Genomic DNA, 144,179 nt, shown 5'->3' on the forward strand with positions numbered 1-144,179 from the left:
CAATACATCACATTATGGAGAGACCGTCCTAGAGGAGGTGAATACCAACCCCTAGCGGCATCCTAGAGGAGGTGAATACTGACCCCTAGTGGCGCACTAATGGTGTCCTAGATCCTCGGTTCTCAAAGTGGGGTCCCCGGCGCGTTGCCAGGGGGTCCGTGAAGAGCTTGTTGTTACAACATAAACATACTGGTATTTATGGAAAAAATGTTGGGCCGGTCGTCATTACTCCCGTCGGCGTAACGTTAAACCAATGAACACTCGCCTTTTACATTACGTCCAACTCCCTCAGGCTTTACCTTCACATCTCGCACCTAAATAACTAAATAAAAGCCAATTAAACAGGCGCATTGTGTTCAGCCCTCCCCCTGCTTTAATTTTCGGCCAATAGTAACTCTGTTAACATTGCGTCAACCTGTCAACGCATGCTTGAATCTGCCCTGCGTTCACACCAAAAGATGCAAAAAGATGCCGCGCAGCACGATCCCATTCAAAGTGAATGTAGAGACGCGTTACGGGTTTGCTGCCGGACCACTTGCTGCCGAGAAAACCGGCAGCAAAATTTGATTTGCGTCGCGGCAAGATTTGATTTGCAGCGCAGCACGCCCGTGCCCGCGCCGCAGGCGCGTTCACGTATTTTGCGGCGCGTCAAATGCTGCTCGAGTTGAAATATTTCAACTTTTCGGCAGCAAACGCGTGATGACAGCCAATCAGCGTTCAACAGCGTTGCCAAAGCTGTGCTTTGCGTCCCCTTCAAAGCTTCATCCATATATGCATAGCATGCCAAGCAGGCAATTTGTTACGATGGACCATTGGTAACAGTAGGTAACGTGTTTACGTGGGTGAATAATTTAACTGTTTTGCACCACTTTACTATCTCTCTTGTTAACCAATCCTTGCAGACATTTGGAAATAAACATGTCCTCTGCCGTTGTCCCATGTCCATTGTGACAACATTGGGCAATGTTGCCGTGTCATGTTTTTGCTGGTTTTGTTTGGGTTGGGTAGTGTGTGTGTGTGTGTGTGTGTGGGGGCGAAATTTTTATACACACATTTATAAAAAAGTAAAATCTATTTACATATTGTAAAGTTTTGCCAAAATACAATAAAATGCTTATTTAACACTATTGTGGTATTAGTACTGAATGATTGAAGCATAAAAGAGTTCAAAAGCATCTAACAGAAAAAATAGACATGAGCCTATATGATTACATTTGTGTTGCGGTTATGAGGGGGTCCTTGAAATAATTTCTGCCCTATGGGGGGGTCCCCGGCCCCATATAGTTTGAGATCCCCTGTCCTAGATGAGGTGAATACAGGAGGTGAATACTGACCCCTAGTGGCGTCCTAGAGGAGTTGAATACTGACCCCTAGTGGCGTCCTAGTGGAGGTGAATACTGAACACTTATAGCGTCCTAGAGGAGGTGAATACTGACCCCTAGTGGCGTCCTGGAGGAGCTGAACGTTCATATGATTTCTGGGTGTTGCGTATGTTCACCGCTTTCCTGTTCCTCCTCACATCAGTAATAATCAGATCATAATGCTCTCATAATGTATCTTAGTGCTGGATCCTGTATTTTGCGTTACTTACTTACATTACTTGCATCACTTTAACTGGAATGATACATAAATACAAACACACATGAAAAAACTAACCAATCAATAGCCTACATGTAGACTGAATGAATCAACCGATTAATCACTCAAATGAGTATCTAACAGAAAAATAACTGTCCACAACACGCAGACATTGAAACATACATTAAAAACAATGGTCATATTTCGATTCATATTATATGAAATTAAAGAGTAAATTAAAGAGTTTAAATTGACCTTATGGGCTAATTAGTGTGAAGTTGAACAACACCCATCATCCCCTCCTCATTGAACCTTGATTCATAAAGTCTGTCTTTGATATGTGTGTCTGTGATGTGTGTGTCTGTGATGTCTGTCTATGATGTGTGTGTCCGTGATGTGTATGTCCATGATGTGTGTGTCTGTGATGTGTCACTGCCTCCTCCTCCATCTCGCTGATGTAATGTTGCTCAGCCACATTCATCATGAACCATCAAGTTGATGTAATCAATGTTTGGGAACTGAAATCAACAATCCCTCAGATGATAATGCTCAGTTAAAATAGACAAAACCAATAGTCTGTGTTGTTCTAGTTCATGAAATTAAATGATTATGTTCCTTAATTCAATCTTCATGTAGGCCTATTAACAATAAATTGTGTTTATGTATTATTCCAGTGTGTTACATATAGGAACCGGGCCTAAGATGCATAATGAAAACAATGTTATTATATAATCTATTATTATTATCTGATTATTACTGATGTGAAATGAACCCACAGGACACGCAACACTCAATAATCATACAAACGAGCCCCTGCGCTTATTGGTCCACAGAGACCACACCTACAGATTCTCTGGCACGCCATTGGCCAGTAGCACCGCTGCATCAGCAGGCGGGACCCGCCCACCTCACAATAAACAGCATCTGATGATCCGGTGGAATGGAATGAGCAGAAGAGGACAGGCGACGAGCGTCTCGTTCCTCCTGTTCTTCATAAGACAGACATAAGATATAGGTGACCTGACACTGGTCGGCATCACACCAGGGGGTAAGCAGAGAGATATAGGTAGAGATAGGGAGAGAGATAGTGAAACTATCTGCTGCTGAAATGGCCTCGAGGCCAGTAGTGCCGGAGCCGGCTCCGAGCCCGGGTCCGAGACCGCTCTCTGATGACCTGCTGCCCGACAGCATATTCGCCCCTGAGCGGAGCGATGGCGGAATCGACACCGACCAGGAACGCCTGGAGGACGGCGACCCGCTGAACGGTGAGCCCGGGGACCGCGGGCTGGACCTCAGCAGCAAGGTAGGCCTGGACCCGGAGCTCCGAACTGGCGTTCTCTGACCCTCCGAGGGCTAGAGACTCCTATAAGCTTTTTGCTGCTCGACACAATATGTTATGAACTTCATAACGTGAGTGATGCAATTTCACGTCAGACCCATTGAGTCCCCCTCTGTGTTGTCCTGCCGTCAGGTGTCAGGTTGCGTTCAGTGACCTCCCCACAAAGTCACTGATGAAACGCTGCGGAACAATGAGTCAAATTTTGTTGTTTTAACTTAAGGTATAGCCTGCGTGAGGCATCAAATCTATTGCAATAACTCTAAAATAATAATCAAACATAGTGCTGTTTGATGGTAACTTTAACTTATTTTGATTGGTCCAATGTATGGCGTGGCGGTGTGGGAACACAGGGTGCTGTGTGTCTGGGTACGTGTGGTATCTCCAGATATCAGTCCCTGCGTCCCAATCTCATGTCATACATATCGCACCGGCTCCGACACTGGTCTGTATGTACCGGGGCTTTAGTGTGTAGCGCCCTCTGCTGTCTGTACCTGATTCAACACGTTGCAAAACACTGTTGAGCATCCACACCCCCGAGGGATGGGCAGGGCACAAATAAAGTATGAAGTACTATGTCATGTGACACTCAATGATGCAATAACGATGCAAACACTATGCAAAGCAACCAATACTTTTTCTTAGTACACTGTTTTATACGCCCTCTCTCCCTCCCTCTGCCTCCTTCCCTCTCTACCTCCTTCTGTTATCCTCCTTCCCTCTCTCCCTCCCTCTACCTTCTTCCCTCTTTCCCTCCCACCTCCCCCTCCCCCTCCTCTCTCCTCCTTCTCCTCCTCCTCCTTCTCCTCCTCCTCCTCAGCAGGCCCTGGTCAGGCCCAGCAGGGAGCAGTACGACCGGTTGCTCCGTCAGCTCAGATCCCGGATGGAGGAGGGCTGTGGAGACACCATCTATGAGGTGGGGCTGGGTTCAGGTGAGACAGGAGAGGACCTCTACCCTGGAGACCGCTCTGACCCAGAGAGGACCTCACCCTAGAGATCGGTCTGACCAGGGGCGGAGTGGGGCACTAATAGCCACCGGGAGAATCCCCCCCCCCCCCCCCCCCCCCCCCCCCCCCCCCCCCCCCCCGCAACAAAAAAAATCGGTAAAAATTAATGATATAATTATAATTAAGAAAATAAAAATGTGTAAAATAGGCTACAGTTCTGCTCTGTGCGGAAGAGAATTGGCGCGCCGAAAATTCGCACACTTCCTTACAAGACCGGTAACCATAGCAACGTCGGTAAACAAAAGCACTTCGATTCTGGCCGTAGTGCTCCCCGCACTACAGCCATCCGGAGGCGCACAGAGCTTTGGCCGTGATATTATCTATAAAATTATATTATACTATAGAACGTTATAAGACGCTGTCACCGAGTGTGAGAGGAGAGTTGACGGAGAAGATGGCGGTTGACCTAGTTTCAAAGTTTATACCGTTTATGCTCGGTAATACCGGTGTAACGTGTTGACACGACTACTACTACATGTTCCAAATCTGTTAACATATTCTCCATCCATTAAAAGAGAAAGATCAGTTAAGTCATTAATTCGTCTGAAATATACCAGCCAGCACATACACATTTGACTAGCAGCTTGTGCTAGCTCCAGCCTAGCAATAACGTCAATGGTGGAGCTCTGGCTAACTGTTTTTCTGTCAATTCACCTGCACAACTCATTAATGCCTGACTTCGGAATAAATCCGTTATTTTTGAGCACTTGGATGCATCCCCCTCCAGCATCCGCCTCTTCTTTATTCTGGCCTTTTCAGCCCCTCCTTTCTCTTTTCTCTTCTTGCCTTCCATGAGTGCCACAACAAGCAAAAGCAAGCAACCACGAACTTGGTCGCCTTCTCTGTCTGACGCGTCTTTAGGGTCATGCCATTAGACGTGGGGCCGCTCATATATTCCCCTACATTTCCGAAAATGGACTCCATTCTCCATTCTACGTCAATTCAAGAACAAATTAAAGTAAACTGTAGTTCGTATTATTTATTTATGGCCATGAAAGTTCTGTAACGCCTGAATAATGAAGAATTAAATGAAGTAAAAAAAAATAATATAAAAAAAAAACATGAATGAGTCACAGAGAGTAAGCAAGTGGTATAAATATTGGTTGGATGTTCTCGAGACATATATTGTTTATTTCGGGGAATTTCACGGCGTCTTGACAGGAATAAATTATGCTCAGGGCCGGCTTGCATACGCCTTGCGGCCGCTCAGAACTGTGGGCCGGTCCAACTGACTTCGCAGGCCGCTACACAATTGTGGGCCGGTCCACCTGACCTCGCTGGTCGGCCGGCCGACCGGGAAATCTCCCGATCGTCCCGACGGCCACTCCGCCTCTGGGTCTGACCGAGAGGACCTCCACCCTAGAGACCGGTCTGACCCAGAGAGGAACTCCACCCTAGAGACCGGTCTGACCTAGAGAGGACCTCCACCCTAGAGAGCCACATTCACATTCAGGGCGTTTAGCAGACGCTTTTATCCAAGGCGTCTTACAATAAGTCTATTTATCAGAAGAGAAATAACAATATATCTCTGTCGGTACAGTAAGGATGTTCATAGAATCAAGTGCCAAGCACTAACCATCACTAGGTAAACCCATTCCCCGTATACAACTCTGATAGCTAGGATAAGATGCTTCACGATGCCAGGCACCAATTTACAAATCTACAGCAGAGGATCCAACTTTGAGGAGCACAGCTCTGGTTTCAGCGGTTCAATGACCTCTGACCTCTGACAGTAATTGGATCCATGGATCCAAAGGACAACCAGTACATCAAACAGGGAGGACTGGGACCAGTAGGACTTGGGGGCTGTAACCAGAGAGCTAACCCCCTCCCCCTCTGCCCGCAGACGGGGCGGCCCGGGGGCTGGGCCCGGCCGACATGGCGGCGGCGGTCGATACAGTGACATCACTGTGTGAGCAGGCGGGGGCAGACCTCGTGTTGCTCCGCACGCGCAGCGAGGCTGCTGGCCAGGTCCGGGACTTCCTGATCCGGCGCCGCGTGGGAGCGCTTGATTTCCTGGAGGTCCGGTGAGTCTCCGGGCACCGTGGGGACGACCTCTGACCTCAAGGTCAAGGTCAGGGTTCCAAAGCTTTGATTGGACCCGTTCAGGATCGATGAACAGACATCAGTGATGATGTCTGTTGAGTCCAAGTTCTCGTTAGACACGCCGACCGCGCTTCGTTCCAGTCTGACCATTCTGTTATCCAAACGATCTCTGGGGGGCTAAACTCAGACATAATCCACATGGTAGTAAATATAGCCCCCTTCTGATTCCATGTGATGAATCAGTGAATGTCCAAACAGACAGAGTTGGGCGAGTGTCACTTTACTCCAGTTTCCCCTCATCCCAGTGGTGGACGAAGTACTCAGACCATGTACTTGAGTTAAAGTTGAGATAAGTAAGTAAAAGTATCAAAGTAATTGGCTTTAAATGTACTAAAGTATCAAAAGTAAAAGTATTTTGGTGTAATGTAATTCCAATGTCTTGCTATGTCCTTTGTACACTAATTTAAGGTTAAAAGAAACCTCACCAACACTCACCAACTCTAAATACAATGTTTTTTTTTTTTTATGCACATATTTCTATACACACACTCACAAACACACACACGCACGCAGGGGCAACGCACAGACAAACACACGCACAAACGCAGAGAGACACACACGCACACACCCTCACACGCAGGGGCCAAGCGCAGACAGACACACACGTGTGCACCATCACATTCGCACGCAGGGGGCACGCACAGGCAGGCACACACACACACACTGACACACAAACAAACACACACAGCATGCATGCCTTGGAAACGAACGTTGAAAGGAACAACAGGTTTTTCGAATGGAGTTGAGTAAAAAGTAAGATTTTCCCCTACTCATTAGTTCATTAAAAGTACAAAGTCTCACAAAATAATGATACTCTAGTAAAGTACGCAAAAAAGTTACTTAAGTACGGTAAAAAAATACTTGTACTTCTTTTCTGTCCACCACTGCCTGATCGACCCGTGTCTTTGGGTGAAGCAGTATGTCTACTGAAACAGGTATAGCTACTGTACCTTCTGCATGTGACCTCTCTGTCGTGGCCGTTACAGTAACAACGCAGAGTTACGTATGTAACTCCGGTTCTATGAATCCTGGATGACCGGTGCATTAAGCACTGGATTTATCCGTCTCGCGCATGCGCAGTTCGAGTACCTATACCAACAAGGTCACATGTGACCCTCGTGACACCGGATTGGCTATATAGCCCGGTGTCGACAGAGGATCTGTTCCCAGAATCTTCTCGCGAACCACGAGACTTCTGAGTGACCTGTAACTCTGGCGGTCATCCAGGATTCATAGAACCAGAGTTACATATGTAACTCTGTGTTCTATTTCATCCTTACTGACCGCCAGAGGCGGTGCATTAAGCACTGGATGGCCAATACCAACAACGTCACGAAGAATCAAAGCGCTCACCTACTGACCAGAGACAGCAGAGCTTGGCATCAGGGCCACGCCCATTGGATGGGGAGTGGCAACGTTGACCCGGTAGAACCTGGAGAATGTGCTAGGTGACGCCCATGACGCCGCGGCACAGATGGTCCCCAGGGGCACCCCTCTCAGGGCAGCCCATGATGTTGAGACGCTCCTGGTTGAGTGACACCTCACCCTGGATGGCGGGGGGCGGCCACTGGCCCTGTAGGCGTGCGTTATGGTCTCCACAATCCAGTGGGACAGCCTCTGCTTTGTTAAAGCACAACCCCTGTTAGGGCCACCATGGCAAACAAAAAGCTGCTCCGACTGGCGAATACCGGTGGTAGCAGAAATATAAGCCCTAAGGGCACGCACCGGGCACAGCAGCTCAGACCCAGCCTCCCCAGAAGGGGGGTCAAAGCGTGCTAACTGGATGGGCTGGTTAAGGTGATTGCGTGGCAGCAGTATCACTCACTGTTAGGGCATGCAACTCCCCGACCCGCTTGGCAGATGTTATGGCGAGTAAAAAGGCAGCCTTCATGGACAGCCACTTCAACCCCCCTTGACCCAAAGGCTCGAAGGGAGGCGATGACAAGGCTTCCAGCACCAGCGGCAGGTCCCATACTGGAGACCGCATGGCTGTAGGGGGACGCAGCCTCAAAGCCCCTCTAAGAAAGAGGGACACTAATCTGTGGCACCCTACCGTGGCGCTGTCAACCCTATCATGTAGGGAGGAGATGGCAGCGACATAGACCCTCAAGGTAGAGTGCGACCGGCCACTATCCAGGAGGGACTGCAGAAATTCCAGCACCGTGGTCACAGCGCAGTGCACTGGATCCACGGCCCTAGCCGCACACCAGTTGGAGAACAGCTTCCACTTGTTTCCGTACTGCAACCTGGTCGACGGTGCCCTGGCACTCATGACCGTACCCCTGACAGCCGCAGTGCACTCCCTCAGCACTGGGTCGGGCCCTGCAGTGGCCAAGCCCAGAGCTGTAGGCGAGAGGGGTCGGGATGCCAGATCTGACCCCCCAGCTGGGACAGGAGATCCCTCCTGTCGGGGAGGCGCCATGGCGAGCTGCAGCAGAGCCTGAGCAGCAGTGGATACCAGAGCCTCCCCGGCCAAAAGGGGGCCAACAGAAGGAGCCGGTGGCCCTGCAAAAGGACCCTCTGGAGTGTCGGCAGAACCAGAGGCAATGGTGGGTACGCATAAAGAGGCCTGTCCGGCCAATCGTGCGCCAGCGCGTCCTGCCCTAAAGGGCTGGACACTTCTGCCCAGGAGAACCAGAGGGGGCAATGCGCCGACTCCTCCGAGGCAAAGAGGTCCACCTCTGCCCTGCCGAAGAGGCCCCACATTGACTCCACCACCTCGGGGTGAAGCCGCCATTCCCCCGGTGGAGGCTTCCGTCGGGAGAGGAAGTCTGCCGCCCGATTCTGGGCCTCCGGCAAATAGACTGCCCGTAGGCTGGCCAGACGGGGAGACGCCCAAGTCCACAGGCTCTGGGATACCCGGAGAAGCCGTGCTGACCTGGTGCCCCCCTGGTGGTTCACCTGGGAAACCGTGGCCATGTTGTCCGACCGGACCAGGACATGCCAGCCTGTCAAATGGGGCAGAAAGCTGGCTAGTGTCAGCTGCACAGCCCGGAGTTCCAGCACATTGATGTGTTGTGCCACGTCCCGGCCAGACCACCGTCCCTGCGCAGTCCTGCCCTGCCACACTGCGCCCCATCCCGAGAGGCAGGCGTCGGTTGTCACCAACTCCCGGCGTGCCGGGATTGCGCCCATGGGCACGCCTGCCTCCAGATACGCTCTCTTTCTCCATGGAGCCAGAGAGACAAGACACTGCAGGGTCACCTTGACCCTCCTCTGCCTGTGCCACTTGGAATCTAGGTGCAGGCTGTTCAGCCACATTTGGAGTGGGCGCAGGGACAGTAAGCCCAGAGGCACCACAGCTGAAGCAGCTGCCAGCTTGCCCAGAAGCTGAAGAAACTGAATAAAAAGCAGCCTCCTGCCGGCTCTGAAGAGGGGAAGGAGGCGGAGGATGTCGTTCACCCGTCGAGGTGAAAGGTAGGCCTTCATGGCGACCAAGTCCAGGACCAACCCCAGATAGGTAACCCGTTGGGAAGGGTCCAGGCAACTCTTTGAATGGTTCACCATCAAGCCCAGCCGGGCGACGTGCGACAGCAGGCGGGCCGTGTCCTGGGCCACCTGGGACCTGGAGGGCGCACAGACCAACCAGTCGTCCAGATACGGCAGGACCTTCATGCCCTGCGTCTGCAGGGGTGCGAGGGCTGCCGCCACCTTCCTGGTGAAAACCCTCAGGGAGAGGGAAAGCCCGAAGGGAAGTACCCTGAACTGGTAATGCCTGCCCCGATAGGCAAACCTCAGGAACCGCCTGTGGTGTGCCGCAACCGGCACATGAAAATAGGCGTCCTTCAGGTCTATGGTCGTGAACCACTCCCCCCTGGCAACTACCCTCAGGGTGTCCGCCGAGGTGAGCATGTGGAATGGTAAAATTTTTAAAAACGTGTTCAGGCCCCTTAGGTCTAGAATGGGCCTGAATCCGCCGTCTTTCTTGGTTACCAGAAAGTACGCCGAGTAGAACCCCCCGGGTTGTAACTGAGGGTCCACTGGCTCGATCGCACCCTGGGCCAGGAGGGCGGATAGCTCCTGGGCCAGAGCTGCGGCCTTCGTCGGGTCGCGGACGACTGTCATCCTGCCCGGCCGAAAGCCTGGGGCCGGTGTCGGAACTGTGGAGCGAAAGCTATCAGCGGGCTGCTGGGCGGGCCGCCGAGACTTGCGTAGGCCCCCATCTCTCGCTGGGTAAGAGCGTGGTGGCTGGTAGCGGCCCCGGGGGGCAGCCGGGAGGGCTCTAGGCCTGCCAGGAACGGACACACTCCTGTGAAGACCCGACAGCTGCAGGTTGGTTTGCCTAGCTTGGGCAGCTCGCTCCAGCGTCTCCAGGGCAGCTGACCCAAACAGCTCCCCCGGTACCACTGGCACGGCTCTGAGGGCCTTCCTGCACGCCTCCGTCAGGGGCGACTGAGCCAACCAAACCTGGCGGCGAGTCTGGACCAGGGTGGACGTAACACGCCCCAATTCCCTGGACATGAGGGCAAAGGCCTGTAGGGACGCGTCGCTCAGGTCCTGTGTAGACGGCTCAACTGCAGCTTGTTGCAGCGAGGTCGAGAGCGCCAGCATTAGGTGGGAGAGGGAGTTGCCAATCCGCCCCATACGCGCTGCTGCGTCATAGGCCTTCGAGAGCAGGTCGTCTGTGACCCTGCACTGGGGCCGAGGACACCTGGCATCCGGCCGCAAGGCCTGATCGGGGGTTAAAATGAGGGAGGCAATGGCGGGCTCAACGGGTGGCATGCGACCCAAACCATACTGCGCTGGATTCCACATGGAAGCCAAGGCCCGAGCACTGGAAGAAGGACGGGGGAGAGCCTTGGCATCCTTCCAGCAGACGTGTAGCTCCTTTAAATACTCCTCCGAAGGAGGGACAGAGAAAGGGGCTGTGGCAGGGCTGCGCCTGAAAAAGGCGCTAGGCTGAGCCAAGTATGCCTGAGGAGCATCGAGCCCCAGGCGAGCCAGGGCCGTACGGATGACGGCCCCGATGGGGTTACCCTCTGTGCTGTGCCCAGAGCTCTGAGCAGAGGAGCGGGAGGCCTCCCCAAAAGCATTTGAGGCTTCCTCCCCCGTGACACCCTCACTGAAGAGGTTGGCTGATGCCGCCAGCGACAGGACATCGTCCGTCCCCGGCACATCCCCCAAGGAAGGGTCAGGCCGGATGTCAGCCACCGCGCCACCTGCCCCAGGTTGCAGGGTCAGGAGGAGTTCCTGTATCCTCACCATGTCGGACGACAAGTGATCCCCCTTGGATGCTAGCTCGTCCCTAGCCCTTTTCCTGGGGGGGGGGCCTGCTCTACCCCGACGCCAAGAACGGACGGGCTGAGCCGGAGGAAGTGGCGCCATTGATGGATGGTCGACGGCTGTAGGTTGTTCCACCGCTGCGAGCCTAGCCAGCCTGAGTGCCAAGGGCATGGAGCCGCAGTTCATACAGGCCCTCTCTGTAAGGCCCTCCCTCAAATGCTCCAAGCCGAGGCAAGAGGGGCAGCGATCATGGCCATCGTCAGGCTCAAGGAGGGCCACACAGGCGCCACACACATGAGCCATCAGCAGAACACTGGGAGAACACTGGGAAAAGCCAAGAAAGTGTTACCGGGAGAGGACGCGAGAGCGCAGTCTTCACCAGCAAGTGACTGAAAAGAAACACACAAGTGTTACAGGGAGAGGGCGCGAGAGCGCTGCCTTCACCGGTAAGTGACTGAAAAGAAAACCCCAATAGTGTTACAGGGAGAGGGCGCGAGAGCGCTGCCTTCACCGGTAAGTGACCGAAAGAAATACGCAACAGTGTTACAGGGAGAGGACGCGAGAACGCTGCCTTCACCTGGTAAGTGACTGACCAGAAAAACTTTTACCAAACAAATTTGGTAACCCAGAACACAGCCGAGCTGTTTCTATCAGGGAGCTATCAAGTAGCAGCTACAAGCGCTGGGGGGAGCGAACTGTACAATGTAGCCATTAGTGAAAATAATCCCAGCAGTGTTGCCGGGAGAGGACGCGAGAGCGCTGCCTTCACCGGTAAGTGACTGAACGATTATATATATATATATTCTTCTAACAAAAGTGTTACTAAACAAAAACTTGGAAGCTTCTACTCAAAGGAGGCCTTTCAGCGCTGTACAGACAAAGTTCACCCGTTGCTCCGACCCTTGGTCGCGAGGCTGTCTGGAGCGCGATCCTTTTCAAAAAGCGAATACGCTATCCGCAAGCGGTACTACTACATGCGTCTTTGCGAGAAGATGAAAGGAACAGATCCTCTGTCGACACCGGGCTATATAGCCAATCCGGTGTCACGAGGGTCACATGTGACCTTGTTGGTATAGGTACTCGAACTGCGCGTGCGCGAGACGGATAAATCCAGTGCTTAATGCACCGCCTCTGGCGGTCAGTAAGGATGAAATAGAACGACAATATGACAGAGGGGAGCCGAGGGAACCGGGTTAGATGAGGTAATCGCTGCTCCTCACCGGGCCACTGACATCTGACCTCTAGGAAACACTCAAACATCCAGTAAACTCCGAACCAGCTTAAGCATCCCCCTTTCAGGGTTCATGGCGGCGAGCACAGACGCAGCGGCTCTTGGCTCTCTGATTAAGTGTATTATGCTCGTGTTGTTTGTGTTTTTAGTGTGTCTTAGGACGTGGGGTCAAGCTAAACATATTTACAGCCACACAGAGCTCCTGAACATCGGGTTATGTTGTCAGGTTGCAGTTACGAGCGACTTCCAGCGGAATCACAACATCCCGCTCGACATAGCAAGGTCACCGGAGTCCCCTTGGATTGTTTGTGGCCCCAGCAAGCGGCGTAGGCGGCGCAGGGAGAGCAAGCCGAAGCGGGGTTGCCGGGTGGGTCTTCTAGCACGGCTACGGAAACAGCCACTCAAACCCCCGTTAACCAGCATCTTCCTGACTAATGCAAGATCCATCGTTCACAAAATCGACGAATTGGAACTACATCTAGCAGCCAACTGCTTTGTTTGCAATTGCTGTGTTATGATCATCACGGAGACCTGGCTACATCAGCTGATCCCGGATGAGTCAGTTCTACTAGCGGGACGCAATATCCACCGCTCCGACAAGAACAAGGACTCCGGTAAGGTCAGAGGAGGGGAACTGTGTGTTTATGTTCACAATGATTGGTGCGCAAGCAGTAAGACCACAGTCACTTACTGCTCCCCGGGCATAGAAGCAATGACAGTAGTTTGCAGACCCTTCTATCTTCCCAGAGAGCTGACAGTGGTAATTATCATTGCTGTTTATATTCCACCAGATGTAAATGTCAGCATAGCTCTTACCTACCTACATAATAGTGTCAATAAACAACAGCAAGCACATCCTGATGGGATACATCATTTCAATCAAGCATGCCTAAAGACAGTCCTTCCCAGATTTGTACAGTATGTACGGTGCTCCACCAGAGGAAACAACACACTGGACCGTGTCTATTCTAACATAAAGCATGCTTATAGAGCAGTCCCCCTCTCACATCTGGGCCTGTCTTACCATCTTTCGCTGCTCCTCATCCCAGCATACAATCCCCTTAGGAGGAAAACCAAGCCGGTCAAAAAGACTGTAAAAACCTGGCACCTCGCACTCTCCAAACTGCAGGACTGCTTCGCTCACACATATTGGAGTATCCTTGAACAACAGGATCTACAGGGCTTCACTGACACCGTATTATCATACATCAAATACTGCACTGACAATGTGACGGTTGATAAGAACATCAGAGTCATCCAAACCGAAAGCCCTGGATGACAAGTGAAGTCCAGTCACTCCTGAGAGCCCGAAATGCCACCTTCAAAACAAAGGACAGTACCATGTACAGCGTGGCGAGAGCGGACCTGAGGAGAGGCATTAGAGGAGGCCTACAAAAGGAAGGTTGAGGGACATCTGACAAACAACAACCCACGTCAAGTGTGGCAGGGATTAAACATCACAAACTACAAAAGCAGCCCCTCAGTGACCATCAGTGCCGACGCCTTGCTCGCAGAGGAATTAAACCATTTCTTTACCCGCTTTGAGGCAACAAGGCCCAACACAGACATGCTGACCCCTCTGACCACAAGCCAACACACACTCACTATCCAGGAACATCAATTGAGTCGTGCAGGTCAGTGAACACAAGAAAAGCCACTGGACCTGATGGAGTGCCTGGCGAAGTAATCAAAGCTTGTGCTGATCAGCTGGCAGTGGTCTTCACTAAGATCTTCAACCTGTCCCTGACACATGCCACCGTCCCACCATGTCTCAAGTCGGCTACCATAATCCCTGTCCCCAAAAATTCAACTATCAATAACCTCAGTGACTACAGACCCATTGCACTAACACCAGTGGTTGCAAAATGTTTTGAGAGGCTTATGAATCATCACATCAAAGAATGCCTCCCTTCAACCTTTGACCCCTCCAATTTGCATACAAAGCAAACTGATCAACTGATGATGCCATCTCCACAGCCCTCCATACCGCACTGGAACACCCGGGGACTTCCGTAAGGATGCTCTTCGTCAACTACAGCTCGGCCTTTAATACCATCATCCCTGACATCCTTGTGAGCAAGCTGGCTGCCCTGGACTTCCCCCCCGCCACCTGTGCCTGGATAAAAGATTTTCTTACAAATCGGCCGCAGTCTGTTAAAATTGGCACCCACAGCTCCTCCACCCTCATGCTCAATACGGGTTCTCCCAAGGCTGCATGCTGAGGCCACTCCTGTATGCCATCTACACACATGACTGTACTCCCACCCACCCCCAACACAATAGTCAAATTTGCGGATGATACGACTGCGGTGGGGCTCATAACCGGAGGAGACGAGTCGGCCTATAAGGATGAGGTGTAGCGGCTGGTGGAGTGGTGTGCTGAAAACAACCTGGCCTTTAATACAAAAAAAACAAAGGAGGTTATAATGGATTTCAGGAGGCACAGAGCTGACCCCGCCCCTCTCCACATAAATGATGACTGTGTGGAGAGAGTCTCCACCTTCAAGTTCCTCGGAACTCACATCTCTGAGGACATATCCTGGTCAGCTAACACATCAGCAGTGGTGTAGAAGGCCCAAGAATGACTCCACTTCCTGAGGGTACTCAAGAGAAACAAACTGGAGGAGAAGCTGCTGGTGACCTTTTACCGCTCCACCATCGAGGGTGTGCTGGCCTTCTCCATCACTGTGTGGTATGCTGGCTGCACAGTGGCTGACAGAAAAAGGCTGCAGAGGGTAATAAGGTCAGCTGAAAAAAACGATTGGCTCTCCTTTGCCCTCCTTGGATGACATCGCCAGCTCTCGATGCATCTCAAGAACAAGAAAGATCATCCGTGACCACCTCCGTCCCAGCCACGACCTGCTCAGCCTACTGCCCTCTGGTAGGAGGTACAGGAGCCAGAAGAGCAGAACCAACAGACTGAACAACAGCTTCTTTCCTTGGACAATCAGGACACTTAACACTCATAAAACATAAAACTTCAAACAGACACACATATACCTCACTTTCTAAAAAGTGCAATGTGCTTACGGCCTTTTATATTTATTTATTCACATTGCCTATCCTTTTTCCAAATGTTTTTCTCGTTTTCACTCCCAATTTCGTTGTATAGGTGACTGTACAATGAAAATAAAGGCTATTTCATCTTATCTTATCTTCCCTTCATATACTTAATGCTTTTAAAATCCACAAATGATATTGAAAAGCAAGGTGACAAGCAAACATGTCAAACCTGACGTCTGTAAACATGATCCGGGCAGTCCCCTTTTCCTCCAGCAGGGGTCGCCAAGGTGCAGGTTGAGGGTCAGACGGATAAGAAACATACAGCAGACTGAACTAGGACTCATTTGAAGCAATGAGTAGTAAATACCAGAGGTTGGGATTAAGTGTTTTGTAGAATTGTTTCCATAACAACGCCCTAACCCTTGTGTCATCTCCCCGGGGGCGGCAGGGTGGCGGTGGTGGGCAACGTGGACGCGGGAAAGAGCACCCTGCTGGGGGTGCTCACCCACGGGGAGCTGGACAACGGCCGTGGCGCCGCCCGGCAGAAGCTCTTCAGACACAAACACGAAATGGAGAGCGGGCGCACGAGCAGCGTGGGCAACGACATCCTTGGCTTCGACCCGCAGGGACAGGCGAGTGGTCCGCCATGTTCACTGTCCTACTGCTGGGGTACGAGGGCTTTAGGAGACCAGGTTCACCATCCTACTGCTGGGATACTACTCTGTATCATCCTGCTGCTCTGAGAAAACCTGGGGGGCCGAGGGAGTGTCATGTTGACGCAGAACGTAGCAGTAAAGGGGGGAGGGGAGGTGGGGAGGGGAGTAGTCCACCATGTGGACCCTGTCCCTACTGCCGGTATGGAGCCAGTTTCCTGCTATAATTCAAACCTGAAAAAAAAAGTTACAAAGGCTTGTAAGTCTGGATTTGAAAACTCAACACCTTGTAAAAAAGGTTTTGCAACACTGAAAAAATAGATTATAACAGGAAAAAATTCAAACAAAAATTCAAACATCTGTAAACATGATTTTGTGTTCTGTTTTATCTTCTTCATCATTTTCACCAACACATTTTCAAAGTTCAAACAATTTCACCAGCGCATTTGCATAGTTTCAAATCTGGCACTGTTCTAACAGTGTATTTCATTGTTTCCCGGTTTTGAAACCTTGTAAATGGGATTCTGAAAACAGGTGTTCATACATTGAGAAATAAGTTTTGAAAGGTTGAATATTTAGTTTTAAAAACTTGTAAAGGTGTACGTTTACTTCATTGCAACGTATTTTTTCAGAACTGACTTTTCAGCACTGACTTTTCAGAGATTTGACCACACAGGCGCAAGCTTTGAGTCACGTGAATATTGGCAGTGTTCTGTCGCGCATATGTTTTGAAACTCCTGACAGTGAAATCTGAAGAAAGAACAAACGTTCCTGGGGGCGGGACCATTTAGCTCATACATTCCAAGGGGTCAGACAATTATCATGCCGTCGCAGTCCACCGCCCAGACCCTCCATCCGCCAACACCCGCATAAGGAAGGAAGGGACAAAGGATGTACACGTGCCGTTCACCAGGCTGTGCGTGATTGACAGTGCTCGGCCGATGACAAGAATGTGATTGGAATGTACGTCAGCCGAGAGCAACCAATAGGTTTAACACTAGAAACGCCGGTGCCATTTTTACTTACTACTAGCACCACAAGAGGGGTCAAATGACCCCTAAGTCATTTGAATGGGAGGCTGTGCATTTGCACATAATGATCACTAGGTGGCGCCAATGAGCGATTACCGCGCGAGCGCCACGTGTGTGTGTCACAAGCCTAGTCCTCACGATTTTGTCATAAATGTGCATATATGAAGTACAAACAGCCTTTATTTTCACTAAGATTAAATGATGCAAATAAAGTAATTAAATTAATTGAGATATGCCTATATTGTTATCGTGGATATTTTGTCAACACCACTCCATTCCATCAACATTGTGAACCAGCAGTTGGCTGAGTGGTTTAGCATCTGCCCTGCAATACGGGCGACCTGGGTACGTCATTTAATTCTTGCTGTTGGCTTCTTTTTGTAATTTCCTTTATATCAGAGAAATTAGGCTTAACAATTTACTTTTTATGTAATAAATATGTCTTACAGTATCCTTATAACCCAAATATATACTACCTTGCAAAAACTCATGGTAAAGTTAATGCAGAGAGAGCAGAGAGAGAGGTCATGTTCCCGAAGCTCCGCTAGGCATTAGAAAAAACTACTTAATTCATCGTTCAGATCTATTTTATCTTATTTTATTTACCTAACAGTATATAGTTTGTTTCCGTTGTCCTCAATCGCTCGATTCAACAATACATTTTGGCACTTTTTACTCCCGGATCAGACCGCAGAAAAAGCCTTGGACTTTCCTATCGCCAACATGCCTCCGTATTCGGATATCTCAGGCACGGAGACTGGGAAATGCACAGACTGCGCCAAACTGCAACAGACATTGGCTTTAAAGGTCCCATGACATGCTATTTTATGTATTCTTTAATATAGGTATTAGTGGGCAACTAACACAGTATTCAAAGACGTTCCTGAAATTCAGCCGTGGTGCAGAGTTACAGCCACTCCGAGCCAGTCGCACATTGAGCTTCCCCCAAATGCGCTGTTTCGGTGGGCCTGTCAAGGAGGAGGGTGGGGGTGTGGCCCTGAGCAGCTTGCAGCCAGGGACGGTACCATGCGCTCTGTTTACAGTGGATGTATCGCAATGGCGAGGCGCACACAGCCTTTAGCCGTGTTCTGTAAATATTCTAGAACACACGGGAGTCCTGGAGCTCTATATCTAAATATTATCATATAGCCTACACAGATATCTATATCATATAATACATATTATCACGGTCAAAAGCTGTGTGAGCCGATATTCCGACGTTCCTGGTTCTTCAACGTCCACATCAATGTGAATACACACACTGTAACGCAAGTGTTTCTTGTCGGTTCTTTGACGTGTCTTGTATTTCCACAACGAGACTGTCGTGGGGGTTATCTGAGCCATGGTTGAGAAGGAATTGGGGGAAAGGAACTTTGGTTTGACTCGCTGAAGTAGGCTACATGAACTGCGACATGCCGCGAGGCACCATCGCCCGGCAGCGGGCAGCCGGCAGCAGGCAGCGCGCAGTTCAGTCGACTTCAGGTTGATGTGAAAGTGGAAGAACCAGAGACGTCGCAGAACCCGTCAAAGTCGTTTGTGATTCATAATATCGTCTGGAGGCGCACACAATATGTTATATGATATAGATATCTATGTATTATATTATATTATTTAGATAGAGAGCTCCAGGACTGTAACGCAAGTGTTGTACACTTCCTTGTTATTTGGATAACCGTTCTGCTGTTGGTGTGATGGCGCATAACGCGTCGGACTCTCGTCTCTGGTATTTCTACAACGAGACTCGTATTGGGGGTTATCTCAGCCAAAGTTGAGAATGAATTGGGGGGAAGGAACTTTGGCTTTGACTCCCTCAAGAACATGAACCACGACATGGAGGAGAAAGGGATTGTTGGCGGCGAATGTCTCCCGCTTGAGCCCCGCTGAGGGACCACCGCCGGAGGCGGAGGTGCCTAAGCGCTGCCCGGCAAAGATCCCTTTCTCCTCCTTGTCGTGGTTCATGTTCTTGACTTGAGGGAGTCGAAGCCAAAGTTCTTTCCCCCCAATTCATTCTCAACCTTGGCTGAGATAACCCCCAATACGAGTCTCGTTGTAGAAATACCAGAGACGAGAGTCCGACGCGTTATGCGCCAAATGACAAGGAAGTGTACAACACTTGCGTTACAGTCCTGGAGCTCTATATCTACATAATATCATATAATACATAGATATCTATATCATATAATATATTGTGTGCGCCTCCAGACGATATTATGAATCACAAACGACTTTGTCGGGTTCTGCGACGTCTCTGGTTCTTCCACTTTCACATCAACCTGAAGTCGACTGAACCGCGCGCTGCCTGCTGCCAGCTGCCCGCTGCCGGGCGATGGTGCCTCGCGGCAACCGGCGGCATGTCGCAGTTCATGTACTTCAGCGAGTCAAACCAAAGTTCCTTTCCCCCAATTCCTTCTCAAACATGGCTCAGATAACCCCCACGACAGTCTCGTTGTGGAAATACAAGACCCGTCAAAGAACCGACAAGAAACACTTGCGTTACAGTGTGTGTATTCACACACACACACACACACACACACACACACACACACACACACACACACACACACACATGTGGCGCTCGCACGGTCGAGTCTCATTGGCGGGCCAACGTCTCTGGGCGGGCCAGGCAGAGTAAGGGGAGGAGCCGAGATTCCTCATGACGTCATGAGCACAGACATTCCAAATCAGCGCGCTTGAGCCTCCGTTTTTTCTAAGGCGAGCAGAACAGCTAGTGCTCGTTTTACACCAAACGCAAGTTTTAGCCACTGGGGGACCATAGGCAGGCTAGGGGAACTCATATTTATGTTAGAAAACCTCACAAAGTGAGATTTTCATGTCGTGGGACCTTTAATTGAAACGAGACTAGCAGCAGTAGAAAAATGCAAAGGACTCCTACAGGATACAGTGCCGATGGGTGAGTTTGCTGAGCTCACTCAGATACAGCAAGATGATCAAAGCTACACTGTATCCTTCCCAAAGCTGGACAAGAGAGAGACGGTTCCAGCTGCGTCTCACTGGCACAGAGTCGGCGCTAAGCCAAAGCAACATACCAAAGTGAATCAACAAGTTCACTCAACACCAAATGCTAAGCTACCCAAAGCTAAAGTTACATGTATCAGCCGGATTAGCCCGTCACTCAAATCAACCCTGCCACTGAAGAACCGGTTCCTGCCACTTCAAGAGTCCACGAACGCGCCTGCCACCGATGCACCCCTGAGCCCCGAGATGCGTCCGGACGGACAGTACGGACAGAGACGGAACAACCAGTCGCCGCGGAGGCGGGCTGCGCATGTGTCTGCCCCCGTCCAACAAGGGCCCATCTCAGAGAATGCAGATGAACCAGACACTCTGATTATAGGAGACTCAACTATCAAGGATATAACCGGTAAGAAGATCAAAACATGCATCTTCCCATATGGAATGGTTAGTGATATCAACCATAAACTAGCCAAAATCATATTGGAAAACCCCAAAATCTCACAGATTATTGTGCATGCAGGATTTAATGATATTCAAAGAGAACAGTCAGAACTTCTGAAGAGGGATTACACTGATCTATTGGATACACTCGACAAAATACACATCAAGTCTTCCATCAGTGGACCCATACCAACAGTTGATAGGGGAATAAACAGATTCAGTCGTCTACTTGCACTGAATACATGGCTTTCCAGAGTCTGCAATGAAAGAGGAAGGGACTTTATTGACAATTTCAACTTATTCTGGGGGCGCAAATATCTTTTCAGAGCAGATGGCCTACACCCAAACAGGTTAGGCTCAAAACTGTTGAGGGACAATCTTCTCTTCTCGCTTTACGCACAGGCCACAATCTTGCCATGGTCTGACGCACAGGCCACAATCAGAGCACAGGTTGAGAAGAAGCGAGACTACAGCCTCCCCCATACAACTACTCTGCCACTATCTGACACACAGATAGCAGACAGCCCACAGCCATGGTCTGACGCACAGGCCACAATCAGAGCACAGGTTGAGAAGAAGACATGTATCAGCCCGTCACTGAAATTAACCCCGCCACTTCAAGAGTCCACGAACGCGCCTGCCACCCATGCACCCCTGAGCCCCGAGATGCGTCCGGACGGACAGTGCGGACAGAGACGGAACAATAACCAGTCGCCATTGAGGCGAGCTGAGAAGAAGCGAGACTACAGCCTCCCCCCCCCCCACAAATGTTCTCAATGTCCACTATCTGACACACAGATAGCAGACAGCCCACAGACCTTGAAGAGAGACAACAGCCCACCCTACTCCATCAACACTGTGCGGAGGGGGGTGGCCGGCTTGGCCGGCTTGGCGGGGAACGACCACCCCCTTCCTCTTCCTCTGCATTACCTCATCGACGATGACCTCCAGCCTCATCTCTCCCACAGCTATCTCTCCAGCCCCAATGTCTCCTCCCTTTGCGAGTTTCCAGCCGAATATAAGAGACTGGAATATGTTGGAATATCTGCGTCATTGATAGCATCGCCATGTCCTGGCGACAGGCTGATAACTCCCAAGAGGATGGCGCCCCACCCCCCCCCCTATACTGATAGTAGTCCTGAGTATTACTGAGACAAAAAAGGGTTCAGCCGTAGATACAGTATAAAGGAAGTTTCACATAATCTGCTGAACCCAAGGTTGCCTACGTCAAAGCAGGGCAACTTTCGCATTCATGCTGTAACCACTAAGAGAGTAAACAAAGGGAAACTTAGACACACTGCTAACCTCACAAATCTCATATCTATTGCCTCCAAACCAAAAACAACCTTAGAGCCTATCAACAACACCATCAGGATGGCTCTACTTAATGTGAGGTCTCTTAATAACAAATCATTTTTAGTTAATGATTTTATTACCACTTCTAAACTGGATTTTATGTTTTTAACTGAAACATGGCTGGAACAAATTAATAGTGCAACCGTTCTGATAGAGACAGCTCCTCCCAACTATAACTTTTTTGATGCATGTAGATCTGGAAAAAGAGGTGGAGGGGTTGCTGCTATATTTAAAAAAGTATTTCAGGGGAAACAGATGTTATTTGGTGATTTTCCATCGTTCGCATACCTTAGTGCTGTATTGAAATGCTCCCCCAGAGTTCTCCTATTAATTATTTACAGGCCACCCACATATTCTGCAAATTTTTTCGATGACTTCACAGAATTATTGTCTAGCATCTCCACAGAATTTGACTGTCTAGTTATAACTGGTGACTTCAATTTTCATACTGATGATTTGAATGACAAGTGTGCAAAAAAACTTTTTGCCATTTTGGACACATTTGAACTGTCTCAACATGTGAAAGAGGCTACTCATTGTAAGGGGCACACTCTAGACCTGGTTATCACAAAGGGCCTCAATGTTTCTGATCTCTCTGTGACTGATCCTTCCTTGTCTGACCACTTTTGTGTTTTCTTTAACATATCTTTTATTCCCGACATACAGTCAAAATCAAACACTGTGAAAAAACGGTATATCAATGAAGATTCTAATGTACTTTTTAAAAAGGCCTTGCTACCACCTCTAAACCCATGTTCTGCTGATGATCTTGTAGAAAACTTTAATTTGAACATTTTGAAAGTCATAGATGTCATTGCACCTTATAAGGTTAAAACGATTTCTGGAAAGCAAAAGGCACCCTGGAGAAAAGCTGCTTCTGTAACAGCACAGAAAAAGGAATGCAGGAAGGTTGAACGCATCTGGCGTAAAACAAAACTTCATATTCACCATGATATCTATAAAGAGAGCCTCCGTGCCTACAATTTAGACTTAAAGAATGCTAGAGAAACATTTTTCTCCAATATCATTAAAACCAACACTAATAATGCAAAAACCCTATTTGCAACTGTTGACAGACTGACCAACCCCCCAACAGAAATTCCACCTGATCTCCATTCCACGCAGAAATGCAATGAGTTTGCAGCTTTTTATATTGATAAAATTGAAGGTATCAGACGCGCCATCAATATCTCCACGTCAAACAAAAATGTTGGACTACCACCCTGTTCAGGCAAAAATTACGTGGCAAGGATGGCATGCTTTAATGTTATAGACTCTCAAAATCTTGTGGAAACTGTGACACAACTAAAGCCATCCACCTGTTGCCTTGATACTATACCTACCAACCTCTTTAAGAATGTTTTCGACTGCCTAGCAGTAGACATATTGCAGATAGTTAACAACTCTCTTCAGTCAGGCAAGTTCCCAAAAGCTTTGAAAACTGCAGTTATTAAACCCCTTTTAAAAAAGCGGAGCCTAGATGCCTCTATTATTAACAACTACAGACCAATATCAAATCTACCCTTCATAAGTAAAATCATTGAGAAAGTTGTCCTCCAGCAACTAAATCACTTCCTGGCATCAACTGGTTGCTATGACACCTTCCAATCAGGATTTCGACCCCTGCACAGCACTGAGACCGCCCTTATTAAAGTTGTAAACGACATCCGTCTTAGCACAGACTCTGGCAAAACCTCAATACTAATGCTACTTTACCTCAGTGCTGCATTCGACACTGTAGACCAGGGGTCTCAAACTCAAATTACCTGGGGGCCACTGGAGGAAGAGCTTGGCTGAGGTTGGGCCACAAGTACTCAAGTATTTCTTAAAAAGGGTGTTTAGTATATAAAAAAAAAAACTGTTCCAATTTTCTCAATATTTATTATTAACAGTTCATCAACAGTTCAACATTCTCAAAGTGCATAAACAGAACATAAATAAATTCCTCTGAAAAAAAATAATATATTTTTTTAATTCAACCTTTTAGAAAACTGCAGTTATTAAACCCCTTTTAAAAAAGCGGAGCCTAGATGCCTCTATTATTAACAACTACAGACCAATATCAAATCTACCCTTCATAAGTAAAATCATTGAGAAAGTTGTCCTCCAGCAACTAAATCACTTCCTGGCATCAACTGGTTGCTATGACACCTTCCAATCAGGATTTCGACCCCTGCACAGCACTGAGACCGCCCTTATTAAAGTTGTAAACGACATCCGTCTTAGCACAGACTCTGGCAAAACCTCAATACTAATGCTACTTTACCTCAGTGCTGCATTCGACACTGTAGACCAGGGGTCTCAAACTCAAATTACCTGGGGGCCACTGGAGGAAGAGCTTGGCTGAGGTTGGGCCACAAGTACTCAAGTATTTCTTAAAAAGGGTGTTTAGTATAAAAAAAAAAAAACTTTTCCAATTTTCTCAATATTTATTATTAACAGTTCATCAACAGTTCAACATTCTCAAAGTGCATAAACAGAACATAAATAAATTCCTCTGAAAAAAAATAATATATTTTTTTAATTCAACCTTTTAGAAAACTGCAGTTATTAAACCCCTTTTAAAAAAGCGGAGCCTAGATGCCTCTATTATTAACAACTACAGACCAATATCAAATCTACCCTTCATGAGTAAAATCATTGAGAAAGTTGTCCTCCAGCAACTAAATCACTTCCTGGCATCAACTGGTTGCTATGACACCTTCCAATCAGGATTTCGACCCCTGCACAGCACTGAGACCGCCCTTATTAAAGTTGTAAACGACATCCGTCTTAACACAGACTCTGGCAAAACCTCAATACTAATGCTACTTTACCTCAGTGCTGCATTCGACACTGTAGACCAGGGGTCTCAAACTCAAATTACCTGGGGGCCACTGGAGGAAGAGCTTGGCTGAGGTTGGGCCACAAGTACTCAAGTATTTCTTAAAAAGGGTGTTTAGTATAAAAAAAAAAAACTGTTCCAATTTTCTTAATATTTATTATTAACAGTTCATCAACAGTTCAACATTCTCAAAGTGCATAAACAGAACATAAATAAATTCCTCTGAATTTTTTTTTTTTTTTTTTTTAATTCAACCTTTTAGAAAACAACTGTTCCAACCTTCACAGTATTTATTATTACATAACAGTTCCTCAACCGACATTTATTATTATTATTAATAAATTTGCATCCGAGAGGGCATCACACAGCTGGCGGAATATCTCCTGCGCAGTGGTTTGGCCACACATAGGGATAACCCTGAGTAATTCCTCCGTTACATGAAACTTATCATCAACACCACGGACGTATATTGCCAGTTGGACAGTGTCAGTGGTGTCTCTGCTCTCATCCAGGGCCACTGAGTACGCACGGAAGTCTTTGACTTTGTCACGTAGTTGACCATAAATGTTACCTGACAGCTCGGTAACACGCTCTGCCACTGTCTTAGGTGACAAGCTGATGCTGGCAAACTGAGCTCTCTTTTCGGGGCAGACAATACTCGCAGCCTGCAACATACACTCCTTAATAAACTCGCCTTCTGTAAAAGGCTTTCCTGCCTTAGCGATCATTTCGCTCAGTGTAAAGCTGGCCTTTACTGCTTTATCAGCCTCGTTGGTTGGTTTCCTAAAGAGAGTTTGTTGCCAGGTGAAACATTTCTTTAGGTCTGTGACTCGCTTCTCCCTCTCATCTCCCCGGTATTTCGCATACTCCTCGGCATGCCTCGTTGAGTAATGGCGTCTGATGTTGTATTCTTTGACAACGGCAACTTTTTCAGCACATACAAGGCAGGTAGGGGTTCCCCTGTGCTCAACAAAAAAATATTCTAACTCCCACCTTTCATGAAATTGTCTGTGGACATCGTCAACCTTTCTTTTCCCACTGGGTTTTGAGAGGGACATGATGTGACGCTACGCTTTCACTTGGTGTCACTCCGTTGCTTGCTGCGTTTCCTAGCAACCTGGCTGGCTGCCTGCTATGGTAGCCCATGCGGGCCAAAGCGCGTTTGGTAAAGACACGCGGGCCACATTAACATTACATACTGACGACCACTCGAGGGCCACAAAATGTCGGCCGGCGGGCCACAAGTGGCCCGCGGGCCTTGACTCTGAGACCTCTGCTGTAGACCATACATTACTTCTGGAAAGGTTAGAAAACTGGGTGGGGCTTTCAGGCACTGTCTTAAATTGGTTCAGGTCCTACCTACAAAATAAAAAATAGGAACTACTTTGTTTCCATTGGCGACTTTGTATCAGAATCAACCAACGTGACATGTGGAGTCCCACAAGGTTCGATCTTAGGACCCTCTTCATTCAACATGCTCCCAATAGGGCAAATCATGCAAAATAACAATATTGACCATCATTGCATTACAGGTCTCCCAAAACAAACTCTGAGGAAGCTTCAGCTTGTTCAGAATGCTGCTGCTAGAGTTCTAACAAAGACCAAAGAATTTGATCATATTACACCAATTCTGAAATCGTTACATTGGCTTCCTGTAGGTCAGAGAATTGGTTTTTTAAATCATGTTGCTAACCTATAAATCCCTACATGGTTTAGGCCCAAAATATTTAACTGATATGCTTCCACTACATCAGCCTTCTAGACCACTAAGATCCTCTGAGACCAATCTGTTAATTATCCCCAGAGTAAACACAAAACATGGGAAAGCAGGATTTAGTTACTATGCAACAAATAGCTGGAATAAACTCCCAGAGGATTTAAGACTTGCCCCAACTCTGAGCACCTTTAAAACAAGACTGAAGACTTTTATGTTTGCTATAGCTTTCTGCTAAAATCTTAAATACATTGCACTTTCTAAAAAGCTTTTTTTTTAACTTTGCCTTTATTTTCTATTTTAATACTAAAATGCCTTTTTCTATTTTACCCATTTCTTTGCATATGTTTTTCTTTTACTTATCTATTATTTTATTTTATTGTATGACAATGTTTATATGTGAAGCACTTTGAGTCTGCCTTGTGTATGAAAAGTGCTATATAAATAAAGTTGCCTTGCCTTGCCTTAATATTAATGTTACTGATGAGCCTTTGTCACAATGACAAAGACACTGCATCGGAAATTGCAGCCACATAAATGCCATTCAGGTGAGTTTCGCGGCAGGCAGCCAAGAAACTCACCACTGACCACTTCTGTTGAGAAAAAATACTATGGTCAGTCAATTTAGAATATTCAAAGAAATGGATAATAAATGACATGAAAAGTTTTTTTTTATTTCTCCAGTATTCCTTCCTAAAACACTGATTCGGTGGGGATAGAACCCCGGACGAACGGGTGTTAGAATAATTTGCGTCTCTCTCGTAGATCGCACCATCTTTCAACGTCTTTGTTTAATACAACTGCAAAAGGAAAATGTTTCAAGTCGCCAGATGTAGTGGGAACAAAACTAGTGACGTCTGTGAGTCCTGTAGGCGACTTGTCTGTGGGAAATGCACTCACCCTGCTAAGATAATCTGCTGTGAATGTTGAGACTGCTGTCCCGAAAGACATTTATTTTTCATCCAGTTCCTAGTTCATTCAAAGTCAGCCCTATTTTTTTGTTTTCTTTTTTTACTGACTTACTGAATGTAAATGTACTCTATACTCTAATAAACTCTAATACACTCATTTAAAACCCAAGTCATTTGGTTATTTGCAGTGTTGGGCAGTAATGCATCACAAAAGTAATGCATTACTGTAATGCATAGAGCTGGGACGACTAGTAGACGTAGTCGACTTCAAAATTCGTCGCCATGAATAATTTGCGTCGACACGTCGCCTCCCCCCCCCCCCCTCCCCCCGCACTTATTTTTGTTGAAGCCCCGTTTTAAACAGCCTACTAGATGAACCCTCACTCCAGTCCAGTGGTAGCGGTAAATATGCACCAGAACGCTAGTCGCCAATCATTTGAAATGGTTCACTCATTGTTTAATAAAAAAAATACTATTTCATTCATCCAAGCGTAATGATTTGTAATTCTTTAATATATTTGATAATTTGTGCATGGCTTAGTCTTAAAAGTATCATGTTTGTGTGGTCAGCTCCTGCCTCATGAGAAGAAGTTGCCTGGAAACGAAATGCTAAATTATCTGTTTTCACTGCTTTCTCAATCGCTCTCTCTCTGTCACACCTCCCCTCCCCCAGCCAGTACATTTGCATTTGAATAGATAAGTGAGGCCACAAAGACGATTTCAGGCCATCTGGCCGTGGCCGTTGGCCGTTTTCACACCTAACCGTGCTCAACTGGCCCCTATTGTTCTCTGGCCTGTATTCACACTAGGCAATCGCAACTGTGGCCTGGCCACGGTAGGCTCTTGCACATACGTCATCACGTCGTAATATGTCACCATCAAGCGTCCGCTTAGTAGAACAACACAGACAACACAGTTGACACGTTACTGACGTTGTTGCTTATTTGGAGCAGCACATTTTTATATTTCCGCGTGTGAGCTAGAACCCCAATTTACCCTCCCGGTCCATGCACACACTGGTGGTTTATTGGGTTTCATTCTGTTGTAAATGCGACGGGGGGATCTCCACAGAGATAACGCAGCGATATGATCATGAGCAGTTGACTTCTAACTTGATAAAGTGAAATGTGAGAGAGAAGGTGATGCAGTCATATTAAACAAAGATGTAAGAAGAAGTTGCCTGGAAACGAAATGCTAAATGATCTGTTTTCACTGCTTTCTCAATCGCTCCCTCTCTGTCACACCTCCCCTCCCCCAGCCAGTACATTTGCATTTGAATAGATAAGTGAGGCCACAAAGACGATTTCAGGCCATCTGGCCGTGGCCGTTGGCCGTTTTTACACCTAACCGTGCTCAACTGGCCCCTATTGTTCTCTGGCCTGTATTCACACTAGGCAATCGCAACTGTGGCCTGGCCACGGTAGGCTCTTGTACATACGTCATCACGTCGTATTACGTCACCATCAAGCGTCCGCTTAGTAGAACAACACAGACAACACAGTTGACACGTTACTGACGTTGTTGCTTATTTGGAGCAGCACATTTTTATATTTCCGCGTGTGAGCTAGAACCCCAATTTACCCTCCCGGACCATGCACACACTGGTGGTTTATTGGGTTTCATTCTGTTGTAAATGCGACGGGGGGATCTCCACAGAGATAACGCAGCGATATGATCATGAGCAGTTGACTTCTAACTTGATAAAGTGAAATGTGAGAGAGAAGGTGATGCAGTCGTATTAAACAAAGACGTTGAAAGATGGTGCGATCTACGAGAGGGACGCAAATTATTCTAACACCCGTTCGTCCGGGGTTCAATCCCCACCGAATCAGTGTTTTAGGAAGGAATACTGGAAAAAATAAAAAAAAACTTTTCATGTCATTTATTTTCCATTTCTTTGAATATTCTAAATTGATTGACCATAGTATTTTTTTTCAACAGAAGTGGTCAGTGGTCAGTGGTGAGTTTCTTGGCTGCCTGCCGCGAAACTCACCTGAATGGAATTTATGTGGCTGCAATTTCTTTGTCATTGTGACAAAGGCTTATCAGTAACATTAATATTAACATTAACTTTACCATGAGTTATTGCAAGGCATATTTGGGGTATAGGGATACTGTAAGACATATTTATTATATAAAAAGTAAATTCTTAGGCCTAATTTCTCTGATATAAAGGAAATTACAAAAATAATGCAAAGGCAAGAATTAAATGAAGTACCCAGGACGCGAACTCGGGTCTCCCGTATCGCAGGGCAGATGCTAAACCACTCAGCAAACTGCTGGTTCACAAATTTCATGGAATACATGGTTTTTGATGTCTCAGCCACACCAACAGTGTCTATTGTCTATGCTAGGGTACTTACTTATCTATTCATTCAAAAAGAATGTAACAATTTGCATTTGACAGTAGCAAATGATATATTGCAAAAGTTGGAACAGTGTGTCCACTTTTATCCTTCTATATTTTTATATCCTTTTATTGATTTATTTTTTAATCATATTAATAAAATAAATAAACTTTGTTTTATAATTTTTTTTAATGTCACGCAATCGACCCGCACTACTCTCGCGGTCGACCAGTCGATCGCGGTCGAGGTATTGGCCACCTCTGTCTGTCTGTCTGTCTGTCTGTCTGTCTGTCTGTCTGTCTGTCTGTCTGTCTGTCTGTCTGTCTGTCTGTCTGTCTGTCGATATCAATCTTATTCACTTCAGAATGTCCCCTTGCGACCTCTGCTGACAAAGAAAGAGCATTGCATCCTTGGAAAAAAAACAATTACATAGGAACACATAAAAAAATGGTGTATAATAGCTTTCCCGGTCTGAAAAAAAAAAAATATTAACACAGGGTGGTACAACAGACATATTTAGGAAAATTCAAGAAAGTAGGGATTTGGAATGTGATTGTGCAAAGATATATTTTATTTTAACTCACAGGGGTAATTTGACCCCTTCGACGGCTGTTCTAGTGTTAAAGCTAAATGGTCCCGCCCCCAGGAACGTTTTTTTTTTCTTCAGACTTGACTGTCAGGAGTTTCAAAACATATGCGCGACAGAACACTGCCAATATTCACGTGACTCAAAGCTTGCGCCTGTGTGGTAAAATCTCTGAAAAGTCAATGCTGAAAAGTCAGTTCTGAAAAAATACGTTGCAATGGCGTGAACGTACACCTTTACAAGTTTTTAAAACTAAATATACAACCTTTCAAAACGTATTTCTCAATGTATGAACACCTGTTTGCAGAATCCCATTTACAAGGTTTCAAAACCGGGAAACAATGAAATACACTGTTAGAACAGTGCCAGATTTGAAACTCTGCAAATGCGCTGGTGAAATTGTTTGAACTTTGAAAATGTGTTGGTGAAAATGATGAAGACGATAAAATAGAACACAAAATCATGTTTACAGATGTTTGAATTTTTGTTTGCATTTTTTTCAGGTTATAATCTTTTTTCAGGGTTGCAAAACCTTTTTTACAAGGTGTTGAGTTTTCAAACCCAGACCTACAAGCCTTTGAAACTTTCTTTTTCAGGTTTGAATTATGGCAGGAAACTGGCTCCATATGCCGGCCCCCTACGGCTCTGGGGGGACAGGACGCAGCAGTAAGAGTGAGACTTACTGCCCGTCCTCTACTACCCCCCCCCCCGCAGGTGGTAAACAAGCCGGACAGCCACGGCGGGGGTCTGGACTGGACCCTTATCTGTGAGCAGTCATCCAAAGTGATTACCTTCATCGACCTGGCGGGCCACGAGAAGTACCTGAAGACCACCGTGTTCGGCATGACCGGACACCTGCCCGACTTCTGCATGCTCATGGTGGGGTTTGTGTGTGTGTGTGTGTGTGTGTGTGTGTGTGTGTGTGTGTGTGTGTGTGTGTGTGTGTGTGTGTGTGTGTGTGTGTGTGTGTGTGTGTGTGTTACTGCACTCAAGGGCTGTGATATGGAGTTTGGTCGAAATGTGTGCTAACTCAATCTAAAATTATTCCCTCCCTCTCCCCTCCCCCTCTTCCCCCCCCAGGTGGGCAGCAACGCTGGCATCGTGGGGACGACCCGGGAGCACCTGGGCCTGGCCCTGGCACTCAACGTGCCCGTGTTCGTGGTCGTCACCAAGATCGACATGTGCCCCGCTCACATCCTCCAAGGTGGGTTCGCCCCCTGCCCCTCCCACATCCTCCAAAGTGGCTCCGCCCCCCAGCCCCCCCCGTCCCCCCGCTACCCTCTGTGTGGTTAACCAATGCCAACCAACGTAGTGACGCACACGTGAACCTCTGACCCTCTAGAGACTAAAGGTCTCCTCACATTGCTCTGACCCGTGGTCAGTCTGGGGCTCAGTGAGGTTAGTCTGGGGCTCAGTGAGGTTAGTCTGGGGCCCAGTGAGGTTAGTCTGAGGTTAGTCTGGGGCTCAGTAAGGTTAGTCTGGAGCTCAGTGAGGTTTGTCTGGGTGACAGTGAAGTTATTCTGAGGTTAGTCTGGGGCTCAGTGGGGTTAGTCTGGAGCTCAGTGAGGTTAGTCTGGGGTTAGTCTGGGGCTCAGTGAGGTCCTCACGAGGCTCCTCCCCTCAGAGACGCTGCAGCTGCTCCAGAGGTTGCTGAAGTCTCCGGGCTGCAGGAAGATCCCCGTCCTGGTCCAGAGCCGGGACGACGTCATAATCACCGCCTCCAACTTCAGCTCAGAGAGGTACACACCGCTACCCCCGTTAGCCTTCAGCCCCCTGCTAGCCTCTAGCCCAGTTAGCCTTTAGCCCCCTGTTAGCCTTTAGCCCCCTGCTTGCCTCTAGCTCCTGTTAGCCTTTACCCCCCTGTTAACGTTTAGCCCCTTGTTAGCCTTTAGCCCCCAGTCAGCCTTTAGCCCCCTGCTAGCCTCTAGCCCCTGTTAGCCGTTACCACATGTTAGCCTTTGCCCCCTGTTAGCCTTCAGCCCCCTGCTATATGCTCTGAACGCTAGCCAGCTGACCCGCCAGCTGTGCCTGTCTCTCTTCCTGCAGGCTGTGTCCCATCTTCCAGGTCTCCAACGTGAGCGGGCAGAACGTGGACCTGCTGAAGGTCTTCCTCAACCTGCTGTCTTCGCGGACGTCCTACCAGGACGACCAGCCTGCCGAGTTCCAGATTGACGACACCTACTCGGTCCCGGTATGACCTCTGACCTCAATGACCTCTGACCTCCGTGACCTCCGACCCTCACAACCTCTGCAGTACTCTTGATGAGCTTCCATTTGGGGCCACATTAAGGTCTGTAGCCCCTAGCTGCTTTTTGTGATGCTAACTCCCCATTAGCTGCTGTCTGTGATGCTAACCCACCATTAGCTGCTGTCTGTGATGCTAACCCACCATTAGCTGCTCTTTGTGATACTAACCCCACATTAGCTGCTCTTTGTGATGCTAACCCACTGAAGACCACTTGGCACAATGCTGCCAGTCTGCTAACCCACCACTCACAACTCCATGACCTCCCTTACCCCCCCCCCCCCCCCCCCCCCCTCCCCCAGGGCGTGGGCACGGTGGTGTCGGGGACTACTTTGCGCGGACTGATCCGCCTCAACGACACAATGCTGCTGGGCCCCGACCCGCTGGGCAGTTTCCTGTCCATTGCCGTCAAGTCCATCCACAGGAAGAGGATGGCGGTGAAGGAGGTGAGGGGGGGGCAGACCGCCTCCTTCGCCCTCAAGAAGGTGAAGAGGGAGGGGGAGGGGGAGGGGGAGGGGGGCAGTGGGAGGGGGGTGGAGCCTCTACCCATTTGGCGCCGGTCTTCCTCTAAACCCCTCCCCTCTCCCCAGATCAAGCGCTCCTCCATCAGGAAGGGCATGGTGATGGTCTCGCCGTGCCTCCACCCCCAGGCCTGTTGGGAGTTCGAGGCAGAGATCCTGGTGCTGCACCACCCAACCACAATCTCCCCCCGCTACCAGGCCATGGGTGGGTGTCCCTGGGGGGTCACATCAGACACTGGGAGGGGGTGAGGGGAGATACCTTACCCACGACCACTTTGAAATCTGACAGCAGTGGTCCTCAAATTGGGTCTGCGTACCCCTAGGGGCACTCTGGAGAACTGCATACAAAATAAAGATAACCCTGAGCAAGTTTAAATCAGTATATGGAAAATCGAGAAAGTATGTATAAAAAACAAAGGCAAGGAGATGATGTGAGAAAGAAAAGCGCATCCAAAAATATAAACATGTCATCAGTGTCAGCAGGAATATATTGGAATGGATTCACCTCTACATGCTCTGACCCAAGAGGGGGTCACCTCTACATGCTCTGACCCTCCCTTTGCATTGGGCTTCCCGACAAAGTGTATTTACCACTTTATTGGGAAAGTATCTAATAGTAGGTACACCAGTAGAAACCATTTGAGAAACAGTGTCTCCCAGTGTGTTTAAGGGCTAGTGGTGACATGTGACCCTCCCTTCGCCCACTGCAGTGCATTGTGGGAGCATCTGTCAGACGGCCACCATCCTGACGATGAGCCGCGCCTGCCTCCGCACCGGGGACAAGGCGGCGGTCCGCCTCCGCTTCATCAAGACCCCCGAATACCTGCTCCGTCACCAGAGGCTGGTGTTCAGGGAGGGCCGCACCAAGGCCGTGGGCACCATCACAAAGGTAACAGCAACATCAGCAGCATCACCAAGTAACATCATCATCACCAAGGTAAGAGCACCATCGGAACCATCCCCAAGGAGGGGGCACCGTCACCAAGGTAGGGGCACCGTCAGAGACACCGAACTCCGACAAAAATAGAACAATTCAAAAATATCTATCTTTGAGATACTTCTAAGTGCCTCCTGACTTCATTATCTTAGTATTGCTGTTAGAATAGTTATTCAATAATTTGACAAACCAAATAACTGAATGAATTCAATCTCTCTTCTTTCAGCTCCTCCAGTCGTCCAATCATCTGCCGTCCAACTCCAAACCTCCGCAAATCAAGATGCAGTCCACCAAGAAGGTCCTGCCCCGCTGGGAGGAGGGCCCCTTGATGGCCAATGAGGAGGCGCCTACAGCCATATCGCTGACCGCCACTCAAAACTCTTCACAACCGGTAAGGGGAAACATCAAGTGGTCTCAAAAAGGCAGTAAAGCCGTGCATTATGAAGATCAACAGACAGATCAGACGCTCTCTCACTCACACCACCCTGGAGTCGGGTGAATCAGCAGAATCGTTTTCACCCAGTAAACCGTCAGATTTCCCAGTGACCCTCCCAGTATAACACCAGTGGACCTCCCAGTTTAACACCCAGGGAACCTCCCAGTTTAACACCAGTGAACCTCCCAGTTTGACACCAGTGACCCTCCCAGTTTAACACCAGTGAACCTCCCAGTTTAACACCAGTGAACATCCCAGTTTAACACCAGGGAACCTCCCAGTTTACCACCCAGTGATCAGTAGTTCACTAGAGACTGTTCCTATACACTCACCAGGGGTCTCATTTATAACCGTTGCGTGCGCACAAAACAGGGTTGAAATTGGCGTACGTGACTTTCCACGCCAAGGTTCTGATCTATAAAAAAACAACTTGACGGGAGAATGTGCGCAGCCCTAAGCAAACTCTGACCCATGGGTACGCATGGTTTGGAGGAAAAGGAGAATTGGCGACACAGATGGTGTGGTGGTGAACTGATGTCAGACAGAAGAATTGTAGAGTAAGAAGAACGATTATGTTTTATCATCGCCCTTCATGAATTTAATTTCAACCCGTATCATGTGTTAAATCTATGTAATCTGAATAATTTAAGTCAACTGCGTTACTTCTCAGTTATAACTCCAGAAACATCTCCTTAGAATAGAAATAAATGAAAAAATCTCTATATTTAATCCCGTCACTCCATACTGTCCGCTGATGGCGCGACTGCATGGAATAAAGCATCCGTCCAACATGTGTCAATAACATAATATTTTTATGTGACACTGTAAACACATAATCAAATGTCAATTAAATCCCAAGTGTGGAAAACCAAGCCACACTCCTCCTCACAATCGTTGTCCTTGATGCTTTTCATGACAAATCAGGCATTAAAAAGGGGCTATGTTCAAGAACATTTTACGTGGGTGATTACAAACTGATTATCCAAGGTGTTCTCGGTCAGTCTTATTACCGTAACCCTATAAATACAGAGGTGAGCGCAGTGGTAATGCTGCACCATATGGCACTTCTGGCGGACCATGGAAATGGCAGGATCCGGAGGGAGAGGGTCTTTAGGGACCATAACGATTTATTGGTAGGCTACATAAAAATATGTACCTTTATGTCGGACCACTTCTTTTTTAAATCTGGGACTGTGCGCACCGTGCTACTGACAGAGTTCACTGCTGCAGCAACATGTTGCCACTCACTCTGCCTTTTGTTGTGGACAGAACAAAACTACTTTTCGGGCCTCCATCTCACCCACAAGTGTCTCCACCTCAACCTCCGTGAAATTTCGCTTTTTTGATTTTCTCAGTCCTTCTGCCATTGTTTCCGACAAGACATAATACTTGCATCTGAGTCTGTTTTATATGCAGATCGCATTCATGAGGTAATTTGCCTTGACCATTTATGGTTAAAAAGGGGCGTGTACAAGGGATGGGCAAAATGATTCTTTTCCGGGAACTAGTTCTTTCAGTTCAGTTCACTATAATGATTCGTTTATTTGATTCGTTCGTTACGTCAGATTACATCTTAAAAAAAAAAAAAAAAAAAAAAACTTTTTAATTGGTCATGGGTCCGGATAGGATCGTCCAGACCGCAGTCCGCCGTTTGGAGATGCCTGCTATTTAGTATATCGAACGTCCCACCAATAATTATACCACTTGCTTACTCTCTATATTTCATTCATGGTTTTACATTTATAATTTTATTTTACTTTACATTTGATTATTCATTGTTCAGGCATTACAGAACTTGCATGGTCATAAATAAAAAATACGAACTGCAGTTTAATTTCTTTGTTTGTTCTTAAATTGATGTAGAATGGAGCAAAGACTCTTGGGATTGGGAAATGCGTTTATCCAATAAACAGATGGAGGTCAAGTCTATTTTCGAAAAAATGTAGGGGGATATATGAGTGGCCCCTACGTCGAATGGTATGACCCAAGATACGTCAGACAGAGAAAGCGCGCATATTCGACGGTACCGCCTTGTCATTGGTTTACCCAGGTGCCATTCCAACACCATTGCTACCTCTCATTGGCTGAATCTTTGAGAACGTTGTAGACTCAATCAATATAAGTCGCGGGGAGACGGAGCTCTATTCGTTCGTATATTTTATTTACGTGACCATATGTTTGGATTATGTTAAAAAAAAAGATTCAAAGAACCAGCTCTTCTTGTTTTGGGGAACCAGTTCTTGTCATTCACGTTCGGGATTCGTTTCTTGTAACGAATCAGTCGCGACCGACACATCCCTAGCGTGTACAGGGCGGAACGTGAAGCTGATTTAGCTGCGCACACTTGCAGGCACTCTGTGATTTATAAAGCAAAGATTGCGTACGTTGTGCGTATGCAGGGTTTTATAAATCGCAATATTTTTTGGCGAACGCAAAACTTGGCTTTTGGGCGTACATACACTTTTAGTAACGATCCCACGCACAGTTTTATAAATGAGACCCCAGACCTTTAGAACCTTTGCTGTTTTTAATCAAAATGAGAAGCCGTTTCCACCGAACCCAATGATCACTGCCTCACAATGAGTCACATGACGGCTCCGTCACATGACAGCTCCGTCTACCTCCTGACCTTGGCCGACTCGAACCCATGAGCAAACGTCAAGGCGTCTCACCCCCATCTCTGTTCCTCTGCTGTGTGGCCCGGGACGGCCCAGGGGAAGGGGGAGAAGGAGCCGCAGCTTAACGAGGGCGGCAACGACAACAAGGTAACTCGTTAAGAACGGGTAGCTCGTTAAGAACAGGTAACTCGTTAAGAACAGGGAACTCGTTAAGAGCGGCTAGCTCGTAAAGAACGGGGAACTCGTTCAGAACGGCTAGCTCTTTGACAACGGGATCTCGTTAAGAACGGCTAGCTTGTTAAGAATGGGTAACTCGTTAGGAACGGGAACATGTGAAGATCCGGTAGCTTGGGCGCCCTGGTGGCTCAACAGGTAGAGCGCCTACCATTCAGGCCCAGTCCTGACCGCAGCGGCCGGGTTTTGATTCCTGCCCCCCGTGGTCCTTGACTGCATGTCCTCCCCTCTCTCTCTCTCCTATACCTTCCCGTCTATCTCACTCTATCATAAAGCATCAAAATCAAATAATAAATCTTTGAAAATAAAAAGAACAGGCCCAATTAAGAACGGCTCCGCCATTCACAGGGAGTTCTTATTTTTCCCGGTTTCTTTCGCCTTTTAAAGGAATGCTTGTGTTCTATTTGCATGCAAATAAAGAGGTTTTTCCCCCAAGTAAAACTGTCTTTTTGTGACCAGACAAAGGGCATGCTGGGAAATGTGGTCTTTATGTATCTGCTTTTCCAAAGCAAAGACGAGTCTTTCTCATATCATCGATCGTCTGCCTCGGTTGACCCTCGGTTAATAAAGGGTCATAATGGGTGAGGAGGAAAGCTCATCATGGTCCCTCCCTCTTTCAGCCCAAGGGAGGAGGGGGGAGGAGGAGAGGAGGGCAGAGACACCGAGGGAAAGGACAGACTACCACCACCTCAGCCACTGCGCCCCCTACAGGGCTGGAGGACTGCTGAACGAACACACACACACCCCCCCCTCCCTTCTCATGCTATCCTAACAGACTGTTTTCCTGGATTTCTCCTCTACTGCAGCCCTGAGGTGTTGGGACGTCTGGGGGTCATAGGAGAGAGAGCGGGTCCTGGGTTGGCTCTCAGCGAAGTTGTTCTGTTTATATATTGGTATAGTTTTGAATTTACTAGACTACAGCACTTTTAAATATTCTAAAATTCCAACTTGGTGCTTTTATTTTTATTTAGTTTTACTCTTCCCCAGACCAAATAAGATCAGGACGACATGATTCTCTGAGACCAAATGTGGGACCGCAGTGAGGAACCTTGCACGGCCTTTTAATACCACTACAGGAGAACACGTCTGGTCCTACACACAATGCACTAGACGCAGGGGTGGGGGGCTGAGACCACAACACGAGGTAACGGGTCCCACTTCCCAGCAGCTAGAACCATAGAAACACGCGCCCCACCTCCCTCCATCATCAGTAGCATCAAAGGATACCGTTCTAGAAGGAAGAGGTTTGAAAATCACAGTTGAATGTAATACATGGGGTACCGGTACTTGGGGTTTGAACTTATGGAAAATAAGAGATTTTATAGATTTATTTATTGCCATGAAAGCAGTCATTTCATTTATTGATTGAGTTCAATCCAGGGTCTTTGTTCTGTTTGTTCCTTGTGTCCAAAACGACGGTTCTCTTTGAATGCAATAAACTCTGCATGCGTCCTATTGCACATGACCGTTGAGCAAGGCAGAATTGGCGGGTTTCTATCCTTCCTCATGCATTAAGACCTATGTGGAGTAACATGTGGGCGTTTGACGCACTTTGTCGCAGACCTATTTTCCAATAAATCGGCTTTATTAAACTGGACAGTTGTCAGTTTTTGTTTTAAATACATTTACACATTCAGGGAATGTGAAAATGAATAGGAAATGAGTCCTTAGCCCAAGTGAAGGAGTTCAAGTACCTCGGGGTTTCGCAACCGAAGGTACGATGGAGCGTGAGATTGGCCGGAGAATCGGAGCAGCGGGGGCAGTATTGCGTTCGCTTTACCGCACCGTTGTTATGAAAAGAGAGCTGAGCCGCAAGGCAAAGCTCTCGATCTACCGGTCGATCTACGTTCCTATCCTCACCTATGGTCATGAGGGTTGGGTGATGACCGAAAAGATGAGATCGCGGGTACAACCGGCCGAGATGAGGGTGGCTGGCGTCTCCCTTAGGGATAGGGTGAGAAGATCAGCCATCCGTGAGGAACTCGAATTAGAGCCGCTGCTCCTTTACTTGGAAAGGAGTCAGCTGAGGTGGTTCGGGCATCTGGTAAGGATGCCCACTGGGCGCCTCCCTTGGGAGGTGTTTCAGGCACGTCCAGTGGGGAGGAGACCTCGGGGAAGACCCAGGACTAGGTGGAGAGATTATATCTCAACATTGGCCTGGGAACGCCTCGGGATCCCCCCGTCAGAGCTGGTCAATGTGGCCCGGGAAAGGGAAGTCTGGGGCCCCCTGCTTAAGCTGCTCCCCCCGCGACCCGACCCCGGATAAGCGGATGAAGATGATGAATGTGAAAATATCAACGCTTTAAGATGTTTGGTTAAAAATATTTTTGGGAAAAAGTTAATTCTAAATGTGACGATGTATATCTATAGTTCAAGATCTAGATATCTCGCTCTCTAATGAATACAACTAGACTGAATTATTGATGAAGTCCTAGTTAATGAACCATGTTGGAAAAAAAATCCAAACTAACACACAGTAGTCAGATTCTGCTTCACACCAAGGCAGAACCCGTATGAAACATCAAACTCAGAAGGAAAACACCAGAGTATCTTGCCTCATATATATTTTATCATAGTTTAACATGTTTTTACATTGTATGTACAACAGAGAGGAGCCGCATCCTAGTGAAGTCTCGGTTACAGAAACAAAACATGGTGGTTTCTTCAGAGCGGATAAGAGACAGAAGTCTCTTCAGAAGCCTCTTGACAGACAGAGCAGATGCACAGTTCTGTGGATCTGGAGTCTGCAGTCTGACAGACCTCGGAGTGCCTCAAAGGGACACCCTGAAACAAGTGATATTGAGGAGGTCCATCTGAAGTTGGGCAGTGAAGAAGAAAAGGGATCTCTAAAGTAAAACCAAGGAAGGGGGATGGACTCTTGGTCGGATCGTCCAGCAGCAAACTCCTATCAGAGGACCACCATGTTCAGTTTCTGTGTTCCTCCTCAGGTCTCAGCCCGCCTGACGTGGGCTCTTGGGATGGGACTTTTGACACCGCGGAGGTGTCCTTTTTTATAAGCCTCAACATGAAGTGAGCTGTGATTGGATGAGAGAGGCCGTGGAGTGTCTTGTGATTGGATGAGGGACGTGGAGTGAGTTGTGATTGGATGAGGGAGGTGGACTGAGCTGTGATTGGATGAGGGAGGTGGTTTTAAAGTAACAGTGTAGGGTCAGCAGATCAGCGTGACAGCAGTCACATAGTGTCCTCTAAGATGATTCCATCGGAAGGGGGTGGGTCTATCCATCGGAATGGGCGGGTCTGTCCTAAAGAAGGGACGGGTCTATCCGTCTGAGGGGGTGGGCCTATCCGTCGATGTCCCAGCTGAAGAGGTGGTGCTTCACCAGCATGTCCTGGACCCCCTCCTTCAGGGGCCGCTGCTCCTTCTCCTGCAGAGCCAAACAGGAGTCATGTGATCAACTGTTGGTTCACGTTATTGAGTCCATATGTAACATGTTTCCAAAGCTGATGAACCAGGCTCACCTGCTTCTTGTCTGGCAGCTCACAGTCCTGGGAGAGACTGAAGGCGAACTTGGAGAGAACCCTGAGGAGAAAAACAGCACTGTAGACCTGGACCTCACTGAGAGGAGACCACAGGGGGTTAGGGGAGCCTCCTCACCTGAGCTCACACTTGATCTGCACCCAGCCCGGGCTGCGCAGGAAGGACCAGGGCTGGTACCACTTCTCCACCGCGGCCATGCTGGAGCACAGCACCTCCAGCCACAGGTGCAGCACCTGCTCACTGGGGGGGGGAGGGGCGTTCTCTTTAGGAGAGCTTTAGTCTCAAAGAAGAAACGCAGCAACAACTAAATACAGCCTGCAGTGTCCAACATAAATCATATGAAAGACGCCTGGGAGAGAAGACCAGCTACTGCTATTCACACTGCTGTCATGACTCCTGACACGTGTGCGTGTGTGTGTCTGTGTGTGTCTGTGTGTGTCTGTGCATCCAGTGTTGGGGGTTAACAATATAACTTTTTTGGGTAATGAGGTAAAGTAACGCATTACATTTAAAAATATCGGTAACTACAATACTTTACTAGACTATAGTAACGTGCTTTCCTGCGTTACCCAAGCCGTTTTTGCCTGCGTGTAAAGTTCTGATCTGTTTGGGTGCGTGCATGTGTGCTGCCTGTGTGTCTGCAGTGCCTGCTTGCCTCGTCACGTTGCCATAGCGATTGATTAGAGTGACGTAGCTGCTTGTGCGAAGGAGTGTTCAAGTGTTGGAGCACAGAAGCAGGTGACGCAGAAAGACTGGGAAGAAGACATGCTTCCCCTGTCGACTATTGAATCGCCCAGATTTAGAAAAATACTAGACAAAATACCCAGACTCGCAAGCCAACATCCGACAGGAAAACATTTCCCCATTACCTGAACAAGTGTTATACCGACATGGAATCGAAGCTCAAAATAATTTGAGTCCTCCCTGGATCATGTGTCCACCACCACGGACATTTGGTCCGACAACAACAAAAGTAAATTAGGAATGACGGTGCACTGAATAGACAGCATAGCTTTAAAACTTGAGAAGGCTGCTCTTGCCTGCAAGAGGGTGAGAGGAAGACACACTTACGATGTCATAGCTTGCGAAATAGATCAGGTTAATTCAGCCTTTGGACCACATAAAGTAACAGCATGTGTCACGCCACTTAAGTGCATTTCTGTTTTAATTGTACGGGATAAAGGGATAACATTTTTCATTGACCACAATTTTTGTTCTCATGTTTCACAAAGCCTGCGTGTTGAAACTTGTGATTTGCCACTGATTGACCTCACCATAGCCTAATTTATTTCTTTGTGCAGACAGGGATATTGTTCTTTCATATGGTTTTATATGCTATTTTGTATATTTATACAATAAACACTAAGTGATGATAGGGCTATGATGTTTGTCCATGCATATATATATATGTGTGTTTAAATGTGGTCCATAGTGTTTAAATGTGGGCGATAGTGTTTAAATGTGGTCGATAGGGTTTACGTGTGGTCCATAGTGTTTAAATGTGGGTGATAGTGTTTAAATGTGGGCGATAGTGTTTACATGTGGTCGATAGGGTTTACATGTGGTCCATAGTGTTTAAATGTGGGCGATAGTGTTTAAATGTGGGCGATAGTGTTTAATTGTGGTCGATAGTGTTTAAATGTGGTCGATAGGGTTTAAATGTGGTCGATAGGGTTTACATGTTTAAATGTGGTCGATAGTGTTTATATATGGTCGATAGGGTTTACATGTGGTCGATAGGGTTTAAATGTGGTCCATAGTGTTTAAATGTGGTCCATAGTGTTTAAATGTGGGCGATAGTGTTTAAATGTGGTCGATAGGGTTTACGTGTGGTCCATAGTGTTTAAATGTGGGTGATAGTGTTTAAATGTGGGCGATAGTGTTTACATGTGGTCGATAGGGTTTACATGTGGTCCATAGTGTTTAAATGTGGTCGATAGTGTTTACATGTGGTCGATATTGTTTAAATGTGATCGATAGTGTTAAATGTTCTTTTCCCTCACTCTCCACCTCATCCCTAACTCTCCACCTCAAGCTGGTGTGTAGTGAGCGTTCTGGCACCGATTGGCTGCCGTGCATCACCCAAGTGGGTGCTACATATTGGTGGTGGTTAGTGAGGTCCCCCCTTCACTTTAGGCGTCTTTGAGTGTTATTAATTAATATTATTCTTCATGTTTAACCTCTGTTTTCCTTTTATTCCTAGTCTGTTTTACATAGTTTTGAATGATGACTATATGCTCTGTAAGGTGACCTTGGGTTTCTTGAAAGGCGCCTCTAAATTAAATGTATTATTATTATTATTATATATATATTGCGTCGTTGCCATGGCGCCGACGCGAGTAGGACGCTTATCCAGTAGCTCCGTGCGTGTTGCGTTGTTTTTAGTAATTTAAGTGTGTTTTTATAAACTTTTAACTTTATCAACTATTTATATGTGTAGATCTATAGATATTATATGGATACACTGACTGTTTATTCAAGGGAGAAACTGCTTTCGCTCCAAACAATGGGACGTAACGGCTTTTTCCACCCCATACCTGCGGAGCTGAGGAGGCGCCGAGGCTGCAGAGCCGGAGCGAAGGTGAAGGCTAGGCTAGCGGCTAAGCGGTGGAAGTACAAGCCCTCGGTTCCGTCGATAGTGATGGGGAATGTGAACTGTTTGACCAACAAGACGGACGAGCTGGCTGCCCTTGTAAGGACGGACAAGACGTTCAGGGAGTGCAGCTTACTTTGCCTCTCTGAAACCTGGCTAACCCAGAACATCCCGGACGCTAATGTGGATCTACCTGGATTCACCACAGTGAGAGCGGACCGAGACTGTGGACGCAGCGGCAAAAGCAAAGGAGGGGGACTCGCGCTGTTTATCAACAACAGATGGTGCAACCAGGGGCATGTTACGGTGAAGGAAATCGTGTGCGACCGAGACATCGAGCTGCTTGCGGTAGGTCTCAGACCGTACTACATACCAAGAGAGTTCTCCCGCACCATCGCTGTTGTTGTTTACATCCCTCCGCGGGCGCACGCAGAGACCGCGTGTGACGTCATACATTCAACAATCGCGAGACTGCAAACACAACACCCAGACGCATTCATCGCTGTCTCCGGGGATTTCAACCATGTGATACTGGACTCCACATTGCCAGATTTTCACCAGTTTGTAAGCTGCCCCACCAGGAAGAACAGGACATTAGACCTCCTGTATGCCAACGTGAGGGAAGCTTACACTGCCACTCCTCTGCCCCCACTGGGAAAGTCTGACCATAACCTGGTCCTGCTCTTGCCACAGTACAAAGCACAGATCCAGAGACAGTCTACGACCAAACGCTCCTTCAGGAAATGGTCTCCTGAAGCAGCAGAGGCTCTGAGGGACTGCTTTGAATGTACTGACTGGAGCGTGCTGCAGGGAGCACATGGTGAGGACATAGAGGGGGTCACACACTGCACTACTGACTACCTGAACTTCTGTAAGGACGTTGTGGTCCCTATCAAAAGAGTACGCTGCTTCCCCAACAACAAGCCCGGGATCACCAGTAATGTCAAGGACATCCTGAACAGGAAGAAGAGGGCATTCAAGGAAGGTGACAGACGAGCTGAAGCGCATACAGGTGGAACTCAAGGTCCAACTGAGAGAGGCGAAGGAGGAATACAGAAGGAAGGTAGAACAGAAGCTGCAGCATAACAACATGAGGGAGGTCTGGGATGGCATGAAAACCATGACAGGCTGCAAGAAGAAGGGCAGCATCACAGGAGAGGGGGATGCTGGAAGAGCAAACCAGCTAAACCTGTTTTTTAACAGGTTTGACACTCCAGCTCCCACAACCAGCGATGGTCCACTTCACACCCACACCATGTCCATCACCTCCCCCAATTCCACCACCTCAGACTGCAGACCACCCCCACCCTCCACACCCATTGACAGTTCAACCCCCCTCCCCACCACCATCACCAAGGATCAGGTGAGCAGAGAGCTGAGGAGGCTTCATCCAAGGAAAGCAGCAGGCCCGGACAGAGTGTGTCCAAGGATGCTTAAAGCCTGTTCTGCTGAACTGGGGGAGCCACTCCAGCATGTCTTCAATCTGAGCCTGCAGCTGGGGAGGGTCCCAATGCTCTGGAAGACTTCATGTCTCATCCCGGTTCCTAAGAAAAAACACCCCAGGGAGCCGGGTGACTTCAGACCAGTAGCACTGACATCACATATTATGAAGACATTTGAACGGCTGTTGCTCCATGTCCTTAGACCCCAGGTCCACCACGCACTAGATCCACTGCAGTTTGGATACCAGGAGAAGGTGGGCGTGGAGGATGCCATCCTCTATCTGCTCCATAGGGCCCACTCTCATCTGGACAGGGAGAGCGGCGCTGTGAGGATCGCGTTTTTTGATTTCTCCAGCGCCTTCAACACCACCCGGCCCCTCCTGCTGAGAGACAAGCTGACAGAGATGAGAGTGGACCCACTCCTGGTTACATGGATTACGGACTACCTCACAGAGAGACAACAATACGTTAGACTGAAGGGCTGCACGTCAGACACTGTGGTCAGCAGCACCGGAGCACCACAAGGCACCGTGCTCTCTCCCGTCCTCTTCACCTTGTATACATCCGACTTCCAGCATAACTCTGGGCTCTGCCATGTGCAGAAATACTCAGACGACACTGCGATAGTTGGCTGTATCAAGGATGGAAGGGAGGGGGAGTACAGGAGCCTGGTTGAGGACTTTGTGAGGTGGTGCAGGTCCAACCATCTGCAGCTGAACTCCTCCAAGACCAAGGAGATGGTGGTGGACTTCAGAAGGAAGAAACCACATCTCCTACCCGTGTCCATCGAGGGGGTCGATGTGGAGGTGGTCAGGACCTATAAATATCTGGGACTGCAGCTGGACGACAAGCTGGACTGGACAGCAAATATGGAAGCTTTATACAGGAAAGGGCAGAGCCGTCTGTACTTCCTAAGAAGGCTGGGGTCTTTCAACATCTGCAAAAAACTACTGCAGATGTTTTACCAGTCTGTGGTGGCCAGCGTGCTCTTTTATGCTGTGGTTTGCTGGGGAGGAAGCAGCAGGAGGAGAGACGCTGGTCGAATGGACAGACTGGTGAGGAGTGCTGGCTCAGTAGTGGGAACAGAGCTGGACTCTCTGGTGACAGTGGCAGAGAGAAACTGCCTTGACAAACTGCTGTCCATCCTGGACAACACCCACCACCCTCTGCATGACACCTTCACCAGGCAGAGGAGTGTTTTCAGTGGCCGACTGCTGTCCCAGTCCAGCTCCACTAATAGACTAAAAAACTCTTTCGTCCCCCTGGCCATCAGACTGTACAACAGCTCCCAGTAAAGGCAGGGAGGACAATAGATAACAACAATGGACATTTTATTTATTTATTTATTTATATCTGTATTTTTGCACATCCATCTGCACTGTTTTTATGTGTGTTTTCGGCTGCTACTGGATACTTGAATTTCCCCCGGGATTAATAAAGTATATATCTATATCTATCTATCTATACAGTAAATTAAGAAACGGGAAAGTAAAGTAATAAGTAGTGAAGTTACTAATTCAGTACTTACTTTTTTTGAGTAACTACCCCAACACTGCATGTATCCTTGCATTTACGTTTGTGTGTGTTTGGGTGCGTGTGCATTCGTGTGTGTGGGTCGGTGTGCATTCGTGTGTGTGCGCGTGTGCGTTCGTGCATGCGTGCGTGTGCGTGCTCCAGGACCAGGACTTACTTAAGGCCCACGCAGATGAGGGACCTGAACTTGACGTCCATCTGGGTATGAGCGACGTCATGGCTCATGTTGACCGACTGCACTGCCTGGAGGGGCAGACAGAGGGCGCTCACACACAGGAAGGGACACCTTTATGTGTATGTCTCTGTAGATCATTCACTCAGCCCTTAGCTGTGATATGGTTTGCTTTATGAAGCCTTTCAAGCCTTTTATTTCAGTACAAACCCCACTAATTGCAAATATCGTTTTGAATGAGGCCCACTCTCTCCCCCGCCCGACCATCATCAAGTAGAGTATCATCTAGTAGAGCATCATGTGTAGATCACTCACTCTGTAGAGCAGCTCCTCCGGTGTGAGGACCTTCCCGTCTTCATCCAGCCTGGAGGAGGACAGAGCAAGATGTTGACCATAGCACCACCACCACAGTGTATTCCTTCCAGAGCACCACCACAGGGTAACCCCTCTACCAGAGCAACATGTTGACCAGAGCACCACCACCCCAGTGTAAACGCTCTACCAGAGCAACATGTTGACCAGAGCACCATTACCACAGTGTAACCCCTCTACCAGAGCAACATGTTGACCACAGCACCACCACATTGTAACCCCTCTACCAGAGCAACATGTTGACCAGAGCACCACCAGTGTAACCCCTCTACCAGAGCAACATGTTGACCAGAGCACCACCAGTGTAACCCCTCTACCAGAGCAACATGTTGACAAGAGCACCACCAGTGTAACCCCTCTACCAGAGCAACATGTTGACCAGACCAGAGCACCACCACTGTAACCCCTCTACCAGAGCAACATGTTGACCAGAGCACCACCACCACCACAGTGTAACCCCTCTAGTATCAGGGACCAATGAGAGCTGCCGCACATGATGTCACGAAGGAGGGCTTATGACCTCAAGACCCCCAGCAGAATGGAGAGGTTTGAGCAGATCAGGGTAGAGAGGTGTGAGCGTACCTGTAGGTCTTACACAGCACCAGTCTGGAGTAGACTGAGTTAAAGTCTCTCTCCACCTCTCTGCTGGCTGCCTGGAACCACACACACACACACGGAAACATCAAAGATCATACTCTTTATTTTACACCACACACACACACACACCCACAACACACACACACCTCCTCAATGAAGAGCCAGGGGTGGCAGGGCCCCCCTAGGATGGAGGGCTTCTTCAGGCCGTGCTGGAAGATGTTCTTCAGGGCGGGGCAGAGGGTCCCGCGGGCCAGGTCCGTCACCGCCGCCGTCACCGCGTCGTCCCCCGCCAGGGAGTACTGATGGGAGGGGGGGGGTCATTACAACAACAACAACCTCGGTCACAGAGTTGTCCCCCACCAGTGAGTACTGGGGGGGGTCATTACAAAATCAACAAACACCACCACAGACATGGGGAGGGCCGAGGCCGTCATTACAACAACAACAACAGGACATGAGTGCATTTGGTATAATATATATATATAATCAAAGTGATTTAATATCTCTTCATGTTCTATTCCTCCAGAGATGTTAAGTGGCCGTACGTGGTCTTAACTCTGCATTATTCAACACGCCTCACCTCTTTGCTTCTCTCATCCAGGATCTCCACAAACTTAGCTGGGAACCAACCTGGGTTAGCGAGACAGAGAGTCAGAGACAGAGACAGAAAGAGGACAAATGAAACACTGTTTGCCCCCACTCTCCTACTCACTCTCACTGTGCCACTGCTAATAATAATAATAATGCATTTATTTATGGGCGACTTTCTTGACACTCAAGGTCACCTTACAAAATCAAACATCCATAGTAGCAAACAACAAACAAAAAAACAACAACAACATAATATAACAGTGTACAATAGAAAAAAACTGTGTTCATTCTAGTCCCAAGAATGCAACTGACTTAAATGGAGTAGGCTTAGGTGAATAGATACGTTTTCAGGTGAGATTTGAAGGTGATAATGGAACTGGAGTGTTGGATGTCATGAGGCAGAGAGTTCCAGAGGTGGGGGGCTGAGCGACTGAATGCTCTTGACCCCATGGTAACCAGGCGAGCTGGAGAGAGGGTGAGCTGGATGGAGGAAGACGATCTGAGAGAACGGGTGGGTGTCTTGATATGGAGAAGCTCAGTAAGATACTGAGGGGCAAGATTGTTGATGGCCTTGAAAGTGAGAAGCAGGATCTTGTAAATTTTGCGATATTGATGGGGAGCCAATGAAGTTGCTGCAGGACAGGTGTTATGTGACTGATGGAGGGGATTTTAGAAATGATACGGGCTGCAGAGCTTTGTACCAGTTGTAATTTATGTATGCTGATGTGTTGCTCAGACAGACAGAGAGACAGACAGACAGACCCACCCACCCACCTCTCAGGCCGTTCAGCTCGCCAACCCAGCAGTGCTCGTCCTTCTGGGACATGATCTGGGAGAGGAGAGGAACACCACCATTTCACTATTGCTGTGTGGGTGTATGAGGTTAGAGTGTGTGTGTCTGATTAGGTGTGAGTTAGCCTGTGGGATGAGAGAGAGTATCTGTGTCTGAACGTGGGCTGTTTATCAGCATATGTGTGTGTGGTCACTCACAGTGATGATGTCATTCTTCCTAAAGCCAAGCTCATCGTCGTCATGGCGCTCGAAGTCCAGCAGTGCCTTGGCCCGTCGCCGTCGGTTACGGGACACCACAAGAAAGTTCTCGTGGTCCCGCTGGTGGCTCTCCATGGAGTAGTCAGGGGTCAGGTCCTGTACATATTAAACATAAGAGAAAAAGAAAGAAAGAAAGAAGGAACGCTATCTTTTTCGTCTACCATGCGATTGCCTCTGCGATCAACAACCGCTGGTCTTGATGTAAATATCTCAAGACATTAGATATAATATTGTTAGTATGTCAAAGGGGGTTCATATATTTAAATTCTATCAGGTCATTCCTGCTGATGCCCCATCAGCCCCTCCCCCTTCCCCATCAACCCCCTCCCCCCTGCCCAATCAGCCCCTCCCCCCTGCCCCATAAACCCCCACCCATCAGCCCCTCCCCCCTCCCCATCTAACAGTGTTGGAGCAGTGGGGGTCCAGGCAACCCCTCCCCCTCCACCCCTCCTCATGGTGATGGTCTGGTGGGGGTCCAGGTCCCCCCACTCCCCCCTCCTCACGGTGTTGGTCTGGTGGGGGTCCAGGCAGTGGAAGTGGTCGGCGCTGCTGCTGATAGCCTCCCTCAGCGCGGCCACCAGCTCCGTCTGCTTGATGTTCTTGGCCTTCAGTGCGTCCGCCTCGTCCTCGCCCCACAGCAGCGAGCTCAGCGTCGATTTCCTGCGGAGGGACTGCCGCCGCACCGCCTGAGGACGTACACGACGCTCAGAGGATCAGAGGACGGCTCCGTGGTCAGCGATGACCTATAACATAACATCTTATACCTCCTGATGTGTTCTGTTTGGGGCCATGGCACCCTCCCCCATCCCAGCGACACTAGGCTGCGACACAACGCCATGAGGAAAGTGTCCCGCCTTCAGCCTGGGAGGGCTCCATGTTAAGATAGCGCCTGTTAAACTATGACATGATCGACCTTCAGCTCCATCTCTTCTGTCTAATCGCACATCACACAATTCAATCCGTTGATTTGTGTTCAACTGTACACTAGAGGGCACTGTGACAGACTACGATTCAGGTGCACCCACTTTGGTTAAGGGGTCTTAAACCAGCCAATAGCTCGCCAAGGGGATAAGCCAGCTCGGTGATTGGCTCCAGCAAAAAAGTATCGGAAGCAGAAAGAAATGTATTGCTGTTCTCCAGACCCTTATGCAAGGCAAACTCAATTTGCCTGAGGGAAGGGCGGGACTACCCAGTAGGGCGGGGCAACATGGACCAAAAGTCATATCTCGATATCTTCAAGCAGAATATCGATATAAGTTAAAGATCGATATTTGTTAACACAATAACATGGTTGCCGTTGCCGCGCTCCAACTCGTCGTTCTAGATCGGTGGCGCCGCTGTGCTCTAATTTCCAGCCTGCCTGCGTCGCTGTGCTCGTTAAGCTGCCTTGCTGATTGGGGGGAGAGGGGAGTTACCGTGGAGCTACCGTTATTACTATAGCCTACCTACCTACCGTTTGGATTTACCGTAACTATCCCAACCGTTCTGAATTGAATACAGTTTGATGGTTGAATAAACCGTGGACTAGACACTGCCTCTGCCTCGTATTTGAGAACATTACAATATAAAATATAATATCACGTCCAAAAGCTGTGTGCGCCTCCGGAATATTATGAATCTTATTATATATTAATAATAGTGCTGTCAAGCGATTAAAATATTTAATCGCATTAATGACATAGTTAACTCACGATTAATCGCAATTTTTTTTCTATGCTAAATATCCCTTGATTTCTTTGTCCCATTAATTTTTCTCATTTTAATGCTCTTATCAACATGGAGAAGTGCATCGGCTTGCCTTGTGCAAATGTTTTTTTATTGATAACAACATTGGCATATACTGATAAAAACAGGACGATACAAAAAAAAAGCCTATAGTGCAATTAAACGATGAACATACAAACATACTGCCTTGAACATAGCAGTCAGGCTACTGCTTCTTTGTTAAGAGGCAAAGAAATAAATTAAATTGTGTGATAAAAAAATTAACGCCGTTAAAATTGGTTTGCGTTAACGCCGTCAATAACGCGTTTAACTTACAGCACTAATATCATTAATATATCTCCCGACCGTCGGGTTCTCCGACGGTCAGGTTCTCCGACGTCTCTGGTTCTTCCACTTCCTCATCAATCTGAAGCACAGAATTGAATCGTCACATGGAGCGACACCCGCCGGAGCGGACACCCGCCGGACACTCCAGCGGGTGTCCGGGAGTCCTGAATCATTTTAGGACAATTGCTGTAGCCTACTGCCTTTATCTGAATAAAAAATAATTAATGTCGATGCACGCATTTTTGAGCACATTGTGCTGCTGCAAGTGATGGAAGAGGTTGGTCGTAGGCTACGCAACCCTTTAGTTGTGACAGATTTGGTGCCCTCTCTACAAAAAAACTGATTCTGTCATCCGTCAGACACCTTGTACCCAAAACATTTCCAAAATATGGAGCCATTTGTCTTCTGCTTACATACATGCTCCTCTGCGCCGCGTTTGCCGGCGGACTCCATGTTGGGATTGAAAAAAGTGACGCGAGTGGAAGGGCCGTGTGTGTGCGAGCCGGAGGCAGAGCGAGAGAAAGAAAAGCAGAGGTATGAAATAGCAGGCGGCAGTCGCGGTTCGAAACTGCCGTTAAAAGGATATAATATGCTGTATTTTCAACGAAAATTAAACTATATCGATGTTGATGATACCGTCTCGTTCACGCTATCAGTACGGACCTTGTTGAGGTTGGCGGTGTTGACGGCCCCATTGCTGAGCTGGGCCTGCTCGTTGAGGATGTAGGCCAGGTGCTTGTGGCGGTGGGCGTCCAGTGTGGCCTGGGCCAGCGACCCCGTCAGCCTCATGGCCTCGCCCAGCACCGCCGGCCCGTCACGCAGCTGGGAGGGCAGGTCCGACAGCGTGTTGAAGATGGAGGCCGAGTTCTCCGAGGCCACCAACTCCTCCTCCTGGTGGGGGGCGGGGTTAAAGGGTGGGGTTAAAAGGGGGCAGGGTTAATATGGGCGGGTTAAGGTATGCGTTTATGCTGATGTTACGCCGACTGTATCACCACTAATCGTTAGCCTCATAGCATAATTGCCCAAGTCCTATTTTGGCCAAATTGGGCTATGATATAGATATAGCCTCATGGGGTATATCTGGATATTGGCTACATGTGGTCCAACTTACTGTTTCAGTATAAATAACAAAATCCTATGCGTTTGCCCAAAATAGTTTTTTTTTTATATATATTTCATATTTAAGTAAAATCTTAAATATGACTTTGGCAATAATGCTAGTATTAATACAATTGCAGCTTTATTGTTAAAATACAGGGAGTAAATATCTTTAATTCTAAATAATGAATCTAAAGATAGGGATGTAGGAACATTTAACGCAGAAGGCAGTTTAACAGACATATTCTCTAAATTTGCTTTAGTCAATCTCATTCTAATCAAGTATCTCAAATAGTGCAGGATGGCACTTATAGTTTATTTAATAATAATAATAATCATAGCAATACATTTTATTTGTAAAGCACTTTCCATAAAATTATCTCAAGGTGCCTCCTTTTTACACTGAAGATGGCCACAGAACACTCCCAACGACAGACACTCTGGGACCCACAGTGGGTGAAGACCCCTCCCTACCTTGATCTTGAGCATGCCCAGCGTGACCTGGAAGAGGACCAGGGAGCCCTGGTAGAAGAGCAGGTCCCATATCCTCAGCAGCAGCCGGATATCCACCACGCTGGCGAACGACGTCAGGAACCAGTGCAGCGTGATCAGGGACAGCTCTGAGAGAGAGACAGGGTCAGACCACCGACAGCTCTGAGAGACAGACAGGCTCAGACCACAGACAGCTCTGAGAGAGAGAGACAGACCACAGAAAGCTCTGAGAGAGAGAGACCACAGACGGCTCAGAGAGAGAGACCACAGGCGGCTCTGAGAGAGAGACAGGGTCAGACCACAGACAGCTCTGAGAGAGAGACAGACCACAGACACAGGGGTTGACACTTAGGTTTCAAAAGCACTTGCCCATTGGGCAAGTACTGTACAGGTCATGTTCAACTTGCCAGAATGGGATGTCCACTTGCCCAAATTAAAACCAGAATCGTGAACGAGCCTCTTTTTGCCAGGCACCCGGCCTGGTTTTGGGGGGGCTCAGAAAATTCATCCTAGCTCAGACTGAAGCTTAAAGGCATATTGTACGGGATCCAGTAATATGCACTTTTTAATATGTTGTTGAAATTGTTTTTTACATCCTGACAGCAAAATATAACTTGGGTGACGCAATGGTTGCCGTTGAAGTAAGCCGTAAGCAGCAGCAGCGCTCGTGCACGGCTCTGTATCGAGGGGTTGGGGCAGGGAGTCCTGAAGGGTGGGGGAGGAACTCCGAAGAGAAGCTAATTTCAAATCATGCTAGCTCTCTCACATCGTACAGTATAGCTTTAATGTTAGCTTCCACACACAAAATAACAAACTTCTCTTTGTTTACTTATTTATCGAATTGTCACATCGTGCCATGAAGTGATTTCAGTCCACCGTTGCAACCTATTAAAGCAATCGCCCAGTTATGTTTAGACCTGCATGATTTTATGCAAATGTACATAACTAAATATCCACGGTAGTAGCAAAGATATATATTTTTTTAACATTCACGTTCTTGTAGTTCTAACTGAAAAATCACAATCACGTTTATAGTGTCGTCAGTCATGATACTGGATTTTCTAACTTCGATACTATACCTGGAAAAATATCGATATTCTATACCATTTTTGATATCAGGGGAAACGTTGTTTTCAGAAAAGAACATACCCAAAGTAAATAGAGTAGGCTATATCTCCACAACTGCAAGGGCGATAATGTCATCTTGGTGCCAAAAGAAAGATTGTTGTGCAAGTGAAATATTTAATGTGGAGAATACTTGGTTAAAGTAAATAAAGCCATGGAACACAGCATAAGATAACATTTCCACCTGAAATAATTATCAGTTGGTCGTTATCAGTTGGTAGCGCTGTCTTACTATGAGACACAAATAAATGTAGATATCGTAAAAATTTGACACTTGACACCTCTATTTAAAGTTATATTATTATATCGAATGACACCAAGCCAAACACTCGCAAATACACATGGTCACTAGATTGCACTGAAGAACACGTGCTCTGAATGAAGGCAATTTTTTTTCCTAAGAAACCTGATGTAAACACCATGTATAGTTGCAAAATTTGGCCCAGACACTGGATTATCTGTTTATGGTGGTTTATGCAATCAGAATCAACTTTGTGGACACAAATCACAAGGGTAAAACTTATTTTTTGGTTGTTAAAAGAAAAGGGGACGTTACTTCTTAAAGGTTGGGTATGGAATTCGCTTTTTTGGCCATTTTTGCAAAATTACTTGAAATCCTTATCATAACCCCCTTACAGCTACTGAGTTAGAAGTACTGACAGGAAAATTAAATAAGTCAATCATCTGTGGAACGGGCAGGGCTCGAAAAACTCCAGCCAATGATTTCCACAGCCACCGAGTTGCATTGGACAGTAAGTACGTCAATCAAACGGTCGTACTGCACTCCCCCTCCCCTGCGTGCGACCCCTTCGTGCAGTACTCGTGACCCAGAGCTCGTGACCCAGAGCAAGCTCCTGTTTGTTGTTATCCTGCGGTAGCTACTGGAACTAGTTAATCCACATTTGGACCTAGCAGTAGAAGACAATTCCATTCGCCATGTTGTTTAACGAAAACCTACGCTAGCCTGGCTCGCTCTCGCGCATCTGTGCTCGCGCTCGTGCATGATTGCGCGTTCAGGTACTTGGAATGAGTGGAGTCAGAGTTGAAGGAGAGGGGGTAGGACCATTTGAGTTGTGCATTTTCAAAATCTGCTGGCGTTTCGCAAATCCCACACCCAACCTTTTAATTGTTATTTGCGAGATTTAGTCACAGCATGATATGGTTTGGACTGCCGGACTAAGTGGAGGCTCAGCTTTCATATAATATATAGTTTTTGAAGGTCCAATTTTGTGAAAAAGATGGCTATTGCTGCACTTATGCACCCATGCACCCATTTATGAAACCCAAAACCGTGTTCTTGCATATGATTTTCCTTGGTAATTTGTCTTAATCCAAAGCACTTCCAAAACACACTCCTCCATCACTACTCCATTTTCCTTCTCTACTTAAACCGGTCGCGGAGGCGCTGCACTTGAGATGCTAGCTGTGTCGGCTAACCTTTAGCCAACACCGTTGAATCACTGCCAGAGACCGCACTGCGAGTGAGTGACACAAGGCGGGGCTATATTCACGCTGAAGCGATGCGAGTCTACTAACTCGCTGTCCGAGAGAGGAGAAGACAGCGTGCTGATCAATTGCAAATACATCTATTTTGTGTGATTTTACGGAACAAAAGGTTGTTCTGCAGTTTTTAAAAACACTTGAATAAATAGCCTTTATATTAACATCCACCCAAAATCCACTTGCCCGTTCGGGCAACCAGAAATCCACCCAACTTGCCCAAATATTACTTTTAGTTGCCCTGGGCAAACGGGCAACCTTTAGTGTCAACCCCTGAGACAGCTCTGAGAAAGAGAGACAGGGCCGGTCAGGCCACAGACCTTCTAGTGACAGGACACGAGGGGTTAGGGTTAGATACACACAGGCAGCATTACCAGGACCAGAACTAGAACTTCTAGGAGACCCCTAACAGGGACCAGGACCTCTAGGAAACCCCTAACCAGGACCAGGCCTTACCAATGTCGTGCTCCTGCAGAAGGCGGTCAAGCGCGGGGAGGTACTGGACGATCAGCTGCCTGAGGACCCTCTGGTCCGTCTGAACCCCGAGCAGGGTGGAGGAGAAGTAGGAGGGCGGGAGGAGGTCCTCAATCAGAGCGCACATCATCCACAGCACGTCCTCCTCCTCCAGGAACAGCAGCAGGCACGACACCACCTGGGGGTGGGTAGGGTTAATTAAGGCTCAGAGTACGATGGAGGTTAGGACTGTGATTGGCCCTGTGCTGCTCCACTGGAGGAGCAAGCCATTAAAACAGCCCGGGTTAGAGGTTCCCTTCCACTGGGGGCCACTCACTCTCTGACTGTAGAGTACTGAATTAACCCTCTCTATCAGCCGGAGCGGAGAGGTTTGTTTGCCTGTCAGCCCCCGCTGTGGCAGGCGTTCAACCTGTGTTTATGTCGTGTTCATGTTGTTTTCACGTTGTCTTCACGTTGTCTTCACGTTGTCTTCACGTTGTCTTCATGTTAATAATAATAAATAATAATAATAATACATTTAATTTAGAGGCGCCTTTCAAGACACCCAAGGTCACCTTACAGAGCATATAGTCATCATACATTATTTAAAAAAACAAGACATTGTGTAAATAATGTGTTGTGTTCCTAGCAGCCAGACTCACTGCCAAGCACCTTTAAGCAAGGGGATCCTCCCTTTTTTTTTGACAGAGTGGCGCAGTGCAGCATTTCCCCGTGTTTAATGAGGCCCCGATCGATAGGTGAGCTGTTGTGACAGTGTGTGCTTTGTAACAAGGACGCATACCCACATCGTCGGAAATTTCGTCATAAATGTAGCATGTTGACATTGATGCAAATATGTTGAAGAAAATTTAGACCAGATTTAAGACATCGCTTTAAAGTTCCTTATTACAAAATGAATAATTAACTATTATTTATCAAACAACGTGTTTGTGTGTGTAGATATGCGTAGATACGCCCGTGTGTGTGTAGATACGCGCTTGTGTGTGTGTGTAGATACGCGCGTGTGTGTGTGTGTAGATACGCGTGTGTGTGTGTAGATACGCGCGCGCGTGTGTGTGTAGATACGCGCGCGTGTGTGTGTAGATACGCGCGCGCGTGTGTGTGTGTAGATACGCGCGCGCGTGTGCGTGTAGATACGCGCGCGTGCGCGTGTAGATACGCGCGCGCGCGCGTGTAGATACGCGCGCGCGCGTGTGTGTGTGTAGATACGCGCGTGCGCGTGGACCACAAGTTGCACAGCGACCCTGGAAGCAGGGGGCAGTTGTTAGAGGGGGTCTACCACCATTAGCACCAGATGGCGCCAGGGAGGGCATTGGTGCCAATGCCAATCAACGTAATGCAGAGCACCTGAGGGGCGGTGGAGAGCAGGGCATGAATAGCTCCAAGGCTTTCAGGGCTCTCCTGGGTCGCGTGTGTGGAGATACAGCCTCCGTGGGTTACTTGATTCCACCCGGAGGAACAAGACTTTGGATACCTCCAAGGCTGTCTATTGTTCGGTTCGGTTTTTTGTTCTGTTTAGTAGTAAGATACTTTATGATTGATTAAAAGTGCCGTTTTGGCTTTAGTAAACTCCGGTTTGTGTGCTATTTGGAACGAGGCGGTTCACTCCCCAAGCCGGTTAGTGTACATAGGGGTGTGTTTGAGTTTGTGTATGTGTATGCGTACATAGTGGTGTGTGTTTGCGTAGTTGTGTGAGTAGGTGTGTGCATGTGCGTAGGTGTGCATGTGCAGGTTCGAAGTGGTTGTGTGTGTACGTAGGTCTGTGTAGGTGCGTGCGTGTGTGCAGGCCCTCACCATGCCAGTGCCCTGGCAGTAGCCCACGTCGGGGTAGAGCCAGGCCAGCCCCCTCAGCACCCTCCGGAGCCGGGGGACCCCCACGCTGCCCAGGGCCGTGAAGCAGGCGTTGGAGGGCATGGTCCTCAGCAGGTCCTTCTCTATCTGGGGGCACGGGGTCGGAGGTCAATCGGTGGGTCAATCTACTGCAGACACTTTCCCAGTGTCCGCAGCAGGAGCGTTCCCATATGAGAGACATCCAGCCCCTACCTGCACCCTAATGACTCTTTGGAGGAACACGTCTGTATTACAAATAAAGACAGGTTGAATGTCAACCTGTTTGCTAAAGTTAGCAGCTACATAGCGCTACATCGCGCTACATAGCGTGGTACCTGTTTGGACGTGCTGGAGTCTTCGTTGGAGCCGTTCTTGACAATCTCTTTGTAGGAGATCTCTGAGGTCCTCTTCTTCTGGAGGGCCCCAGAGAAACGCATCCACAGCTGGACAGCCAGACAGACAGGCAGAGAGCGCTTTGGGTTGTTAGTGAGTCACGGAAGGGGACTGGGTCAAACTGCTATTCCTGATCGAGTTTGTTTAATCACTACAGATGTGTGAGGGCGGGGTCCACCTGGGGCTTCATGCTGTGAGGCCTTTAATGACTACAGGTGTGTGAGGCGGGGTCTACCTGGGGCCCCATGCTGTGAGGTGTGTGTGTGAGAGTCTACCTGCGGCCTCATGCTGACAGGTGTGGGAGTGAGGGTCTACCTGGCGGCTCATGCTGTCAGGTGTGTGGGAGCGTGGTCTACCTGCGGCCTCATGCTGTGTGGGATGCCCCCCAGCACCAGGGAGCGGAGGCGGTCGGAGCGGGGCAGGTCGGGGGCGATGACGTCCCAGGTGAGGTCACCCACCGCGTGGTTGTGGGTGAACTCCAGGTGGGCCTGCCAGCGCAGCCGCTGCTGGGGGTCCTCGCTGTGGGGGGACCCGTCTCCACCCGAACGCTGCTGGGGGTCCCCAATCTGGAGGGGGCACTCACTGCCTGGCTGCTGCGAGCCCTCTGGGGGAGGGGAGGGGGGTTGGACTGGTTTTCATTTTGGGTTACGGTTATAGATCACTTCAGGTCTGTGGTATTGGAATCAACATGTCAATAGTAGAGTGAGGTGTTTGGTGAATATGTACGGTGGGGTAGTGGTCAGGCTGTGACTGAGGGGTATTTGGTGAATTTGTACAGTGGGGTAGGAGTAAGGCTGTGAGACTGAGAGGTATTTGGTGATTCCATTATAACTATGGTGTACAGTAGAGACTGAGCAGTAGGTTAATGAAAGACACTGGAGCTCAGCGGTGCCTGCGGTTCCGTGTTAAAGTCGAGGGAACAACATGAGAATTGGAAAAGTCAGTGAAACTTTCAGCTGATTCAAACAAACTGCAAATAGCCATACACCCAATTATGCTAAACTACACTCATAAAATAGACTTTACACAGTGTGTCAGAGTGGGTTTCAGGCTGCGTGTAGAAAATTGACATTCCGTGACTCTCCCTCCAGATCAGCCTTTATGTAAATGTTGTATTACTTTGCCTCTAGAAGTTCTGAATAACAATTTGCTCTTTAAGGGCGACTTATTGACGTGTGCGTGCGCGTGTTTTATGGAGTTAGAATCATGCCAAAACCCCGCACACACGCAAAACGTGTTTTGCTCACGCATAACGATTCACACGCACACAAAACGTGTTTTACTCACGCACAATGATTCACACACACGCTCAGTGTGGTTTGCAAATACAAAACATCATTCACAAACTAATGCATTTTGCTTCAGAAACAAATACAGTATGTTTTACACAAAGTACAAAAAAAAAAGCCTTAAAATACACATAACAATTCTACAAGTACGGAACACGAAAGCTGCGGGTGGATCGGAATGCATTTGCGCACGGATCGGAATGCATTTGCGCACGGATCAGCAAGGCGGAAAATTAGTGCCAAAAGTCACGTGACGGATTCCGTACGGTTTCCGTACGGTTTAGCACTTTTACCGCGCCATTCTAGGGCCAGTTAGTGGCCTTCTTGGCTTTCCATAGAGTCCACACACGGTTGGCCGGCATCAAACATGACATTTATTTGTTACGTGACTTTTGGCACTAATTTTCCTCCTTGCTGATCCGTGCGCAAATGCATTCCGATCCGTGCGCAAATGCATTCCGATCCACCCGCAGCTTTCGTGTTCCGTACTTGTAGAATTGTTTTGTGTACTTGAAGGCTTTTTTTTTTGTACTTTGTGTAAAACATACTGTATTTGTTTCTGAAGCAAAATGCATTAGTTTGTGAATGATGTTTTGTATTTGCAAACCACACTGAGCGTGTGTGTGAATCATTGTGCGTGAGTAAAACACGTTTTGTGTGCGTGTGAATCGTTATGCGTGAGCAATACACGTTTTGCGTGTGTGCGGGGTTTTGGCATGATTCTAACTCCATAGTGTTTGCATGCACGCGTCGCTGCATGCGCGTGCGTGCCTGCGAGAGAGTGAGAGAGTGTGTGTGAGTGTGTGTCTGCAGGCGTGTGTGAGTGTGTACATTACCTCGTTTCTCAATCTTGAATCCAAACTCATCATAGCGTTCTGCTCCCTCTGACGAGTCCTTCTGTGGAGACAGTGAGACAGGTTGGTGGAGATAACAGTGAGACAGGTTGGTGCAGATAAACACTAACTGGGGAGAGAGGCCTGGTGTGGACTCATGGCTTGGGAGACAGGCCTCTCATCAGACGGGATGACATCTCTAAATGTTATGCTGTGAGTGACACTGCATCGTCTCTCTGGGATTAATGAATAATAAAATTACATTTCATTGTATCTCAGGGAGAGCAGCAGATCTCCATGTCGTTGCTTTTTCAATTATACATTACTGTATGTTTTAATGGCCCATCATTGAGCCATTAATACTATTAAATTATCCATCATTATGAAATAATATTATAGTCACAACAAATGTAGGATATACCACATGTATTGTCCGTACACTACCATTTACACATCTATGGAAATAAAATTATTCTGCATAGATTGTTATACAATCTTTTCATCTTGAGCAGAGAATGACTGACACACTGTTCCTCTAGAGTTATAAAGTCTACGTATAATATACCAGGAGCAGGTAGGGGTCATTCATGATTTTTCTGTGTTAATCCTCTTTCAGGCACCACCTATCAGTGGGGAACCTCACCGCTGATTGTAGACAAAGCCGGCCTGAGATATCCCATCCTGTTGCTAAACTCCACCCAGTGACTCACCGTCCGGTTCCCCTGACCGGCCTCCGTCACACCTCAGGATTACTTTAATACAAACATCGTTTTGAGGCAGAGGACTTTGTGGAGGTATCAAGTTTACGTCTCTGCTGGCCACCACATCAGGGCAAAATCCTGTGGAATTTGACACCTAATATACGCTTCAGAATGCCGAGTAGGGGTCGGGTTGACTTGGAATCTTAAGGTCGCTAGTTCGAACCCGGGCTCCTCCTAGCTGAGTGTCGAGGTATCCCAAAGGAAGACGCCTCACCCTGACTGCTCCCGACGAGCTGGCTGACCCCCTGCGTGGTCAACTCTGCCGTCAGTGTGTGAATGTGTTCATGAATGGGTGAATATGAGGCAGTATTGTAAAGCGCTTTGAGTGGCCACTGGTTAGAAAAGTGCTCTATAAATAAAGTCCATTCAGCATTCAGAGTAGCGTCATAGCTGGTCCGACTGAGGGTCAGTCCATTAGATCAAATACACCTTTAAAGTATGGACTGCAACTAGTTTTCCTCGGACGTCTCAAACCTCACATTCTTATCATGAAGTGCATAACTTCCTAATGCAATATTAAAGTGGGTATCACCATCAGTCCGTCATTTCATTTATTGATGATCAGATACCATTCAAAGACAATTCACTGTATTGAACGATTGGCCCTCACTGGAAGCCCTTTGCTGGCTGGGACAGCAGCCGTGTGCACAGCCAATACCACTGGAGGACGTCAATCTGACCGCAGAACGCTGACTGCTGTCTGGGCTTCTTCAGTATGAACACACTGTAGCGCTCTGTCGTTCAAAAACCCTGAATACACGACACCCCTTTAGAACCAGTGTATAACATACTTGGAATGAAAACCATAAGCAGTTTCTTCTAAGGCTGTTGGCTTGCTGTCAGTCGATAGAATTCCTTTCTATACTCCCTGCATCATAAATAACCTATCCTCAAATATATTTGTACTCTGATGCACATCAAAGCTCCACGCCCATATTCCAGTTTCCTGACGTTATGTTAATTGACCTGATTCGCCCAGCAGCCTCTGGGTTCATGAATAAAACAGCTGCTTACCTGGTGGTACCTGGCCAGAATGTCCTGGGGCCACATGCTGGGCGTGAGGGCCGAGAAGGGGCCCCCCGGGGCCGGGGTGTAACTGCCTGGATCAGGAGGTAAACATGTAAACATGATGTAAGACATGCTACATGATGACGACTAACCAATTTTTAGGACAATTCGGCCAGCATCTTTATTTAAATTTAGAGCATGATCATGGAACAGTACAGGCAGAAAAGTTATCAAGAATACATTCAGTGAGACAACTGGTGAACATGATTCTTAAAAGGGAAAACGTTTGCATTGTGGGGTTAAAATAAGGGAAACAAAGGTTGAGGGGGAGGGACCATCGTGGAGAGTGCAATACACTACTGCTGAAGTGGACACGTCTGCAAGGCTGCAAGACAGCTTAAGGAATCTACATAGAAGTCAGTGGATTGGCCTCAGTATCGGACTTTGTGGCTACAGTGGATATCCTACTATCTTAACACCTTCCAGTGAGAGAGGCATCTCTATATCCAAGGGGAACATATACTAATTAATTATAAATTGAGAACTAATTATATAAACAAGGTTATTATCATTTGTTTATAATTGTGTACTATGATTAGTGTTTCCACGACAGAAAATGAACTAACGCATGGCACTATGGGCCCTATCTTGCATCCGGCGCAAGTGACTTAGTCACTGGCGCATGTGTCGTTGCTAGTTTACAACTGGCGCAGAGCGCTCTTTTGCCACCTGCGCCACTCACCAGTAAATTAGGGAATGATCTTGCGCCCCAAGGGGCGGTTCGGCGGAAGGAGGAGGCGTGTTCTGGCGCAAACGGTATTTTGCCGTCTCTGAATACCATTGCGCTACTGACCAGGAAATACCTGGTTTAAAGTCAGTGGCGCGTTGTTCAGATGCTATTTTAAGGGCGCAAGCATACATGCGCATGCGATGCATACGGATTGCTTGTGCACCTCGCGCATACACTTTGCTTCTCTCATCTACCTAGCCGCACATTCTTGGTAAATTATTTGGGAAAGAACAGCTGATGCAGCGGTAATAAGTTGTAGGCTACTTTTTAATCAATGCATCTGCAAACACCGTACAGCAATCACATATTTTCTTGACACAGACATCGTGTAGGCCTACATGCCCATAACTTTTAGGATTGATGAGTAGGCCTATTTGATCGTGAAAAACATTGTTTTACCGCGAGTGAGTGTTAAAAAGAATTAATGAATGCGGGCGCGCGTGTGTGCTCTGTTTAAACACACGCAAACTTAACACTCTCATCATCATCTCATCTTCGTCCGCTTATCGGGGGTCGGGTCGCGGGGGGAGCAGCTCAAGCAGGGGGCCCCAGACTTCCCTTTCCCGGGCCACATTGACCAGCTCTGACGGGGGGATCCCGAGGCGTTCCCAAGCCAGTGTTGAGATATAATCTCTCCACCTAGTCCTGGGTCTTCCCCGAGGTCTCCTCCCCACTGGACGTGCCTGAAACACCTCCCAAGGAAGGCGCCCAGTGGGCATCGTTACCAGATGCCCGAACCACCTCAGCTGACTCCTTTCTAAGTAAAGGAGCAGCGGCTCTAATCCGAGTTCCTCACGGATGGCTGATCTTCTCACCCTATCCCTAAGGGAGACGCCAGCCACCCTTCTGAGAAAACTCATCTCGGCCGCTTGTACCCGCGATCTCGTCCTTTCGGTCATCACCCAACCCTCATGATAGGTGAGGATAGGAACGAAGATAGACCGGTAGATCGAGAGCTTTGCCTTGCGGCTCAGCTCTCTTTTCGTAACAACGGTGCGGTAAAGCGAACGCAATACCGCCCCCGCTGCTCCGATTCTCCGGCCAATCTCACGCTCCATAGTTCCCTCACTCGCGAACAAGACCCCGAGGTACTTGAACTCCTTCACTTGGGCAAACTAAACACGTAACGCATAATACAATCAATGGCAATGTCTATTACCGCGGGGACACATGCATATTAGGATAGCATACAATACTGATAAGAAACAATGTTTATAATGTATTGCGTGTATCATTAAATAGAACCACAGTTACCGCATATCATATGTTATAGCCTATCATACGTTTTCTTTGCCGAAATTTATTTGAGGACTCAGTATTTCTGAAGTTGTGGAAGAAAACCCCTTATCTTATTCCATGTGTGAATTAGGCCACATTATTTGGCAATAAACTAAGCCATTTGCAAATTCATGTGCATCTGTCTCATCGGAGACTGCAGACGCGCTGTCAAAATATCAACTTGTCCGATTCAAATGCGCTCATGGCTCTTAAAGGGGATGGGAGCTGGCACTCTCATTGGTTTGTTGCACGTTACGCCCAAACCACACCTACGGGTAACTAGGCTGCTTCAGACCAACCCTTTTGACGCTTGCGCCGTGGCGCAAGCGTCATTTATCCGCCTGTAAAATAGCGATAGCGCCGTAGAACCGCCCACAAAGCTACTTGCGCTTTGCGCTTTCCCACTTGCGTTTCAGACCGTTAAAATAGGGCCCTATGAGTCCAAAGGCTTCAGTCAAACTGGTTCAAGTGTCCTCCTATGATGTGTGTGGCTTCAATGTGCCTGCATCTCTCCGTAGCCATCTGTCTCATGAGGTCAGGGGAGGGGCTGTCCCTGCCGTCAATCAATAAGATGTTTCTAGAGAAAGCCCTCAGAAACACTGTAGTTTCCCCGAGGACAGCAGACAGACACCAACGGTCACAGTGATCACTGCACACTAGTATGAATCCTCACGTTTGTCCATGGTCTGTTGTTTATGTAGTTCAAAAGTTCAAAAGCTTTATTTGTCCAACATGTTGCCATATTAGAAAATTGTCTTTGATTGAAGGCAGTGTCTTCTCTAATTGTGTGTATGTGGTGCTTGTGTAAGAAGTATGTTGTGTGTGTGAAGGATGAAGGATTTTGTATCGAGAATTTTTTTGGCTAGAGGCACTCTGTATCTTCTGCCTGATGGAAGCAGCTCAAAACAGCCGTGGAGGGGGTGGGAGGGATCCAGGAGAATGGAATTAGTCTTCCTTTCCACTGCTTGAGTTTGCAAGCCTGAAAGCCGTTTTCTTTGGATGCTGGTAATTAGGGTTGCCGCAGCATACAGTATTACCGGTGTTACCGGTGTTGAGGACAACACCGATTCCTCTGTGTTGCACACCGGCAACACAGAGAAAATAAAAATGTAATAATAATAATAGATAGACTACCAAATAAATCCTTGGAACACACAAGACCGGTAACCATAGCAACGCCGGTAAACAAACCCCGCGAAGCCCAATCCCTACGAGAGCTCTCCTCGCTAGGGCCATCCGGAGGCGCACAGAGCTTTTGGTCGTGATATTATGCATAAAATTATATCATACTATTATATATAGAACGTTATAAGACGCCGTTACCGAGAATTGGCGTGCTGCCAGACGCTGTCACCGAGTGTGAGAAGAGAGTTCACGGAGAAGATTGCGGTTGACCTAGTTTCAAAGTTTAAACCGTTTATACTCGGTAATACCGGTGTTGACACGAGTGTATTACTCTGTGTGAAAATGTCCACACCGCGGCAACCCTACTGGTTATCTTGCTTGCCTGCTTAATTATCCTAGCCAGTTTTCCCTTGCTTCTGCTTGTTAGGAAGCTGTACCAAGATGTAATGTTGAAGGAGATGACAGATTCGATCAGTGTCTGTTAAACCTTTAATAAAATGTCCTTTCTGACATCGAACCCTTTCAGCTACCTCAGGAGACACGTGCGTTGTTGGGCTTTTTTGTAAACTCTGTCTACGTGCTAGTTGAAGGACAGGCGGTGGTCAATCTGGGTGCCATGGTACTTGAAATGCTTAACCTGTTCAACCACTTGCCCCTCCAGTCTTAAAAGGTGTGGAGAGTGGATGTGGGTTTTCGGGTGCCCAGCACCTATGGCAACACAGTTCTTTGGTCTTGCTGATGTTTAGTTGCAGTGAGCTCTCCTTGAACCACAGGGCCATGGTGCTGACATTCTGCCTGTAAGTGGACAGGGTGTGCTCGTCTGTCAGGTTGGCCACCAACGCCATGTCATGAGTCTATTTAAATAGTTTTACTCCATTGATCTTGCAGGTGATCTCATTTGTGTATATAGAAGAGAAAATTGGTGACAAGACACATCCTTGTGGGACTCCTGTATTTAAAATGGTGTTGGTAGATGTCCCACCTTGCACGCTCACATGCTGGGGTCTGTTCATCAAGAACTCCTTAATCCAGAGCATCAGTTTTGGGTTGACTTGTAGCTGCTGAAGGTGATGTAGAAGTGTGTTGATATTTAATGTGTTGAAGGCTGATGAAAAATCCATGGATAGAATCCTGACAAAGGAGTGTTGGGAGTCAAGGTGCCTTGTCACAGTGTCCAGGAGAGCTAGAATGGCATCCTCCACACCCCGTCTTGGTTTATAGGCAAACTGCAATGGATCCAGACTTTCTCCAACCATGGTGGTGAGTTCCTCTGCAACAACTCTCTCTATACATTTGCAGAGGATAGAGGTGAGGTCGGAAATCGTTCATGGCTTTGGCATGAGGCTTTTTAGGAACAGGAATGATGGTAGTCTCCTTCCATGCCCTGGGAACAAAGCTGGCATCCAGAAATAGCTGAAAGAGTTGTGTCATCACACCACCTTGCTGGGTTGCACACTCCTTCAATATCCGTCCCTTCAGCCTGTCTGGTCTGGGAGTTTTTGTAGACTGGAGACGGGTAAAGATTGAAACAACCCTCTTCTCCTCTACACAGATGGAATCAGAGGGGTAGTTGTATGTGACTCCATCCTCCACAGAACCAGTGCTGTTGAATCTGGCATAGAAGGTGTTTAGTTCTTCAGCAAAGGCAACAGGGTCTGGGCATTGTATCTTGGCAGCATTCGGAGTTCTGCCCATCATGATGTTCAGACTCTTCCAGGCATCCCTCACATCTCCACTGGTAAACTCTCCATTTTGTCCTTGTATTTGATCTTGGCTAACTTGGTCTTCTGCTTCAGCTCCCTTGTGGGGTCTTTGACACATTGTTTGTCTCCTTGAATAAAAGCTATTTTTTTCAAATTGAGACAGTGTTTGAGTTCTCTGGTTACCCACGTCTTGTAGTTGGCATAGTGCTTGATCCGTTTGGTTGGAATAACACTGCTTGATCCGTTTGGTTGGAATAACACTATCATCACAAAATGAGAGGTAAGAGCATATGGATTCATTCAGCATGTTTAGGTCACCATTGCATGCTTTGACGAATATTCCCCGGTCCGTAAACTCAAAACATCCTCTCAGCTTTTCTACAGAATCATTATTCCAGACCTTGATGGTTTTGGTCAGGATTTTGTGTGTTTTTAATTTTTGTCTATACTTAGGCAGTAGTAAAATTACATTATGATCTGACGACCCAAGGGCAGGGTAGGGCTTTGATACATATGCACCAGGAATGTTTCCTAGACATAAATCGAGCGTCCTGTCCAAACGTGTCTAATTTGGGAGAAGTGCGATGACGTCACAGCTGTTGAAATCTCCAAGCAAAAATACAGGCTGGTCAGTTGCCCTGGAGACGGCATTGTTGTAGCATTCTAAAATGCGCTCTGCTGCTAGCGCGTTGTCAGGGCCAGGGACATAAACAAGAATTACAGTCAGTTGTTGAAATTCACGGGGAAGATAGTGGGGACGAAAAGACACTATCATGATTTCGTAGTGGCGTGAGCAGTGCCTCTCACGCACTGTGAAATTCGTTGCCCATCTGTCATTTACAGCCATGCATAGACCGCCCTCGATTGATTTCCCTGTTCTTTCTGTGTCCCGGTCAGAGCGTATGAATGTGAAGCCATCTAAGCCTACTGCAATGTATTCAGTTAGCCATGTTTCAGTGAAACAGAATAAACTTGTATTTCGGTAGTCAGAATCAACTTTAACCAGGGCCGCAGGCTCATCCATCTTATTACGCAGTGATCGCACATTTGACAAAGTGACAGCAGGTAACGGTAGCTTACCTTCCTCGTCTCCTAATCCTGTTCCTAATTCCTCCTCTCAATCCACTTTTCCTCCGTATTGTCTCTTTTTTATCAGAGTTTTTGGTATGAAATCCAGTTGATCGGGTGATAAGTCAACTGTCTGGCAAGCGTGATGAAGCTTCAGATGGTCCACTCTGGCGTAACTGCGTCTCGGTGGATTTGGATACGCAGTGACCCCAGCAGAGAATAAACCTCCTTAACTTGTTGCAGAATGGCTTTTAAATTCCACCAACTTAGATTTGACAGTGTCCATAGTTCATAAGAATATTGTCACGGTTTAAACTGAACAAAAATGTGAATTAATAAATTAAATATGTTATAAAGTAGCCTTTCAATCACGAGTCGCTCAAACAGAGGAGCGCCCCATTTCATTTGATATTTTACACTCATTGCAGACACTCATTGCAGAGTCATGACACACAGAAGACCCAGAATATACTTTGGTTTTTAATCAATGTTGGATTATTTTTTAGGGCTTTCATGCATTACTAGAAACACAAATCAATAGATCCGGGGGAAATTTGTGTTTGTATTTTTGTCAAAGGTTCAATAATAAAAAGGTCCTGAGGCGATTCAGTAAACATTCGGGGCTTGAGCCAATGTCCCATGGAAAATGCTTCCAAGTAAAATGTTGATTGAATGAATAATTCAGCGCCACTGTGCAGAGGTGTGGTAATTACCTGACATACTGCTGGCTGGCAGGCTGATGGGCAGCCTCTGGCAGGGAGAATGCTGCACTGGAAGAACAGAGATCAGCAGACACAGCCCACACTGCAGAGACCGGAGGGTGGAGCCAGGAGGAAATACAGGAACAGTACTAATGAGTGTCAATGTCAGGTAGGAGAAAAATTCCAGTTAATGGGATGCGTTCGTGTGAGTGGCAATCGAAGACAGTTTATCAGTTGTCCTAAAACATAAATCGATCAACAATATCAGCTTGTTGTTTGAAAGGTGATGAACATCAAGAAGGAAAATCTAAATCTCATTCTCAATAATCGAAGAATCCACAGAAAGCGAGCGAGATGAACAGAAAGATGAACAGAGGGTTCTGTTGTGGCAGTAACAGCAGATCCTAACCATATGACTCCAGCCTTGTTTAGTACAGATAAATATAGAAACAGGCCAGCTCTAGTAGGGATCAGTCAGTCTTTTGTCTCTGTGAGATTTGATTGTGTGCTCTGGTATGATGAGGTCAGACACCCAGGGCACCAGTTTCTGACGTCAACACTTCGGACCCATTCAGGCCCTGTTTACACGAAGGGAAAACACAGATATTTTCACGCGGTTTGGCCTCTCATTTACACGAAAACACTGTTTTTAATCACAGAAAACGATCATTAGTAAAAACTCCGGCCAAAGTGGAAATTTCTGAAAACGCTGGTTATGTGTTGTTGTGTCAACGGGGAGAAACTGAGGATTCTGATTGGCTTGCATGGATTTATCCTTCTCCCTACACTGCCGCCTATAGGTTTGGCATAGTTATGGAGTGGCGAGGTCACGCAGCTTCCGGTAGGGCTCATGGGACCTATGAGATCGATAAATGTGAATGGGAGTCAATGGAGAGAAAATAATTATTTTCTGGTCCCAGTCTTTATATGCCCTGGATTACACATATGTTGTTTGTGGATTTAAATGATAATTTTTCATGCAAAGAAAACTAAAAAATTTTGTGAAGAAGTTTGATAATTTTAGGTTTTATGTGAGGCCACTTTGTGAAGTACAGCTCTTCGCTGCTCTCGACGCATATGATATACGTCACCACACCCGCACTTGGAACTCGGCACAGAGATGGCACATAGAGATGGCACATAACTAAAACTCTCCACATGCCCCGACTTATAGTGGTTTTCACCTCTTTCTATGCTTTTATCGCCTTGAAAAAAAGTAGTGAAGTGGAGCAGAGAGATCGCCATCTCTGTGCCGAGTTCCAAGTGCGGGTGTGGTGAGTGACGTATATCATATGCGTCGAGAGCAGCGAAGAGCTGTAGTTTTTTTCTGGTAGAGATGGTTTTTCTGGTAGAGATTGCGGTTTCGATTTCAACCACGATTTATTTTCTTTAAATCAAGTTTCAGTATAAATTAATATAACCAATGAATTCCATTAAGGTAATGCAATAATGAAAACTGCTGGCAACAGATTTCAAATGCAAGACTGTTTATTCAAGTACCTAAGAAACAACCAAAAAAGTCAAATAAAAAGGGAGCCCTCTTTCTTAAGTAAAGTTGCTTCAATGGTTCATCAGCATCAAAATAATTGCACTTTTGTAAAATAAATAAATAAATAAAAAAAAATAAAAAATAAAAACCGCAGCTTTGACGATCCCAAAATCGTAATGCTTGAGATCGCGATTTTCGGTCGAAAACGATAGATCGTTCAGCCCTATGCACAATGTTATTTTTGAAAGCGGATGGGGGGAAATATTCGTTTCTATAAATACCCTGCTACGTGTAAACAATAGTCAACACATATTTCCCAAACTTGCCATACAGAGAACCCTTAAGATCCAGAGAACCCCCCGGTCCCATATGACTACACCGTGGGACAAAACTCAGTTAACGGCACTGCGTTAAACACCACAGCCTGCTTGTTGGCCCACATGCCAACAACCATACCCAGGCTCCCTCTGCCTGCTAATTAACCCACTGAGCGTCAGCTGTTTCTCATAAAACTGTGATTCCTCTTGAACACCAGCTAATGGACGGCAGTTGACCCCACCTCCGCGGTCTTTGCTCCAGGTTTTACAGAGACGCACTTGTTAACAGACTCCCCCTGAGCCAATGGTCATCCCTTCCCTCATCGCCATGGCGATAAACAACCTCGTAACGGTGGCAAGGAGTGAATGACGACGGTAGCCATGGCGAAGTTCTGACTTCTATATGAGAAGTCAGTGTGACACACAAACACTAATCCAAATGTTTATTAACTCTCTTTGGTTCCACCCTCCCCGTGGGTGTGTAAACACTGTGTACTCCAGGGCCCCGTTTCCCGAAAGCGTCGTTAGCCTAAGTGGATCGTGAAGTGCGTCGAAAGAGCATCGTAGAGTTTTCACCGCGTTTCCCGAAAGCATCGTTGGTCACGAACGTCTTGAAAACGCTCGTAGCTAACGAGTACTCCAGGGGTGCTCGTAGGTACTCGTAGGACGCTAAGAGCATCGTCAGCTATAGCCTCAGTGGCGTCACCATCGGACATTCCGTATATTGGATGCGTTTATTAAAACGCATTGCGCCTTTATGTTCTTAGTTTGGTAATTAATAAAGATTATTAATTAATTTATTAATAAAGATGTTAAAATGGCCAAAATAAAACGGCACAGTCCAGAAAATGTTTGCGCAGGCAGGGCACTCAAAGTGTGAGAGAAAGTGGGGGGATTTGTGCAGACTGACATAGGCTACTCATAAAACGTAGCATAAAATAATGTAAAAACAACAAATTAAAAAAAATAAAAAATAAAGAAATAAAAAAAATTATAAAAAACAAGCAAAGAAGCAGGCAAAAGGCTGGGATATGGTGGGGATTGGTCACGTTGACGGGAATGTTTAGTGACATGAGGGAGGGTGGAAGGGGTTAAAAAAAAGTCTCAATCACTATTCGACGCGCATGAAAACCAGCCGTGTAGTTATGAGGGAGGCCGTCCTCACACCGATCTTCCTCATCGTCATCGTCCTCAACGTCCTCCGGTTCAAGCAATGCCACCCCAGCCTTAGCTGCAATGTTGTGCAACATAGCCGTCACACATATCACGGCGCATGACTTGGCCGGCGAAAACTGGAGCCCTCCGCCTGACTTGTGAAGGCATCTAAAGCGTAACTTCCACCTCCCGATCGTGCGCTCAACGATGCACCGGGCCAGACGGTGGGCTTCGTTGTATTCCTCATCATGGACGTCTCCCGGGTTATTCACAGGTGTGAAGAGGAATTATTTCAGGGGGGAAAATGCCGTGATGCCGTGCATTCAGGATTAGGACTGATATATGTCGGTTTAAGCCTAATCAATTGTGTTTTAATGTCTTTAGCATTCATATAATTGCAGTCTATTTTTTTTGTAGGCTACTCTGCTGTTGTCCTTGATGGGGATATATTTTAACCCTTTTTAACACAATTTTCCTGCGACATTCCTGCGTCTCCCCCTCCTACGGAGCCCATTTCAGCACCGTGTCAGTAGACAGTTACAATCCTACGACGTCGTGAGAGCAGCGAATGCGCGTTCACGTTAAGAGGAGTTTCGGGAAACGCTCCAAAGAAATTGACGATGGATCGCAAGATCCATCGGGAGAATGATCGTACGAGCGAAGATCCATCGTTATCGGGAAACGGGGCCCAGGTGTTGACTTCAGCTGTGTGATTCTCCACTCAGAGGCTCCTGTCTCCCCCCTGCCTCTCCCTGTGCCTCGTGCCTCCTGACTTCACTCCAAACCTCAAATTGATTCCTCATCTCTTCTAAGTCCAAAAGCTGCGCTGAGCACTGCACGCCTGCTGCTGCGATGATTCACACCACCGTGATACATCATGGGGAGAGCCGCTCTGCCAGATTTAAGATCATTAGCCCGCCTCTGTGGCGGCAGGAAGCGTGGTGCTATGTGTTGGGCTTGTGGACTGGGTGGTGGTGTGTGGACTGTGTGGTGATGTGTGTGGACTGGGTGGTGTGTGGACTGTATGGTGTTGTGTGGTGTGTGGACTGTGTGGTGGTGTGTGTTGACTGGGTCATGTGTGTTGTGGGTATGGGTGTGCATCTCTGTTGTGACGGCTTCTCTGCTCTGCTGAATCACAACTAGAGATGGGCATTCGATTAGGTTGTCTTAGTCGATCGTCGGGAGAATTAACGATCAATTAGTCTATTAATCGTTAATAATTTACATTAAAATAAAAAATAAAAATTATATTCAAAAAGAAATGAAATTACAAATGCAGCGTGTTTTCCTCATTGGGATCTTTATTATTAAATGAACAACTCAGTTAAACCAGATCCGTTCAATAGTTTTGCGCTACTCTGCTCTAAGCAACGGAGCATGCAGCTCGAAGCCGGTGCTCATAAACATAACTAAAAATAAACAACCCTAGTTTCTTCCCAAATAATGACAATAATAATATCAAAAAACCAATCATGTTATAACTAGAGCTGTCAAGCGATTAAAATATTTAATCGTGATTAATCGCATTAATGTCAGTTAACTCTAATTAATCGCGATTAATCGCAAATTCTTTTTCTATGCTAAATATCCCTTGATTTTTTTGTCCCATAATTCTTCTCATTTTAATTCTGTTATCAACATGGTGAAGTGCATCGGCTTGCCTTGTGCAAATGATTTTTTATTGATAACAACATTGGCATATACACTGATCAAAACAGGACGATACAAAAAAAGAGCCTATAGTGCAATTAAACGACTGCTTTGAACAAATGTCATTTGAACATAGCAGTCAGGCTACTGCTTCTTTGTTTTGAGCCAAAGAAAAAAGAAAAAAAAAAAAGTTTTTTTTTAATTTTTTTTATAAAATAATTGCGTTAATCGCGCGATAAAACATTTAACGCCGTTAAATTTGGTTTGCGTTAACGTCGTTAATAACGCGTTTAACTGACAGCTCTAATTATAACTTAACCAACCAGTCTACGGATTTTTGTTCAGAAAGATGAGCATGTCGACATGCTCTGGGGTCAGACGCGACCGTACCCTGGTGACCGTCCAGGCGCCCAGCCGCCGAATACACCCGCTCTGAGGGGGCCGACGTTGCGTGATGCACAAATACCTCCGTGCTAACTTGGCAAGGCGGGGGAACAACTTTCCACAATCCAGGGGCTCAGAAAGTTCTTTATTTCTGCTTCGATGCTAACCTCGCCTTGAGTGGTAGGCCTATAGTGCTCCCCAATAAGTCATTTTTTCAATCATAATAGTCCCACACCAGACTTCGCCGTGGCCTCGTCCGCTTCATGATTACATCGCCGTGTTCCAATATCCATACTATCCGTACTTACTAGTCTAAGTTTGAATACGTTCGATTCAGATCGGGCGAAAATAAGTGTACTGAAAACGGTCAAATCGCGAAGTGTGTGGCGATGTACACTTTTCGTACTCAACGGCAGCCATCCTAGCTACGTAGCTGAAGAGGGCGGAGCCAGGCTGAGCCAAAGTCGGCGCATTTTCCACATAGCCTGCATTAATAGTCATTTTGTAGTTTTTATAGTTTTTATAGCTTTTTATAGCTGCTAGTAGGGTTGCCGCGGTGTGGACATTTTCACACCGAGTAATACGCTCGTGTCAACACCGGTATTACCTGTATAAACGGTATTAACTTTGAAACTATAGGTCAACCGCCATCTTCTCCGTCAACTCTCCTCTCACACTCGGTGACAACGGCTGGCAGCGAGCCAATTCTCGGCGTCTTATAACGTTCTATATATAATAGTTAGAGCTGTCAAGCGATTAAAATATTTAATTGTGATTAATCGCATTAATGTCATAGTTAACTCGCGATTAATCGCAAATTATTTTTCTATGCTAAATATCCCTTGATTTTCTTGTCCCATAATTCTTCTCAATTTAATTCTCTTATCAACATGGAAAAAAATCATTTGCATCGGCTTGCCTTGTGCAAATGATTTTTTATTGATAACATTGGCATATACTGATCAAAAAAGGACGATACAAAAAAAGAGCATATAGTGCAATTAAACGACTGCTTTGAACAAATGTCATTTGAACATAGCAGTCAGGCTACTGCTTCTTTGTTTTGAGCCAAAGAATTATTATTATTTTTTTAATATAAAATAATTGCGTTAATCGCGCGATAATTTTTTTAACGCCGTTAAATTTGGTTTGCGTTAACGCCGTTAATAACGCGTTTAACTGACAGCTCTAATAATAGTATAATATAATTTTATGTATCATAATATCACAACCAAAAGCTCTGTGCGCCTCCGGATGGCCGTAGCGCGGGGAGCTCACGTAGGGATTGGGCTTCTCTGGGTTTGTTTACCGGTGTTGCTATGGTTGCTGGTCTTGTAAAGCCCAGTTCAGACCAAAGATTCACCTTGCAACGGCTTGCAACGAGACGGTTTTAGAACGTCGCAGGGGCGGTGTGAACGGGTCGTTGCAAGCCGTTGCAAGCCGTTGCAAGCCGTCGCAAGGAGTCGCCAGAGATTGAACATGTCAAATCGCAAGGTCCAGTTTTAGAACGCGGCGATTTAACTATTCCTCTTCAGCCAATCACAGCACAGAACAACTTGTACGTCACGGCCTTACTCCGTCCCGGTACCGTACTGTCGTATTTTGTTGATGTATTTGCACTTTTAATCTTGCTGAATTCTACGACGAATAATTGTGTCCAAATACAGATATGAGGATGACAAATGACCTGAAAAGATTTGGTTGGGGTTTGTCTCATTTTTCCTGCATTTACAGTGTGGGCGCAGAATTCGACGGTGCGCTAGATTGATTGTGGCATCGTTGATTGCGACCTGCGTTGCTTGTGGACTCTGTGATGATCGCAGACACGAATAATAGTGTCCAAATACAGATATGAGGACGACAAATGACCTGAAAACACTTGGTTGGGGTTTGACTCATTTTCCCCGCATTTACAGTGTGGTCGCAGATTGACGGTCTGCCATGAATTGTGACCCATCGGGGATTGCGACCTGCTGCTTGTGGACTCTGTGATGATCGCAGACATGAATAATTGTGTCCAAATACAAATATGAGGACGACAAATGACCGGAAAATGCAATGTATCCAACAACGGTAATCTAAACTAACTGTAAGCTCCAGCTATTTACTCCAATGCAGATGTAGTGGAGAATGACAAGACATAGTAACTCTAGCCTACTCTCAAGTAAAATAAAAATAAAACTAATTGCAAACCTAACTAATCTAACCTAACCTAAGCGTTCACAGTTACTATGGAAACCACCTAGCGTCGCAGCCCGTTGCAGCGCGTTGCAGCCAGTGTGAACTGCCCAGTTTTAGAACGTTGCAGCCCGTCTCGTTGCAAGGCGTTGCAAGGCGTTGCAAGGAGTTGCGAGTTGCAAGGCGTTGCAGGTGAATCTTTGGTCTGAACTGGGCTTAAGGAAGTGCGTCAATTCTCGGCGCGCCAATTCTCCCGCACAGAGCAGAACTGTGGCCTATTCTACACATTTAAATGTTCTTAATTATATTATTCATTTTTACTGAATTGTTTTTTTATTACAAAAAAATAAAAATAATAATAATAATAATCGGTGTTGGCCTCAACACCGGTAACACCGGTAATACCGTATACCGCGGCAACCCTAGCTGCTAGGCGTAAAGAGTTCACCGTTCAAAGCGGGATGTTTATTGCGGGGGAGGAGCCGCAAATTGTAATATTGCCCCCGTGTGGTAAAATGTTTAACTGCACACTGCATTAGTTTAATCGATGTAAAAATTACGTAATCGACGAATTTCTTAACGATCAATTAGTCGATCGTCGATTAATCATGCCCATCCCTAATCATAACGTTTACATTAGCCTTTTGTTCGGAGTGCAATTGAATATAAAAAAAATGCGTAAATAAACCAAAGCTTGTTTGATTATTTCCAATGTATTTTGATTAATTAGCAGGTAGAGGGGTGTGGCCCACAGGTAGAGGGGTGTGGCCCACAGGTAGAGGGGCGGGGCCTACAGGTAGAGGGGCGGGGCCTACAGGTAGAGGGGCCGGCCTACAGGTAGAGGGGCGGGCCTACAGGTAGAGGGGCGGGCCTACAGGTAGAGGGGCGAGGCCTACAGGTAGAGAGGCGAGGCCTACAGGTAGAGAGGCGAGGCCTACAGGTAGAGAGGCGAGGCCTACAGGTAGAGAGGTGAGGCCTACAGGTATCTGCATCCCACCATAATGTTTACAGGGGCTCCGTGTCATCTTCAGTTGGCAACTAGAGGCAAATAGTGAGCCATGGCGCTTGGAGAGATTTAGGCTGTCAGGAAAGGTCCATTTAAACATTGTGAAGCCAGATGGTTGTTGACCTAGCCTCACTGCTCCCTGATAAGAAGCCTGTCCCTTAATCAAACAGGCGTCCTGAAGCCAGCACAAACACCCGGATTCCCTGCAGTACTTGGCAGAGCTGGAGGTAAACAAACATCAGGCCGGTGCTCGCTTTATCAACAGCAGTTCGCCACGAATTCTGATGCATGAACAAACTGTGGATACTATGCAAGATTCAGTTGGTTGGTTGCACCGTTTGGAGCGCTGGAGAACACAATCATGGACTACTTCACACCAGGCAGGTAACTGGTATGTCTAGTAAGGCGTCTTTCTGAAGGATACCTACTGCAGACAGCAGGGAATCAAACCCAGTACCTTTTGGGCTGGGAGTCCACTAGCCTTACCCCTGCCCTCTATACACAACACACACGTCTCAATCAGTCAACCCCCCCCCCCCCCCTCCACTCACCCTCACAGTCACGACGACATCAGTGAGTCATGCTCCCCACACACACACACACACACACACACACACACACACACACACACACACACACACACACACTTTCCCTGTTGTGTTTGTGTGCTAGAGAGAGGGAGGGAGGGAGGGAGAGACTGCGCCACGTGTCATACACCAAACTCAGTCCCAGTCGAGTCACACTGTGAGCAGAGTGTCTGGGGGGGGGGGGGGGGGGGGGGATGATGCTGTGAAACACTAGCAGGAACCCCATGAAATAACCATAATCTATTGGCTCTTTGTAACAGAGACTGCTCTGACTGTGTTAGAGGCCGGTCCTCTCATACCTCAACTATCCAGCGCGGCTGGGGGGGTGCTGAACTGCAACAGGTGACTCAGCCAGGAGCCAGGGAGGAAGTGGTCTGGCATTAACTTTATTTAAGGATGGGGTGTGGTGGCTCGTACATACACACACATCCCCACATCCAGACATCCCACATCAACACACACACACACACACACACACACACACACACACACACACACACACACACACACACACACACACACACACACACACTGTACCAGAGTGTGACCATCTGTGATGATGTCGTCACATAAGAGTGCATGCAGGTTATAATACATCTACTGTATGCCGACATCATTACAGAGCCCACCAGCACCCTGGGGTGCTGTAGCAGCTGTTATGATGCTACTGTCGTCACCTGTCCACCATGTTATCAGTTGTTAGCCACAGGCTAGCGCTAGCTCCGGAATAGCTGCACCACATTAACGAAATGGCAGAAAACGGGACTCACCGGCTCATCCCGTCACTGTAGCCGGTCAGGGTGCAGCGGAGGCGGCTCGTTCTAGGGATAGAGAGGGTCTGTGTTGTCCGCTACTCCGTAAGCCTTAATGCAGGGAGCAGGTTATCTCCTGTTTGCGTCACGCACCTGCTACACACCCAGTGTATCCCTCCGCCCTGACGCGCTACGCGCTCCGGTTCGCACTACTTTATCACTGCACTCCCGTATATCCCTCCGCCCTGACGCGCACTGGTACGCAAAGCTTTATTACCGCAATCCGTGTATCCCTGTGCCCTGAGGCGCTCCGGATGGTTGCCGCACTACTTTATCACCGTCAGAAGCGCGTCCAGCTGCTGATCACGATCCCGGAACTGAACTTTTTTCTCACGAATCCTTCCGCGAGGAAAAGCAACGAATGACGTCAGCACACGGGGGCGCGTCCTTGTTATCTTCGTCATTGATTCGGATGCTTTCAATCAATCAATCAATGATTGATAATTAATGCAATATTCATTCAATTAAGTGTTTTAGCGCCAACAATTTAACGCCAGCATTTATTGATTATTAAATACTTTTTAATTAGTTCCCCCCCCCCCCATTTCTGAATAAGAAATGAAACAATAGGCTCCATATTAAGCCTACATAAACCTACCAGACTTCTTAATTCCATCTACTCTTGACTACAAGGTTTATCTCATAATGAACATTTAATAACTTACATTTACATCTTTGTCATATTCCACAGTAATCCTGCTCCATCACACTCAGCCTGTGGACCAACTACCAAACTAGTGCCTCATGATCCATTTCTAACTTCTAACCTTGCAGGCTCCATCACGGTGTGTTTCCTGCAGGGCGCTGCGCCTCCACTAGGAATCGTCGTTGCACAGGTCGTCCAGCCAGCCCTGTACAGCTTTCGTCACCAAGTCGAGGCACTCGCTGTGCCCTTCAATTGAAAGTGATAAAACACACGCAAGCACACAAACGCACACACACATACAGGGAAGTTTCTAGCTGTTTGGGGGCCCAATGCGAAATACTATTTGGAGAACCCCATCTTTTCAAATTCTGAGGTAGAGATTCCTATCTTTTTCATATATTCTGTGACGATGCAGCAGTCTGTTACATTTTAAGAGGAAAGCAGGCTAGAGTACATTAATAAATGCAACAGATACAGTATGTTCTTGAAAAATGTTTAATGTATACTTTGAGGTGGCATAACAAGGTGGCATAACATAAAAAAACTTGAACCCACCATTCCAATACAGTAAAAAATAAATTACTAAACTTACTTAAATAAATAACCATATTATGGATCAGCATCCATGTTATCCTCTTAAAATGTATGCTTGATTACTGCAATGGTCTCCTTACAGGTCTCCCAAATCAAACTCTAAGGAAGCTTCAGCTTGGTCAGAATGCTGCTGCTAGAGTTCTAACAAAGACCAAACAATTTGAACATATTACACCAATTCTTCAATCGTTACATTGGCTTCCTGTAGGTCAGAGAATTTATTTTAAAATCATGTTGCTAACCTATAAATCACTACATGGTTTAGGCCCAAATATATCTAACTGATATGCTTCCACTACATAAGCCTTCTGGAAAACTAACTGTAAACTAACTGTACAACATCTATGCATTGTGGCAAGGCAATTCACAGATTGGGATACAGTTCCTTCAGATTTTTATTTTTAATGAAAGAGAGATGCTCTAATGCATTCATGTCATCAGAATGCAAGCTCGGCAACTTACTAATTTCTGCAGCCAGTTCCTTTCCATCAAAGTAACCTCCATCTCCAGTGATTAATGTGCTGTAGAGCTTGTAACACTGGTTCCTCAATTCCATAGCATCCAGTTATTTGAAATTGAGCGGCACTCAAAATGTGTCTCTCACCTCACCCAGTGTTTCAAACCAATCCTTTAAGGATCCAATGGCTACGTCAACAACCACATTAAAGAATGTAGTTTCTCTTCATGTTATCCTCAATAGGCTCTGTATGACCCAACCTCTTCTGCCAAACTTTGGGCTTCAACCTTTATCAGAGGGATTGTGTATGCTATGCTTGTGCGTGCATGTGTGCGCGTGCATGTGTATGTATGTGTGTGTGTGTGTGTGTGGGGGGGGTGTATATGTGCGTATGTGTGTGCGAAGGTGTGTGTGTGTGTGTGTGTTTGGGACTCGAAGGTCTGATATCAGTAGTCGTCGTGGGGTCTCTATCCTTCACTTGCATGCTTTATCAGCAGGATGTGATAACTGTGTGTCGCTGCGTCTCTACACCTCCTCGTGGTGTTCAGCAGCCAATCCTAGGGTGGGGATACACTCATCACTTAGTGTCTCTGCTGTCTGGGTCCATTCACGTCTCCTGCTCAATGCAGTCTTCACCGTAGGTTGGATCTGCATTTTTTTCAGGCTGTTTAATACTTCATATTCCATGCAGTCCGACCACGGCCCGCGGCTCTCTGCTGCACCAACTGCTCCATGCTCTGTGTGTGCGTGTGTGTGTGTGTGTGTATGTGTCTGTGTGTGTGTGTGTGTGTGTGTGTGTGTGGGTGTGGGTGTGTGTGTGTGTGTGTGTATGTGTGTGCGTGTGTGTGTATGAGTCATTCCATCAATAGCGCTGCCGATGAACACCCAAAACACCAGCAGCAGCCCCACCCTCCAGCCCCTCCCTCATAAGGAAGAGCCCCGCCTTCACCCAGCAGAGACCTGTAACCTCGCGATGCTCCGGGAGGTGCTGATGCTGATATCGGATGCTATTGACGTTCGTTTCCAGGCAGGGTCGGTGTGTGCGTGCGCTATCAATTTATATTAACTCCACGAACGCGTGAGACAGAACCGTCAGAGAGAGCCCAGAACGAGGAGGAGAAACACAGGAAGCTCTCGAACCAGAAGGCTGGAGGAGCTGAAGGTGTACGTGCGCGGCTCGATGAGAAGATGTATCGTAAAATTAAGCAATAGAAGGAGCTGCAACAACAAAACCCTTTGGCCCAATGTGAATGTGTGTGTGTGCGTGAGTGTGTGCGTGCGAGTATGTGTGTGTGTATTTGTGTGAATGTGTGTGTGTGTGTGTGAGTGTTTGTGTGTGTGTGAATGTGTGTGTGCTTGCGAGTGTGTGTGTGTGTGTGTGTATGTGTGTGTGTGTGTGTGTGTGTGTGTGTGTGTGTGTGTGTGTTTGTGTGTGTGTGAGTGTCTGTGTGTGTGTGTGGTGTGTGAGTGTCTGCGTGTGTGCGTGTGTGTGTGTGTGTGTGCATAGTTATTTTGGTTCCTTTCTTCCTTCGTCGCAAAACAAGATTTTAATTGACTTGTTTGTTTGACTTTCTCCTATTCTACCCACACTTGGTTTTTAATTAGCCCTTCATATTGAATATAGCGACACCTGGGGAATTTCATTCGTCCCACCGAACCCAAACGCACTGAAGCTGCTCGGCGCTGCAGGACACCCGTGTGATGTGATCATTCAGACCCTCCAACAGATCCAAACTAGCACCCGTCCTGCCCATTCAGTCGCCAGCGACGATGACAATGGTAAGGAGGGAAGTGCACTCCGGCTCACACTACACCTCATTCAGCTGCCGCCCCCAGTCTGGGAACCCGTCACGTGAACACACACTGTTGTGATAAACTGAGTGCGTGAGTGTGTATGCATGTGTGTGCGTCTGTGTGTGTGTGTGTGTGTGTGTGCGTGTGTGTGTGTAAGCGTGTATGTTTGTGTCTGTGTGTGTGTCCTTTTGTCTTTTACCATGCCAAAATCTTTTTCTTTGCCAGAATCGAAACATTTTACCAGTGATACAATGGGCATTCATATTAATATGTGTGATTTTATTTTTTGCAGTTATGGGTGTTTATGGTGTTTATTCCAGCCTCAGAATAAATATGGAAGGACTGTTGGTTAATTTACATTTACCCTCGATCAAGTTCTGGCCCTGCAGTGATGCCCGGTCACACCCAGGAGGAAGAGGGTTCATCACCCCTCAGTCTCATGACTGGCTCTCCTCGCCTCCTTTACACCCCTCCTCTAGTCTCCTCCCCTCCTCTTCACTCCTCCTCTCCTCTCCTCTCTTCTCTTCTCCTCTCCCCTCCTCTTTCTTTCTCCTCCTCTCTCCCTTCTCTGTCTCCTCTTATCCTCTACCATCTTCTATCTTTCTCCTCTCCTCTCTCTCCTCTCCTCCTCTCCTTTCTCTCTTCTCCTCTCCTCTCCTCTCTCTCCTCTCCTCTCCCCTCCTCTCCTCCCTCTCCTCTCCTGTCCTATTCTCCCCTATCCTCTCCTGTGTTTAATCAACATGGTTTCCAATATAAAACAATCTGTAAATAGAGCAATGCTTTAAAGGGGAGAAAACTTAGTATTGGATGAATGTTAGAAAAATAGAGACTCACAGGTAATGTGGCTACGTTCACTGGTTGATCTCATCACACACCTGTCACCCTCTCTCCCTCTCTCTCTCTCTCTCTCTCTCTCTCTCTCTCTCTCTCTCTCTCTCTCTCTCTCTCTCTCTCTCTCTCTCTCCCTCTCCCTCTCCCTCTCTCAGTCCCTCCTATCGTGATTCATGTTTCATCATTTATAGAGGTCAAGACACTTGGGGAGTGGCACTTTGAGCCCCTACCCTAGGCCTTTCACAAAGACCAATGCACACAACCACACACACACACACACACACACACACACACACACACACACACACACACACACACACACACACACGCATGCATATACATGCACACATAGACAAACACACACATACACACACACACATACACACATAGCAGGCAGCACATGACATACAGAGACGCAGAGAGAGAGTGAGATTTTCTATAAACAGAGATGGAGAGAGAGAGGGAGGAGAGCGGCCGACCAAGCACAGCATAGATTGGCAAACCTCTCTGGCACAATAGTATTATTTTCCAAACATTTGCCATGGGAAACTTTGATCTAACCCTTTTCCTAGAGGATATTCAATGAGTAACATTCAGTAATTTGGCAGACGCTGTTATTCTAATGACATGTAAGATAATTCTGAGCGGTGCGACCAAGTTTCAGAAAAATGAATGAATGACCGGACTGGAGTAGATCATCAGAGCACATGGTGATCATGTGTTTCCGCAGTATTATATTTAATTGTTTCTTCAGGGGCAGTAAGTATGAATGCACACTCTGTCACTAAGTTTATTTGTGTCTGTGTGTGTGTGTGTGTGTGTGTGTGTGTGTGTGTGTGTGTGTGTGTGTGTGTGTGTGTGTGTGTGTGTGTGTGTGTGTGTGTGTGTGTGTGTGTGTGTGTGCGGGGCAGATTATGTAATGTTTCATATATCCACTCTGAATGAGGTCATGGTTTAATACCTGGCTTATTCATGAACACACAAATACACACACACACACACACACACACACACACACACACACACACACACTCACACACACACACACACACACACACACACACGCAGACACAAACACACGCACAAACCTAATTAATGAGCGTCAGTGCATGTGAATTATTGAATGACTTAACAAACGACAAATGAACAAACAAATTAATTCCAGATTTCGTTGTTCAGCCTTGAACTGAATTGGAACAATAAGGAGAAACGTAAATATCAAGGACTTTAGGCATTGAGATCTGTGTGTTTTATGTGATTATTTCCTTAAAAATAAAATAATATTATACCAATGTTATCCATGCGTTTTACCAATATCAATCTTGATTGTTTAATCTTGGTTTAATGGGAACAAATATTTATAAGAAATACTTCACAGCCAATTGGAGGTATGGGATGCTATTTATAGCCAACATTTAGCAGACTTCTCCCACTATTTCTATTGGCCAATTAACAAACGGAAGAACAGGAAAGCTAAGGGGGAGAACACGCTCTGCCTGAGGTGTCACAGCAGGAGCCCCCCCCCCCCCCCCCCCCCCCCCACTGGGCTGATTTCACAGGAGGAGAGGGGAATGCTAATTGGCTTCTCATTGAGGTGTTGGCTGTGAAGCCGCTCTCCATGTATCTGTGTCTGTCTCTGAGAGGGACAGACAGGTGACCCTTAAGGCCAAAGTCTCTCCGACTCCGTAATCCGTAATCCGACTCCGTAACGACGGACACCCCTTGAGCATTAGCAGTTCTCCGTTGGGATGTTGGATACACTACTAACCATGTAAATAGTGTTTTAAATGAACTTCCAAAGCTTTTCAAATCTTATTTGGTGTTTTATTGGTTCTTAATGTGCAAATTAAACAACATACAAAGTAAATAAATTGCAAAGTAAATAATGTGCAAAGTGATTCCGGAAATTATTTTCAGGACCAATCACAGCCCTCCGTCTCCGTCCGTCTCCATTGCGTCGATGGATAGTTAAAAAATATTGGATGCGTCGTACACCTACGGAGAGGGTCTTCGTGTCTACGGACTGTGGCAACCCCTTTCGTCGGCGGCGGAGGTTCGGGAATGAAACAAGGAAGCAGGGTTGCTGTGCAACGGGTTTTATTACCGGCAGCTCAGGAAAAGGGAAATCTAACGCCTGGTTTCCACATACGTATGTTTTTCGTGTCCGTGCTTCCGTAAATTTACGGAAGGAGTCGCTAGTGTTTTACGTACGGGCATGAATTTATTTACGGACAAAAGATGTTAGGAGAAATCAGCGGATTGCTTACTCCGGGTAGGAAATGAGTGCCCAAATGAAGGAGTTCAAGTACCTCGGGGTCTTGTTCGCGAGTGAGGGTACTATGGAGCGTGAGATTGGCCGGAGAATCGGAGCAGCGGGGGCGGTATTGCGTTCGCTTTACCGCACCGTTGTGACGAAAAGAGAGCTGAGCCGCAAGGCAAAGCTCTCGATCTACCGGTCGATCTTCGTTCCTATCCTCACCTATGGTCATGAGGGCTGGGTGATGACCGAAAGGACGAGATCGCGGGTACAAGCGGCCGAGATGAGTTTTCTCAGAAGGGTGGCTGGCGTCTCCCTAACTCGGATTAGAGCCGCTGCTCCTTTACTTAGAAAGGAGTCAGCTGAGGTGGTTCGGGTATCTGGTAAGGATGCCCACTGGGCGCCTTCCTTGGGAGGTGTTTCAGGCACGTCCAGTGGGGAGGAGACCTCGGGGAAGACCCAGGACTAGTTGGAGAGATTATATCTCAACACTGGCCTGGGAACGCCTCGGGATCCCCCCGTCAGAGTTGGTCAATGTGGCCCGGGAAAGGGAAGTCTGGGGCCCCCTGCATGAGCTGCTCCCCCCGCGACCCGACCCCGGATAAGCGGATAGGAGACCGGTACTTTGGAACATGAGGATCGACATATACAGAGATAAAAACAAAACCAACAGGCTTGGAAAGAGATCGCTGAGGAGTTTGGCCTGCAAGGTACTTAGCCTACAAGTTTTGTGAAAAACATAAAAACTTTCATACGGTATCTCCGTAAAACGACGGCGAAAGTTAAATTTTTTGAACGTATATTACGGACATACCGGACAGAAATTGTACGGAGGGGAGGAGTCTCGGAGGAAAAACGGACATTACGGAGAATCACATAGGAATGAATGGACTTTCGGTCGGAGACGGTTGGATCGCATACGAGAATGTACGTATGTGGAAACGAGGCGTAACTAAGGTTCTTCCGTAATCGGGAATAAGGATGCGGGACTATAAGAATGTGTTTGTGATTGTGTGATGTGTGTTTATGTGTGTGCACGCACATGTGTGTGTTAGTGTGTGTGTGTGTGTGTTTGCATGAATGTAGGCATGTGTGTGCGGGTCTATTTGTTTTTGTGCATGTGTGTGTGTCTATTTGTTTTTGTGTATATGTTTATTTGTCTTTTATCTTATGTTTGTTTGTATGTGTATGAGTGTGTGTGTGTGTGTGTGTGTGTGTGTGTGTGTGTGTGTGTGTGTGTGTGTGTGTGTGTGTGTGTGTGTGTGTGTGCGTGCGTGTGTGCGTGTGTGTGGGGGGTATTCTTCCAGATCTAAACAGCTAACCTTAATGTTTTTTCCAGCTCTGATGGGAACCTGATGACAACATGATGGTTCTGTCACATTCGGTTATTACACAGACGCAGCCGACATGGAAAGGCTGTTACCAGGCCTCCCTTCATCACCCACAGACAAACACACACTCACACACACGAACAAACACACACAAACACTCACACACACACACACATATATACAGAGATATAGACACACACACACAGATACACATGCACACACACACACACACACACACACACACACACACACACACACACACACACACACACACACACACACACACACACACACACACACACACACACATATACAGAGATATAGACACACACACACAGATACACATACACAGATAAACACACACCCACAGAAACACACACACACGCACACACTCACACAAACAGATACACTGACACACACAGATACAAAGACACAGATAAACGCACACACACACAGATACAGAGACAGACAGACACACACATACACACACAAACACACACACACATACTTACGTTTTCCAAATGTTCTCCATATTTCACCTTCTCTCCCTCCTCTCCTGGAGCCGTCCTCCTCTTCCTCCTTTCCCTGTATTCCTCTCTCTGGATAATCACCGTGCCGCTCAGAAGGGGCCCCTGAATTATTGATTCCTGGGTCGGGATTAAAAGATAGCGGAGGGTGGAGGGGCTATCGGAGCGTGTGATGGAAAATCTACATGTTGTTACGTTTTTGGTCTATCTATGAACTTACTATTTTGTGTGATGCATATATTGCCTGCCTTCTACTCTCCTTATGGGTCATCTAAAGTGTGAACCTTCTAGGGTCGTGTGATGCATTTTTATTGCCTGCCTGTTTCCTATGTTTTCGTGTGTTGTAAATCATCTGTCATGCAATCCTTTGTTGTATGGGCCTGTTCCTCGAGTTCCTGGCTAGCGTCAACGAAGCAAAAGGGTTACATGGCACGGCCGCCGACCCCTCCAAATGGCATCCAGGGGAGCTTCAATTGTAATGATAACCATCTGGTAAACAAAGGCTTTTGGTTTATTGGGGGACACACCCCCTCCAGAACCCAACCGAAGTGAATAAGAACTCATTGATTCGAACACTCAGTGGACTTCTCCCGAGCGTACCTTTAGAGTATGAAGTAGCACGCAAAGAGAAGCTCCCATCTGAGGCCTCAGATTATTGTAATGTTTGCCTGTTATGTTGTTTGTTGATGCATGTTGTGATGTATCTTTGTTCGTACTTTTATTACAAATATATATGACCACCAATTGTCAACAGTATTGTGTGCTTTTTGCATCTAAATATCTCATCTGTCTTAGACGCAAACTCTGATAGAGAAATTGCCACGACAAGCTCCAGAGGCGGGGGGGGGGAAGGCAGCGAGGGAGGAAGACCGGAGATGGAGACAAAGGAGAGGAGGCAAGGAGGGAAGGAGCAGTGAATCTAGGAGGGAAGGAAGGGAATAAATGATTTGAAGAAGGAAAGAACAAGGCAGAGACGGAGATAACCGGTGGAACAAAGATTGAAAGGAGGTAAAGTAAGTAAGGAAATAAATCTATTTCCAGATGAAGGGCATGTAATGAAAGTACTGCTCAGACACACCCTGACTGACCAGCAGTCCTTCGTCAGGACGACCATGACGACTTCAGCGCAGACGTTCCCCCAGAGGACAGCTGCTCTCCTGATTGGAGAACGCGGTGGTGCTCTATGTGAAGTCAGAGTGTGATGGGAGCCATCAGGGCAGCTACCCCAGGACACGCCCCAGAATGATGACCTCTTGACCTGGAACAGAAGTGAAGGAGAAGTTTGAAATTTGTTTTCATAATTTATTTAAGAAATAAGGTTCATTGCAAAGAAATGATATGCATGAATATAATACCATAAAGTATTCATTAAATACAGTTGCCTGTAATTAATTAATCTGTACTATTTTTTGGTAATTAATCTGCTTGGCCGTGTTCACATGTAGCGTTTTTTTAAATCTGCCAGCGCTTGTTTTACATTATATTCCTATTGAGCAGAGCGTTTCTGGAAAAGCGTTTTCTTTCTGCTATACGGAGCGTTGAAAACAGTTCAACTTTCAGGAACAAAGCGGCCGAAGTCAGGCGTCTTTGGCAACTGACCAATCAAAAGCGGAACATTGACACTTCGTCACAAAGGAAACTCTTAACAGTCAAAACAAGAAACAATGGCGGACAAAGGCTGTGTGCAAATCTAGCGTTTTTTGTAATCGGGAAAAGTTGAGGGAACCGTTTAAAAAAATAAATAAAAAGCTGGTGGCTTTTTTTGTCCTAAAAGCGCTGAGAGTGATTTTTCTATTGCCTAGCAAAGAACCCATTCTAGACCCGACGTAACTCGCCTACTACGTATCCAGGCTAGAGCCCATTAGACATGTCGTAAATCTCGACATGTTCTGTAATTAGAACTATTAATCGCTCCACCGGCACTTTCCCGAGTGATTTGTCCACCATTGTTTCTTGGTTTGACAGTTGAGAGTTTCCTTCGTGACGAAGTATCAATGTTCCGCTTGTGATTGGTCAGTCGCCAAAAAGACACCTGACGTCGGCCGCTTTCTTCCTGAAAATTTAACTTATTATAACCCTCTGTATGGCAGAAAAAAAAAACCCCCACCACCCCCCAGACTCGTTGATGGGTCTGAGGTTTACACAGTTCGCCGCCTGCTCGACGTCCGCCGTCGGGGTCGGGGGCCACCAGTACCTGGTGGACTGGGAGGGCTACGGCCCCGAGGAGAGGAGCTGGGTCCCTGCCCGGAACATTGTTGACCCCTCGCTCATCAAGGACTTTCACCGTCAGCATCCCGCTCCTACCTCGGTCAACGCCAGGAGGCGTTGGTAGAGGGGGGGGGTACTGTCAGGATCCTCGCATGGACTGTTGTTTTTGTCTCCCCCTACCTGTTGGAGTGTGATAGTTCGGGGCTTTGTTTATGTTTGGAGCCATGTGTTGGTCATGTGTCCGGGGTGACACCCATGTCCTTATTTGGGCGACTTCCTGTCTTTTGTTTGTGCCCTCCATTTTCTCTGTCCACCTGTCCCTCATCTTGCGTTGATTGGTGGAGTATTTAAACGCTGCCCTTTCTGCTCACTTTGTCAGATCGTCACGTTAGGTACTGTTTGCTACCCGACTGCCACGTGAGTGCGACTAGCGTGAAGCTCTTAAAGAGAAACTATTGTTTACTGTTCTTCCCGGTTTTGAACCCTGCCTGTTTTGGACTAAGCCTTCTGCCTATCGGTTTTGGATCTCTTGCCTGTACCTGGCCGCCAGTATCTGTCTGCCTGCCTGCCTGTTTACGAACCCTGCCTGTACCTGGATTCTGATTTGCCCGCTGGACTGTATGGAAATAAACCCTTTTTTGATCTGCTATTGATTCCCGTTCTGTGTCGTGACAGTACGATCTGACCAAGATGGAATCAGCAGATCTGGATCAGGTGAAAGCTGTGCTGGAGAGGCAAGGAGCGCTTCTCGGTCAACATCAAGCCCAGCTTCAGACAGTTGAAGATTCTCTGGGGGCCATCGCGACCAGCATCACAGACTTGGCGGCCCAGCTGCAGCAGGTCCAATTGGCCCTGGTGCGGCCACCCCAGCCTCAACTGGCGACACCGCCCGACCCCCCCGTTCCACCTGGTAACCTGTTCCGAGAGCCCCGTCTGCCAGCTCCTGCACTTTATGCCGGGGAACCTGGAACCTGCAGATCGTTCCTTTCACAATGTTCGCTGGTGTTCCAGCTGCAGCCCGCCACCTTTCCGTCGGATCAGTCCCGGGTTGCTTATGTCATTACCCTCTTGGCGGGCCGTGCAAGAGAGTGGGGAACTGCGGTTTGGGACTCCAACTCCCCAGTCTGTCTCAGCTATCAGTCATTCATAGATGAGATGAAGAAGGTCTTTGATCGCTCGGTGCACGGGAGAGAGGCCGCCCGAGTGATGTTGCAGATCCGTCAAGGCAAGAGGTCTGCTTCTGACTATGCAATAGACTTCCGCACCCTCGCCGCCACCAGTGGATGGAATTCAGATGCCCAGTATGATGCCTTCCTCTATGGACTCTCTGAGGCCATCAAGGATGAGGTCGCCACCCGTGAGCTGCCTTCCACCTTTATGACCTCGTTGAGCTTGCCATCCGAGTGGACAAACGCCTGAAGCAGCGCGCCGGGGAGCGAGAGTTCCGCCCTCCTCCGAGGTCACCCGCCTCGGAGGCCCCTCTCCCGTTCCTGCCTGCGCCAGCTTACCCCAGCCTACCAGAGCCCATGCAAGTGGACCGTACCCATCTGTCCCCAGCCGAGAGACAGAGAAGAAGGGACACCAATTCGTGCATGTATTGTGGTAAACCGGGTCATTACTCCGCCCAATGCCCGGCAAAAGGCAACGCTCACCCGTAGAAGGGGGATTACTGGTGAGCGTCACCCCTCTTCATCCCTCTGCTACCACCCGTACCCTTGTCCCTGCCACGCTCGTTACAGGAGCTCATTCCCACCTCGTGTCTGCACTTATTGACTCGGGAGCGGATGGCAACTTCATGGACACCTCCCTGGTCTCTGAGCTACGCCTCGTCCCAGCCCAGCTGAAGTCCCCTCTGGAGGCAAGAGCACTAACCGGAGCAAGGTTCTCCCGGATAACCCATGTCACGCCCCCGGTGAGTCTACTCATTTCTGGCAATCATCAAGAGGACCTAGTGTTCCATATGTTAGACTCACCAACTGCTCCCATCGTCCTCGGCCGGCCCTGGCTGGTAAAGCACAATCCACACATTGATTGGGCTAATAACACCATCCTTGGCTGGGGCACATTCTGTCTGAATAACTGCCTTAAGAGTGCCCTTACCCCCCCGCCTGCAGTCTCACCAGCCACAGATGATTCCATGGATCTGTCTGAAGTACCACCTGAGTACCTGGATCTCAAGGCTGTGTTCAGTAAAGCCCGTGCAACCTCCCTGCCACCGCACCGACCCTATGACCTGGCCATCGAGCTTCTACCTAGTACGTCACCTCCTAGGGGCCGTCTCTATTCCTTGTCTTCTCCCGAGACCGCAGCTATGAACAAATACATCTGTGAATCACTAGCTGCCGGTATTATCCGCCCCTCTTCCTCGCCTGCTGGTGCCGGGTTTTTCTTCGTAGGGAAGAAGGACGGCACCCTGCGTCCTTGTATAGACTATAGGGGCCTAAACAACATCACTGTGAAGAACCGCTACCCTCTGCCTTTGATGTCCTCAGCTTTTGAGTTGTTGCGGGGGGCCAAGATTTTCACCAAGTTGGATCTCCGCAGTGCTTACCATCTGGTCCGAGTAAGGGAGGGGGATGAATGGAAGACTGCATTTAATACTCCTTCAGGTCACTATGAGTATTTAGTCATGCCTTTTGGTCTCACCAACTGCCCAGCTGTGTTCCAGGGTATGATTAATGATGTCCTGAGGGATATGCTTAACAAGTTTGTTTTTGTTTACATAGACGACATTTTGATTTTTTCTCCGTCGGTTTCCCAGCACTCCCAACATGTCCGTAGTGTCCTGCAGCGCCTTTTGGAGAACCAACTGTTCGTTAAAGCGGAGAAATGTGAATTTCACAAAGAGACTGTTTCCTTCCTGGGGTATGTCATCACAGCTGGAGGGGTCCAGATGGATGGCCCGAAGGTAAAAGCAGTCACCGACTGGGAACGTCCAACATCTAGGCGGGAACTACAAAGATTCCTGGGATTTGCTAACTTCTACCGGCGGTTCATCCGCAACTACGGTTCTCTGGCTGCTCCCCTAACCGCTCTAACCTCCTCCAGGGTGAAGTTCACTTGGTCACCAGCTGCCGAGGCGGCGTTCAACGACCTGAAGAGTCGTTTCACATCGGCCCCGATCTTGAGCCAACCCGACCCTGACCGTCAGTTTATCGTTGAGGTGGATGCCTCAGATGTTGGGGTGGGGGCCATTCTTTCTCAGAAGTCTGGGGCAGATCAGAAGGTCCACCCCTGTGCATTCTACTCCCACAAACTCACTCCCACTGAGCGCAATTATGACATTGGCGACAGAGAGCTGTTGGCAGTAAAATTGGCCCTAGAGGAGTGGCGTCATTGGCTGGAGGGAGCTAAGGAGCCATTTTTAGTTTGGACGGATCATAAGAATCTGGAGTATCTACGTTCGGCTAAACGCTTAAATCCCAGGCAATCTCGTTGGTCTCTGTTTTTCACCCGTTTTGACTTTTGTCTGTCCTTCCGACCAGGATCCAAGAATGGTAAACCGGATGCCCTGTCTCGTCAGTTCCCAGATTCGGATCCTGCTCCTGCACCTAGCACCGTCCTGTCCCCACAGTGCCTCATAGGAGCTGCTAGATGGGATATTGAGACCATTGTCCGCACAGCCCTGTCTGGTGAGTCCGGCCCCAGCACTTGCCCTCCTAACTGTCTTTTCGTACCACAATCCGTCCGCTCCCAGGTCCTGCAATGGGGTCACTCATCCAAGCTGACCTGTCATCCGGGTGTCAGACGTACCACTGCGTTAATCAAGCAACGCTTCTGGTGGCCTGCTATGGAGCGGTGTGTGCGTGAGTTTGTGGAAGCCTGTTCTGTATGTGCCCAGAATAAACCATCAAACCTTCCACCTGCTGGCTTTCTACAACCCCTACCAGTACCCAGGAGACCCTGGTCCCACATTGCCCTGGACTTTGTCACTGGTTTGCCACCTTCTCACGGTAACACTACAATCCTCACTGTCGTTGATCGCTTTTCCAAATCTGTGCACTTGGTCCCCTTACCCAAGTTACCCTCTGCCAAGGAGACAGCGGACTTACTCGTGCAGCATGTCTTCAGGCTACACGGGCTCCCAGTGGATGTGGTCTCAGACAGAGGTCCCCAGTTCACCTCTAATTTTTGGCGTGCTTTTTGCAACCTTCTCGGTGCGAAGGTCAGTCTGTCCTCAGGCTTTCATCCCCAGTCAAATGGCCAGTCGGAGCGAGCCAACCAGCAGATGGAGACAGCGTTGCGGTGCCTGACGTCACAGGACCCTACAGCCTGGAGTCTTCAGCTGCCATGGGTGGAGTACTCCATGAACTCCTTGCCATCTGCGTCTACTGGTCTGTCTCCGTTCCAGTGCTGCCTCGGCTACCAGCCTCCATTGTTCCCGACCCAGGAGGAGGAGGTTGGGGTTCCCTCAGCACAGACATTCATCCGACGCTGTCGCAGAACGTGGAGGCGGACCCGGGCCGCCATTCTTCGCTCACAGACCAGAATGAAGAGTCAGGCTGACCGTCGCCGCATCAAAGCTCCCCACTACACCCAGGGGCAGCGGGTGTGGCTTTCCACGCGTGACCTTCCTCTGAAGGTGACTTCCCCAAAATTGAATCCACGCTTCATCGGCCCCTACGCCATCTCCCAGGTGGTCAACCCCTCTGCGGTTCGCTTGAACCTCCCTCCTGCCCTCCGCTGCATCCACCCCACCTTCCATGTGTCCCGTGTCAAGCCCTTCCGGTGTTGCCGTCCGGGTTCCAACTCCGGCCCCAAACCCCCACCACCCCCCAGACTCGTTGATGGGTCTGAGGTTTACACAGTTCGCCGCCTGCTCGACGTCCGCCGTCGGGGTCGGGGGCCACCAGTACCTGGTGGACTGGGAGGGCTACGGCCCCGAGGAGAGGAGCTGGGTCCCTGCCCGGAACATTGTTGACCCCTCGCTCATCAAGGACTTTCACCGTCAGCATCCCGCTCCTACCTCGGTCAACGCCAGGAGGCGTTGGTAGAGGGGGGGGGTACTGTCAGGATCCTCGCATGGACTGTTGTTTTTGTCTCCCCCTACTTGTTGGAGTGTGATAGTTCGGGGCTTTGTTTATGTTTGGAGCCATGTGTTGGTCATGTGTCCGGGGTGACACCCATGTCCTTATTTGGGCGACTTCCTGTCTTTTGTTTGTGCCCTCCATTTTCTCTGTCCACCTGTCCCTCATCTTGCGTTGATTGGTGGAGTATTTAAACGCTGCCCTTTCTGCTCACTTTGTCAGATCGTCACGTTAGGTACTGTTTGCTACCCGACTGCCACGTGAGTGCGACTAGCGTGAAGCTCTTAAAGAGAAACTATTGTTTACTGTTCTTCCCGGTTTTGAACCCTGCCTGTTTTGGACTAAGCCTTCTGCCTATCGGTTTTGGATCTCTTGCCTGTACCTGAAAAGCGTTTTCTTTCTGCTATACGGAGCGTTGAAAACAGTTCAACTTTCAGGAACAAAGCGGCCGAAGTCAGGCGTCTTTGGCAACTGACCAATCAAAAGCGGAACATTGACACTTCGTCACAAAGGAAACTCTTAACAGTCAAAACAAGAAACAATGGCGGACAAAGGCTGTGTGCAAATCTAGCGTTTTTTGTAATCGGGAAAAGTTGAGGGAACCGTTTAAAAAAATAAATAAAAAGCTGGTGGCTTTTTTTGTCCTAAAAGCGCTGAGAGTGATTTTTCTATTGCCTAGCAAAGAACCCATTCTAGACCCGACGTAACTCGCCTACTACGTATCCAGGCTAGAGCCCATTAGACATGTCGTAAATCTCGACATGTTCTGTAATTAGAACTATTAATCGCTCCACCGGCACTTTCCCGAGTGATTTGTCCACCATTGTTTCTTGGTTTGACAGTTGAGAGTTTCCTTCGTGACGAAGTATCAATGTTCCGCTTGTGATTGGTCAGTCGCCAAAAAGACACCTGACGTCGGCCGCTTTCTTCCTGAAAATTTAACTTATTATAACCCTCTGTATGGCAGAAAAAAACACTGGGAGTGTCAGGATCCTCGCATGGACTGTTGTTTTTGTCTCCCCCTACCTGTTGGAGTGTGATAGTTCGGGGCTTTGTTTATGTTTGGAGCCATGTGTTGGTCATGTGTCCGGGGTGACACCCATGTCCTTATTTGGGCGACTTCCTGTCTTTTGTTTGTGCCCTCCATTTTCTCTGTCCACCTGTCCCTCATCTTGCGTTGATTGGTGGAGTATTTAAACGCTGCCCTTTCTGCTCACTTTGTCAGATCGTCACGTTAGGTACTGTTTGCTACCCGACTGCCACGTGAGTGCGACTAGCGTGAAGCTCTTAAAGAGAAACTATTGTTTACTGTTCTTCCCGGTTTTGAACCCTGCCTGTTTTGGACTAAGCCTTCTGCCTATCGGTTTTGGATCTCTTGCCTGTACCTGGCCGCCAGTATCTGTCTGCCTGCCTGCCTGTTTACGAACCCTGCCTGTACCTGGATTCTGATTTGCCCGCTGGACTGTATGGAAATAAACCCTTTTTTGATCTGCTATTGATTCCCGTTCTGTGTCGTGACAGGGAGAGGTGTTTTAAAAAACGGCCGTCCTGACGTTATGATACTATTGTAGAGTTATGTAAATGATGAGACAAGAGACGGAGATGGGTCGAGTCAGCTTTACTCTCCACTTCAAAACAAAGAAGAGTTACTCGAACATGAGTTCTAACGAAACTGCCGAGAATCGGAACTGTCGTAAAACCAGAACTGTTTACCTTAAAGGTACAGTCCCTTGGTGAATGTCTACACAGCAGTTGTGGGTCACCACACAGGCCCCCCAGAATTCACCCAAACCAACAGGTCCAGACCAAACAGGTAACCCACAGAGAACATCGGACACCCACTAGCGTTAAACAGAATATCTAGTACAGAACAGTCGCTAGAAAAATCAACGCCTAGGGGGGCGGACCAGGCGGCCAGAACGGCTGCGCCCAACAGGAGAAGGGCAAGAGGCAGGAGCAGGTGTTGAGGCCGCCGCAGGGTCAGGGGTCGAGGCTGCCGCAAGCGGGCGCCCCCGCCGCGAGGGCTGAGCCAGCTGGAGCGGTTCGCCAGCACCCACATGAGCAGGCTTGAGCCGGTCTATAGCCACCCGCTCAGGCCTGCCCCCCATATCCACAACAAAGTTCTTAGGCCCACCCTCCAAGACGCGGAAGGGCCCATCGTAGGGGGGCCGCAGCGGGGTACGGTGGCCATCGTGGCGGATGAAGACGTACTTGGCCGACGGTAAATCCTTGGGAACGTAGGACCGGGGGAGGCCATGGCAATACGTCGGAACGAGAATGAAAGCGTCCGCAATGTCCCGGGACGCAGCACGATGGGAGGCAGCCGACCATGGGGCCGTGGCATCCGGACGAAAAACTCCCCAGGGACACGCAGGGGCTGGCCGTACACCAGCTCTGCCGACGAGGCCTGAAGATCGTCTTTGGGGGCGGGCGGTCAGCCCAGTCGCTGCCCGTAAGGCTGGCCCTGAGCGCGACCTTCATGTCCCGATGAAACCGCTCGCAAAGCCCGTTGCTCTGTGGGTTATAGGCTGTGGTACGGTGGACCGTCACCCCCAGGACCCCAGCGACCGCAGTCCAAAGCTCCGACATGAACTGCGGCCCCCGGTCAGAGGAAATGTCTGACGGTGTGCCGAAATGGGCCACCCAAGCCATAACGAAAGCCCGGGCCACCTCAGCTGCTGTATTGGAGGACAGGGGAACCACTTCTGGCCACCTGGTGGTCCGGTCCACCATGGTGAGGAGGTAGGTGTAACCACGGGAGGGTGAAAGCGGGCCCACCAGGTCCACATTCACGTGGTCGAAACGAGTGCCAAGGGGGCTTTGGTATGCCGAGTCACCTTCGCACGCTGGCACGCCACACAGACAGCGGCCCAGGCCCTGACGTCCTTCCGCAGGCCCGGCCAGACGAACTTGGCCCCCACAAGCTTGGCAGAGGCCTTCACCCCCGGGTGGGAAATGCTGTGGATCGTGTCGAAAACTTTACGCCTCCAGCCAGCAGGCACCATGGGGCAGGCATTGGCCAGTGGAGACGTCGCAGAGGAGCGCAGTGTTGGCCGTGCCAAATACCACATCCTCCATGAGGAGTGCCGTGGGGGCTGTCCTGTAGGCCTGCACCTCAGAGTCCGTAGCCTGATCCCCAGCCATAGCTGCGTAGTCGAGGCCCAAGTGGACGGAACCAATAACCACCCGAGAGAGGCAGTCGGCTACAAAATTGTCTTTGCCGGTCACATGCTGAACGTCAGTGGCGTACTCTGAGATGGCGGAGAGCTGACGCTGCTGTCGACCAGACCATGGCTCCGAAGACTTGGCCATGGCGAACGTCAACGGCTTGTGGTCAACAAAAGCCGTGAACCGACGGCCCTCCAACAGGAAGCGGAAATGACGGGTGGCGAGGAAAAGAGCTCCCTGTCGAAAGCGCTGTATTTCCTCTCGTTGTCGCGGAGCTTCCTGCTGAAAAAGGCCAGCGGCTGCCAGGCTCCGCCCACCCACTGCTCACACACAGCCCCCACGGCGTAATCAGAGGCGTCCGTAGTAAGAGCAACAGGGGCGCTCGGAGACGGGTGCGCCAGCAGAGCAGCGTTGGCCAACACGGTTTTGGCAGCATCGAAGGCAGCCGTCATCTCTGTGGACCAATCCAACACGTCTGCAGGCTTCCTGCCCCGCAAGGCATTGTACAAGGGTCGCATGAGCTGGGCCGCATGAGGGAGGAAACGGTTATAGAAGTTCACCATGCCCAGGAACTCCTGCAGGGACTTCACAGTGCGCGGGCGTGGGAAACTGGCGATGGCGTCCACCTTGGCCGGGAGGGGAACCGCCCCCTGCGGGGTGACGTGGTGGCCGAGGAAGGTGATGGATGACCGGCCAAACTCGCACTTGGCCGGGATGACAATGAGACCATGCTCACTGAGCCGACCGAAGAGCTGCCGTAGATGCTTCAGGTGGTCGTCCGCGGACGCACTGGCAACGAGGAAGTCATCCAGATAGACGAACAGGAACGGCATGTCCCGCAGCACAGAATCCACGAGGCGCTGGAACGTCTGTGCTGCACCCGAGGCCGAAAGGCATCCTCAGGAATTCAAAAAGTCCAAAGAGCGTGATTACCGCCGTCTTGGGGACATCCTGCGGGGGGACGGGCACTGGTCCACCTTTGAAAAGACGGCGGCGCCAGCCAGGTGGGGGGAGAAATCCTGAATGTGCGGTACCGGGTACCGGTCGGGGGTGGTGGCGTTATTCAAGCGACAGAAACACCACAGGGACGCCAACCGCCATCAGCCTTGGTCACCATGTGCAGGGGGGAGGCCCACGGACTATTGGAACGGCGTACGATGCCGAGGCGCTCCATGGTGGCGAACTCCTCCCTGGCGATCGCGAGCTTGGCAGAGTCGAGGCGGCGGGCCCATGCATAGACCGGTGGGCCAACCGTGGTGATGTAGTGCTCCACACCATGCTTAGCCACAGCCGATGAAAACGTGGGCGTGGGGATGTCAGGAAACTCAGCCAGCAGGCGTTGATACAGGTCCCCGGTGGCAAACGTGTTCGCAAGACAAAGCCCCCCCACCCCCCCCAGCATGCAGGGGAACGAAGCAAAGGAGAGGGCGTCGATCAGGCGGCAGTTCGTAACATCCACCAGCAGCCTGTATGCGCAGAGGAAATCCGCCCCCAGGAGTGGCTTAGATAGGCAGCCATGACGAAATCCCAGCCAAAACGCCGGCTGCCGAAACACACATCCACATACCTCGTGCCGTAGGTACGAATGGGTGTGCCGTTGGCGGCGTCCATCGCGGGGCCATGGCTGCCAGCCATAGTGTCCACAGGCGTTGCCGGCAGGATGCTGCGCTGAGCCCCAGAATCGACCAGAAGCCGCCGGCCGGACAAGGTGTGAGTGACGAACAACAGCCTGCAGTCCCGACCAGCGCTCACAGCTGTTAATGAGCGCTGGCCCGGGCTTTTCCCGGGGCCCCAAAACTGCAAGGCTGGCGACACTGCTTGGCCTTGGCCCCAAACCTGGCGTGGTAGTAACAACACCCGTCGTCACGCTGTCGGCGGGCGGTCACAGCGGCTGCGGTGTCCGGGTCGTACACGGGGGGCGGAAACGGGGCCGACGTGTGCTGGGGGGGCAACAGCGCATGAACAAACTGCTGCCTGTTGGCGAGGAAAATCCTGTCGGCCTCCACAGCCACCGCCCGGTAGTCCTTGGAGGCAAAGAGGGGTGAGCTGGCCAGTGCGGTTCGCACGGGTGCTGGAAGCTGCCGCAGGAAGATGTGGGCGAAAAGGAAGGAGGGATCCGCCGAGCCCAGCACAGCCAGCATCCTCCTCAACTCGGACGGTTTGCTGTCGCCCAGGCCGTTCAGGGAAAGCAGGCGGTCCGCCTTCTCCAGCTCCGACAGTTCAAAAAGGTCCACCAGGAACGCCTTGAGCGCATCGTACTTGCCGACAGCTGGAGGAGCCTCCAACCGTGCCATACAACCGCCATTAAACCTCCTTAAAGTTTGAACAGATAATCATAATCAACGAAAACCAAACATCCTGTCAGAAGTGGGATTCGAACCCACGCCTCCAGAGGAGACTGCGACCTGAACGCAGCGCCTTAGACCGCTCGGCCATCCTGACGTATGACTAAATCCATTTAAAATCAAGAAACACAATACACTTTTTTTTTCTTACTTAGGCCTTAAGTTCCCAAAGGAACATAGGCCATCGACGAAACCCCTCCATCCTCTCCTGTCTTGGGCCCTCCACGCCAGTTGAGGCCAGGACAGCCCTTCTTTCTTAATTTCCTGTTCTGTGGTTCTTCTCCAGGTGGTTCTCGGTCTGCCTCTCTTCCTCTTGCCCTGTGGGTTCCAGGTTAGGGCTTGCTTCATGATTGACTTCTGTCTTCTGAGTGTATGGCCAATCCACTTCCATTTCCTCCTCCGGATTTGGGTTTCTATTGTTTCTTGTTTGGTGAGTTCCCACAGGTTGGCGTTTGAGATGGTGTTGGGCCAGTAGATTCCCAGGAGGCGTCTGAGGCACCGGTTGGTGAAAGTCTGCAGCTTACTGAGTATGTTAGTGGTGGTCTTCCAGGTTTCAGAGCCATATAGAAGGGGGGACTTGACGTTTGAGTTGAAGATTTGTAGTTTGGTCTTGAGTGACAGGTTTTTCATCTTCCAGATATTGTTGAGCATGTTGAATGTTGCCCTTGCCTTTCCAATTCTGGCTCGGACGTCCTCCTCTGTACCACCATCCACAGAAATGATAGTCCCCAGGTATGTGAAGCTGGCTACTTCCTCTAGTTGGTTTTGGTTCATGGTTATAGGAGTGTTGTTGTTGCTGTTAATTCTCATTACTTTGGTTTTTGATGAGTTAATTTTGAGCCCGAGCAGAGCAGCGGTATCCTCTAGCTTGCCTGATTTTTCCTGCATCTGTTGATGTGTGTGAGCCAGTAGTGCCAGGTCATCAGCAAAATCCAGATCTTCTAGCTGCTCTGTCAGGCTCCACTGTATGCCAGTTCGGCTATTGCAGGTTACTTGTATCATGATCCAACCCAGTCGCCAAGAAAAAACGTTGACGGTGTACGTTTCCATGAACACTGGATACGTAGCATTTCAACGTAAAAAATAGCGTGTTATACCTACAGTATCCACACGTGCCGCTGTGGAGGCGGGTTTCGGGGTTTGGGTTTCACGGCTTTCGCGGCAAATTGTGGACACGATTGTTTAGGGGGGGGGGGAGGTGGACTGTTGTTGAACGGGGAGGGGGGGACGACGACACACTTTTGTTGAGGGGGGGGACGACGAAACGTTTGTTGAGGGGGGGGGGGGGAGACACGTTTGTAGGGGGGGGCACGCTCGACAACGAGAGTTGGTTTTTATTGAACGCTCGACAACGAGAGTTGGTTTTTAGTGAACGAGACTTCAACACGGAACAGCTGCACGAAACGATGGTCACGTCACTCTCGGTGACGGTGTCGACAACAATGAACACACAAACAATGTTAATAGAACAACACACAACCACATAACATCCCGAACCCATTAACCCCACTTAATCCTAACAACAAAACAAGTTAACAAAAGCCCCATTTGTCAACTGACAACCCCAATTCCCAGAATCCCCCGCGGCTCCGGAACACGGCGTAGCTTATATTAATCTTTATTATCTGAATGGGAAATGCAATATTTTAGGACAGATACACCATTAAACGCGTTTCTAATGACATTTCTAGCGAGAAATTTACATTTTCCTTACATAATCTTCAGTCAGTGAATGTGTATGATCTTTATTAATCTTTATTATCTGAATGGGAAATGCAATATTTTAGGACCGATTCAGCGTTAAACGTGTTTCTAATACCATTTCTAGCGAGAAATATACTTTTTACTTGCATAATCTTCAGTCAGTGATTGTGTCTGATCTTTAGTTTTATAGTTATTAGGATTTGATCGGCTCGCTCGCATGTTTCAACAACGTCAGGTTGTTAGGAATAGGGACGCTCCTTTCGCTAAACTAGCAGCTCACGTGCTTCCTGCGTTTGTGTTATTAAACTGTTACTTTATGTAACTTTTAATGATATCATCTTGTTAGAAACAGGTATATCTGAGAGCCAACCCAGTCGCCAAAAGCATACGTTGACAGTGTACGTTTCGTGAACACTGGATTACGTCGCCATTCAACATAAAATAGCGTGTTATACACACACGCACGCACACACACACAAGCACACACACGCACACGCACGCACAGACACACACACAGACACAGACGCACACACAGACGCACACACAGACGCACACGGTGCATTTCGCTGCTAAAACAAAAAAAAATTTTACCCAAATATTATTACTAAAGAACCGTTTTCCAAAGAACGAAATGTAAACCAATGCATTCTGAATGGGAGTGTTTCTCAGATTTTTCCATGCTACACAGAACGAAATGTAAACCCATGCAAATAAAGACTTCATGGTCATAATAATTTAAATATCATTAATCTCCTGAGTGTGTTGGGTGGCATTCTATTTTTTTCAACGGGGCTGCATCCAGTCACTTGGCCGTCATGGTTGCTATGGTGGTTGCTATCGACCGCCCCCTCTAATCCTTACATGGCTCTAAAAACCACGCGGCAAAGGAGCTGCCGTAAATGTTGTTGTTTTTGTCGTAAACTGGGGTCCGACGGTTAAAAAATAGACAGATATTCCGAGGTATCCTTAAAAGGCAGCTTGGATGTTTTTATTTTCTGCAGATTAGACTTCTTCTATAACCTATTTTTGAAAGCAAAACACCGAGTTCATTGATTTAACGAGGCAGGGTTATTTGAAACAATTTATTCAATAAATATTTGTGAGAGGTCATTCCTTCTCCTGAGTTTGCTTCCTATTTATGTCTAGTGTACACCCCTACTGTCCAAAAGCATTCCCCCCCCCCAATATGGATTTGGAGAGTTGTTGCCACGTCCCAGTGGTGGAAGTATCATATAATATTGTTACGTATTTTAAGAATCTAAGCTACCCACACATAGACCAAATGAAGCAGGACCAAACATATAAGCCGTAAATACTATACATAGCCACTAGGGGAGCAAGACCTTATTGAAGGCGGCTCCACCACAGAAGGCATCACCTGAAGAAGCCGAAGCCACCACGCCCACTAGGCCACGCCCACTTGACGGTCCCTTACCTGTGCCCACTAGGTGAAGGGGCCAGAGATTTTCAGCGACACCCGCGAAGGGTCACGGGCCTCTGCCCGTGGCCCATAGTAGCCAGAGTTATTATCTCTCACACGTGTTCTACACGATTCCTAGACTTTCGTTCCATAGCCAGTTACCATGCCGAAACATGCAGACTTTAACAATAAACTGAGTTAAAGCAATCCCGGATTTTGAACCTTTCCTTGAAGAAATACGTAATAATATGAAAGAGGGCATTCAATTATACTACAATGATCAATTAGGAGGCCGAAGCCCTAAAGGAAGTGATGCAATAGGTGACTGAGGCGAGAACATTTAAGTAAACTGTACCTTGGGGTCTCTTATATATCAAAGTGGGTTTCAAAGGACGCATATACGCTTCAACCTGTGGCTCCAGCCCTACAGGAAATGACTCAGCAAGTGCTCCATCTCGTTGCACCTGCACCCAGCGGCTCGCTTGCAAGATTTTGGCCTGAAGTTCTTCCCAGACCTATACCCTAACAGTCCAACATGCATATCTGAGAATCAGGCCTCTCTTCATTAATGACAAAATGTTATGAGAGAAATACAGATTCACTTTTTGTTATCTCATAAGCGGCGTGGTGCCGGCTCCTTTTGACCTTTTGACCCCAGACTTCAAAGACGTGGCCACAGGCCAGCTGTGTCTACCAGTGGAGGCTTCTCCATTGAGGAGAGGGAGGAAGATCCTCCCTAATATTGTTGAGAATAAAAAATTTAGATTGCCCCGACTATTGTAATGAATGCCCTTAAATATGACTACTTTATTGCCTTTGAATATATAATGTTCGTTTCCCTGGGTAAAGGGACATTAGCACCCCCTATCGCCTATTGACAATTACTTCAGGGAGGAACGTCCTCCCTCTGCCGCCGTCCACTCCCATTCATTTTCCCGAAAGTACTGGCGGCCGGTGGATAACATGGGTTTCAATGGGAGAGAGGAGGAAAATCCTCCTCTGAGTGGGTGGGACCTTGAGGGGTCTGATTCGCGCAAAAATCTATCCGTCTGCGCTATGAACCAATAAGCAGGATCCCTGGATGTTGAGCAGTGTTGCCAGATTGGTCCGATTTCCCACCCAATTGGGCTACTTTTAACCATGTTAGGCTGGAAAAATTATCATTGGGCGGGAAATCTGCCCAATCTGGCAACGCTGTCGAAAACAAACCCGGTCTGCATTGCCGCGGTGCTCAGTCTGAGAGACGCAGAGTAAGTGAAATCTGCGATAGCGAGATCCTAAATGCACAATGGAAACATTGGAAACGGAGGACATTGTTAACGTCTTATTACAAAAACCATTCCATTCATTCAGAAAGAGGTAGACCACTTCCCAAAATCAAGGTCATCAGAAGTAATGGCAACGTCAGTGTTGTGAGTGCTACATGGTTTGCTAGGTACGCATGACTTACTGGTAGCATTACAAGCAATTGTAACTGAAAATAAACATAGCTAAATAACTTCAGTCAGTGAGGGCAAAAATAGGCCCAATAATAGGCCCAGATTATTTTATTTACTTTTACAAATCAATAGTAGGCCTGATTTGACTAATATGCTTTGCATCCTTTCCTTCTCAAATTACAGTGATGCCACTGGTGGCTTTGTATACATTTTGTTCACATAACTCCCTCCCTGCTATTTTGTAGTTCACCAAAACACCCTGAAACAACTCGAGTCTCACATTCTTATGCCACCATACACCAACAGTGCAAGCAGGCCAATGGCAACCAAGCGCGCAGTCCTTCCTCCCTCACTTTAAAAACCACCAGCCGCCACTGGTGTCTACACACATTAAGCCACAAATGTACACCTCCATCCCGCAAAAAATGGGGCCTAGAAACTAACCTCTGTCTTATGTACAGTGACTGTACTGTTGGAGGTCACGCCCCTTTTCCGGCCTTTTCGAGATAGCTAGGGATGCTAAAATGTTTACACACATTTCCCGGGGCCCCGAGAACGAAATATCCAAGATTTGTAGTTCTAGCCCATAGAGAAAGAAAGTTTTCCCAAATGGACTGTCATTTGGACAAAGCCCCTTCAGAAGTGTTGCCTGCGAGACCTAATGGTTCAGAATGTGGTTGAAAAACAGTTTTTGAGATAGGAAGGTCCTATCTTGGCCCTGTCGGACCCCGAGTGCAGGAAGGGGGGGCCTGGACTTTCATAATCTTCGCTCGGTGAATGTAAAGGATGTTTGGTCGGATGTTATGACGAAGAATCATAATGTGAATGGGAATATTCTATTAATGTCTTGATATCATCTTTCGTCTCAACACTTCTGCTGCAGCCGCTTAAAGTCTCACTCCGAGAACCTTAAAACATGAATCAATCCATTAGAAGTATGAAAATATCTTCCCGGTCGTGCAACAGGGCAAACAAGGTGTCCTTTGACATCTACGTTTCGAGACGATTGCAACAGTGCCACACATGATCATATTTGAATATGTTTCGGGGTAGTAATTAGCTGTCGATTTTGGAGGCCTTTATCAATAATGACCAGCTATAGATTTGCTTCCCGATGGAGATTTTTGACAAATTACATGTTAATTAGCATCTACACGTTAAGCTGAGTCCAATGAGATCAAGCTCGCCCTCTTGCTACACCGAGATCATGTCCTAGACCTAGGTGTACCATGTAAAATACATGTTACCATTAGCTAGAGTGTCATGCTTGGTGTCATTGGACTCAGCTCAACGTGCAGATGCTAAATAACATGTCATTTGTCACAATTTTTTATTGGGAAGCAAATCAATAGCTGCTCATTATTGATTAAGGCCTCCAATTTCGACAGCTAATTACTACCATTAAACTTGTTCGAATATGCTCATGTGTTGCAATCGCCTGGAAGCGTAGATGTTGAAGGACACCTTGTTCGTCCTCCTACGCCACCGGGAAGATATAATTACATGCTTCTGATTGACTAATGAATTGATTCAGCTATTCCCCCAGAAGTCTGGGGTCAAAAGGTCAAAAGGAGACGGCACCAGCCCCGTTGAAAAAAATAGAATACCACCCAACACACTCAGGAGATTAGTTAGTTAGTCCTCTTCGTGCTTGGTAGCACATAAGGTCTTCACCAACGAACGCCAATGCTGCCTGTCTGTTGCCCAATGTTGCACTTGGCCCCAGGACCATCCCAGTTGTTACATCTCCTTCTCCACAGATCTTCTCCATGTCTCTTTTGGTCGGCCTTGTTTTCTTGTCCCAGGTGGTGTCCATCTCATGGCCACCCTTGGGATAGCGCTTGGGTCCATTCTGCACACATGTCCGATCCACATCCACCTTCTGTTTTTGATAACATTTGACAGGGGTCTCATGTCTGTTCTACTGTAGAGGTCTTCATTTGAGATTGTCCTAGGCCAAAATATTCCCAGTATCCTCCTAAGGCTTCGAGTCTGGAATATATCTAGCTTGTGGCAGATGGTCTGTGTCACTTTCCATGATTCTGCTCCATACAGGACGTTGCTCTTGAATATCCTCAGCTTTGTCTTTATGCTGATCTTTGAAGTCTTCCATATTTTTTCTTAGTGCTGCAAACGCTCCCCTAGCCTTATTGATCCTGCCCTGGACATCTGCCCCTGAATCTCCATCTGTTGTTATTTTACTGCCTAAATAGGTGAATTCTTGCACCTCTTCCACGTTCATGTTATTGATGGTGAGCGGCTGGTTGGATTTTGAGTTTATTTTCATGACTTTAGTCTTGTCACTGTTGATATTTGGCCCAATCTGTTTGCCATATGTTGCTAAGTCTTCTGTTTTGCCTTGGATGTCCTTTTGGCGATGGGCTAACAAAGCAATATCATCTGCAAAATCAATGTCCTCCAGAATTTCTGTGAATGTCCACGATATTCCTCTTTTGTTGTTTCCCTTTGTTTCTTTCATAAGCCAGTCTATGCAAAGTGAGAAAAGTAGTGGGGATAGCAAACAGCCTTGCTTGACTCCTGTTTTTATAATGAATTCTTCAGTGAGATTGGATCCACAGATAACTTTGGCACCAAAGTCTCTGTATAGCATCTTGATTACTACTCAGGAGATTAATGATATTTAAATTATTATGACCATGAAGTCTTTATTTGCATGGGTTTACATTTCGTTCTGTGTAGCATGGAAAAATCGGAGAAACACTCCCATTCAGAATGCATTGGTTTACATTTCGTTCTTCGGAAAACGGTTCTTTAGTAATAATATTTGAGGGAATATTTTTTTGTTGTTGTTTTAGCAGCGAAATGCACCGTGTGCGTGTGTGTGTGTGTGTGTGTGTGTGTGTCTGTGTCTGTGTGTGTCTGCGTGTGCGTGTGTGTGCTTGTGTGTGTGTGCGTGCGTGTGTGTGTATAACACGCTATTTTATGTTGAAATGCGACGTAATCCAGTGTTCACGAAACGTACACTGTTAACGTATGCTTTTGGCGACTGGGTTGGCTCTCAGATATACATGTTTCTAACAAGATGATATCATTAAAAGTTGCATAAAGTAACAGTTTAATAACACAAACGCAGGAAGCACGGGAGCTGCTAGTTTAGCGAAGGCAGCGTCCCTATTCCTAACAACCTGACGTTGTTGAAACATGCGAGCGAGCCGATCAAATCCTAATAACTATAAAACTAAAGATCAGACACAATCACTGACTGATGATTATGCAAGTAAAAAGTATATTTCTCGCTAGAAATGTTATTAGAAACACGTTTAACGGTGAATCGGTCCTAAAATATTGCATTTCCCATTCAGCTAATAAAGATTAACTAGAACTGCAAGCAGTTATGCAGGGGTCCAAGAAGTGTGCATTTCGCCGGCACAACGCGACAAGAAATGTGTGTTCCGCCGGCACAACGCGAAGCATGTGTTCGAAACGCTACCCTGAACCTGTGGATACAAAGGATTTGACTGTGGTAGGAGTAGCGAGAAGTCAGTGTAGCGCTTTCGCGGCGAAATTTTGTAGAAGATATACAATCGATCCTAGGGGGCACCATAAACGATCCTTGTTTATGGTGCCCCCTAATGGCGAAATTTTCCGAAATTTTTATCGAACGACATTAAGGTTAGCACCAACATGTGTGTGAAATTTGGACTCGATCCGATGTCTAATTTTGGATTTCTTTGGATTTTTGATTTTCCACGTCTAATTTAGCTAATATACCAATATTCCAAGCGCTACCGTTTCGTCGTCGAAGGTCGGATCAAAAAAGTGTTCGAATTTTATTTTTTGTGTGTGTCAGACGATGTCGTGTGCAAAGTTTGGTGTTGATCGGGCGAGAAATGTGGGAGGAGTAGCGAAAAAACAGTTTTGCGGTTTTCGCGATTTAGCGAAAAATATTCATAGACGCAAATGGGCGTGGCCTAGGCCAAAAGATGCAGCAGACTCCAGTGCATCTGTGCGTACACGTTTTTGGACTCTGGGAGGTTCGGTGTGGGAGTTATAGCCGCAAACGCGTATTCCATGGTATAGCGCCACCTAGTGGCCGGCATGTCTGGATTTGGTCGTCTGCCTAGAACTCACGTACCTGGATCTAGTCATGCAATTGGCGTGTGTGCACCATTTACGGTTTGGGCTGTGGTACCACTTCTACTTGGGAATAATAATAATAACTAGAACTGCAAGCAGTTATGCAGGGGTCCAAGAAGTGTGCATTTCGCCGGCACAACGCGACAAGAAATGTGCGTTTCGCCGGCACAACGCGAAGCAAGTATTCAAAACGCTACCGTGAACAACATGTGGATATGAAGGTTTTGACTGTGGGAGGTTCGGTGTGGGAGTGATAGCCTAAAACGCGTTTTCAGAACATTCCATTGGCCAAATAGGAGATAGACAATGTCGTCGTTTTTTGGCGCCGCCCTGTGGCGAAATTGTCCAAGGACAATTTTCCTTTGCCAAATAACTCCCGCCCATATTAATAATTCTTGGCCATATTTTCTATATAGACTCGGGTTTGCCCCTTGATGGTTTCTCTTGAGTTTGAAGAACATTCCTTTGGCCAAATAGAAGATATACAATTTCCTCGTTTATTGCGCCCCCTAATGACGAAATTTTCCGAAATTTTTATCGAACGTCATTAAGGTTAGCACCAACATGTGTGTAGAATTTGGACTCGATCCGATGTCTAATTTTGGATTTTTTTGGATTTTGGGTTTTCACGTCTAATTTAGCTAATAAACAAATATTAAAAACGCTACCGTTTCGTCGTCGAAGGTCCGATCAAAAAAGTGTCTATCATTTCTATGCGTGTGCGTCTGAAGATGCCGTGTGCAAAGTTTGGTGTCGATTGGTCAAGAAATGTGGGAGGAGTAGCGAAAATACAGTTTTGCGGTTTTCACAATTTTGCGAGAAAAAATTCCAGACGCAAATGGGCGTGGCCTATGCCAAAAGTTGCAGCAGACTCCAGTGAATATGTGTGTACAAGTTTTTGGACTGTGGGAGGTTCGGTGTGGGAGTTATAGCCCCAAACGCGTTTTCCCTTGGTATAGCGCCACCTAGTGGCCGGCGTGTCTGTATTTTTGTGGTCTGCGTAATGTTCACGGACCTGGATGTAGTCATGCAATTGGCGTGTCGGCACCATTTACGGTTTGGGCTGTGGGCCCACTTCTAGAGGGAAATAATAATAATAATAATAATAATAAAAATCCTTACAAAAACAATAGGGATCCAACCTGTTGGCTTGGACCCCTAACTAGAACTGCAAGCAGTTATGCAGGGGTCCAAGAAGTGTGCATTTCGCCGGCACAACGCAAAGCATGTGTTCGAAACTGAGAAACGGCGTATGCCAAAAGATGCAGCTGACTCCAGTGAATCTGTGGATACAAAGGTTTTGACTGTGGGAGGTTCGGTGTGGGAGTTTTAGCCCAAAACGCGTTTTCAGAACATTCCATTGGCGATTAGGAGATGTATTATTTCGTCGTTTTTTTTGCGCCCTCTTGTGGCGAAATTTTGCAAAGACAATTTTCCTTTTCCAAATAACTCCCGCCCACATTAATAATTCTTGACCATAATTTTTATATAGACTCGGGTTTGCCCCGTGATGGTTCCCTCATAGTTTGAAGAACATTCCTTTGGCCAATTAGAAGATATACAATTTCCTCGTTTATGGCGCCCCCTAATGGCGACATTTTCCGAAATTTTTATCGTACGACATTAAGGTTAGCACCAACATGTGTGTAAAATTTGGACTCGTTCCGATGTCTAATTTTGGATTTCTTTGGATTTTTGATTTTCCACGTCTAATTTAGCTCATAAACCAATATTCAAAACGCTACCGTTTCGTCGTCGAAGGTCGGATCAAAAAAGTGTTCTAGCATTCTTTGCGTGTGCGTCTGAAGATGCCGTGTGCAAAGTTTGGTGTCGATTGGTCAAGAAATGTGGGAGGAGTAGGGAAAAAACTGTTTTGCGGTTTTCGCGATTTTGCGAAAAAAAATTCTGGACGCAAATGGGCGTGGCCTATGCCAAAAGATGCAGCAGACTCCAGTGAATATGTGCGTACAAGTTTTTGACTGTGGGAGGTTCGGTGTGAGAGTTATAGCCCCAAATGCGTATTCCTTGGTATAGCGCCACCTAGTGGCCGGCATGTCTGGATTTTGTCGTCTGCGTAGTCCCCACGGATCTGGATCTAATCATGCAATTGGCGTGTCGGCACCATTTACGGTTTGGGCTGTGGGCACAGTTTCAGGGAGGTAAGTATAACTAGAACTGCAAGCAGTTATGCAGGGGTCCAAGAAGTGTGCATTTCGCCGGCACAACGCAACAAGAAATGTGCGTTTCGCCGGCACAAAGCGAAGCATGTGTTCAAAACGCTACCCTGAACCTGTGGATACAAAGGATTTGACTCTGGTAGGAGTAGCGAGAAGTCAGTGTAGCGTTTTCGCGGCGAAATTTTGTAGAAGATATACAATTTCCTCGTTTATTGCGCCCCCTAATGGCGAAATATTCCGAAATTTTTATCGAACGTCATTAAGGTTAGCACCAACATGTGTGTAGAATTTGGACTCGATCCGATGTCTAATTTTGGATCTTTTTGGTTTTTTGATTTTCCACGTCTAATTTAGCTCATAAACCAATATTCAAAATGATACCGTTTCGTCGTCGAAGGTCGGATCAAAAAACTGTCTATCATTTCTTTGCGTGTGCGTTTGAAGATGCCGTGTGCAAAGTTTGGTGTCGATTGTTCAAGAAATGTGGGAGGAGTAGGGAAAAAGCAGTTTTGCGGTTTTCGCCATTTTGCGAAAAAAAATTATGGACGCAAATGGGCGTGGCCTAGGCCAAAAGATTCAGCAGACTCCAGTGAATATGTGCGTACAAGTTTTTGACTCTGGGAGGTTCGGTGTGGGAGTTATAGCCCAAAACGCGTTTTCAGAACATTCCATTGGCGATTAGGAGATGTATTATTTCGTCGTTTTTTTGCGCCCTCTTGTGGCGAAATTTTCCAAAGACAATTTTCCTTTTCCAAATAACTCCCACCCACATTAATAATTCTTGACCATAATTTTTATATAGACTCGGGTTTGCCCCGTGATGGTTCCCTCATAGTTTGAAGAACATTCCTTTGGCCAATTAGAAGATATACAATTTCCTCGTTTATTGCGCCCCCTAATGGCGAAATTTTCCGAAACTTTTATCGTACGACATTAAGGTTAGCACCAACATGTGTGTAGAATTTGGACTCGTTCCGATGTCTAATTTTGGATTTTTTTGGATTTTTAATTTTCCACGTCTAATTTAGCTATTAAACAAATATTCAAAACTCTACCGTTTCGTCGTCAAAGGTCGGATCAAAAAACTGTCTATCATTTCTTTGCGTGTGCGTCTGAAGATGCCGTGTGCAAAGTTTGGTGTCGATTGGTCAAGAAGTGTGGGAGGAGTAGCGAAAAAACAGTTTTGCGGTTTTCGCGATTCTGCGAAAAAAAATTATAGACGCAAATGGGCGTGGCCTATGCCAAAAGATGCAGCAGACTCCAGTGAATAAGTGCGTACAAGTTTTTGACTCTGGGAGGTTTGGTGTGGGAGTTATAGCCCCAAACGCGTATTCCTTGGTATAGCGCCACCTAGTGACCGGCGTGTCTGGATTTTGTCGTCTGCGTAATGTTCACGGACCTGGATCTAGTCATGCAATTGGCGTGTCGGCACCATTTACGGTTTGGGCTGTGGGCCCACTTCTAGAGGGAAATAATAATAATAACTAGAACTGCAAGCAGTTATGCAGGGGTCCAAGAAGTGTGCATTTCGCCGGCACAACGCGACAAGAAATGTGCGTTTCGCCGGCACAACGCGAAGCATGTGTTCAAAACGCTACCGTGAACAACATGTGGATATAAAGGTTTTGACTGTGGGAGCTTCGGTGTGGGAGTTATAGCCTAAAACGCGTTTTCAGCACATTCCATTGGCCAAATAGGAGATAGACAATGTCGTCGTTTTTTGGCGCCGCCCTGTGGCGACATTTTCCAAAGACAATTTTCCTTTGCCAAATAACTCCCGCCCATATTAATAATTCTTGGCCATATTTTCTATATAGACTCGGGTTTGCCCCTAGATGGTTTCCCTTGAGTTTGAAGAACATTCCTTTGGCCAATTAGAAGATATACAATTTCCTCGTTTATAGCGCCCCCTTAGGGCGTAATTTTCCGATTTTTTATTCGAACGCCGTTAAGGGTAGCGCTAACATGTGTGTAAAATTTTGACTCGATCCGATGTCTACTTTTGGATATTTTTGGATTTTTGATTTTCCACGTCTAATTTAGCTCATAAACCAATATTCAAAACGCTACTGTTTCGTCGTCGAAGGTCGGATCAAAAAAGTGTCTATCAATTCTTTGCGTGTGCGTCTCAAGATGCCGTGTGCAAAGTTTGGTGTCGATTGGTCAAGAAATGTGGGAGGAGTAGGGAAAAAACAGTTTTGCGGTTTTCGCAATTTTGCGAAGAAAAATTATAGACGCAAATGGGCGTGGCCTATGCCAAAAGATGCAGCAGACTCCAGTGAATATGTGCGTACACGTTTTTGACTGTGGGAGGTTCGGTGTGGGAGTTATAGCCCCAAACGCGTATTCCTTGGTATAGCGCCACCTAGTGGCCGGCATGTCTGGATTTTGTCGTCTGCCGTCACCTCACGGACCTGGATCTAGTCATGTAATTGGCTTGTGTGCACCATTTACGGTTTGGGCTGTAGTACCACTTCTAACGAAGGAAGTATAATAATCCGTACAAAAACAATAGGGATCCAACCTGTTGGCTTGGACCCCTAATAATAAAAATCCTTACAAAAACAATAGGGATCCAACCTGTTGGCTTGGACCCCTAACTAGAACTGCAAGCAGTTATGCAGGGGTCCAAGAAGCGTGCATTTCGCCGGCACAATGCGACAAGAAATGTGCATTTCGCCGGCACAACGCGAAGCAAGTATTCAAAACGTTACCGTGAACAACATGTGGATATAAAGGTTTTGACTGTGGGAGCTTCGGTGTGGGAGTTATAGCCTAAAACGCGTTTTCAGAACATTCCATTGGCCAAATAGGAGATAGACAATGTCGTCGTTTTTTGGCGCCGCCCTGTTGGCGAAATTTTCCCAAGACAATTTTCCTTTGCCAAAAACTCCCGCCCACATTAATAATTCTTGGCCATATTTTCTATATAGATTCGGGTTTGCCCCTTGATGGTTTCCCTTGAGTTTGAAGAACATTCCTTTGGCCAATTAGAAGATATACAATTTCCTCGTTTATTGCGCCCCCTAATGGCGAAATATTCCGAATTCTTTATTGAACGCCATTAAGGGTAGCACCGACATGTGTCTAAAATTTGGACTTGATCCGATGTCTAATTTTGGTATTTTCTGAATTTTTGCGTATCGACGTAAAACGTAGCTAATAAAGCAATATTCAAAACGCTACCGTTTCGTAGTCGAAGGTCGGATCAAAAAAGTATATAGTTTTTCTTTTCGTGTGCGTCTGACGATGTCGTGTTTGGTGTCGATTGGTCAAGAAATGTGGGCGGAGTAGGGAAAAAACAGTTTTGCGGTTTTCGCGATTTTGCGAAAAAAAATTCTAGACGCAAATGGGCGTGGCCTATGCCAAAAGATGCAGCAGACTCCAGTGAATATGTGCGTACAAGTTTTTGACTGTGGGAGTTTCGGTGTGGGAGTTATAGCCCCAAACGCGTTTTCCCTTGGTATAGCGCCACCTAGTGGCCGGCGTGTCTGGATTTTGTCGTCTGCGTAGTCCGAAGAGATCTGGATCTAGTCATGCAATTGGCGTGTCGTCACCATTTACGGTTTGGGCTGTGGGCACACTTTTAGGGAGGTAAGAATAATAATAATAATAATCCTTACAAAAACAATAGGGATCCAACCTGTTGGCTTGGACCCCTAACTAGAACTGCAAGCAGTTATGCAGGGGTCCAAGAAGTGTGCATTTCGCCGGCACAACGCGAGAAGAAATGTGCATTTCGCCGGCACAACGCGAAGCAAGTATTCGAAACCATACCGTGAACAACATGTGGATATGAAGGTTTTGACTGTGGGAGCTTCGGTGTGGGAGTTATAGCCTAAAACGCGTTTTCAGAACATTCCATTGGCCAAATAGGAGATAGACAATGTCGTCGTTTTTTGGCGCCGCCCTGTTGGCGAAATTTTCCCAAGACAATTTTCCTTTGCCAAAAACTCCCGCCCACATTAATAATTCTTGGCCATATTTTCTATATAGATTCGGGTTTGCCCCTTGATGGTTTCCCTTGAGTTTGAAGAACATTCCTTTGGCCAATTAGAAGATATACAATTTCCTCGTTTATTGCGCCCCCTAATGGCGAAATATTCCGAATTCTTTATTGAACGCCATTAAGGGTAGCACCGACATGTGTCTAAAATTTGGACTTGATCCGATGTCTAATTTTGGTATTTTCTGAATTTTTGCGTATTGACGTAAAACGTAGCTAATAAAGCAATATTCAAAACGCTACCGTTTCGTAGTCGAAGGTCGGATCAAAAAAGTATATAGTTTTTCTTTTCGTGTGCGTCTGACGATGTCGTGTGCAAAGTTTGGTGTCGATTGGTCAAGAAATGTGGGCGGAGTAGGGAAAAAACAGTTTTGCGGTTTTCGCCATTTTGCGAAAAAAAATTATGGACGCAAATGGGCGTGGCCTATGCCAAAAGATGCATCAGACTCCAGTGAATCTGTGTGTTCAAGGTTTTGAATGTGGGAGGTTCGGTGTGGGAGTTATAGCCCCAAACGCGATTTTCTTGTTATAGCGCCACCTAGTGGCCGGCAGGTCTGGATTTTGTCGTCTGCTTAGTCCGAACAGATCTGGACCTAGTCATGCAATTTGCGTGTCGGCACCATTTACGGTTTGGGGTGTGGGCCAACTTTTAGGGGGGTAAGAATAATAATAGGAATAATCCTTACAAAAACAATAGGGATCCAACCTGTTGGCTTGGACCCCTAACTAGAACTGCAAGCAGTTATGCAGGGGTCCAAGAAGTGTGCATTTCGCCGGCACAACGCGACAAGAAATGTGCGTTTCGCCGGCACAACGCGAAGCATGTGTTCAAAACGCTACCCTGAACCTGTGGATACAAAGGATTTGACTGTGGTAGGAGTAGCGAGAAGTCAGTGTGGCGTTTTTGCGGCGAAATTTTGTAGAAGATACACAATTTCCTCGTTTATTGCGCCCCCTAATGGCGAAATTTTCCGAAATTTTTATCAAACGACATTAAGGTTAGCACCAACATGTGTGTAAAATGTGGACTCGATCCGATGTCTAATTTTGGATTTCTTTGGATTTTTGATATTCCACGTCTAATTTAGCTAATAAACCAATATTCAAAACGCTACCGTTTCGTCGTCGAAGGTCTGATCAAAAACGTGTTATTATTTAAATTGTTGTGTGCGTCTGAAGATGTCGCGTGCAAAGTTTGGTGTCAATTGGTGAAGATATGTGGGAGGAGTAGTGAAAAAACAGTTTTGCGGTTTTCGCGATTTTGCGAAAAAAAATTATAGACGCAAATGGGCGTGGCCTAGGCCAAAAGATGCAGCAGACTCCAGTGAATATGTGCGTACAAGTTTTTGACTGTGGGAGGTTCGGTGTGGGAGTTATAGCCCCAAACGCGTTTTCCTTTGGTATAGCGCCACCTAGTGGCCGGCGTGTCTGGATTTTGTCGTCTGCCTAGAACTCAGGGACCTGGATCTAGTCATGCAATTGGCGTGTCGTCACCATTTACGGTTTGGGCTGTGGGCCCACTTCTAGGGGGGAATAATAATAATAATAATAATAATAAAAAAAATCCTTACAAAAACAATAGGGATCCAACCTGTTGGCTTGGACCCCTAATAACTAGAACTGCAAGCAGTTATGCAGGGGTCCAAGAAGTGTGCATTTCGCCGGCACAACGCGACAAGAAATGTGCGTTTCGCCGGCACAACGCGAAGCAAGTATTCAAAACGCTACCGTGAACAACATGTGGATATAAAGGTTTTGACTGTGGGAGCTTCGGTGTGGGAGTTATAGCCTAAAACGCGTTTTCAGAACATTCCATGGCCAAATAGGAGATAGACATTGTCGTCGTTTTTTGGCGCCGCCCTGTGGCGAAATTTTCCAAAGAGAATTATCCTTTGTCAAATAACTCCCGCCCACATTAATAATTCTTGGCCATATTTTCTATATAGACTCGGGTTTGCCCCTTGATGGTTTCCTTATAGTTTGAAGAACATTCCTTGGGCCAATTAGAAGATATACAATTTCCTCGTTTATTGCGCCCCCTAATGGCGAAAAATTCCTGATTTTTAATCGAACGACAGTAAGGTTAGCACCAACATGTGTGTAAAATTTGGACTTGATCCGATGTCTAATTTTGGATTTCTTTGGAATTTTGATTTTCCACGTTTAATTTAGCTAATAAACCAATATTCAAAACGCTACCGTTTCGTCGTCGAAGGTCTGATCAAAAACGTGTTATTATTTAAATTGTTGTGTGCGTCTGAAGATGTCGTGTGCAAAGTTTGGTGTCAATTGGTCAAGATATGTGGGAGGAGTAGCGAAAAAACAGTTTTGCGGTTTTCGCGATTTTGCAAAAAAAAATTATAGACGCAAATGGGCGTGGCCTAGGCCAAAAGATGCAGCAGACTCCAGTGAATATGTGCGTACAAGTTTTTGAATGTGGGAGGTTCGGTGTGGGAGTTATAGCCCCGAACGCGTATTCCCTTGGTATAGCGCCACCTAGTGGCCGGCGTGTCTGGATTTTGTCGTCTGCCTAGAACTCAGGGACCTGGATCTAGTCATGCAATTGGCGTGTCGTCACCATTTACGGTTTGGGCTGTGGGCCCACTTCTAGGGGGGAATAATAATAATAATAATAATAAAAAAAATCCTTACAAAAACAATAGGGATCCAACCTGTTGGCTTGGACCCCTAATAACTAGAACTGCAAGCAGTTATGCAGGGGTCCAAGAAGTGTGCATTTCGCCGGCACAACGCGACAAGAAATGTGCGTTTCGCCGGCACAACGCGAAGCAAGTATTCAAAACGCTACCGTGAACAACATGTGGATATAAAGGTTTTGACTGTGGGAGCTTCGGTGTGGGAGTTATAGCCTAAAACGCGTTTTCAGAACATTCCATGGCCAAATAGGAGATAGACATTGTCGTCGTTTTTTGGCGCCGCCCTGTGGCGAAATTTTCCAAAGAGAATTATCCTTTGCCAAATAACTCCCGCCCACATTAATAATTCTTGGCCATATTTTCTATATAGACTCGGGTTTGCCCCTTGATGGTTTCCTTATAGTTTGAAGAACATTCCTTGGGCCAATTAGAAGATATACAATTTCCTCGTTTATTGCGCCCCCTAATGGCGAAAAATTCCTGATTTTTTATCGAACGACAGTAAGGTTAGCACCAACATGTGTGTAAAATTTGGACTTGATCCGATGTCTAATTTTGGATTTCTTTGGATTTTTGATTTTCCACGTTTAATTTAGCTAATAAACCAATATTCAAAACGCTACCGTTTCGTCGTCGAAGGTCTGATCAAAAACGTGTTATTATTTAAATTGTTGTGTGCGTCTGAAGATGTCGTGTGCAAAGTTTGGTGTCAATTGGTCAAGATATGTGGGAGGAGTAGCGAAAAAACAGTTTTGCGGTTTTCGCGATTTTGCAAAAAAAAATTATAGACGCAAATGGGCGTGGCCTAGGCCAAAAGATGCAGCAGACTCCAGTGAATATGTGCGTACAAGTTTTTGAATGTGGGAGGTTCGGTGTGGGAGTTATAGCCCCGAACGCGTATTCCCTTGGTATAGCGCCACCTAGTGGCCGGCGTGTCTGGATTTTGTCGTCTGCCTAGAACTCAGGGACCTGGATCTAGTCATGCAATTGGCGTGTCGTCACCATTTACGGTTTGGGCTGTGGGCCCACTTCTAGGGGGGAATAATAATAATAACTAGAACTGCAAGCAGTTATGCAGGGGTCCAAGAAGTGTGCATTTCGCCGGCACAACGCGAAGCATGTGTTCAAAACGCTACCCTGAACCTGTGGATACAAAGGATTTGACTGTTGTAGCGAGTAGCGAGAAGTCAGTGCAGCGTTTACGCGGCAAAATTTTGTAGACGATATACAATTTCCTCGTTTATTGCGCCCCCTAATGGCGAATTTTTCCGAATTTTTTATCGAACGACGTTAAGGTTAACACCAACATGTGTGTAAAATGTGGACTCGATCTGATGTCTAATTTTGGATTTCTTTGGATTTTTGATATTCCACGTCTAATTTAGCTAATAAACCAATATTCAAAACGCTACCGTTTCGTCGTCAAAGGTCGCATCAAAAAAGTGTCTCATGCATTCTTTGCGTGTGCGTCTGAAGATGTCGTGTGCAAAGTTTGGTGTCGATTGGTCGAGAAATGTGGGAGGAGTAGCGAAAAAACAGTTTTGCGGTTTTCGCGATTTTGCGAAAAATATTCCTAGACGCAAATGGGCGTGGCCTATGCCAAAAGATGCGGCAGACTCCAGTGAATCTGTGTGTCTCACTCTTCTGACTGTGGGAGGTTCGGTGTGGGAGTTATAGCCCCAAACAAGTTTTCTTTGGTATAGCGCCACCTAGTGGCCGGCATGTCTGGATTTTGTCGTCTGCCGTCACCTCACGGACCTGGATCTAGTCATGTAATTGGCTTGTGTGCACCATTTACGGTTTGGGCTGTAGTACCACTTCTAACGAAGGAAGTATAACAAGAAGTGTGCATTTCGCCGGCACAACGCGACAAGAAATGTGCGTTTTGCCGGCACAACGTGAAGCATGTGTTCGAAACGCGGCACAACGCGATTTGACTGTGGTAGGAGTAGCGAGAAGTCAGTGTAGCGTTTTTGCGGCGAAATTTTGTAGAAGATACACAATTTCCTCGTTTATTGCGCCCCCTAATGGCGAAGTTTTCCGATTTTTTTATCGAACGACATTAAGGGTAACACCAACATGTGTGTAAAATTTGGACTCGATCCGATGTCTAATTTTGGATTTCTTTGGATTTTTGATATTTCACGTCTAATTTAGCTAATATACCAATATTCAAAACGCTACCGTTTCGTCGTCAAAGGTCGCATCAAAAGTTTAATGCATTCTTTGCGTGTGCGTCTGAAGATTTCGTGTGCAAAGTTTGGTGTCGATTGGTCAAGAAATGTGGGAGGAGTAGGGAAAAAACAGTTTTGCGGTTTTCGCGATTTTGCGCAAAAAAATTATAGACGCAAATGGGCGTGGCCTATGCCAAAAGATGCAGCAGACTCCAGTGAATATGTGCGTACAAGTTTTTGACTGTGGGAGGTTCGGTGTGGGAGTTATAGCCCCAAACGCGTCTTTCCTTGGTATAGCGCCACCTAGTGGCCGGCGTGTCTGGATTTTGTCGTCTGCCTAGAACTCAGGGACCTGGATCTAGTCATGCAATTGGCGTGTCGGCACCATTTACGGTTTGGGCTGTGGACCCACTTCTAGGGGGGAAAAATAATAATAATAGGAAAAAAAAACCTTACAAAAACAATAGGGATCCAACCTGTTGGCTTGGACCCCTAATAACTAGAACTGCAAGCAGTTATGCAGGGGTCCAAGAAGTGTGCATTTCGCCGGCATAACGCGACAGGAAATGTGCGTTTCGCCGGCACAACGCGAAGCATGTGTTCAAAACGCTACCCTGAACCTGTGGATACAAAGGATTTGACTGTGGTAGGAGTAGCGAGAAGTCAGTGTAGCGTTTTCGCAGCGAAATCTTTTAGAAGATATACAATTTCCTTGTTTATTGCGCCCCCTAATGGCGAAATTTTCCGAATTTTTTATCGAACGACGTTAAGGCTAGCCCCGACATGTGTGTAAAATGTGGACTCGATCCGATGTCTAATTTTTTATTTTATTTTTTTTTTTGATTTTCCACGTCAAATTTAGCTAATAAACCAATATTCAAAACGCTACCGTTTCGTCGTCGAAAGTCGGATCAAAAAACTGTCTGAGGGTTTCTTTGCGTGTGCGTCTGAAGATGCCCTGAGCAAAGTTTGGTGTTGATTGGTCGAGAAATGCTGGAGGAGTAGCGAAAAAACAGTTTTGCGGTTTTCGCGATTTTGCGAAAAAAAATTCTAGACGCAAATGGGCGTGGCCTATGCCAAAAGATGCAGCAGACTCCAGTGCATCTGTGTGTACAAGTTTTTGGACTCTGGGACGTTCGGTGTGGGAGTTATAGCCCCAAACGCGTATTCCCTGGTATAGCGCCACCTAGTGGCCGGCATGTCTGGATTTGGTCGTCTGCATAGTCTTCACGTACCTTTAGCTAATAAACCTAATAAACCTAATAACTAGAACTGCAAGCAGTTATGCAGGGGTCCAAGAAGTGTGCATTTCGCCGGCACAACGCGACAAGAAATGTGCGTTTCGCCGGCACAACGCGAAGCAAGTATTCAAAACGCTACCGTGAACAACATGTGGATATAAAGGTTTTGACTGTGGGAGCTTCGGTGTGGGAGTTATAGCCTAAAACGCGTTTTCAGAACATTCCATGGCCAAATAGGAGATAGACATTGTCGTCGTTTTTTGGCGCCGCCCTGTGGCGAAATTTTCCAAAGAGAATTATCCTTTGCCAAATAACTCCCGCCCACATTAATAATTCTTGGCCATATTTTCTATATAGACTCGGGTTTGCCCCTTGATGGTTTCCTTATAGTTTGAAGAACATTCCTTGGGCCAATTAGAAGATATACAATTTCCTCGTTTATTGCGCCCCCTAATGGCGAAAAATTCCTGATTTTTTATCGAACGACAGTAAGGTTAGCACCAACATGTGTGTAAAATTTGGACTTGATCCGATGTCTAATTTTGGATTTCTTTGGATTTTTGATTTTCCACGTTTAATTTAGCTAATAAACCAATATTCAAAACGCTACCGTTTCGTCGTCGAAGGTCTGATCAAAAACGTGTTATTATTTAAATTGTTGTGTGCGTCTGAAGATGTCGTGTGCAAAGTTTGGTGTCAATTGGTCAAGATATGTGGGAGGAGTAGCGAAAAAAACAGTTTTGCGGTTTTCGCGATTTTGCAAAAAAAAATTATAGACGCAAATGGGCGTGGCCTAGGCCAAAAGATGCAGCAGACTCCAGTGAATATGTGCGTACAAGTTTTTTGGACCCCTAATAATAGGAATAATCCTTACAAAAACAATAGGGATCCAAACTGTTGGCTTGGACCCCTAACTAGAACTGCAAGCAGTTATGCAGGGGTCCAAGAAGTGTGCATTTCGCCGGCACAACGCGACAAGAAATGTGCGTTTCGCCGGCACAACGCGAAGCATGTGTTCAAAACGCTACCCTGAACCTGTGGATACAAAGGATTTGACTGTGGTAGGAGTAGCGAGAAGTCAGTGTAGCGTTTTCGCGGCAAAATTTTGTAGACGATATACAATTTCCTCGTTTATTGCGCCCCCTAATGGCAAATTTTTCCGAATTTTTTATCGAACGACGTTAAGGTTAACACCAACATGTGTGTAAAATTTGGACTCGATCCGATGTCTAATTTTGGATTTCTTTGGATTTTTGATATTCCACGTCTAATTTAGCTAATAAACCAATATTCAAAACGCTACCGATTCGTCGTCGAAAGTCGGATCAAAAAACTGTCTGAGGGTTTCTTTGCGTGTGCGTCTGAAGATGCCGTGTGCAAAGTTTGGTGTTGATTGGTCGAGAAATGTGGGAGGAGTAGCGAAAAAACAGTTTTGCGGTTTTCGCGATTTAGCGAAAAAAAATTCTAGACGCAAATGGGCGTGGCCTATGCCAAAAGATGCAGCAGACTCCAGTGAATCTGTGTCTATAAGGTTTTGAATGTGGGAGGTTCGGTGTGGGAGTTATAGCCCCAAACGCGTATTCCTTGGTATAGCGCCACCTAGTGACCGGCGTGTCTGGATTTTGTCGTCTGCATAGTCCGAAGAGATCTGGATCTAGTCATGCAATTGGCGTGTCGGCACCATTTACGGTTTGGGCTGTGGTCCCACTTTTAGGGAGGTAAGTATAATAGGAAAAATCCTTACAAAAACAATAGGGATCCAACCTGTTGGCTTGGACCCCTAATAATAATAATCCTTACAAAAACAATAGGGATCCAACCTGTTGGCTTGGACCCCTAACTAGAACTGCAAGCAGTTATGCAGGGGTCCAAGAAGTGTGCATTTCGCCGGCACAACGCGGCAAGAAATGTGCGTTTCGCCGGCACAATGCGAAGCAAGTATTCAAAACGCTACCGTGAACAACATGTGGATATAAAGGTTTTGACTGTGGGAGCTTCGGTGTGGGAGTTATAGCCTAAAACGCGTTTTCAGAACATTGGCCAAATAGGAGATAGACAATGTCGTCGTTTTTTGGCGCCGCCCTGTGGCGACATTTTCCAAAGACAATTTTCCTTTGCCAAAAACTCCCGCCCACATTAATAATTCTTGGCCATATTTTCTATATAGATTCGGGTTTGCCCCTTGATGGTTTCCCTTGAGTTTGAAGAACATTCCTTTGGCCAATTAGAAGATATACAATTTCCTCGTTTATTGCGCCCCCTAATGGCGAAATATTCCGAATTCTTTATTGAACGCCATTAAGGGTAGCACCGACATGTGTCTAAAATTTGGACTTGATCCGATGTCTAATTTTGGTATTTTCTGAATTTTTGCGTATCGACGTAAAACGTAGCTAATAAAGCAATATTCAAAACGCTACCGTTTCGTAGTCGAAGGTCGGATCAAAAAAGTATATAGTTTTTCTTTTCGTGTGCGTCTGACGATGTCGTGTGCAAAGTTTGGTGTCGATTGGTCAAGAAATGTGGGCGGAGTTGGGAAAAAACAGTTTTGCGGTTTTCGCGATTTTGCGAAAAAAAATTATGGACGCAAATGGGCGTGGCCTATGCCAAAAGATGCATCAGACTCCAGTGAATCTGTGTGTTCAAGGTTTTGAATGTGGGAGGTTCGGTGTGGGAGTTATAGCCCCAAACGCGATTTTCTTGTTATAGCGCCACCTAGTGGCCGGCAGGTCTGGATTTTGTCGTCTGCTTAGTCCGAACAGATCTGGACCTAGTCATGCAATTTGCGTGTCGGCACCATTTACGGTTTGGGGTGTGGGCCCACTTTTAGGGGGGTAAGAATAATAATAACTAGAACTGCAAGCAGTTATGCAGGGGTCCAAGAAGTGTGCATTTCGCCGGCACAACGCGAAGCATGTGTTCGAAATTGAGAAACGGTGTATGCCAAAAGATGCAGCTGACTCCAGTGAATCTGTGGATATAAAGGTTTTGACTGTGGGAGGTTCGGTGTGGGAGTTATAGCCCAAAACGCGTTTTCAGAACATTCCATTGGCCAATTAGGAGATGTATTATTTCGTCGTTTTTTTGCGCCCTCTTGTGGCGAAATTTTCCAAATACAATTTTCCTTTTCCAAATAACTCCCGCCCACATTAATAATTCTTGACCATAATTTTTATATAGACTCGGGTTTGCCCCTTGATGGTTCCCTCATAGTTTGAAGAACATTCCTTTGGCCAATTAGAAGATATACAATTTCCTCGTTTATGGCGCCCCCTAATGGCGAAATTTTCCGAAATTTTTATCGTACGACAGTAAGGTTAGCACCAACATGTGTGTAAAATTTGGACTCGATCCGATTTCTAATTTTGGATTTCTTTGGATTTTTGATATTCCACGTCTAATTTAGCTAATAAACCAATATTCAAAACGCTACCATTTCGTCGTCAAAGGTCGCATCAAAAAAGTGTCTCATGCATTCTTTGCGTGTGCGTCTGACGATGTCGTGTGCAAAGTTTGGTGTTGATTGGTCAAGAAATGTGGAAGGAGTAGGGAAAAAACTGTTTTGCGGTTTTCGCGATTTTGCGAAAAAAAATTCTAGACGCAAATGGGCGTGGCCTATGCCAAAAGATGCAGCAGACTCCAGTGAATATGTGGGTACAAGTTTTTGACTGTGGGAGGTTCGGTGTGGGAGTTATAGACCCAAACGCGTATTCCTTGGTATAGCGCCACCTAGTGGCCGGCATGTCTGGATTTGGTCGTCTGCGTAGTCCGAAGAGATCTGGATCTAGTCATGCAATTCGCGTGTCGGCACCATTTACGGTTTGGGCTGTGGTCCCACTTTGAGGGAGGTAAGAATAATAATAGGAATAATCCTTACAAAAACAATAGGGATCCAACCTGTTGGCTTGGACCCCTAACTAGAACTGCAAGCAGTTATGCAGGGGTCCAAGAAGTGTGCATTTCGCCGGCACAACGCGACAAGAAATGTGCGTTTCGCCGGCACAACGCGAAGCATGTGTTCAAAACGCTACCCTGAACCTGTGGATACAAAGGATTTGACTGTGGTATGAGTAGCGAGAAGTCAGTGTAGCGTTTTCGCGGCGAAATTTTGTAGAAGATATACAATTTCCTCGTTTATGGCGCCCCCTAATGGCGAATTTTTCCGAATTTTTTATCGAACGACGATAAAGTTAACACCAACATGTGTGTAAAATTTGGACTCGATCCGATGTCTAATTTTGGATTTCTTTGGATTTTTGATATTCCACGTCTAATTTAGCTAATAAACCAATATTCAAAACGCTACCGTTTCGTCGTCAAAGGTCGCATCAAAAAAGTGTCTCATGCATTCTTTGCGTGTGCGTCTGACGATGTCGTGTGCAAAGTTTGGTGTTGATTGGTCAAGAAATGTGGAAGGAGTAGGGAAAAAACTGTTTTGCGGTTTTCGCGATTTTGCGAAAAAAAATTCTAGACGCAAATGGGCGTGGCCTATGCCAAAAGATGCAGCAGACTCCAGTGAATATGTGGGTACAAGTTTTTGACTGTGGGAGGTTCGGTGTGGGAGTTATAGCCCCAAACGCATCTTTCCTTGGTATAGCGCCACCTAGTGGCCGGCGTGTCTGGATTTGGTCGTCTGCTTAGAACTCAGGGCCCTGGATCTAGTCATGCAATTGGCGTGTCGGCACCATTTACGGTTTGGGCTGTGGGCACACTTTTAGGATTAGCATGTCGGAATAATAATAATCCTTACAAAAACAATAGGGATCCAACCTGTTGGCTTGGACCCCTAATAATCCTTACAAAAACAATAGGGATCCAACCTGTTGGCTTGGACCCCTAATAATAACTAGAACTGCAAGCAGTTATGCAGGGGTCCAAGATGTGTGCATTTCGCCGGCACAACGCGACAAGAAATGTGCGTTTCGCCGGCACAACGCGACAAGAAATGTGCGTTTCGCCGGCACAACGCGAAGCATGTGTTCAAAACGCTACCCTGAACCTGTGGATACAAAGGATTTGACTGTGGTATGAGTAGCGAGAAGTCAGTGTAGCGTTTTCGCGGCGAAATTTTGTAGAAGATATACAATTTCCTCGTTTATTGCGCCCCCTAATGGCGAAATTTTTCCGAATTTTTTATCGAACGACGATTAAGGTTAACACCAACATGTGTGTAAAACTTGGACTCGATCCGATGTCTAATTTTGGATTTCTTTGGATTTTTGATATTCCACGTCTAATTTAGCTAATAAACCAATATTCAAAACGCTACCGTTTCGTCGTCAAAGGTCGCATCAAAAAAGTGTCTCATGCATTCTTTGCGTGTGCGTCTGACGATGTCGTGTGCAAAGTTTGGTGTTGATTGGTCAAGAAATGTGGAAGGAGTAGGGAAAAAACTGTTTTGCGGTTTTCGCGATTTTGCGAAAAAAAATTCCTAGACGCAAATGGGCGTGGCCTATGCCAAAAGATGCAGCAGACTCCAGTGAATATGTGGGTACAAGTTTTTGACTGTGGGAGGTTCGGTGTGGGAGTTATAGCCCCAAACGCATCTTTCCTTGGTATAGCGCCACCTAGTGGCCGGCGTGTCTGGATTTGGTCGTCTGCTTAGAACTCAGGGCCCTGGATCTAGTCATGCAATTGGCGTGTCGGCACCATTTACGGTTTGGGCTGTGGGCACACTTTTAGGATTAGCATGTCGGAATAATAATAATCCTTACAAAAACAATAGGGATCCAACCTGTTGGCTTGGACCCCTAATAATCCTTACAAAAACAATAGGGATCCAACCTGTTGGCTTGGACCCCTAATAATAACTAGAACTGCAAGCAGTTATGCAGGGGTCCAAGATGTGTGCATTTCGCCGGCACAACGCGACAAGAAATGTGCGTTTCGCCGGCACAACGCGACAAGAAATGTGCGTTTCGCCGGCACAACGCGAAGCATGTGTTCAAAACGCTACCCTGAACCTGTGGATACAAAGGATTTGACTGTGGTATGAGTAGCGAGAAGTCAGTGTAGCGTTTTCGCGGCGAAATTTTGTAGAAGATATACAATTTCCTCGTTTATTGCGCCCCCTAATGGCGAAATTTTCCGAATTTTTTATCGAACGACATTAAGGTTAACACCAACATGCGTGTAAAACTTGGACTCGATCCGATGTCTAATTTTGGATTTCTTTTGATTTTTGATATTCCACGTCTAATTTAGCTAATAAACCAATATTCAAAACGCTACCGTTTCGTCGTCAAAGGTCGCATCAAAAAAGTGTCTCATGCATTCTTTGCGTGTGCGTCTGACGATGTCGTGTGCAAAGTTTGGTGTTGATTGGTCAAGAAATGTGGAAGGAGTAGGGAAAAAACTGTTTTGCGGTTTTCGCGATTTTGCGAAAAAAAATTCCAGACGCAAATGGGCGTGGCCTAGGCCAAAAGATGCAGCAGACTCCAGTGAATATGTGGGTACAAGTTTTTGACTGTGGGAGGTTCGGTGTGGGAGTTATAGCCCCAAACGCATCTTTCCTTGGTATAGCGCCACCTAGTGGCCGGCGTGTCTGGATTTGGTCGTCTGCTTAGAACTCAGGGCCCTGGATCTAGTCATGCAATTGGCGTGTCGGCACCATTTACGGTTTGGGCTGTGGGCACACTTTTAGGATTAGCATGTCGGAATAATAATAATCCTTACAAAAACAATAGGGATCCAACCTGTTGGCTTGGACCCCTAATAATCCTTACAAAAACAATAGGGATCCAACCTGTTGGCTTGGACCCCTAACCTAACTAGAACTGCAAGCAGTTATGCAGGGGTCCAAGAAGTGTGCATTTCGCCGGCACAACGCGACAAGAAATGTGCATTTCGCCGGCCCAACGCGAAGCAAGTATTCAAAACGCTACCGTGAACAACATGTGGATATAAAGGTTTTGACTGTGGGAGCTTCGGTGTGGGAGTTATAGCCTAAAACGCGTTTTCAGAACATTCCACTGGCCAAATAGGAGATAGAAAATGTCGTCGTTTTTTGGCGCCGCCCTGTGGCGAAATTTTCCAAAGACAATTTTCCTTTGCCAAATAACTCCCGCCCACATTAATAATTCTTGGCCATATTTTCTATATAGACTCGGGTTTGCCCCTTGATGGTTTCCCTTGAGTTTGAAGAACATTCCTTTGGCCAATTAGAAGATATACAATTTCCTCGTTTATTGCGCCCCCTAACGGCGAATTTTTCCGAAATTTTTATCGAACGTCATTAAGGTTAGCAACAAGATGCGTGTAGAATTTGGACTCGATCCGATGTCTAATTTTGGAATTTTTTGGATTTTTAATTTTCCACGTCTAATTTAGCTAATAAACAAATATTCAAAACTCTACCGTTTCGTCGTCGAAGGTCGGATCAAAAAAGTGTCTATCATTTCTTTGCGTGTGCGTCTGAAGATGCCGTGTGCAAAGTTTGGTGTCGATTGGTCGACTGGATCGTCTGCGTAGTCCGAAGAGATCTGGATCTAGTCATGCAATTGGCGTGTCGGCACCATTTACGGTTTGGGCTGTGGTATCACTTTTAGGGGGGCAAGTATAGGAATAATAATCCTTACAAAAACAATAGGGATCCAACCTGTTGGCTTGGACCCCTAATAATAATAGGAAAAATCCTTACAAAAACAATAGGGATCCAACCTGTTGGCTTGGACCCCTAACTAGAACTGCAAGCAGTTATGCAGGGGTCCAAGAAGCGTGCATTTCGCCGGCACAACGCGACAAGAAATGTGCATTTCGCCGGCACAACGCGAAGCAAGTATTCAAAACGTTACCGTGAACAACATGTGGATATAAAGGTTTTGACTGTGGGAGCTTCGGTGTGGGAGTTATAGCCTAAAACGCGTTTTCAGAACATTCCATTGGCCAAATAGGAGATAGACAATGTCGTCGTTTTTTGGCGCCGCCCTGTTGGCGAAATTTTCCCAAGACAATTTTCCTTTGCCAAAAACTCCCGCCCACATTAATAATTCTTGGCCATATTTTCTATATAGATTCGGGTTTGCCCCTTGATGGTTTCCCTTGAGTTTGAAGAACATTCCTTTGGCCAATTAGAAGATATACAATTTCCTCGTTTATTGCGCCCCCTAATGGCGAAATATTCCGAATTCTTTATTGAACGCCATTAAGGGTAGCACCGACATGTGTCTAAAATTTGGACTTGATCCGATGTCTAATTTTGGTATTTTCTGAATTTTTGCGTATCGACGTAAAACGTAGCTAATAAACAAATATTCAAAACGCTACCGTTTCGTAGTCGAAGGTCGGATCAAAAAGTGTTTGAGTTTTGTGGTTTTCGCGATTTTGCGAAAAAATATTATAGACGCAAATGGGCGTGGCCTATGTCAAAAGATGCAGCAGACTCCAGTGAATATGTGGGTACAAGTTTTTGACTGTGGAAGGTTCGGTGTGGGAGTTATAGCCCCAAACGCGTATTCCTTGGTATAGCGCCACCTAGTGGCCGGCATGTCTGGATTTGGTCGTCTGCGTAGTCCGAAGAGATTTGGATCTGGTCATGTAATTGGCGTGTGTGCACCATTTACGGTTTGGGCTGTGGTACCACTTTTAGGGGGGTAAGTATAAAAATAATAGGAAGAAAAATCCTTACAAAAACAATAGGGATCCAACCTGTTGGCTTGGACCCCTAACTAGAACTGCAAGCAGTTATGCAGGGGTCCAAGAAGTGTGCATTTCGCCGGCACAACGCGACAAGAAATGTGCATTTCGCCGGCACAACGCGAAGCAAGTATTCAAAATGCTACCGTGAACAACATGTGGATATAAAGGTTTTGACTGTGGGAGCTTCGGTGTGGGAGTTATAGCCTAAAACGCGTTTTCAGAACATTCCATTGGCCAAATAGGAGATAGACAATGTCGTCTTTTTTTGGCGCCGCCCTGTGGCGAAATTTGCAATTTTCCAAAGACAATTTTCCTTTGCCAAATAACTCCCGCCCACATTAATGATTCTTGGCCATATTTTCTATATAGACTCGGGTTTGCCCCTTGATGGTTTCCCTTGAGTTTGAAGAACATTCCTTTGGCCAATTAGAAGATATACAATTTCCTCGTTTATTGCGCCCCCTAATGGCGAAATATTCCGAAATCTTTATTGAATGCCATTAAGGGTAGCACCGACATGTGTCTAAAATTTGGACTTGATCCGATGTCTAATTTTGGTATTTTTTGAATTTTTGCGTTTCGACGTAAAACGTAGGTAATAAACCAATATTCCAAATGCTACCGTTTCGTCGTCGAAGGTCGGATCAAAAAAGTGTTTCATGCATTCTTTGCGTGAGTGTCTGAAGATGTTGTGTGCAAAGTTTGGTGTCGATTGGTCAAGAAATGTGGGAGATGTAGGGAAAATACAGTTTTGCGGTTTTCGCGATTTTGCGAAAAAAAATTATAGACGCAAATGGGCGTGGCCTATGCCAAAAGATGCAGCAGACTCCAGTGAATATGTGCGTACAAGTTTTTGACTGTGGGAGGTTCGGTGTGGGAGTTATAGCCCCAAACGCGTATTCCTTGGTATAGCGCCACCTAGTGACCGGCATGTCTGGATTTTGTCGTCTGCGTAGTCCGAAGAGATCGGGATCTAGTCATGTAATTGGCGTGTGTGCACCATTTACGGTTTGGGCTGTGGTACCACTTTTAGGGGGGTAAGTATAACTAGAACTGCAAGCAGTTATGCAGGGGTCCAAGAAGTGTGCATTTCGCCGGCACAACGCGAAGCAAGTATTCAAAACGCTACCGTGAACAACATGTGGATATAAAGGTTTTGACTGTGGGAGGTTCGGTGTGGGAGTAATAGCCCAAAACGCGTTTTCAGAACATTCCATTGGCGATTAGGAGATGTATTATTTCGTCGTTTTTTTGCGCCCTCTTGTGGCGAAATTTTGCAAAGACAATTTTCCTTTTCCAAATAACTCCCGCCCACATTAATAATTCTTGACCATAATTTTTATATAGACTCGGGTTTGCCCCTTGATGGTTCCCTCATAGTTTGAAGAACATTCCTTTGGCCAATTAGAAGATATACAATTTCCTCGTTTATGGCGCCCCCTAATGGCGACATTTTCCGATTTTTTTATCGTACGACATTAAGGTTAGCACCAACATGTGTGTAAAATTTGGACTCGTTCCGATGTCTAATTTTGGATTTCTTTGGATTTTTGATTTTCCACGTCTAATTTAGCTATTAAACCAATATTCAAAACGCTACTGTTTCGTCGTCAAAGGTCGCATCAAAAAAGTGTTTCGTGCATTCTTTGCGTGTGCGTCTGAAGATGTCGTGTGCAAAGTTTGGTGTTGATTGGTCGAGAAATGTGGGAGGAGTAGCGAAAAAACAGTTTTGCGGTTTTTGCGATTTAGCGAAAAATATTCCTAGACGCAAATGGGCGTGGCCTAGGCCAAAAGATGCAGCAGACTCCAGTGCATCTGTGTGTACAAGTTTTTGGACTCTGGGAGGTTCGGTGTGGGAGTTATAGCCACAAACGCGTATTCCTTGGTATAGCGCCACCTAGTGGCCGGCGTGTCTGGATTTTGTTATCTGAGTAGCGGTGCAGATTCTGGATCTAGTCATGCAATTGGCGCGTGTGCACCATTTACGGTTTGGGCTGTGGTTCCACTTTCACCGCGGGAAGTATAATAAACTAGAACTGCAAGCAGTTATGCAGGGGTCCAAGAAGTGTGCATTTCGCCGGCACAACGCGAAGCATGTGTTCAAAACGCTACCCTGAACCTGTGGATACAAAGGATTTGACTGTGGTAGGAGTAGCGAGAAGTCAGTGTAGCGTTTTCGCGGCTAAATTTTGTAGAAGATATACAATTTCCTCGTTTATGGCGCCCCCTAATGGCGAAATTTTCCGAAATTTTTATCGAACGACATTAAGGTTAACACCAACATGTTTGTAAAACTTGGAGTCGATCCGATGTCTAATTTTGGATTTCTTTGGATTTTGGATTTTCCACGTCTAATTTAGCTAATAAACCAATATTCAAAACGCTACCGTTTCGTTGTCGAAGGTCGGATCAAAAAAGTAATGCAGGATTTCTTTTCGTGTACGTCTGAAGATGCCGTGTGCAAAGTTTTGTGTCAATTGGTCAAGAAATGTGGGAGGAGTAGCGAAAAAACATTTTTGCGGTTTTCGCAATTTTGCGAAAAAAAATTCTGGACGCAAATGGGCGTGGCCTATGCCAAAAGATGCAGCAGACTCCAGTGAATATGTGCGTACAAGTCTTTGACTGTGGGAGGTTCGGTGTGGGAATTATAGCCCCAAACGCGTATTCCTTGGTATAGCGCCACCTAGTGACCGGCGTCTCTGGATTTTGTTATCTGAGTAGCGGTGCCGGACCTGAATCTAGTCATGCTATTGGCATGTCCGCACCATTTACGGTTTGGGCTGTGGGCCCACTTTTAGCGCGGGAAGTATAATAAAAATAAAAATCCTTACAAAAACAATAGGGATCCAACCTGTTGGCTTGGACCCCTAACTAGAACTGCAAGCAGTTATGCAGGGGTCCAAGAAGTGTGCATTTCGCCGGCACAACGCGACAAGAAATGTGCGTTTCACCGGCAGAACGCGAAGCAAGTATTCAAAACGCTACCGTGAACAACATGTGGATATAAAGGTTTTGACTGTGGGAGGTTCGGTGTGGGAGTTATAGCCCAAAACGCGTTTTCAGAACATTCCATTGGCAATTAGGAGATGTATTATTTCGTCGTTTTTTTGCGCCCTCTTGTGGCGAAATTTTGCAAAGACAATTTTCCTTTTCCAAATAACTCCCGCCCACATTAATAATTCTTGACCATAATTTTTATATAGACTCGGGTTTGCCCCTTGATGGTTCCCTCATAGTTTGAAGAACATTCCTTTGGCCATTTAGAAGATATACAATTTCAACGTTTATGGCGCCCCCTAATGGCGACATTTTCCGAAATTTTTATCGTACAACATTAAGGTTAGCACCAACATGTGTGTAAAATTTGGACTCGTTCCGATGTCTCATTTTGGATTTCTTTGGATTTTTGATTTTCCACGTCTAATTTAGCTCATAAACCAATATTCAAAACGCTACCGTTTCGTCGTCGAAGGTCGGATCAAAAAAGTGTTCCAGCATTCTTTGCGTGTGCGTCTGAAGATGCCGTGTGCAAAGTTTGGTGTCGATTGGTCAAGAAATGTGGGAGGAGTAGGGAAAAAACTGTTTTGCGGTTTTCGCGATTTTGCGAAAAAAAATTCCAGACGCAAATGGGCGTGGCCTATGCCAAAAGATGCAGCAGACTCCAGTGAATATGTGCGTACAAGTTTTTGACTGTGGGAGGTTCGGTGTGGGAGTTATAGCCCCAAACGCGTATTCCTTGGTATAGCGCCACCTAGTGGCCGGCATGTCTGGACTTTGTCGTCTGCGTAGTCCGAAGAGATCTGGATCTAGTCATGCAATTCGCGCGTCGGCACCATTTACGGTTTGGGGTGTGGGCATAGTTTCAGGGGGGTAAGTATAATAATAAAAATCCTTACAAAAACAATAGGGATCCAACCTGTTGGCTTGGACCCCTAACTAGAACTGCAAGCAGTTATGCAGGGGTCCAAGAAGTGTGCATTTCGCCGGCACAACGCGACAAGAAATGTGCATTTCGCCGGCACAACGCGAAGCAAGTATTCAAAACGCTACCGTGAACAACATGTGGATACAAAGGTTTTGACTGTGGGAGCTTCGGTGTGGGAGTTATAGCCCAAAACGCGTTTTCAGAACATTCCATTGGCCAAATAGGAGATAGACAATGTCGTTGTTTTTTGGCGCCGCCCTGTGGCGAAATTTTTAATTTTCCAAAGACAATTTTCTTTTGCCAAATAACTCCCGCCCACATTAATAATTCTTGGCCATATTTTCTATATAGACTTGGGTTTGCCCCTTGATGGTTTCCCTTGAGTTCGAAGAACATTCCTTTGGCCAATTAGAAGATATACAATTTCCTCGTTTATTGCGCCCCCTAATGGCGAATTTTTCCGAATTTTTATCGAACGACATTAAGGTTAGCACCAACATGTGTGTAAAATTTGGACTCGATCCGATGTCTAATTTTGGATTTCTTTGGATTTTTGATATTCCACGTCTAATTTAGCTAATAAACCAATATTCAAAACGCTACCGTTTCGTCGTCAAAGGTCGCATCAAAAAAGTGTTTCGTGCATTCTTTGCGTGTGCGTCTGAAGATATCGTGTGCAAAGTTTGGTGTCGATTGGTCAAGAAATGTGGGAAGGAGTAGGGAAAAAACTGTTTTGCGGTTTTTCGCGATTTTGCGAAAAAAAATTATAGACGCAAATGGGCGTGGCCTATGCCAAAAGATGCAGCAGACTCCAGTGAATCTGTGTGTACAAGGTTTTGAATGTGGGAGGTTCGGTGTGGGAGTTATAGCCTCAAACGCGTATTCCCTTGGTATAGCGCCACCTAGTGGACCGGCGTGTCTGGATTTTGTCGTCTGAGTAGCGGTGCCGGACCTGGATCTAGTCATGCAATTGGCGCGTGTGCACCATTTACGGTTTGGGCTGTAGTCCCACAAGTACGGGGGGAAGAATAATAATAATAATAATAATAGGAAAAATCCTTACAAAAACAATAGGGATCCAACCTGTTGGCTTGGACCCCTAATAACTAGAACTGCAAGCAGTTATGCAGGGGTCCAAGAAGTGTGCATTTCGCCGGCACAACGCGACAAGAAATGTGCGTTTTGCCGGCACAACGCGAAGCATGTGTTCAAAACGCTACCTTGAACCTGTGGATACAAAGGATTTGACTGTGGTAGGAGTAGCGAGAAGTCGGTGTAGCGTTTTCGCGGCGAAATTTTGTAGACGATATACAATTTCCTCGTTTATTGCGCCCCCTAATGGCGAATTTTTCCGATTTTTTTATCGAACGACGTTAAGGTTAACACCAACATGTGTGTAAAATTTGGACTCGATCCGATGTCTCATTTTGGATTTCTTTGGATTTTTGATATTCCACGTCTAATTTAGCTAATAAACCAATATTCAAAACGCTACCGTTTCGTCGTCAAAGGTCGGATCAAAAAAGTAATGCAGGAATTCTTTTCGTGTAGGTCTGAAGATGTCATGTGCAAAGTTTTGTGTCAATTGGTCGAGAAATGTGGGAGGAGTAGCGAAAAAACATTTTTGCGGTTTTCGCGATATAGCGAAAAATATTCCTAGACGCAAATGGGCGTGGCCTAGGCCAAAAGATGCAGCAGACTCCAGTGCATCTGTGTGTACAAGTTTTTGGACTCTGGGAGGTTCGGTGTGGGAGTTATAGCCCCAAACGCGTCTGTCCTTGGTATAGCGCCACCTAGTGGCCGGCGTGTCTGGATTTGGTTATCTGAGTAGCGGTGCCGGACCTGGATCTAGTCATGCAATTGGCGTGTCGGCACCATTTACGGTTTGGGCTGTGGTACCACTTCTAAGGCGTATAGTATAATAATAATAATCCTTACAAAAACAATAGGGATCCAACCTGTTGGCTTGGACCCCTAACTAGAACTGCAAGCAGTTATGCAGGGGTCCAAGAAGTGTGCATTTCGCCGGCACAACGCGACAAGAAATGTGCGTTTCGCCGGCACAACGCGACAAGAAATGTGCGTTTCGCCGGCACAAAGCGAAGCATGTGTTCAAAACGCTACCCTGAACCTGTGGATACAAAGGATTTGACTGTGGTAGGAGTAGCGAGAAGTCAGTCTAGCGTTTTCGCTGCGAAATTTTGTAGAAGATATACAATTTCCTCGTTTATTGCGCCCCCTAATGGCGAAATTTTCCAAATTTTTTATCGAACGACATTAAGGTTAGCACCAACATGTTTGTATAATGTGGACTCGATCCGATGTCTAATTTTGGATTTCTTTGGATTTTTGATATTCCACGTCTAATTTAGCTCATAAACCAATATTCAAAACGCTACCGTTTCGTTATCGAAGGACGGATCAAAAAATGCATTCTTTGCGTGTGCGTCTGAAGATGTCGTGTGCAAAGTTTGGTGTCGATTGGTCAAGAAATGTGGGAGGAGTAGGGAAAAAACAGTTTTGCGGTTTTCGCGATTTTGCGAAAAAAAATTGTAGACGCAAATGGGCGTGGCCTATGCCAAAAGATGCAGCAGACTCCAGTGAATATGTGTGTACAAGGTTTTGAATGTGGGAGGTTCGGTGTGGGAGTTATAGCCCCAAACGCGTCTTTCCTTGGTATAGCGCCACCTAGTGGCCGGCGTGTCTGGATTTGGTCGTCTGCTTAGAACTCAGGGACCTGGATCTAGTCATGCAATTGGCGTGTCGGCACCATTTACGGTTTGGGCTGTGGACCCACTTCTAGGGGGGAATAATAATAAAAAGAATCCTTACAAAAACAATAGGGATCCAACCTGTTGGCTTGGACCCCTAAAAATTGTAGACGCAAATGGGCGTGGCCTATGCCAAAAGATGCAGCAGACTCCAGTGAATATGTGTGTACAAGGTTTTGAATGTGGGAGGTTCGGTGTGGGAGTTATAGCCCCAAACGCGTCTTTCCTTGGTATAGCGCCACCTAGTGGCCGGCATGTCTGGATTTTGTCGTCTGCATAGTCTTCACGTACCTGGATCTAGTCATGTAATTGGCGTGTGTGCACCATTTACGGTTTGGGCTGTGGTACCACTTCTACGGAAGGAAGTATAGGAACTAGAACTGCAAGCAGTTATGCAGGGGTCCAAGAAGTGTGCATTTCGCCGGCACAACGCGACAAGAAATGTGCGTTTCGCCGGCACAACGCGAAGCATGTGTTCAAAACGCTACTCTGAACCTGTGGATTACAAAGGATTTGACTGTGGTAGGAGTAGCGAGAAGTCAGTGTAGCGTTTTCGTGGCGAAATTTTGTAGAAGATATACAATTTCCTCGTTTATTGCGCCCCCTAATGGCGAAATTTTCCGAAATTTTTATCGAACGACATTAAGGTTAGCACCAACATGTGTGTAAAATTTGGACTCGATCCGATGTCTAATTTTGGATTTCTTTGGATTTTTGATATTCCACGTCTAATTTAGCTAATAAACCAATATTCAAAACGCTACCGTTTCGTCGTCGAAAGGTCGCATCAAAAAAGTGTTTCGATGCATTCTTTGCGTGTGCGTCTGAAGATGTCGTGTGCAAAGTTTGGTGTTGATTGGTCGAGAAATGTGGGAGGAGTAGGGAAAAAACAGTTTTGCGGTTTTCGCGATTTTGCGAAAAAAAATTCTAGACGCAAATGGGCGTGGCCTATGCCAAAAGATGCAGCAGACTCCAGTGAATATGTGTGTACAAGGTTTTGAATGTGGGAGGTTCGGTGTGGGAGTTATAGCCCCAAACGCGTATTCCTTGGTATAGCGCCACCTAGTGGCCGGCAGGTCTGGATTTTGTCGTCTGCGTAGTGTTCACGGACCTGGATCTAGTCATGCAGTTGGCGTGTCGGCACCATTTACGGTTTGGGCTGTGGGCCCACTTCTAGATGGGAAGAATAATAACTAGAACTGCAAGCAGTTATGCAGGGGTCCAAGAAGTGTGCATTTCGCCGGCACAACGCGACAAGAAATGTGCATTTCGCCGGCACAACGCGAAGCAAGTATTCAAAACGCTACCGTGAACAACATGTGGATATAAAGGTTTTGACTGTGGGAGCTTCGGTGTGGGAGTTATAGCCTAAAACGCGTTTTCAGAACATTCCCTTGGCCAACTAGGAGATAGACAATGTGGTGGTTTTTTGGCGCCGCCCTGTGGCGAAATTTTCCAAAGACAATTTTCCTTTGCCAAATAACTCCCGCCCACATTAATAATTCTTGCCCATATTTTCTATATAGACTCGGGTTTGCCCCTTGACGGTTTCCCTTGAGTTTGAAGAACATTCCTTTGGCCAATTAGAAGATATACAATTTCCTCGTTTATTGCGCCCCCTGAGGGCGTAATTTTCCGAATTTTTTATCGAACGCCGATAAGGTTAGCACCAACATGTGTGTAAAACTTGGACTCGATCCGATGTCTAATTTTGGATTTCTTTGGATTTTTGATATTCCACGTCTAATTTAGCTAATAAACCAATATTCAAAACGCTACCGTTTCGTCGTCGAAGGTCGGATCAAAAAAGTGTTTCCATGCATTCTTTGCGTGTGCGTCTGAAGATGTCGTGTGCAAAGTTTGGTGTCGATTGGTCAAGAAATGTGGGAGGAGTAGGGAAAAAACAGTTTTGCGGTTTTCGCGATTTTGCGAAAAAAAATTCTAGACGCAAATGGGCGTGGCCTATGCCAAAAGATGCAGCAGACTCCAGTGAATATGTGTGTACAAGGTTTTGACTGTGGGAGGTTCGGTGTGGGAGTTATAGCCCCAAACGCGTCTTTACTTGGTATAGCGCCACCTAGTGGCCGGCGTGTCTGGATTTTGTCGTCTGCAGTAGTCGGTGCACGGACCTGGATCTAGTCATGCAATTGGCGTGTCGGCACCATTTACGGTTTGGGCTGTAGTAGCACTTTCTTGGTAGGAAGTATAACTAGAACTGCAAGCAGTTATGCAGGGGTCCAAGAAGTGTGCATTTCGCCGGCACACCGCGACAAGAAATGTGCATTTCGCCGGCACAACGCGAAGCATGTGTTCAAAACGCTACCCTGAACCTGTGGATACAAAGGATTTGACTGTGGTAGGAGTAGCGAGAAGTCAGTGAAGCATTTTCGCGGCGAAAATTTGTAGAAGATATACAATTTCCTCGTTTATTGCGCCCCCTAATGGCGAATTTTTCCGATTTTTTTATCGAACGACGTTAAGGGTAACACCAACATGTGTGTAAAATTTGGACTCGATCCGATGTCTAATTTTGGATTTTTTTGGATTTTTGATTTTCCACGTCAAATTTAGCTAATAAACCAATATTCAAAACGCTACCGTTTCGTCGTCGAAAGTCGGATCAAAAAACTGTCTGAGGGTTTCTTTGCGTGTGCGTCTGAAGATGCCGTGTGCAAAGTTTGGTGTCGATTGGTCAAGAAATGTGGGAGGAGTAGCGAAAAAACAGTTTTGCGGTTTTCGCGATTTTGCGAAAAAAAATTCTAGACGCAAATGGGCGTGGCCTATGCCAAAAGATGCAGCAGACTCCAGTGCATCTGTGTGTACAAGTTTTTGGACTCTGGGAGGTTCGGTGTGGGAGTTATAGCCCAAAACGTGTATTCCTTGGTATAGCGCCACCTAGTGGCCGGCATGTCTGGATTTTGTCGTCTGCTATAGTCCGAAGAGATCTGGATCTAGTCATGCAATTGGCGTGTCGGCACCATTTACGGTTTGGGCTGTGGTCCCACTTTTAGGGGGGTAAGAATAACTAGAACTGCAAGCAGTTATGCAGGGGTCCAAGAAGTGTGCATTTCGCCGGCACAACGCGACAAGAAATGTGCATTTCGCCGGCACAACGCGAAGCATGTGTTCAAAACGCTACCCTGAACCTGTGGATACAAAGGATTTGACTGTGGTAGGAGTAGCGAGAAGTCAGTGTAGCGTTTTCGCGGCGAAATTTTGTAGAAGATATACAATTTCCTCGTTTATTGCGCCCCCTAATGGCGAAATTTTCCGAATTTTTTATCGAACGACATTAAGGCTAGCCCCGACATGTGTGTAAAATTTGGACTCGATCCGATGTCTAATTTTGGGATTTTTTTGGATTTTTGATATTCCACGTCTAATTTAGCTAATAAACCAATATTCAAAACGCTACCGTTTCGTCGTCGAAAGGTCGGATCAAAAAACTGTTCATGCAGGTTCTTTGCGTGTGCGTCTGAAGATGCCGTGTGCAAAGTTTGGTGTTGATTGGTCGAGAAATGTGGGAGGAGTAGCGAAAAAACAGTTTTGCGGTTTTCGCGATTTTGCGGAAAAAAATTCTGGACGCAAATGGGCGTGGCCTATGCCAAAAGATGCAGCAGACTCCAGTGAATCTGTGTGTACAAGGTTATGAATGTGGGAGGTTCGGTGTGGGAGTTATAGCCCCAAACGCGTATTCCTTGGTATAGCGCCACCTAGTGACCGGCGGGTCTGGATTTGGTTATCTGAGTAGCGGTGCCGGACCTGGATCTAGTCATGCAATTGGCGTGTCGGCACCATTTACGGTTTGGGCTGTGGTACAACTTCTAGGGGGAGGTAGTATAATAAAAAGAAAAATCCTTACAAAAACAATAGGGATCCAACCTGTTGGCTTGGACCCCTAATAACTAGAACTGCAAGCAGTTATGCAGGGGTCCAAGAAGTGTGCATTTCGCCGGCACAACGCGACAAGAAATGTGCATTTCGCCGGCACAACGCGAAGCATGTGTTCAAAACGCTACCGCGAACCTGTGGATACGAAGGTTTCGTCTGTGGGAGGTTCGGTGTGGGAGTTATAGCCCCAAACGCCTTGTCCGCTTCCGTTTCGATTGGTTTGCTTTACCAGAGCCCCGTTGGCCAGCATGTTTCCAGGTCCATTCAGACAGCGTCTTGGATGGACCTGGAATACAGACACACTGTTTCCGCCTCTCACGACGTGGACGAGGGGTTGGGTTTTGAGAGGCACATTTTTTTGAAAAAATCAAAAGAATCCAAATGGTATTTTAAAGATCGAATAAAAAGGTAACCTAAATCCATGGCTAACATACTACAATGAGGGTACATCATATATCTGTGGATTAATACTTACGTAATGTTATCAATGGTTTGTTAATGCGTATTTAACGCTATTTAATGTTGAGTAATGATTGGTTAGGCATTAAGTTTACTTAGTTAACTATACTTACCATAGCATTAACTAAGCGTAACAGTTAGTTGTACTTAGTTAATGCTAAGATAAGTATCAACAAAGTAAAACTAACTGTAATGCTTAGTTAATGCTAAGATAAGTATTAACTAAGCATTACAGTTAGTTTCACTTGGTTGATGCTTAGATTAGCATTAACTAAGGATAACAGTTAGTTTGACTTAGTTAATGCTTATCAAGCATTACGCAAGTATTTAGAAATGGTTAGTTAGCTATGAGTTATTAACTAAGCATTAAAAAATAGTTTAGCAATGTACCCTTATTGTAAATTGTAAGTTGTAGATGAATAGGGAAAAAATGCTGAAAAGGGACAAAATATCTATGGCTTTTATTAGAGGGTTAAATAAAAAACACAAAAAATACAAAAAATGGGGAGAAAATTTAGTAAAGTAAAAAATCCAAAAGTTAAAAATGGATAATATTTATTAGTTATTAGAAAAAATGGAAAAGACGAAGGCAAAACATTTAAAACATTGGGTAGTGCTAAAAAAAAAAAACATATCTATGGCTTTGTTTAGAGGGGCAAATCCATAAAAAAAAAAATGGGTAGAAAATTCATTATTTATTAGAAAAAATAGGAAATTAAAAATATATATTTAATATTTATTATTTATTTGAAAAAATAGAAAAGACAGACAAAACATTTAAATTATTGGGTAGTGCTAAAACCTGCGAGCCAAACGAGCTAACCAGTTACAGAAGGAAATCTAAACAGAGGCACTCATGATCGGAGTAGTAGGTGGACAGAATTTGCACTTTGATATCAGTGGGATTAATGTCACGAATGTATACGTGATCAATTGTCGTGTCGTTTTCTGTTGTTGGCGAAGAGACAATTTGGGTGTAACCTTGCTGTTGCATGAAATTTTCTGCCGATTTAGAAACAAGGGCATTGTCGTTGAAGTCACCCATAATTACCTTTCCTCCTGAAAGTTGGTTAAAGTGTTGCATTACCAAAGCGAGATTTTGTTTGAATAAGGCGAGTTTATATGATGGCGGTTTGTACAGCACAATGTAATTGTAATTCAAAGGCTGAACATTAAACATGATGGCTTCCAAGTCACTGCATGGCATGTGTATAATGTTACAAGTGATGTGGTCTTTGTGGTAGTAGCCCACTCCACCGTGCCGTTTGTTTACCAAGTCTTGGAATTGGGTCATGTTATGGTAGGATTGGGACCGGAGTTTGTGATTAAAAGTCCAACCTGGCATTTCAATGGAATCGACTGAGGTGTTTTGTTCCAGCCATGTTTCTGTGACGCAAATGATGTCAGCACTCAAGATTCTCTGGTCATGTTTAAGGTCTTCCATGTGTTGACATAGACCTTGAATGTTGTGGAGGCATATTTTGAGGGTTGAAGTTATTTCTGCTGGGGGAGTTGCAATGAATGGTTCCATTTTTTGCAGGGCAATGTCGATGTCTCGTTTTGAATAGAAGGCTTTGGCTGTGTAGTGTTGAATGCTAAGGTTTTCCTCACACGTTACTCGGCTTAATGCTACATATGCTTGGCCAGCTGCAAATATATCTTTGAGGGACACTACAGCTCTTTCTAAAGTTAAACCTTGAACTTTGTGTATGGTACAGGCCCATGCTAGGCGTAACGGGAATTGGCGTCTAGATCCACCAGTCATTGCTTTGTCTTCCACAGCATCTATGGGTGTTGCTTGTTGAAATTGTGTCTCCAAGCATAGAGACCTACTCCTCAGTTTCCTGCCGATTTTGTCATTGTCAAAGTTAACCAAAATGGTTTTGGGAAACTGAACGTTTCCTTGAAATGTTATTTTGCAAACGGTACCGAATACACCATTGACCAATCCGTCGGACAGATCTATATTTTTGATGAGCATAACGCGAGCTGATGGACCAATGATTAACGTTCTGCTTAAGCATGTCTGTTTATCAAAAGTTTGTGGACTACGTTTTTTCGTTACATTTCCTGTGTTAGGGTCTCTCTGAGTATCTTGAGCTTGAATTTGCACTATATCCGTACATGTCTTGTTTAACATGGTGATGTTATGGACTTCCACTGCAGTATTTGTTGAGAAAATGTGAAGGTCCTGTGTCAGTTCCCCCTCGTCTGTCTCGCGTTGTCTTAGTAAGATTTCATCTCGCTCATAAAGATTGTCACCTTTTCTGTGTTTCCTAAGACGATTCAAGGTTTCAGCAAACTCTTTGTTTTTTTGTCGCATTATCTTAGTCAACTCAATGTGAGTGAAATGATTGTTCCACAGATCGGTCACCAATTGCTCGCGGTAAAGATGTGTTCCCATTACAGGGCCGAGCTGGAAGAAGTCACCAACTGCCATGATTGATACATTCCCAAACAATGCATAATCTCCTTGTTGCTTTATTTGTCGTAGTCTGCCATGGACATACGTCAGGATTTTATGATCAACCATACTCACCTCGTCCAAAATGAGTATTTGTAAGTCTTTCATGGTGGCTCTTAACGAATTGATTCTTTCATCTCCTAGAGGTTGATATGGCAGTTTGGCAGATGTAGTAATAGCAAAGGTGCTGTGTATTGTGCTTCCGTTGATATTATATGCTGCTACTCCTGTAGGAGCAGCTAGCAAAACATGAGTGTCGTCTGGATTAATGGACATTCTTGCAAAGAGTCTGCATGACTCGTAGTACACAGCTTTAATCAGGTGGGACTTTCCCGTGCCTGCTCCCCCTGAAATGAATACGCGAAACGGGTCAGGGTTTTTGCCATTGACTTTGTCAAGGCACCATGCGCGGATTTTGTAAAAAATTTGAGTTTGTTGTTCGTTTAACGTGCGCATAATGGACAGACCTTCAGCTCTTTGTATCGAGTGTGTGGGAAATTCTTTAGACAGTGTCGCGATTGTGTCCGACTGCAAGTCCGGTATGGCTTCTCTTTCATTTTGATTTGTGTCGTTGTTGTTAGTCATCTCCTCCTGACATTCTAATCGCTCCAACTCAGATTCAGGACAAAGGTCTGCCCATGCCTCGTCGTGAGCCCCGTGGTGCCCTGCAACCTCTTGGCATCTGTCGAGCTCATCTGCATCTACTTCAAACAGGGATCTGTTCAAATCTACAACTTCCTTAACACTTTGCGTTGTATTGCTGCCGTTAGTGATGGAACCGGTCCTGTAAAACTGCTCATAACTGTTGTACGGTGGAGGTTTTATCTCATCTGTTGAATAATGAGGCAAAAACAATTGTAGCAAACTTTGGTAGTGCTTCTCTGGATATTTGGTTTGTGAGAAACGAGCGTATCTAACAACAGCATCAGATCCCCTAGTTCTCATCTTAACAAAGCCAGTGTTTTTTTCCAGTTTAACAGAGCCCTTGCTGTGCTGCTCTTTCCCGTACAGAACTCTGTATTTTGAAACAAATGTGGCTATACAAATATCATGGAAAATTGCGCCCTGGGGGCGGTTTTTGTAGCGGTCCGTTATGCTCGTCATCCATATTGAGTCTGTTGATGTGTCACCCTGTTCTGCTTTGCTTTGAATGACACTGAGAGGAAAACTCATTCTGACGGTATTTTCACCAGTAGGGATAAATGTGACCAGTCTTGAGCTTTCGTTGAGATGCATGTTTGTAACTCGATAAACACTTTCTTGAGCTGAGACCTCGCGATTGTGGAGAAAGACACTTCCCAACTTATTGAGTGTTTGTTTTGCATCTAAATTTCCATGTTTTTTCATTTCATTTTGAGTATGTTGTAACAATAAGCCCATGTCTTGTTCTGCTTTTGAGATGTAGGATATTATGTATACTACACAAGCAAAAGCATCGCAGACATATTGTATGTCCATGTTGGCATCCCAGCAACGCAAAAGGTCTTTGTTGTATTGATTAACGTAAACATCTGATGGGTTGCGTTTGTGTACAACCGCGTTTTTATTGGTTGTCAATCGGTAGGCATTTTCAAACATTTCCTGGGTGATGTTAATGGAAGCAAATAGCTGATCCACAGTGTCAAAGGTTAGGTCTGGACTTGAAAGAGCATGTTTGACCCTTGTCATG

At 46.7% G+C, this 144,179-nt stretch overlaps 2 protein-coding genes and 1 non-coding gene across 8 annotated transcripts; 1 reads left to right on the forward strand and 2 right to left on the reverse strand.

The window, feature by feature from the left end:
• The first annotated feature begins 2,496 nt into the window (after window positions 1-2,496).
• On the forward strand, window positions 2,497-38,910 carry gtpbp1 (GTP binding protein 1). Of its 5 annotated transcripts, XM_030346417.1 has the most exons (14): window positions 2,497-2,881; window positions 3,735-3,846; window positions 5,768-5,948; window positions 15,933-16,116; window positions 31,039-31,203; window positions 31,405-31,528; window positions 31,949-32,063; window positions 32,371-32,515; window positions 32,872-33,054; window positions 33,160-33,295; window positions 33,801-33,979; window positions 34,254-34,418; window positions 37,178-37,228; window positions 37,936-38,910. In XM_030346417.1, the coding sequence occupies exons 1-14, from the start codon at window positions 2,687-2,689 to the stop codon at window positions 38,041-38,043; spliced, it is 2,043 nt and encodes a 680-aa protein (XP_030202277.1). In that variant the 5' UTR covers window positions 2,497-2,686; the 3' UTR covers window positions 38,044-38,910. The 5 variants fall into 5 exon arrangements, with proteins under 5 accessions (XP_030202277.1, XP_030202243.1, XP_030202250.1 ...); XM_030346383.1 differs by lacking the exon at window positions 37,178-37,228; XM_030346390.1 differs by lacking the exons at window positions 37,178-37,228; window positions 37,936-38,910 and having other exon boundaries at window positions 3,738-3,846; window positions 34,254-34,893.
• A 952-nt stretch (window positions 38,911-39,862) lies between these two features.
• sgsm3 (small G protein signaling modulator 3) lies at window positions 39,863-78,556 on the reverse strand. Of its 2 annotated transcripts, none has more exons than XM_030338043.1 (21): window positions 78,221-78,556; window positions 68,697-68,787; window positions 62,026-62,111; window positions 60,254-60,314; window positions 58,485-58,732; window positions 58,071-58,178; window positions 57,700-57,843; window positions 55,888-56,083; window positions 52,789-52,934; window positions 51,880-52,107; window positions 49,668-49,850; window positions 49,105-49,260; window positions 48,889-48,943; window positions 48,104-48,153; window positions 47,670-47,822; window positions 47,509-47,579; window positions 46,870-46,918; window positions 46,540-46,625; window positions 40,932-41,054; window positions 40,796-40,856; window positions 39,863-40,701 (listed from the first exon to the last, which is right to left on the reverse strand). In XM_030338043.1, the coding sequence occupies exons 2-21, from the start codon at window positions 68,701-68,703 to the stop codon at window positions 40,618-40,620; spliced, it is 2,295 nt and encodes a 764-aa protein (XP_030193903.1). In that variant the 5' UTR covers window positions 68,704-68,787; window positions 78,221-78,556; the 3' UTR covers window positions 39,863-40,617. The 2 variants fall into 2 exon arrangements, with proteins under 2 accessions (XP_030193903.1, XP_030193913.1); XM_030338053.1 differs by having other exon boundaries at window positions 68,697-68,796.
• A 20,905-nt stretch (window positions 78,557-99,461) lies between these two features.
• On the reverse strand, window positions 99,462-99,544 carry trnal-cag (transfer RNA leucine (anticodon CAG)). The gene has a single exon. It is a non-coding gene; the product is annotated as a tRNA-Leu (tRNA).
• Window positions 99,545-144,179: the final 44,635 nt, after the last annotated feature.

This window comes from Gadus morhua, chromosome 2, assembly GCF_902167405.1.
Source record: "Gadus morhua chromosome 2, gadMor3.0, whole genome shotgun sequence".
Classification (NCBI taxonomy): Eukaryota; Metazoa; Chordata; class Actinopteri; order Gadiformes; family Gadidae; genus Gadus; species Gadus morhua.

Bases quoted from the DNA above. Each gene is read 5' to 3' on its own strand.
- gtpbp1 (XM_030346417.1), top strand. From the start codon at position 2,687: ATGGCCTCGAGGCCAGTAGTGCCGGAGCCGGCTCCGAGCCCGGGTCCG. The intron at 2,882-3,734 runs GTAGGCCTGGAC...CCTCCTCCTCAG, and splicing joins GGCTGGACCTCAGCAGCAAG to CAGGCCCTGGTCAGGCCCAG. The intron at 31,529-31,948 runs GTGGGTTCGCCC...TCCTCCCCTCAG, and splicing joins CCCCGCTCACATCCTCCAAG to AGACGCTGCAGCTGCTCCAG.
- sgsm3 (XM_030338043.1), bottom strand. The intron at 58,179-58,484 runs GTAGACCACGCT...CTGGCTGTCCAG, and splicing joins CACACAGCATGAGGCCGCAG to CTGTGGATGCGTTTCTCTGG. The intron at 48,154-48,888 runs GTGGGTGGGTGG...TCGCTAACCCAG, and splicing joins CGAGCTGAACGGCCTGAGAG to GTTGGTTCCCAGCTAAGTTT.